The sequence below is a fragment of the Aricia agestis genome, chromosome 6 (genome assembly GCF_905147365.1).
Source record: "Aricia agestis chromosome 6, ilAriAges1.1, whole genome shotgun sequence".
In the NCBI taxonomy this organism is placed as follows: Eukaryota; Metazoa; Arthropoda; class Insecta; order Lepidoptera; family Lycaenidae; genus Aricia; species Aricia agestis.
This window is the reverse complement of record NC_056411.1, coordinates 10,603,460-10,725,355: the sequence shown is the minus strand read 5'-3', so window position 1 is coordinate 10,725,355 and position 121,896 is coordinate 10,603,460. Positions and strand designations below refer to the sequence as shown.

The following is a 121,896-nucleotide window of genomic DNA, read 5'->3' as shown; positions in this document are numbered from 1 at the left end:
AATTTGGTATGCGGCTATAAAATTTTTATGGTATAGACGTGGAGATGAATATATTATTATCTTTCATTTGAAACCAAAATATCCTCGCAGTGTGACTCCTATTTCTTTAAAATGGTACCTGAAAATCGCTGATATTTGTGAAAAAATGTGATAGTGTCCTTAAGGCCTCCATTTATGCAAAAAATTTACAAATTGTTACTTACGCACTTCATCTACAGTTCACTCATGTCGTCAATTATACTAAAGAGTTACATTGTAAAAAAATCATTTTAGCCATTGATTCAGAACATTTATGAGGCTGTAATGATGGGTTTGCATCCTTGATGTACTTTTAATTCAGAGCAGTGTGACTGCGCGCGCAGTTCTAACAAGTCGCCAACAGCCATAACTCTTAGCGCTGGCCGGAGCGAGCCACGTGTGTTCCCCGCAGAGTTTACAAGAATTCCGTCAAAACAACAGTGAAAAACAGTGATCGTTGTTAAGAGTGATAGTGCTGTGGAAATATAAAGTGAACTAGCCGTAGTAACAACCGCTGCCACTCGATAGGATAACTTTTGATAACGGTGAGTGTTTGTTGAAAACTTTTAACGCGATTTTGTCTAGAGTACTTTGTATTTAAAAGTTAATGAATTAAGAAGTAAAACACTTTTTAATTCATTATGAATTTAATGTTAATAATAATATAATCTTAATATGCAACAGTTACACCAAGTTGAGTGCTTAATATTACTGATACAATATAATTAATATTGTGATAACTTATTTTATCATGAAAAAGTATACAATTATAATAATTATTCAGACTGATTGTGACTTTAAATATTTTTAGTATAAGTAGTCGTCTTAACAGATAATTATAATAACACACAACTTGAAATTATTGTTTATCTCCAATAAAATATTATTAAGCTTTTATGGCAATTGACAAATGACAACTGCTTTACCAAGTTAAACCGAACTTCATTTGATAAGATACGATTTATTTTAGTATTCTTTACCTATAATATCTTGTAAAATATTATCTAAAAATTGAAATTGTTTTATAATTCATTTTTATACTTACTTAAAAGTTAGCCCTGAATTGTTTCATTTTCTAAACATAGATACTACATTATATTTCCAAGAATTTAATCTGAGCGAAAATACGATACCATATCTTAAAATTTTCTCGATAGAAAAAAATCACAAATTTTCACGAATTTTTATTGCCATAACCGTGCACTAAACCAAGACGTGAATATTACCTACACATTGTAATTCTATCATTGAGACACGACCTGGCGGATTTTTTAAATGTTGTATATTATTAATTATCGAGTTATTAAGAAAAAACTAACTTGGCGATGATTCCGCGTCGCCCTTTTTCACCTGGCTTAATATGAAAGTGGGGTTGAGTGTGAAGAGAGAAGGACGATGTTTGATTTTTTGGGTTAATCGCCCTCTGCTACACAGTAAGATAAAGTTCATTTTACTTGTGTTCTGCATAATAATTATGACAGGCTAAAAAATTTTGAGAGATTTTCGGTTTTACAAAATAATGTAGGACGTTTTACAGTCTAAAAATCATGAAAATCGTGTGACGTACTTTATGAATAGTCCCTACTCCCTTATCATTTGTAATTACTGCAATCAATGTCTTTTGAAATTATTTCTAAGACTTTTTCTACAAAATGTTGATGTCTGCATTCTGAATATTTAGTAGCTAGGTTATTTTCTGGTTTTTATAATTTTAAATACGGTTTCCATGCCTTCTGAAAACAGTGAGTATCAGTATTTAAATTATAGAATTAGGCTATTTGCGCCAGTCTGGGTCACAATTTTTGGTTTAAATATCCAAAATATCCGAATTTAGTACTTAGGGTAATGTGAACGGGCACTGGAATGCAATCCAGTGCATTCCAGTACCTACCCGTTTACATTATTCCAGTAGAGTGGAATGGAATGGAATGCTGGTCGAATTATTATACCCGCTCAAAATCAAAATCAAAATATTAATTATTTCTAAATAGGTTAACAAAGTTAACACTTTTAGAACGTCGTGTCTACATGAGGCCTACCACTGGTCCGGGAATTATTTTTCGTAAAAAGGGTTCCAAAAATTTTTCGCTCGCGTATTAACTAATATAGATATATATATTTTCATGTCATTATTTAAAACAAAAAAATCAACCATAAAAATGTATTGTATTTCTTTATGGCGTAACATAAAAAGTTAAAAGGGTTCCAAAGTTTTTCGCTCGCGTATATAGATTTTCATGTCATTATAAACAAAAAAATCAACAATGAAAATGTATTATATTTCTTTATGGCGTAACATTTAAATTGGTAACGTTATAGCCCTGAACTTTGAGAGTAAAGTGGTAAATTGTATTAATTTAGACCAGTGTTTTTCAACCTTTTTTTAAATACGACTGAAAATTACATTGCAATGTACCATCGAGGAAGTTGATTCCTATGCAATTGACAGACCAACGTTATTTGGTCGAATATGTCAATTCAATGTTAATTGTGATCTGTCAGCTGGGTTTGACGTAACGCAACCAAACTACTTAGGTCCCCGATTTGCATAGGAATCATCTTCTCTGATAGTACTATCGAATATATTATGTTGATTTATACTACGGCTGATCTAAGTAATTAATCGCAATTCACATTATGTCAAACCTAGCCAACGGATTACGACTAATATTGAATTGAAATAACCCTACAAAATTACGTAGGTCCGCCATCTGCCTATGAATTTACTTCACTGATAGTAGCTTCATTACAATTTCATTTTCATCAACTTTCTAATTTTAACTCGTAGATTTTCGTTCCTTTAGACATTTTTGAAAATGATTTCATTTCTCTCTTCCCTTGTGCGACTACAGACAGTTGAGATAAAAGTAGACTGTTTGATAAATCAATACACAGCCTCAACTAGAAGTGAAATCTCCAGGGGCTTGAAAATTTTCAGCGAAATTCTTGCTGCGGTAGCTAAGCTAAGTGTAACCAATTCTGTAAACAAATCGCTGCAGCTCTGAAAATATGGATTTAATGTAAGCTATTTATTCAGAACATAGTAGATTTATGCGTAGTAAACACACGAATATTAATTTGTTAAATTAGTTTATCGCGCGGGAACCGTACATTTTTTATGGACAGAAAGTATCCTTTGTCCTTTCGAAGGCTCAAAATCCATATCAACTTTCAGCATAATCGGCTCAGCGGTTAGGGCGTGAAGAGGTAACAAACAGACAGACACATTTTCGCATTTATAACACGTTAAACGCCGACCGGAATTCTACGACTTTCCGCTTAGGCCATGGGCACCATTTGAGCGACACTAGAATGTTCTGTTCGGGCCGTGGGGGACACCATATGACGGCGATGTAGTGTCGACTTCCAACCCTTCTGGCCGGCCAACGATTATGTAAACTTAGCTTTTGTCAATACAAAGAGACCCGCGTGGCCCTTTAGACTAATGGGTTTTGCTTGGTTTTCGGCTAACGGGAGGACATTGATTTTTTTATAAGATATTTGTGGGTGAACTTATATATACCCCATATACAGTGTTTATCACACAAAAAATCACGTTTGTTGTATGGGGGGCTTCCATACAACCCTTAAATATATATTTTGTTTTGTTTAATAAGACAATAAAAGAAGTTAAAGGAAGTTATGTAAAGGTTGTAAAGGCGTGGGGGGTGACCCACATCGCGTCCAACATCGCGACCCGCGCGGCTCCTTATAATGAAAATCTTAGTTTCTGCTCGCGCAGGCCATGGTGAGTGACAGTGGTTTTTGAGCATATAATTATAATATAATTATATGTAGTAATTATCAATATATTCTATTTGAAATTGGGTTTTAATACATTCCTACGAAATGGAGCAAAAATAACGAATGTGTAAAATTGATAAAAATCATGTTTTTCCATACGGCGCGCAGGGCAAGTGTACTGTCGGCCAACTGCAGGCGTGGCATGGTCACCATAAAAACGGTTTCTTTCTACGGAAGAATATCGATTCCAGTATCGCGGGTGCAACAATTTGATACACTTATAGCTTCCTACAGGCAAAATGAAGCATATTAATTAATAAAATATCCCTTGAAGGGATACATTTTAACTAGTTTAACAATGATTTATAAATGAAAACCTCATCAAATGTATGTAGGGCCACAAAACAGGTTTGAAGTGCTGTCGCGGGTGCAACCAATTTGACCCTCCATTAAGAACTGTGATGAGTTTATATGTGAATACTGCTTAGTGCGAAACTTTTACAAAATAACTTGCCTATATTTCAAAATAGCATAAAACAAAGAAACAATGTAACTAGATAAAAGTAATTATAGTAATAAGTACTAGAAATTATTAACATTTCTACGATCGCGGGCGCAACATCAAAATTCTCAAATGTGTTAAAGGTGAATTAAATCGTAATTCTCTAACAAATTTAAAAATTTTCGACGTGGAATATATAATTATACTAGTAATTTTGTAATAAAACTGCACCAAATTGTAGTTTTTTTTTAATTTTCAGTTGTTTATTGGCCTGACAAAATTATTAGTCTAGATCACTCAAAACGATTGAATAGTGTAATTTATACAAAAAATTCTACGTATTGCTGTATAACTATACTATAACTAAACATTGATTTGAAATATACGCTATTTTAATTTAAAAATATGGGAAAAAACATCGCGTCCTTTAGATGATATTGTTTAAAAACGCTTTAAATTATTCGAATTCCATTTTTACCGATAAAAGTTGTTTTTTTTTAGTAAAAACACATCTTCTTACGTATATTTCAATAAAAAAATGTAACTAATGCTCATTTTAAAAATTCTCGTTGAGGGCCGTCTGTAGCGGAATGTCCCACAAAGTGACAGTTAGACAATGGAAATCCGCCATTTTGTCGATAAAATCTGTCAGTATGTCGATTCTTTTCCATGTCTACTGTTGTTATGCTAGCCCTGCTGGTGTCCCCCATGGCGTTTAATGTGATAATATTATTATAGTATCCAGGATTTAATTAAATGGTTAAGACATGAGGGGGAGATGATAAAATTTATGTTATATGAAATAACATCCATAGACTTTTCTATGGATGTTATTTCATAGGACTGCCCGGGGCGGACGTAATATCCGCAACCGGGACTACCCACTAAAACCCCAACGATGTTCCTACTCCTTAAGGTGGGACGGGAAACGCGTGATACACGACCGCAGACAAATAAAATGACCTAGGACAGGGGTTCCCAATCTTTTTCAGCCTGCGGCGCAGTTACACGTAAAATATTTTGTCACGGCGCGGCGTCTTACTCTACCTAGCTATAAGAAAAGGGAGTGCCTCCGCTGCCGGCGCCGGTTGCCGAAATGGCTGCCGGCGGCGCGGCGCCGTTTTCCGAAGTTTGCCGAGGTCACGCGATGTTTGCCGAATAGGCTCCTGGCGCCTATTCGGAAAATATCGCTTGTCAAATTAAATTCAAAAATATTTATTAATTTCTCCCACAATACAAAAAACACATATACAATCATTATGATGCTTAGTTAAAAATGACAGAATAATGATCAAAAACATCAGCTATGAGCTAAAGGACTATGAAAAGTACAAATGTGAGGATGCATATTTTAATGATAGTGATGATGATGATGATAAATGTGATCTGCATAGTAGCATAATATTATTGCTTCTTTAAACAACGCTGAAACTCTCTAAAATGTATAAGGAGTCGGAAGTTCTGTTCAGTACTTTCGGAAGTATACCTACCACGGGGTGTACTGTGGCACAAAATCTTACTTTTTGGTAGCTGAAAAAAGGTAGTACCTAAAGCTAAGGCAGGTAGATGAAAATTAATCACAAAAAACTAAAATATCCACAGCCAAACATACAACCTCCACCTTTGGAAGTCGGTTAAGAAGTCGAATATTTGAGATTATAATTATTTATTTTTAAAATTTGTTTACCGGCACTGGAACCCAGCGTTTTACGCATTTTCACCGGTTTCCATTTTGAGTGCCAGCGCCGGCAGCCGTTGTTTTATATCTCGGCTGCCGGCAGTATACAGTGTGTAACAAAAATAAGTGATAATACTTTAGGGTGTGTACCTGTTCCTTGTAGAGAATTCACTGTAAAAGTAGCAGCTCTGAAAGAAGAAAGAAGAAATAAAAATGTTTTTCACTTTTGGACGGGCAACGGCCCGAGCGTAACGAGTTTCCCCATACAAAAGTGAAAAAAAATTTGGTCTTTTAGCGCTGCTACTTTCACAGTGAACTCTCTACAAGGAACAAGTACACACCCTAAAGTATTATCACTTGTTTTTGTTACATTCTGTATATACCCGCCGGTTCCCATTACTGATATTTTTGGGTGCCGGCGCCGGCAGCGGGGGCACTCCCATTAGAAAAAGATTTTAGTGATTATTGATCATAGTACAGGTTCCCTAGATTTTTTTTATTACTATCAAGCAATTTTTTCGTGAGTAGCTTCATTTTCATAAGACGAACAACAATTTCCATTTCGAAAATTCTCGAAAGTGGTAGCTAACAGAGATAGAAAGGATTTATATTTCGATTTGATGGTCCTACCGTCAAATAGCACTTGCCATCTTTATTAGAGTAGAGGAGAGTACCTAAGATACCAAACCTAAAAAACACACACACAAACATTTGGTTTCATATTGACGAATCAAAAAAAACATATAAACAGCTGATAATTATAATTCAAGGCACATGAAACTGCATAAATTATCTAGGTTTACGATTTAGGCATAGAACTTTACTACCAAAATTACGATTGCAATATTAATATTGGCTTGTATTATACGATGTTTGGATTTTTGATGAAATATTCGTCTATGAATTATTTACTAGCAAGGTCCCAGGCGATAGTTTATGAGTAAAATTTACATTTATGAACTTTATATATAAAATTCTCGTGTCACATTGTTAGTTACCGTACTCCTCCGAAACGGCTTTACTGATTTTTACCAAATTTTATATACATACTCAGTAGGTCTGAGAATCGGCTACTGGCTACTTTTTATATTGATAAGTGCATTTGTTAAATAAATAACAGTAAATTATTACAACTCGAGACTGACGACAACCATTTTTGTGCGACGGGTTAAAAACCATAAATACATTTCATATTATAAGCTATGGGTAAATTAAAGTGTATGCTTGAACCAATTTATGTACAGACTAACTGTTGCCCGCGACTTCGTCCGCGTAAACTGCATACAAAAAAACTAAAATATATCATCATCCTAATTTTCGGAAGTCGGTTAAAAAGTAGCCTTAATTATTTCTTACTACATCAGCTATCTGCCAAAAAAAGTCCCGTCAAAATCGCTTCAGCTATTTCGGAGATTAGCCGGAACAAACAGACAGACAGACATACAGACAAAAATTTTAAAAAATGTTGTTTTGGTGTATGTAGCGCATATACATTCATATGCATGTAGTAAAAAACGGATCTTTCAATATTACAGACACTCCAATTTTATTTATATGTATGTATGTATGTATGTATGTATGTATAGATGTATAGATTTTGGAAGCTTAAATCACTCTCCTCTGTTGGCAAAATAGGAATCCCTTTTCTTACAGAGGTCTTTTTGATTGATTATTCTGTGTTATAAAAGTTGACCAAACGTGTTATGCTATGGGTAATTCAAAGACAAAGACATTACTTATAGTGAATACTGACAATGAACTTTAATTTCTTAGCTTTAGTCATTGTTGAGAAAAATCGATATCGCTACAGCCAAATTATGCAGGCGTAGCCTTAGGTAATAACATGTCAGATTTTGGTAGGATTGTTTACTGTATGTGCTAGTAGCGCCCTCTGCTCGGAATTTTGCGTAATATTCCCTATTCGTTAGGATTAAAGTGAAATAGAAACAAGCCTTTTTTTCTATACGTTAGAATGAAAGAGAGATAGAAATATGCAGAGTATTCTCTTCGAACTTCTTTCTAGGAATGGTCAATTCTAGAGTATTGAATATTCTTATCTTTTAGTCTAAAATACATACGGACATACGGAAACTAGAACAAGGAATAATTTATAAGGCGGGAGAGAATTTACAAAGCAATGTATGGCTACGGTGAGCCACACTTGGTTTACCTCAAGGTGTCCAAACGCGATTTAAAATTCAAAACGGATGTAATGGAATTGAAGCCGGAATTATAGTAGACGTACTGCTCAGTGTTAATTCATTTGCTAAAAGCTAACTGCCACACTCAGAGACATTTAACCGGTTTATCAGCCAAGTGCGAGCCGGACGTGAATATTTCAAGGGCCTGCCTGTTGACATTATTGATTGCAAAAAGGCAAACAAATCACGTTTTAAGTATGAATTTTATTTTGTATTTGTTGTTCTGTGAAAATTTCATCTCTCTTGCTATTACCGTTCTTGGGATACAGAAGACAAGTGTCTGGAGACAGAAAGACAGTCAGTGAAGTCTTAGTAATAGGGTCCATTTTTTACCTTTTGGGTACGGAACCCTGAAAACTGAGGGCACCACGTATTTTCGGCAGAACAATCTTCATATTATTTCAACTCTCTGGCTTCGAGAGATAAAGCCTGGTGACAGCCAGATGGACAGAATATGGACAGATAGTAAAGTCTTTAGCAATTATAGGGTTCCGTCTTTACCCTTTGATTACTGAAGTCTAAAAACAGTTGCACCATTAAAATCATTATTGAATTTCAAAATGGCTTTAAATAGAAGCGAAGTGGTGTCATTTTTAGGGTAGAAAACCCAAGGCATAGAAAACGGGATCCTATTTCTGCGACTTCGCTGTCCTCTCTATCTGTTTTGGGTCTCCAGCGTAGCTAGCACGGGGTTTCCCAGTCGATTCTTCGGAAGAAAGTAATGGCAGTTTCTTTCCCATGTCTACATATCTTATTCCCGAGCATGGCACCACCCATCGACTTGAGTTTCAGTGGACAAAGACAAGAAACTCTTTCCATAGCAACCATTAAAGCAACGGCAATTATTTTTTTTTGACATTTAGTTTCTTGGTTCTTTTTTTTAATTATGGCACCTCGGCTATAAAACCATGGTCAGTGTCGAGTAAATGGCGGCAAATTCAAAAAATCGACGTGTAGCAACCTTGTCTATAGCCGGAATTATAGTTTTGATCTACGAAATACGAATAATAAAAACCAAGGAACTTTATTATTCGTAGTTTGTAGATCAAAACTATAATTCCGGCTATAGACAGGGTTGCTATTTATTCGACACTGGCCATGGTTTTATAGCCAAGTGCCATAGTAAAAATAAAAACAGAATCAAGAAACTAAATGTCAAAAGCGGATCGTCATGCTTGACATATATATTTTCAAAAGCGAAAGATATCGAGATACGAAAGAAACTTTTACTCCAATGTTTTTCCGGTAAAACTGTCAAAATTTAGTTTCTTTCGTTTGTCTACGTGCTTGTGCTAGCTATGCAGCTGTATATAAAGAATCGTGACAGCTAGACAAATGAAACTTTCACATATGACATGTATTTCTGTTACCGCTCTAACAGCAAAGTATACTTACTAAAATAAAATAAACATTAATTGAGGAACCCATCGAACTTTACATGCTCGATTTTAGTCACACTAATCCTTTTTGCCAGGTCTATTATATCCTTCTATGTACAGAGTAACCCCCAAAACCGATTTCGGTTACAGGGCTTAATGAGGGTTCATTGCGTACAAAGCAAGGTTGAGCATAATTGCTATGTAAATGACACATTGTTTATTGTGTACTATCGATGTTTGGAACACTATCCATACTAATATTATAAATATATACGTGGGAGAGCCATGCTTCGGCACGAATGGGCCGGCTCGACCGGAGAAATACCACGTTCTCACAGAAATCCGGCGTGAAACAGCGCTTGCGCTGTGTTTCGCCGAGTGAGTGAGTTTACCGGAGGCCCAATCCCCTACCCTATTCCCTTCCCTACCCTCCCCTATTCCCTTCCCTTCCCATTTATACCCTCCCCTATTACCCTATTCCCCCTCAAAAGGCCGGCAACGCACCTGCAGCTCTTCTGAAGCTGCGAGTGTCCATGGGCGACGGAAGTTGCTTTCCATCAGGTGACCCGTTTCCTCGTTTGCCCCCTTATTTCATAAAAAAAAAAAAAAAAAATGCGAAAGTGTGCCTGTCTGTCCATCTCTCTGTCTGTCTGTTACCGATTTTGCTGAAAGATAAATGTACGGTTCCTGCGCGATAAACGAATATTGGCGAAACGGAGTTGCGGGCGTCATCTAGTTTTAAATAATAATAAATCGAATAACAGCACTTGAAAGAATAAATTCTTTTTTGTATTTTTAATTAATTATTAATTATTGGATGTGTGGATAGAAAGCTTTATAAAAACAACATTATGCTAACACAACGACATTTTTTTCGGGAATAAGCATTAATATTATAATTAATATCGAACCTAGCGAGTATTTTCGCTCTATTTTTAGGTGATATTGTTTAGAATACACTAACTTAGCAATATTTCGCCTGGGCAAGGTTAGATAGTTTTATTCAATTTATTAAAACATTATTTTACATAGCTAGAAAATATTATAATAACAATTATGCATAAAATAACTGCCGAACGTTATCCTTTCACTGGCAATTGTAAGGCGAATTTCCGAATTAGCATTGAAGCTGAAAGTTGTCTCTTTCATAGCTCAGCTAATAAAGTTCTAACTTCAATGGACAATAGCTTTATTTTTTTGTACGAAAAAAGTGAAAAACCCTTTAGAGCAAACAATTGAAACGGTTGACTCACAATGACTGCGACATTTTTCGACCCGGCTGATTTCACGAGTGTCGTACGTTTTGACAAGTTGGCTTTGGGGCGAGTGCGTGAACTCGTGTGATGACGGTGTGCTTTACTTGTTAATGTACCGATTCCATTTTAGCACGGTATAAAATGCGGCATTGGACGGTGTATGTTTTCTGACATCGCATTTTCATGCGTAAAATTTTTGTATTCATTCAGCAGTTATAATATTATAAATATGCGAGAGCAGGCCTGTTTGTTGCCTTTTTAAGTAGAGCTGAACCGATTGAGACAAAATTTGTCATGGGTATAATATTTTCAGACCAGGAAAATTATTTCAACATATTTTAACCCCTAAAGACGCACGTTTCTCGCGTGCTATACTAGATGTTCTGGTGAACTTTATAATATCATTTCGAAAGGTGACGAATGATGATATTTGTCTAAAAACAACAGAGCCCTTATCCAAGACGTTTTCTTTATAGCTTTTTCATAGAATCGCCGATCATAAAGTTTGGAATTGACATTTACCGAGTCGAACGTCAACTTCAAAATATCGAACGTTTCTGTCAATTCCATACATTTAGATCGGCGATTTTATAAAGAAGGGATAAAGAAAACGTCTTAGCTAAAAAGCATAAGTGCTTAGTCAAGTTGAATTCGCTAGTTTCGATAACGAAATTAGATGTCAAAAATGTATGGGATTTGATGTAACGCATCGCTAAGTGGCATGGCGCTTGCGATACGTTAAGTCAAATCCTATACATTTTTGACAACTAACTTCGTTATCGAAACTAGTGAATTCAACTTGACTAAGCACTCTAAATAGACAGGAGGCATTTGTGTACAAAGAAATCTTTTCTTGCGAAGATTTCGGGATTTCGATTAGGATTAGATTTAGTAAAGATTTGCGGCGCGGTGAAATACGTGAAACAATTTGTTATTGACATCCTGCCAAAATACTTCTGTAGAGTATATAAGTAAGAACACCTTGCTAATTTATAGTTAGCAGTATCGATACTTGTTTACTCTCGTTAAGATGTAAGCAGGAATGTAATAAATTGGTAGCAACGTAATCTTAGCGTTATCAAATGACAAACGTATCTTTTAGAGTGGGTTGCACCAACTTACTTTAATAATAATAATAGTAATATATTTATTCAGTATTTACAATAATGGTGAGATACAATATTATACAAGCTCAAATTAAAACAGTTATTTAAATACGTGGGCAAAGGCAGTTATTTGATTCATTATTTTTTCACAAATAATTCTCTGAAATATCATGAGAGCTCCGAAACGAGTCGGCACATTGTTAATTTATTCAATTGAATATTGCGTCTGCTTTGCTATTCGACTACGACATGCTGGTTCGCTCGTGTGGATACGAATAAAATTCACCTTTCATCTGGGGATAGGTGAGTGGATAGGTGAATGTTTTATCCCTTTGAGTTCACCTAATTTATCAGTGGTAGGTAACTTGTAAAGCATGAAGCATCTGAATCCTAATTCCTAGCCAACACGTCTTCTTTATCACTTCTTTATCGCCGATCAAAATATAATATGGAACGGACATGACATGAGTTAAATGTCAATTGCATATTACTAACGAACGCTGTCAACTTAATATATTTTTGATTGGGAATTCTATAAAGAAGCGATAAAGAAAACATTTTGGCAAGGGCATCTGCTCTATCGATCTTAAAACGTTAATTGTTTGCGTACATAATTTGTAGTAAACTAGAACTACTGGTTCAAACAGCGATTCGAGGCACATAATATAACTTTATTATTATTATAGTTCGGCAAAATTTGTATAAAGTTCTGTGCACCATTAATTTGATTACCGTATACTTTAGGCACATAATATCTAACCTAAATCTGGGACACAAACTCGCATTTAACAGCTTAAGATTTATGTTTCTGCAGTATAGGCCATGGCCTATGGGCGGCACCGTCCTATGGCGTCCTAAGTTGCGGCAGCGTCCTAGGGTGGCGGCAGAATTCGTTCATAAGCTTTGTCCTCACTGTGCCTTTTTCTGTTCGTCAAGGGCATGCGTTATAGCGCAGTCAACAGCGAACGTGAGGCATGCCCGCGACGCATGCCTTCTGACCATATCCAAAACTTCAAAAATGATAACATTGGCGTTGCGTTATTTGACGCATTCAATTATTAAATGCGCCTATATGAAAGTTGATGACGAAAATTAAAGATGAAAGTTCACAGTGTGGACATAGCTATTGGGGCGTGTCAAAATTAAAGTGGCATAAACTCATAAAAATATAAATGCAGTTTTGTGAGTTCTGATAGAATTTTTGAGTCTTTAGGCCATAATGGTTTGGACCATTCACCTATAGACCACGATAACATATTTTCACTATAAAAAATCTCAATAATATTGAGATTATTCATTACTCTACTATTTTACTGTACTTGGCGAAACATTGCGGTAGCGGTCATTGACTCCCTGTCAAGAACTTGTCATTTTCTATACAAAGCCGCGATTGTCAACATCTGACACTTCATTGTCAATCGTGGTTAATATATCGAAAATTAGAAGTTTTTGACAGGGAGTCAATGACGCCTACCGCCCTGTTTCGCCGAGTACGTAGGCAAAGACTTCTATTTAAACTGAGTATGGGTACCTAGAATATTCTATAGTGTATAGTTTGAGTTAGTCGTAGTTTCATTTTTCGATTAGAAAAATCTTACAGAAGTTCAGAACATTAATGAGGTAGCTAATGCACTTTCATATTTTTAATTTTAAAAGTTAAGAAGTTGCGGTATCTTTCTTGGTATTTAGCAAACAGTCAATTTATACTTTTATATTTAGCTGATTCTTAGTAATAAACGCTAACTACAGTTTAAACAAAAATATTAATTTTCTTTTTCTAAGAGGCCATAACAATTATCCGTCGTAGATTTAAATAATTAAAACATCCACATAGGAGTTTAAAGTGTATTTAATGAAAACTATATTTTATTTCATATTATGATATAACAAAGACAACTTACAAATTATAAAATAACCAATTATTTTGCAATATCACATTATTATTGTCTCATTTTGTTATTAATACTTGTAATTTGCTAAATTTCAATGCAGTGGACGGTATAGATGATAGTTTATATATTTATAATATTTCTAGTTAAAGCCCGAGTACCATGCGTGTTTTCGGTATAAAAAGTGTCGTATGTCCTTTATGTAAAGGACACAGGATATAATATATGGACATAGGACCCGCACCTTGAAGTATCTCCATACTAAATTTCATAAAAATCAATTATATTGTAAATCGGTTCTGTGTAAAGAGGTAATATACAGACACATTTTCTCATCTAAGTAAAATATTATCATTATGGATTATAAATAAAAATGAATCCATATATCCCTTGGTCACGACATTACGCGTAAACGGCTGGGCCGATTTTGCGGAAATTTGGTATAGAGATACTTTAAGTCACGTAAAAGAACAGATACATTTTGTATCGGAAAAATGTACGGTTACTGCATAATATATTTTTATAATTTGCGCGTAAATTATTCAATCGATGTACGGGAACAACTAAAAACTAAAGTCCATGCGGACGAAGTCGCGGGCAACAGCTAGTAGATTATAAATACTAATACCCAAATAATTATTATGTGGATTATAATAATAATTTGGGTTACACGTGAAATAACAACAACAAATGGGGGTCGTTCCACAGTTATAATTTTCAGTGGCTCTCAAACATTCGACAGGATTTGTCCACCCACTCCCATTTAAATAATTCATTGCGTATAACGAACCCATTAATTAACTGTTATTTTGAAAAGCGATCTATCTAGTAACGGTATTAATTAACTATTCATTAAGCTTCGTGTTAAACAACATCATTACAACAACGTGGGTTAATAGATTGTATTAATTGGAAAAATAGCAGAAGATCGTGTTACTCCGTTTTGGTTTATATTTGGCTTTCGTCGGCTGAAATGTTATGCCTAAACAGCTAAATTTATAACATGGTAGAGCCATGCTTCGGCACGAATGGGCTGGCTCGATCGAGAAATACCACGGGCTCACAGAAAACCGGCGTGAAACAGCGCTTACGCTGTGTTTCGCCGAGTGAGTGAGTTTACCGGAGGCCCAATTCCCTACCCTTCCCTTCTCTATTCCCTTCCTTACCTACCCTTACCCTGTAATCCTATTCTCTCTTAAAAGGCCGGCAACACACCTGCAGCTCTTCTAATGTTGCGTGTGTCCATGGGCGAGGGAAGTTGCTTTCCATCAGGTGACCCGTTTGCTCGTTTGCCCCTTATTTCATTAAAAAATATCCCCCCTACCCTCTTTTAACCTATGCTAACATTATAAATGAGAAATTGTATGTGTCTGTCTGTTACCTCTTTGCACCTAAACCCAACAACCGATTTTGATGTGGTATGGAGATACTTTGTGACCCGAGAAAGGACATAGAATACTTTTTATCCCGGAATATTCTCTCGTCCGACTGTTTGAGTCTCAAAACAGTTTCGTAGTAGGTCTACTTTAGGCGCAAAAGAGTTGCGGGCGCCATCTAATTGAACATATCCATACGAAGTCTATGTCTGTCATGTAACTTTTACATGCATCAGACAAAAATAAGAGATGTTTAAATATTTTTATTAGTAAGGGGTATTCCATCTGTTATTTTAGTAATGCCGGGGCCGCACGTGCGTAGTGCTTCGTGCTTAAAACAATACCATTGGACGATCTGCGTGTATCGTCCAATGGTATCATCTCAGCACGAAGCTTCGTACGATAGACGCATGTGCGGCCGCGGCATAAGGGGTATTATTAAGGCATTCTACTAATATATGGTAGTGCTCAACAATTTTCGTGCGTAACTATGAAAAATTCAGAACATTTCCGATATCCTTTCCATTGATTAATTTCGTTGCGCGTACCAAAACGGATTAAGCTTGTCCCTCGGGCACCCCTGAGATCATACCAAAGGGTTATCATGGTTACCATGACTATTGATTATGACCATGACATCTAAGAGTCGGATTTACAGTTTAAGCCGTTGGCCGTTAAATTAAAACGTAAAAAATCACTACTTCCATATCATGGGAACACCTTTAAAATGAATTCTATCCAACAAAAAAAATGTCATCAAATTATAAACGAGGAACTTATCTGCGAATAAACAATTAAAGCATTATTATAATTAAGAACCCTCCACATTTTATGAAGTCGGTAAATAAAACTAAGTAAAGAATTAGTACAAATCTGTTGAGTTAACCTAATACCTACCTAATGCTCTATTTTTTCTGTGGTTGAGTTGGGAAGCGTCAGTGTATATTGTAGTAGTTAATAGTTATTAAATCAGTACTCACTACAGTTCATTTCACCCTTCACAAACAACGTGCGGTTGGGGATCGCCTGCAAACGACCAAGCCGCAGATTAGAGTGCATGTTAATTTATTTTGAACTTGACGTTCCGCGCGGCTTCGTCCGCGTAAATTAGGAATTTTACAGACAATTTAGCCCACCAAAAATAGCCTATGATCCTTCACGGGGTCTACTTTTTATCTGTGCCAAATAACAAAAAAATTGTATCAGTAGTTCGTGACATAAGCCCTTTCAAATAATTTCCCTGTTTTTTTTTCACATTTTCCTCTGTTTCTTTGCTCCTATTAGTGTTATTAATATAGCCTATAGTCTTCCTTGATAAATCATAAATAAGCTATCTAACACTGAAATAATTTTTCAAATCGGACCAGTCGTTCCTAAGATTAGCAAACAAACAAAGTACAAACTCTTCAGTTTTATAATATTAGTAAGTATAGATTATGTAACACAGCGGTTCTCAATTTTTTTGCTGGCGGAACCCTTTTAGAAGTGACATTTTTTAAGATCCCCCAAAATAATGTTTTGTCATTGAATTAATTGTCTCCAGGCCTGAGCGATGACGTAAACAATTTATGTATCTCTCGCGGAGGCTACATAACTAGGCCTCTGCGGAGCCCCACAGTCCGCGAAGCACACTTTGAGAATAGCTGATGTAACGTTTCATACAGTAACTGACGTTATAAAACGCAATATTGCATCTTTCAGCGATAACGGCAAAAAGGGTATATTATGATTTTGGCAGTGTTTGCAAATTGCACAAGATCGACAAACTTCTCATTCGGCCAGTAACGTAAAATTGTTTTTCGTAACTATCTGTAATTGGTAAAATTTTTCGATGATCGGGACAAGGACAGGAGTAAAAAAAAACCATCTCCATACGTCGCCGTCACATGTGAATAGGTTTTACATAAATAAAAAGGTTTTCGCGAGGTTTTCACGCGTCGATAGTTAAATCGCATCGGCCGGTCACTGTGGCCAGTTTTGCAGTTGACACTTTTGTAGGCTTAATTGAAGTTTCTAATATGGTCAGTTTATATTATTCCAATCCAGCGCTGTATTGCTGCTATAATAATGTAAACGGACACTGTATTCTGTAACATATGAATTTCATTCCAGTACATTCCAGTGCCCGCTTACATTACTCTAGTAGTTACCGATGGCTGGATTAGACTACAGGATTGGAATGATTGTCTGACAAGTAAGATGATCCATGCGTCGAATGGACATGTAAAAAGTCGGTCCTGAGCCTGATCTCTCCCCAGTCGTGTCGGTCTTCCGTTCCACCGGGTTATGAGAGAAAAAGGAAAAGGGAGTACTGCGCACACACTTGGGCACTATAAAATTACTCCTGCGTAACTGGCCTGGTTTCAATGAAACCGGCCACTGTCACCACTCACCGAAACCGGTGTGGGAGTTATTATTATTACAGAAGTATAAGAGGTTTTAATACCTAAGTATAACTTTGCAATCATTGATGAAAAAATACGTGTGGCACTCGGGGACTGCCGCAGTAAAGCTATTGCATTTTTTATCAACTTCTGCAATTATAATTCGCTTACGTCTAGTCGCACGCACACCAACACCATACCAAACGTCTGGCAACGCCGCACTGACCGACACAGCAGAGGTGAAAAAACCTAACTAAACTAACCTAACAGGGGGGGTCTGTTAGGTTTTTTTTGTTACGGAATCTCTTGATTTGATCGAATGGCTTAATTTTTTTTAATGAAATAACGGGGCAAACGAGCAAACGGGTCACCTGATGGAAAGCAACTTCCGTTACCCATGGACACTCGCAGAATCTGAAGAGCTGCAGGAGCGTTGCGGGCCTTTTAAGTGGGAATAGGGTAATAGGGGAGGGTAGGGATGGGAAGGGAAGGGAAGGCAAAACACAGCGCAAGCGCTGTTTCACGCCGGATTTCTGTAAGAACGTGGTATTTCTCCAGTCAAGCCGGCCCATTAGTGGCAAAGCATGGCTCATGGCTGGAATACCACGTTCTCACAGAAAACCGGCGTGAAACAGCGCTTGCGCTGTGTTTCGCCGAGTAAATGAGTTTACCGGAGGCACAATCCTCTACCCTATTCCCTTCCTTACCCCCTCTATTGCCTTCCCTTCCCATCCCTACCCTCCCCTATTACCCTATTCCCTCTTAAAAGGCCGGCAACGCACCTGCAGCTCTTCTGATGCTGCGAGTATCCATGGGCGACGGAAGTTGCTTTCCATCAGGTGACCCGTTTGCCCGTTTGCCCCCTTATTAAATAAATAAAAATAAAAAGAAACGTGGCGGTGCTTGCCCATACAAATCACAAAAAATTGCTCTTTCAGCGCTGCGACTTTTACAGCGAACTCTATAAGGGACACATACACACCCTGAAATATGATCACGTTTAGTTTTGGTTTACCCTGTGTATTATTAAAACATCTCAGCTGCTGCAGCAGAATAACTTATATTTAAAAAAAAATCCCAGCTGTTCCTCTTTTATTCCGTTTACGTTTATGAAAGCTTTAATATTCACGATGCTCTAAGTATTCCCTAAAAATCCCTTTCAAAGGAATTGTACAGTAAGGCTTTTGTTAGTTCTCGAAACATCGAGAAATATGAAGCAAAATGGTGAATAATTTGAAGTACAGTTTTTGTTTTAAAAAGCTTTTATCTTATATATAAAATTCTCGTGTCACAATGTTAGGCCGCGTACTCCTCCGAAACGGCTTTACTGATTTTAACCAAATTTTATATGCATATTCGGTGGGTCTGAGAATCGGCTACTGGGTACTTATTATAAATATTTGTTGAATAAATAATAGTAAATTATTACAACTCGAGACTGACGGCGACTATGTTTGTGCGACGGGATAGCGATGGACGTTGCCATGGTGACTTACTTATTTAGTCACTTCAATAAAATAATACGGGCGAAATATTTTATATGGCAAAGAAACGTTTGCCGGGACGCGAATTTACAAAGGCCATTAAAGTGAAAGCGCGAACTGAACTGGCTTAGCTTTTGTTACACAAAAACTTGACAAAACCCTAATCTATTACAGTACAGAAAATTATCGAAATCGCCTAGGCTTTGTTAGCTAAATACTTTCTAACATTACAGCTACAAATGGTATTTAATTTGATACCGATATGGTAAATAACGTCATCGTTAGCTTTAAAAATATGTAGGTGGATAGTTACATGGAAATTGTTAATATTTTATTGTTAAATTTTACGTTTCTATTATGTATTTAAGTGACAAAAAAATACTAAACTCCAATCGCTCAGTCCTGTCTCTAGCGGTTATCGGCCTTTCGTCTACCACTGTATTCTAATTTTACAAATTGTAGCGAATCTATCGCAATTCGCATCGTTTGTATGACATAACTGTCAAAAATTTTCCAAATTCAAATGACCGCGTGTATCGTGATTCGTGGTAGAGCAAGCTAGGGGAAGCGTGACCCCGCCATGTATCACGAACCTTTTTTCTTACGAATTATTTTTCTGAGTATAAATAAAATAATATGAAGTAGAATAAAAAGAACAGAAAATTGTTTATTTATTTTGTGTATCTTAAAACTATACTTAAACTTAAAAACACAATTTATGAAAACTATGTACAAAAAGGCGGTCTTAGGGTGAAGCCAAACGAGCGTAATTTGTGAGTTGTGAGTCACAGAATTTCTGCCACGTACCTAAATATCTTTACATACAAATCATGACTCACAAAATTACGCTCGTGTGAATCAAACAGGACTTTTGTATGAAACTGATTGCAACAGAATTCTGCCGAACCGAAATTCTGCGACTGACACTCACTCACAAATTACGCTCGTTTGGCTTCGCCCGTACTTCTGAAAGCTGACAGCAGTTTCTGCAAGACAACCTTTATGAAAGTATTATTGTTTAATAAAAAAAATTAAACTCAAAATTCAACTAATTTAAAATTACAGTGTCATTATGACTAAATTATAATATAATACAACAAGTGTACAATACGTAATATTATACAGAAACAACTCTGCAGGGGGCGAACTTATTCCCACGGTGTACTATCATTCATCAAAACAGTAACTTTATAGTATGCTTTGGTACACAAACTTTCTTTAACAACTATTTTAAATTTATTAATTGAGATATTTTGAACGTTTTCTGGGATCTTATTATAAAAAGCGTATACTTAAAAGAATTTTTGACTTTAGTAAGTCTAGTCACCGGAATTTCAAGCATATTATTATGTTTATTACGAGTATTTAAATATTATGGCCACAAACACAGATAGAACACAGATTGGAATATGACTTAGCAAAAATCACATTGTTATAAAACAATGATTAAGATTACGTGAAAAATTTAAAAATATAAGAATGATACCATCGTTGCATAGCATCATTTAAAATAATGTAACTTTACCGCTTCTGACAATTTTAATTTCATAAAGTCGGTTCAATAAGTCGGCGTAAAATCCGTCGGAACCGCTAGTGCCTACTATTATAACAATCATTATGAATATGCATATTTTAGCTTTCACAGAATAATAATATTTTTATTCTATAAATAAATAAATAAAACTTTATTTCAAACTAATTTGTCCATAGATTTGTTAGAGATAGTTAGTAACAATTAGCTTATTATATGGAACATTGTAATAATAATATTATATTCTATGGAACATTGTAATAATATTATATCATAGTCATTTCTATAGCGAGCTTGAGGCGATTCCGTGTTCATGTGCAAACATAAAAAAGGTGACCAACGTTCAGTACCCCTGTTGTAAAAGGCTCGTCAAAGGTACTCGTGATCAAACAGGAGTAACTTAAAATTTTGGATTTCTGTTTAAGACAGCTGATGAAAAATATATTTTTTTTATTTTCTTGATATTTTGTGTAGTTTTCATAAAAAAAATAATGATTCCCTTTTATCGGATGATATAATTTATAAACTGTTTTTTTAACATATTGTATAAAACTACGAAAAACTCAATATTTATGAAAAAAAAATTAAACCGAGTTTTTCACAAAAATATCAATTATTATCATAATTACGATAAAAATAACATGAATTTGCTGATAATATCGCAATTAAGTAAATCCAACTTCAAAAATTGCAAATTTCTGAGTTACGACGCTACGTATTTGGATGAAGTATTATGAAACTTCTATCGCTTCGTTTTCTGTCACGATTTGTATAGAGAACGATAAATTACGTCAAGATTTTTTTAAAACATGGTAGCGGTAGGGTAAATAAACGCTAGAGACAAGATAGGCTGAGAGCACTATAGGTAATAAACAAACGAACTTTTAATAGGTAAGAAACAGATACACACTACCCATGTAAAATACAAAACGCATTCTACAGCGTGTAACAAAAATAAGTGACGATCCCGAGCGTTACGAGTTTCCCCATACAAAAGTTAAAAAAAATTGTTGGTCTTTAAGCGCTGCTACCTTCACAGTGAACTCTCTACAAGGAACACGTACACACCCAAAAGTATTATCACTTATTTTGTTACACCCTGTATAATCATTTTGGTAAAGGTTCGGAAACCTACCTCAAAATTGATGGAGAGCGGAAGTGAGGGGGGAGTAGGGAGGAGGGGTAAACACCCCCCGTACCAAATCCACACTGAGAAACCCCTCAGTTTTGGAGCTACTAACCTTTGAAATTTTCGGAATTCTGAGGCGTGTTTTGCGACGGTCGCCGGCGGTCGCCGGCTGCTGCCGCAGCACAGTCACAGTTCTAACCTAACCTAGTTTTGGACTTTCTGGATTGTGTTTGATTAGTTTTGGCGGGGTGCTGCGCCTCCCGAGCCCCCCTTTTATTTGATGACGGTCGCCGGCTGCTGCCGCAGCACGCTCGCTGCGCTATCTCGGCTCCCTCTGTGTTCTGGTCTAAGTTTTAACCTAACCTAACCAACTTTTGGACTTTCTGAATTGTGTTTGTTTTTGTTTTGGCGGGGGGCTATGCCCTCCGAACCCCCCTTTCGGTTTGTAGGTACGGAAGCACTCCCTAGTAAGTAAGTTATACATAAACACCAGAAAACAGATGACCTTATCGAACAAGATTACGAAAATTTCAAATGTAAACCCAAAACATCCTTCCTCAACCCATGAGCACCAAAAAATTGGGGTAGGTTTCTGAAACTTAGCCATCATTTTATCAAATTTACGATTAGCTTAGTATTTTTACAATTTAAACGTAGTTGGTAACCGTAACAGTCAGGTCGTGCCATACTAAGTATGGCACGATCTGACAACAAATATGGCGGTGAGCCTCTACTCGACTAGGTTTTGTTCGTACGTAATGTTTGAAAATATATCGACAAAAGCTTATCTATTTGAGTGAATATGTATAATACAGTACTAGGTTTTGTACATGCATTATCTTTGAAAATATCAAGGCAAGCTAATCCACTTGAGTATTTTTTTTTACTGAGATAGAATAGGTATTGTCGAGTAATATGTATAAACAAAAGCTCATCTATTAGAGTCTGGCTCGTGACTCAAATGTTATAGCCTTTGTAAATACGCTGCCGGGACAGCTAGTTTTAGTATATTTCTGTAGGATTTGTCTTACTTAAAATGACGCGCCCCTCCCTCGTATTCACAGTTTAATTTTTTTTCATTTATATCAACTAGTGAAGTGGTCTGGTGCGTCATTTCAAATTAGACAAGCTCTGTCATATTTCACTTAGGGCCTGTTTCACCACTTCTCGATAAGTGCCGGATAGGCTATCCACTACTTAACTTGACAGATGGAGTATGGAGAATCTGTCAAATGAGTATTAGATAGCCTATCCGGCACTTTATCAGGAAGTAGTGAAACATGCCCTTAATTAGTATTGTAATTCCAGAAGCTAGCTTAGAAAAATATCTGGTCTGGTTTCAAAACATTTTCCCCCTTACTAATAAACGCTGTATAAGCTTTGAATAGTTATACAGTGTTTTGTTCCTGTCACACAAGTGACATTTTTAATTGGATTGAAGAAGACAAAACACTGTATAACTATTCAAAGCTTATACAGCGTTTATTAGTAAGGGGGTTTATCTTTAGTATTCTATCAATTTTTGTTAATATTATCCCAATTTTTTACAAAGTACTAATCTTTTGTACTTTAGAGATTGTGTGGAAAAAGCGAGAATAGGAACTTTGACAATGTTAACTTTTGAACTTAGAAAAAAGTTATAAAGTTATTTTTAAGTTTTGCTTTTTAAATTGGGCTTAAAAAGTTCAAATTTAAAAATAATTGTGACCATGTTCATTTTGATGACAGTTACACCCCTGATTAAAAAAATACTTACCAAATGACGCCCGCAACTCCGTTGCGCCAAAATTTGCTTATAGTGCGGGAACCGTACATTTTTCGGGATAAAAAGTATCCTATGTCCTCTCTCGGGACTCAAAGAATCTCCATACCAAATTTCAGCAAAATCTCTTAGCTGCGGTTTGGGGATAAAGAGGTAACAGACAGACAGACACACTTTCGCACTTATAATAAGGGCCTGTTTCACCACTTTCTGATAAACTTTTTTGACAGATTCTCCATACTTTTGGCCTGTTTCACCGCTTCCTGATAAGCCCGATAGAGTTATTTGACAGATTTTCCATACTCCATCTGTCAAATTAAGTGGTAGATAGCCTTATCAGGAAGCGATGAAACAGGCCCTTAATATTATAAGTGCGAAAGTGTGTCTGTCTGTCTGTTACCTCTTTATCCCCAAACCGCAGCTAAGAGATTTTGCTGAAATTTGGTATGGAGATTCTTTGAGTCCCAAGAGAGGACATAGGATACTTTTTATCCCGAAAAATGTACGGTTCCATCCAACAGCATACTCTACAGTCTACATTACAGAATCCGGAACTATTCCGTAATCCCAGGCGGCAACAATATCGAATGTAGGATTCATTGGTGAAATTAGGATTAATCTGGTAAATCCAATTAAGACGGAGTTCCAACATGCGGAACATGCCCCGTGGTCGTGTGTAAATACCGAGCTGATAGCGATCACTAATGGCCACCCTGAGACCATATTGCCTGAACATCATTCGAACCCGTCTTTATAGGGATAAATTACAATTGAAGGCATAACCTGAATCCATACTTCGATACTTATAATACCTCGATCGTAGGAATCGCAGACACAATATATTTTCAATTGCTATGCGACAGCAAGGTGCCGCTTGGGGATAGATGGGTCAATTTTATAAATGCGAAAGTCTGTCTGTCTGTTACCTCTTCATTTATTTTCGTGCAACGTACTCCTTTCCGTCCGCGGGCGTCATCTAGTCTTATAAATAACTAGCTGTTACCCGCGACTTCGTCCGCGTGGACTTCAATTTATAGCGCGCGGTGTCAACAAAATTGGTGTCAAAAGCTTTTTAAAACCCTGGTACCCCTTAAATCAAAATACCCAAACCAGCCGTCCAGTGTGCAGTGTGCACATAATATATTTTTTTTTAATTAAAATTTTTTATAAGCCACACCGTCCACCGACCCCCGGAAGCGATAGCACGATCTAGGCGACTCTTGGCGCCATCTGTTATGAGTTTTTGGAACTAACTTAATTTGAACAAATTTACGCATTTTTACCCCTTTACAACTCCTTTTTCCAGTTAAAAAGTAGCCTATGTCCTTTCTCAGGCTCTAGACTATCTGTGTACAAAATTTCATTACAATCGGTTCAGTAGTTTTGGCGCTGTTGTTTCTAATATCTATGTTGGTAGGTGAGCCGTGAGTTTTTAATTAATAACGTGTATAACAATCGAAAGAATCGCAAAACTTTATTTATAATGATACCACCTCTTATAGAAATGTATATGAGCAAGCGATAGCGCGATCTAGGTGACTCTTGGCGCCATCTGTTATGCGTTTTTGGAACTAACTTAATTTGAACAAATTTACGCATTTTCACCCCCTTACAACCCCTTTTTCCAGTTAAAAAGTAGCCTATGTCCTTTCTCAGGCTTTAGACTGCCTGTGTACAAAATTTTATAACAATCGGTTCAGTAGTTTTGGCGTGAAAGCGAGACAGACAGACAAACAGACAGACAGACAGAGATACTTTCGCATTTATAATATTAGTAGAGATATAGATTTATATTATAAATATTAAGTTATTTATACAAAATAATTCGCCTTTTGGCCTTAAATAATTTAAATGAAAAATGTTAACGAATACAATGAACTAGTTTAGTGTTAACGAATACACAAAGAAAAATGATCATTAAGTACAATAATTTTATCAAACGAAAAAGTTTCATCATTTAAATTAGAAATTAGGCTTTATTTTTCGGACTCAAAAGAGAGAAACTCAATTTAAATGTAGGTAGATTATTACGTTTAGATTCTTTGCAATTTACAGACTTGGAGCGGAGCAGCTTTTTGTTTTGATTGAGATAAAAAATAATTTTATAACATTCGAATGATATTTTAGAATACTTATTTATTTTTATGTTAATAATGATATTTTTTTAAACAAAATACTTTTCTTTACAGGTCTTAGGTAGTAAAGTCATTATATAATTATAGCTAAGCTTACACAATATTACCCATATACCGTTATGCTGTATCCACACATGCCGCCGGCTTATACCGACGGCACGGTCGGCGGCCCGGCCGCCGGCTAAGCGCACATGCCGCCGGCTTCGGTGGCAAGGTAATCTGAAAGCCGGCGGCAAACCCGGCAGTATAAGCCGGCGGCATGTGTGGATGCGCCATTACAGTATATATTAGGCACGTGTGAAGTCATTAAGAGCCTGCTGTCAAAAATATCAAAGCACGCTAGCCCCGCCTACACACCACGCTATCTCTACCTCTCTCTACACAATTGGAGAATCGTGATATTATAATGATTCCATGGTTCAATGCTTGGGGCATTGTGCTTTGCGCTGTAGCTAATTAGTGAACAATATCGCGTATCAACGGTTCCCGCATTATAACACGAAAGAAAAGGTCATAAGTCCCAAAACTGTTTTTGATGATTACTTAAAAATTAAATACAATACTAATATTTCCTTTAGCCATTATTTTATAAAGTGTTTGATTGTAGTAGTTCAAGTTATTTAATGATAGTAACTCAATAAGTAAAACAGATATTTGTTTAAAGGCCCAGGAAGATTTATAATCTCGAAAAATATAACTATCGAGTCAAAATAAGTGAATCGTGTTTTCCGTTAGGCAAATATCAGATAAATATACAATGATTAAATACATCTCAATTTCATTTAAGTCAATCGTCTTTCGGGATCGTAATACTTATTAGAAGACACAGCAAAAGCTTCTTATATATATCTTAAGCAAAAGCTACTTATATTATCTTAAGAGATAATATAAGTACTTGTGAAGTAAATAATACAAACACCATAAGTTGCGGATTGGTGACACCAGTTCGCAGCACCTTCGTTGCGCACGTTTCCTATAATGTAAGTAAATATAAAAGATAATAATAAGAAGGTAAAAGTATTTCCTTCTAGTTGAATTATATTGATATTAATAATGATACCTCTATAGTTGCGTTCACTTCACACAAACACAATTTATCAGAATATAGTTAATATTAATATGATGTTACAAGCTCCGAGCTACAAATGTCAAGTGTTATATTATAACAGCCTCCCGACCCTTAAAAGGTTAACTGTTTCTAATTCAAGAAGCGTATAATCTATTATCCCACCCAAGACCCAAAATAACACATCGGCATAAATTTTGTAGGTCTTTAATCTTCGGTTTTAGGGAAATTCTGTAAGAATATGTTCAGAGAATAAGGCTTTACATTTTGGCAAAGTGAAAATATATTTTAGCTCCAGCCGGAACCGTTAAGTTTTATGTTTTATTATCTGTTTATTGTCGATATTATATCGGTGAAAATCCTGATAACAAGCCTTGGAAAACTTTTATAAGACTGCTGATAGTATGCCAATATTTGTCATCATTCATCAATAATTATAAGAAATAATAATAAATATGAGATAATATTTAAAATATAAAAATAAAACCACTTTCAAAATTTTGTACCTCAAAACTACTAAGTCTGACACAGTTAGGTCACATGGGAAACAAACCTAAAAACGTTATGAACCACGGCATTAAACGTTACAATATTATCCTTATTCAAGATTCAAGATTCAAATAAAAATTAATAAAGGGATAAAAGGTTTAACACCGAACATCCTTTAATTGCTCAAGATTTGAGTTCCTGCAGGTTTTGCGATAATTTTCTTGCCCGGAGGTGACTTTCTCCTAATTGAGTTTATTGCCGGGTCCACGGTCGTATCGGAGCTGTTGTTTTGTAAGTATAACGTTACAATTAAAGTACCTCTGTTCTTTGATACAAGTAATTTTCTGAAACGTCGAATTTGTATAACAAATTCGTTGCGGGTCCCAAGACAGCTTTAGCATGTCCCTCGGGCTCCCTGAGATCACATCAAAGGATTTTCGTAGTTGGATACCGCTGTCGATCCTGGCGACACAGGAGATACAGTGGTGGTGGGAATGTGTGGTGGGCCAAAGCCCGTTTAAAAAAACAAACCAATTTGTTTCAAATTATGTTTGGCCGTGTGCTCTTTCGCAACAAGCTAGCAGCTGTAGTCTGTAGAAGTTACAATAATAAATAATCTTTAACGTTTTATAATATAATTATAATTAATGCCACACTAACTATAGTGGTTTTACGACGCTCTTCGAGTGGCCGAGGATAGGAACAGCTAGCGTTAGACCATTAGAAGGAAGGTCATAGAAGGGGGAGGTCACGACCCTCAGACATGAGGAATACGACTGGAGGAGAAGGAACTATAGTGCATAAGCGGCTGAAATCATTTTTAGTTACTATAACTCGCAGAAAAGAATAATAATAATATCTATGGACGCTTCACACCACGTCAGTCTGGCCCCGTGCTAAGTACCTGAAGGACTTGTGTTACAGGTACCAGACAACGGAAATATATTTAATACTTTTATACTATACATATATTTAAGATTTTTATTATATCATACGAGTACACATATTTAATATACATACATGACCCTGGAACATTGAAAAACTTTTTGTTCCGTCGGCGGGATTCGAACCCACGACCCCCGGCTTGAGTTGCCACACCCTCTAACCATTGAGCCACGGAGGTCGTCAATAGTTACAATATTGTAAAACAAAGGAACTTCTAAATCACATGAATATATCCGCGTAAATTGATTTGTAATTAGACGAAATCTCAATCCTTCCCCTTTACGCTTTCTTAATTTCCAAGCCTTTGAACCCACGTTCTATTCAGTCCAATATTCTGCTAATTTCGGATTCTCTTTTGAGGAAATTCCAAAATGGCAATCAAAGTGTTACGGCCGTGCACACTGGGTGAGTGACACAACAATCTTCGGCTTAAGGCTTCTCTCAGACTCCATAGATGGCAATGCAAAGCTTCCTGCAGCCCTTGTTTTAGCTACAGTCATTATAGTCATCAGATTCCTCAATTGAGCCTCAGAGGTCGTCTACTCTTTAAATTCCTTAAAACATGCGTTTTTAATTTTTTATTGATAAAATATAAGGGTTTTTTTAATAGATAACTAAAGGTTTTGTAGCTCCGTACGCGCGCATGCACGATTAAAATTTTCATTGCCAAATTTGATTAAGGTTTCTTACAGACGAACGGCACGTGTTGGCGGCATGTGTCGGCGGCAGAAGGCGGCATGTGTCGGCGGCAGTCGACTCTTTATTTGGACTAATTTGAAGATAAACATACTGTCTAGTCGGTAATCCGTACGCTGCCGATACAGTGGACGTACTATAAAAAAATTATCCGTTTGATGCGATACCGACCTGTGAACCTTTACCTTTACGCGCTACGTCACAACTGCAAGCGTGATAAACTGTCGACGGCTGCCGTCGTTTGCCGCCGACACGTGCCGCCGACTACTGTCGACTGCCGCCGACACGTGCCGTCGTCTGCCGTTGACTGCCGCTGACGCGTGCCGCCGACACGTGCCGTTCGTCTGTAAGCGCTCTAAAATTGGTCTATTAAGAGGATACACCAGGGGCTAGAGAAATGAAAAAAAAGCACGTGTAATATCAATAGCTGTCTCCCTTACCTCAAGCCTATACCGCAGAACGCGATAGAGACAACTGCAGAAAATCCAGAAAATCAACGATTCGTTGTCCCCTGATTCCTTCTCCAAAACTTAACCCATTTAAGTACTTTTTACATTAAAGATTAAAAAAAGGCTTGATCTGTGTTCCTATGTTTTGCTTTTTTTTGTATAATCTAGCCAAATCTGTTTTCTGGACGTTTGAACACAGCGGAAAATCTGGCCATTTTTTTGGGTTTTTGAACGTTCATATCTTATTTAATAATTAAATTATGAAAAAAAAGAAAACATAGGGACATCGTATTAGTGGCCGTAGATATTCAGGAAAAAAATTATAACTCTACTAGCATTATCCACGGAGGAAACAGGGGACAACGTTTGTATGGAAAAAAGGGCGGTGTGGACTCCTCTTAATCAGGCCGTATTCAATGAAAACAAAGCATGATATTTGTTTAAGTATCTAGGTTTGTTTATCATAAAGGTTTTTTAAAAATTTTGTATCTTCATGAATCTAAAGATTAGTACCAATAGTACTAATAATTTAGAATACGTGGGACGAACATACGTGGGAGAGCCATGTTTCGGCACGAATGGGCCGGCTCGACCCATTGCTAAATACCATGTTCTCACAGAAAACAGGCGTGAAACAGCGCTTGCGCTGTGTTTCGCTGAGTGAGTGAGTTTACCGGAGGCCCAATCCCCTACCCTATTCGCTTTCCTACCCTCCCCTATTCCCTTCCCTTCCCTACCCGCCCCTATTACCCTATTCCCTCTTAAACGTTCGGCAACGCACATGCAGCTCTTCTGATGCTGCGAGTGTCCATGGGCAACGGAAGTTGCTTTCCATCAGGTGACCCGTATGCTCGTTTGCCCCCTTATTTCATAAAAAAAAAGAATCTTTTTATATCAAACAAACTTTCTTCTAGTTGAGTTCAGAGTTACCTGCACTATTAACCTATTGCCCGTGTTTGTGAGCACTAGTGAATATTTATTTCACACTCAATTTGGCACATCTTATTTCGTCGATCCTCGCTCGAAGTGTATTTCGAGCTAGAGTGACTTCCCGGCGATCCTGTCGACGTGAGGTTTTCGATATCTTCATGTCTTAAACTTGATTCGATTTGTATTGTAAATCTTGTGAGTGTTCTTCGTTCACATTTTACGTCATATTAAAAGCTTTTATTTAACTTGCTCTGTATGTATGTAAGTATGTATGTTCGGGTGAAATCTTGCAACTCAATTTTGAAGCAGATATGTTTAACCGGTTGAGCTGAAATTTTGCATACACGTTTAGTTTGGATGACAATGCACGATATGGTATGTGACATCACTCTAAATCCAATATGGCCAACCATCCAAGATGGCGAAATAGTTATTTTCTATGCAGTCCTACAATATGGATAATAAATGAAAGGGCTTTTTGAGAATAACTCGAAAACTAATGTAATGTCATTCTACATCTAATATGGCGGTTCATCCAAGATAGGGGAATAGTTATTTTTAATGCACTACTGCAATATGGGTATCAAACTAAGGGGCTCATTGAGAGTAACACGAAAACGAATGTAATGTCACTTTACATCAAATATGGCGGCTCATCCAAGACACGGGAATAGTTATTGTTAATGCACTTCTGCAATATGGGTATCAAATTAAAGGGCTCGTTGAGAGTAACTCGGAAACGAATGTAATGTCGTGTCGTGATGTGACGTGATGTGACGTATCGTATCGTGTCGTGTCGTGTCGTGTCGTGTCGTGTCGTGTCGTGTCGTGACGTGTCATGTCGTGTCGTGTCGTGTCGCGTTTAAATGTCAGGTCAAATCCAGCCGGGTTTTAGAAAATGCCCGGTTGAATTCGGTCACTTTTGTTAAGTGAACTTGCTAAAATATATAGGCACGGCTTTTCACTGATCAAAATCTAAAACTACGATTTCTTGGACTTAAGTTAATAAGATTTTAACAAATTCTTGAAACAAAACAAACTATAATCAAACAGACTAAGAAATCTAGCCAGAGAATAACTAAAAAATTAATTATAAACAAAAAACTTTTTGAGAAAAGGTTATTTAAACACTTTAAAATGAAGAAAATAAATTTCTCCTTAAAATGTTTAACTATTAAGTTATAACTTATAACCTCAATATATTATACAATTTGCATGATAATAAAAGCTTGTAGCGAGACTTAACAATCTGTCAGTATTTAATTTTATTAAAATAAAAAAATAAAATCAATTTACTCCTAAACTCCAATCGCTCAGTCCTGTCTCTAGCGGTTATCGGCCTTTCGTCTACCACTGTATTCTAATTTTACAGATGTAGCGATATCTATCGCAATTCGCATCGTTTGTATGACATAACTGTCAAAAATTTTCCAAATTCAAATGACCGCGTGTATATCATTCTGTCTACTCTGCGTGTATCGTGGTAGAGCAAGCTAGGGGAAGCGTGACCCCGCCATGTATCACGAACCTTTTTTCTTACGAATTATTTTTCTGAGTATAAATAAAATAATATGAAGTAGAATAAAAAAGAACAGAAAATTGTTTATTTATTTTGTGTATCTTAAAACTATACTTAAACTTAGAAACACAATAATTTATGAAAACTATGTACAAAAAAGCGGTCTTAGGGTGAAGCCAAACGAGCGTAATTTGTGAGTTGTAAGTCACAGAATTTCTGCCACGTACCTAAATATCTTTTCATACAAATCATGACTCATAAAATTACGCTCGTGTGAATCAAACAGGACTTTTGTATGAAACTGATTGCAACAGAATTCTGCCGAACCGAAATTCTGCGACTCACACTCACTCACAAATTACGCTCGTTTGGCTTCGCCCTTACTTCTGAAAGCTGACAGCAGTTTCTGCAAGACAACCTTTATGAAAGTATTATTGTTTAATAAAAAAAATTAAACTCAAAATTCAACTAATTTAAAATTACAGTGTCATTATGACTAAATTATAATATAATACAACAAGTGTACAATACGTAATATTATACAGAAACAACTCTGCAGGGGGCGAACTTATTCCCACGGTGTACTATCATTCATCAAAACAGTAACTTTATAGTATGCTTTGGTACACAAACGTTCTTTAACAACTATTTTTAATTTATTAATTGAGATATTTTGAACGTTTTCTGGGATCTTATTATAAAAAGCGTATACTTACATTGAGCTTTAATTTCAAGCATATTATTATGTTTATTACGAGTATTTAAATATTATGGCCACAAACACAGATAGAACACAGATTGGAATATGACTTAGCAAAAATCACATTGTTATAAAACAATGATTAAGATTACGTGAAAAATTTGAAAATATAAGAATGATACCATCGTTGCATAGCATCATTTAAAATAATGTAACTTTACCGCTTCTGACAATTTTAATTTCATAAAGTCGGTTCAATAAGTCGGCGTGAAATCCGTCGGAACCGCTAGTGCCTACTATTATAACAATCATTATGAATATGCATATTTTAGCTTTCACAGAATAATAATATTTTTATTCTATGAATAAATAAATAAATAAAACTTTATTTCAGACTAATTTGTCCATAGATTTGTTAGAGATAGTTAGTAACAATTAGCTTATTATATGGAACATTGTAATAATAATATTATATTCTATGGAACATTGTAATAATATTATATCATAGTCATTTCTATAGCGAGCTTGAGGCGATTCCGTGTTCATGTGCAAACATAAAAAAGGTGACCAAAGTTCAGTACCCCTGTTGTAAAAGGCTCGTCAAAGGTACTCGCGATCAAACAGGAGTAACTTAAAATTTTGAATTTCTGTATATGACAGCTGATAAAAAATATATTTTTTTAATTTTATTGATATTTTTGTGTAGTTTTCATAAAAAATAATGATTCCCTTTTATCGGATGATATAATTTATAAACTGTTTTTTTAACATGTATAAAACTACGAAAAACTCAATATTTATGAAAAAAAAAAATTTAACCGAGTTTTTCACAAAAATATCAATTATTATTACGATAAAAATAACATGAATTTGCTGATAATATCGCAATTAAGTAATTCAAAAATTGCAAATTTCTGAGTTACGACGCTACGTATTTGGATGAGGTATTATGAAACTTCTATCGCTTCGTTTTCAAAATTTGGCAGGAAGGTTTAATTGCACCCTGTATACGCAGGCTTTGAAGAAAGATGCGTCATGTTTCTCTAATTAATATTAAGAAAACCTCATTTAGATGTTAAAAATAATAAGGTACTAAAAACGTACTCATTAATATAGTGACTCTCGCAGTTAGTAGTCCCAAAAGAGCTGGAAAAATGCTGTGCTCTCAATAGCGCATAACTCGTAAGCTGCATTTTTGCAGGCTTTTAATTTCACGGTTGAAATATTTAGAGGTTGGTCGGTAATTATTAATGGACCTAGAGCAGAGTGTGTCTAGAATTGACAGTACATTTTCTAGAAATAATCTATGAAGACTAGATAATGTACGGCGTACTGCACGACCAGAGTGCGCGGCTTTTTTTTTAACATTTTCAGACACCTGCGGTATACGGCTAATTTGTTAACTCGTTCAAAAGGTTTATTTAGAAGATGATAACAGCAAAAATATTTACTACCACAATACCTAATCAAGGGTTATAAATTCTCGTATCAATAGGCTATTATGCATAAATGTTTCTTGGATATAATGTTAAAGTCATTACCGCTTAAGCACTTCCATTGTGGCGGATTCCTTTGTGGCCGCATCCTACCTACCCCACCTCTGTCATAAGCCCGAAACCCCCCCGATCTCACCCATGTCATCCGTGACAATCTAATTAATGGCCTTATAGTAAATTTTATAAGGGTTAAATCGGTGAAAATGTATAGATAATTTGGAATTTGTTTTTGGTTATTTTATTGTCCTTTTCGAAAGATCAATTTTATTCTGATACAATATTAGTAGTGTAGTATACTTGTAGGTTGATTGTTTTTGCCATGACAGACGTGAAAATTAACGTTCTATTAAAATCACAAAGCACACTACTAACGATATAAGATGGTCGGACGGACGGTTTGTTCTTGGAATAAGTGTTCAGACTCAGTTCAATTACAGTAACTATTAGATTAGAAGAACACGAACAAAACGGTCTAATATCAGCCAACATCTACGAAAATGCAATCTACAACATTGTCTTAGTTTAATGAACAAAACCATCCACTAGTCAGCTTGCATAATGCCGTCCTCGATTGCTCATTTCTTGCCCTAAGCCCCGAAAACAGCAGCGTAAAGCCCCATTTACATAACAACGGGGAAATATAGCTCTTGTCATACTGACGAGCAGTTATGAGGACCCTGTAATGACAATTAACAATAGTTCTACTTTAGACCCAAGGTTATGTTTTATTAGTGATTAATTACGGTTTTGAACGTATGACATGTATGGGCGCATCTATTTTCGTATACTTACCAGTATCTTTACACTACTAGATGTTTCCGTTACGAATTTCGTAGCAACGAATGTTTCGAAATTTGTTTATCGCTCTGTGCTCGTACATTTTTCGGGTTTATGTCTATCGTTATTATATCTTTTCCGGGGTTAAAGTATGTAGACATAAAATTGTATCAAAATCTGTGAAAAAAATTGTAGGAATAGACGTAATTACATCATCATAATACCTACTTGATGTTTTAATATTCTAGTTATTAATAAACACTGTTTCTATTCTGTTAAGTCAGTAAGTATCACATTTTCTATTCTAACATTAGAGTCAAGCAAGAGGTAACTAAGTGCTTAGAGCCTTGGGTTTGTGCTATTTTAGTTTCACGTTTCTACATTTTAATTGGTTCATGGCCGTTGGAAATGCGTTGAAGTAAACAGGAGTATAATAAAACTATTTCGCCTTAAAAATGCAGCAATATTTTACTTTGGGTTCCGCAGAAAACGACGCTTATGACTTACGATGCATCTGGAATGCCTTTTCTATCTTTTTCCCAACTAGGGTTGCCAGGCGTTTGGATAAAGTCAGATTTAGCCAGGCTTTTTGATTGCCAAAAACAGAGGCTGGCTTTTGTAGTGTTAAATCTATGTAGGAATTATTTAAAATGTTAAAGAATTTTACGTCTTATTAAATAAAGTAAAAGGGCTAAAGTTATTGAAAATTCAGATGCGAATTTCTCAATAGTATTGTCCGGCATATTGTATACAAATTTCCAGATAAGCTACTGGTTTGTCCGGCTATTAGGTTCCGACATGGCAACACTACTCCCAACCATCGGAAGCTGGATTATGCTTTGGCTGTTCACGCGTTTTTCTACGTTGCATTTAGTATTTGTACCAATTGCCGGAGTTTGTACTAATTGGTACTTTTATATCTACTGCAACTACGGAATGAAAATATACACCTATAGAGAAAAAGTAACACAGTAAGTAAGCTGTAATTTTTTTCACTTTATACAGGCTGTAACAAAACTAAGTGATAAATGATAATACTTTAGGGTGTGTATGGATCCTCTACATAGAGTTCGCTGTGAAAGTAGCAGCGCCAAAAGAGTAATTATTTTTCATCTTTGTATGGAAAAATTCAGGATGCACGGGCGCTTGCCCATACAAATCCTCTCAGTGCTGCTACTTTCACAGTGAACTCTATATTATAAGGAACATGTGTTCCTTATACACATCCTAAACTATTAATCACCTTGTCTAAGACTGGATTTATGCGCACCCGGCCGAAAGCGCGGTTTGGCGGCTACACCGCGAGATCACAATTAATTTTATACTAGCTATTTGACCGAGCTTTGCTCGGTATTCGATAAAACACGAATAAAATGACATTTTCTTAAAATATTCTATGAATATAAAAAAGTCGCTGGAAAAAATACTAGAGCCATCGATAAAAAGACATATTTCATAAAATTAAAGGATAGGACACTGGTGTCGGGACACATTGTACATATATAATTAAATTACTTACATGAAGTACGCTGTATATATTATAACAATTTAATAAACTATGATAAAGTTCACAAAGTAACACTCTTTTCCCAATTCCAATATTAAATCAAATATTTCACATTTCAATCGCAATTCGAATTCGTCAATTGAAATCGAGCTTTGTAATGACAGATTATCCGCTTTATAATTTGCCGATTAATTATTTAGCTGGAAATAATATTTTAAATGTAAAAACTTGTATTCAAACAAATTGGGAACTATCATTATCATCGTGTAAGAGGCACAATCATATTATTACTCGTATCAATATAACTGTTACCAAACTAAGCACAATAGTAATTAAGGGTGTGATGTGCCCCTAATGCTGTATCCACACATGCCGCCGGCATCGGTGGCAAGGCAGTCTGAAAGCCGGCGACAAACCCGGCGGTATAAGCCAGCGGCATGTGTGGATGCGCCATTATATAGAGCTCAGTGTTTAAAGAGTATTTATTTTTGTAATTTAGACCAAAGGGCGTCATAAATTGTAGAAAAGTCAAGAGGAATCGTGTTTGAAATAATGCGTATAATTTTTGAGTAAATCACATAGAGACGAAAGAAGTAACGTATTGCTGCGTTTTTAAACTTTATTACCTTTAAATTCAACTTTTCCACTTTGCTCGTCTCCTGTATCGTGTTATCAATGCACACTGCATTGTCACCAATACAGTGTATTTGTCATAGTCATCTAGTTGAATCGGCTATCCGCTATTTGATTAAATGACTTGTGAATTCAATGACAATTTTTAATGATTAAAGGCCAACTCGTCAAGTTGATGACTGTAAGTCGTAACATTTAAATTTTAACATCTAAGCTAACTGCCAAATTATCAAGTCTTTAACTGTATATTAAATGTTTTCATTTAATGATTTCATTTGTCATACGATCATAATAGCAGATTCAACCAGATGCCTGCAATATACCTACTACAATGGTGGTGCAAAAGTTGATGCAAGACTTATTTTGAATCAGGCAAATAAATCGTCTCAATGTAAACATATCCTTAGTTTCTGTGGTAGCGTGTATGATAGTGATGTCAAATTCTACCGTGACATGTATCCCAGGGGATACTTTAGAAATGTCTTCGAGAACAACTTTCAATTATTATCATTCATGTGTGCATTTGTAGACAATTTCCGTTGCCAACAAAGTTGAATCCGTTTGTTTCTTCCGAATATATTTTTTAATTTCCTGAAACTGAGTATATTGAATGTCAACTCTATCATAAATCTACGTAAAATAGTTTATCATAAAACTCATATTTTAGACACGTCAGTTTTGACCGAAAAAAGCTTTCGTGTTTGTAAAAACAGAAATACTTACACAATGTGTGAAAATTTCAGAAGTCTAGCTACAGCGGTTCTTGAGATATAGCCTGGAGACAGACGGACAAACATCGAAGTCTCAATAATAACGTTCCGTTTTTACCCTTTGGGTACCCTAAAATATAAATTTTCTTTAGTTACCTACTTCATCCACTTTCGTCTTCAATTTTAATTATTACCATAAAATGGAACCATAGGACATATTTACTCGTAATGCAGGCTGATCACCTGTTTGTCTGACAAGAAAGATTATCACATGCGTCCGATGGGCATGTAAAAACTAAAAAAGTCGGTCATACGCCTAAAATCTGATTATCTTTCTCCGGTCATGACGGTCGTCCGTCCCACTAGGACCTAGGTTATGAGAGTGAACGAAGAGAGAGTAATTACAAGTTACAACATACACGCTTGGGCAGTATTAAATCATTCCTGCTACTTAAGAGGACACACCAAGGGCTAGAGAAATGAAAAAAAGTACTTGTAATATCTATTGCTGTTTCCCTTACGTCCAGCCTCCCCCGCAGAGCGCGATAGAGACAACTGCAGAAAATCAACGATTCTGATTTCTTCTCCAAAACTTAACCGACTTAAGTATTTTTTTCATTCAAAAATTAAAGCTGCTGTGTTCCTATGTTTTTTTTTGTATAATCTAGCCAAATTTGTTTTCTGGATGTTTGGACACAGCGGAAAATCGGGCCATTTTTTTTGGTTTTTGAACGTTCATATCTTTTATCTTATATCTTTCAAACATCTCGGTCAAACAGCTAGTAATAATTAAATTATGAAAAAAATAAAGAAAACATAGGGACATGCTAATAGTGGCCATAGATATTCAGGAAAAAAATTATAACTCTACCGGCATTATCCAGGGAGGAAACAGGGGACAACGTTTGTATGGAAAAACGGCTCTAGTGTATCCTCTTAATGAAACCAGGTAGAGACACAAGCGATGTTGGCGGCATTATTATGGCATAAAATCTATTCGTCCATACTTTACTAATATTATAAATGCGAAAGTGTGTCTGTCTGTGTTTCACCTAACTCCTCACGCCCAAACTGCTGAACCGATTTGAGTCCCGGGAAAGGACATAGGATACTTTTTGTCACTGAAAAATTTACGGCGATAAACCAATTGTGGCTTATCTAGTAATAAAATAAACAAGTTAATGTGGGAGTTCAAAATATAAAATCATATTTTGGTCCGCGCCCGCGCCTTACGCCTTGATGTAAAGATTGCGGGCGGAATTTATGTATTTCACTTATTCTGAGATTCAAATGCACTTTTAAGATATGAAAGAAAGTCTAAAATGAAATATAGCTTTATCCTCTTCCCTTTTGTGTCATTATACAGGGTGTAACAAAAACAAGTGATAATACTTTAGGGTGTGTACGTGTTCCTTGTAGAGAGTTCACTGTGAAAGTAGCAGCGCTGAAAGACCAAAATTTTTTTCACTTTTGTATGGGGAAACTCGTGACGCTCGGGCCATTGTCCATACAAAAGTGAAAAAAAAATGTTCGTCTTTCAGAGCTGCTACTTTCACAGTGAACTCTCTACAAGGAACATGTACACACCCTAAATTATTATCACTAGTTTTTGTTACACACTGTATAAAAGGCAAAGTATCGTTTGTCTTTAAGAGGGCTACTGACCCAAAAAATCAAACATCGTCCTTCTCTTTTCACACTCACGCCCGTTTTTCATATGCCAGGTGAAAAAGGACGATGCGAAATAATCGCCAAGTTAGTTTTACTTGAATAAAAATCGAACTATAATGATTATGAAAGAAGTGTTTTAAGCAAATTTAGGTTTTATCAATGCCTTTTTAGATATTAAAAAATATTAAAGAAAGCAAACTTCGAAGATCCAAGCAAAAATGTATCTGAAACAAGATTTCTTGTAAAAAAGAAACTATCAAGCATTTTTTCAGTAATCGTGTTTTCGTCTTGAGCATTTAATCTTCATGAGCTGAAGTTACTTGTGTAAAAAATCAGTTTCTAGACCTTACAGATTTTGAGATCTAGGTTTAAGTATGGTTAGGGTCAGGTGAACTCTTAATTTTGTAGTTCAAATCTTGGATTAATAAAGCTTAATTTCCAGATAGACAACTAATCTAGCTGACATACAAAGCGGTAAATAAAAATATGTCTATATTGTGGTTAGGCTGTGTCAAATCTACTGAATGATCGTATGTACTATGAGAGAAGTTGATGCATAGGCAGATGGCGGACCTACGTAGTTCGGTTGAGTGGTGATCTGGGATTGACATACAATCACAGATCACGACTAATATTAAATTGACATAACTCGACCAAATGACGTAGGTCCCTCAACTGCCTATCAATCAATTTCTCGATAGTACTAATGTACTAAGTTGATTGACTAAATTGATTGACTAAATTTATTCATACCCGTATAATTTCATTATGATCTCAATCCACCTTCGAAATAAGGAAACTTATGCTAAGTACTCACATACGGTTTTGCTCGATAGTTTTACTCGAAATCGAGCAAAAACCATAGTGTGGATCGCAAAACTCACAGCTCGAAGGCTCGCATCGAGCCAGTTTGAAGGCTCGAATCGAGCCGGCTTGACAAATTTTTTGACACTAGTTTTTATTATTCGTAGCTAATTTTCTTCGAACAGGAGTAAAACTATCGAGCAATGCTGAATGTGTGTACGAAAGCCCGAGCCATAGTAAAAGGAGGGGAAGTAACTTATCCTCATACAAAGGTACCGCGCGCGGCTTGTATGTGTGCGCCATAGTATCAATGCGTCGCCACGTATGGTACACAACAAAATCTCGGCGGTACCAGCCTTATAAAACTGGCCGAGATTTTGTTGTGTGCCGTGTGGCGACGCAATTGATACTATGGCGCACACATACAAGCCACGCGCGGTGCCTTTGTATGAAGATAACTTACTTCCCCTCCTTTTACTATGCCCGCGCCGTAGTTTTTACTCTACATGATAACTCGATCGACCAAAACCGTATGTGAGTACTTACACTTAAAAACGGATCTCTATCAACATCAAACCAATGTCTTCCGCAATTTCATTGATCAAAACTCCAAAAATAGTTTTGATGTCACAAAAATTCTTTAAAAACAGGCTACAATGGAGGTCCTTAATAAAATGTTAATTGAAGCATTATCTTCCCTCATAATCTGGATATGTCAGATCGTAACGTTCCCGTATATTTTAATCAACGTAATGATGGGTAAACTTTCCCTGGAGCATCAAAAATCACGTGCGGCTTACATAATTGAGCACCTAATCGTCCCTAAAAGGAAAACTCATCTTGCCATGTAAAAAGGTATCATTAAAGATTTTCTCGGCGAGAAAAGGTTAACTCTGCTGAAAAATCTACCGCATATTACGATGTGTTCGTGGTGAGTAATTTTATTTTTAACAAGAATAGATAGCGGTTTTTTCCTGCTTTGCCCACTACTCTTGCAGCTGTCCGTTTGGAAGGGGTGTACTCCAGGCACTCCAAATAAAGAAAATCAATATTAAGGCCCCCACACACAGGGAGGGCGATCGATCTGGTCGAATTAATCGCAGACCGATCTGACCGACTCGTCTACACACACGGCACAAAACGAGTCCGGTCAGGACAGCCTGCGATCATTTCGATCGGCCTTGCTGTATATTATTATCTTAAGGCCATCCCCTGAGCAAACGACATTGACCATACATTTGCCGCGTTGCCGAGAACGCACCAAAATCCCATTTTTTTACTTATCTTAGTTTAAAATTAACCTAAAAATTGAAACGGCTTAATATGTAGTTAGTGAAATTGTCAATCGATTGGCGTGTGTCTCAAATAAACATAATTTGTAAAACTTGGGAGATACTGAATGTATGCTTGAATTTAAATAAATTGGTTAGGACTACTTCGGAAGTTGATATCATGAATAATAAAAAAAAATGGAAATTAATAACGGTGAAAGGAATGTTCATATTATGCTGAATATTATTGCTGTATTTTATTTTGTAGTTTTCAAATTATGAGTTGATAAGACTCTAAAAACGGTAAATTGCGGCATATTCGTAGGGGGAAGGCCTTAAAGTAGGCGCTGTTTTATTATAATATTATAACATGGAATGCATATATTTGCCTGCACTCAACATATTTAATTATAACATGGAATGCATATCTTTGCCTGCACTCAACAATTTACTGTCGTAATTTCAACTTATTTACAATTTTTCTGCTACTTATAGATTTTTCGCAAAACAATTGAATATTCTGAGCCAAAGAAAATGCCATTTGGATTCCCGGCACATGTGTACCCAGCATTAGGTAAAATCGTGTCGAAGGCTTGATAGAGTAACCCCATTCATTAAACTCTTTTGCCGACTTAGTTCTCTAACAATTGCGAGACTCGATCGACGTTTTAATTAAAACTAAAACCTCTACATTGTATTTGTGAAAAATGTAACGAGTTTTCAACAATTTCAATGCTTTGTTTCCGACTCGTACTGAATTACTTTCTACTTAACAGTGATAAAACTGCGGAATCTAAGAAGACGATTTTTCAATGTTGGAATCATGTTTGAGATGAAGTTTTAAACAGTAATAAGAACCGAATGAACCAAAGTAATTATCTAAAATTCTCGTGTCACAATGTTAGGCCGCATACTCCTCCGAAACGGCTTTTTTTTATTTTTTTTCTTTAACTCTTTATTGTACACAAGAAACACATATAAAGATATAAATTAACACAGAAAGACGACACAAAGGAACTGCTTATTTCTAAAAGAAATCTCTTACAGCAGCCCTACGAAGAGATACAATTTAAAAGACAGCAGATAGGACGTGCACAATCAATAGCTATTAACTAATTTAACTAAATCAACTATATATACAACAATATCGAACAGGCTTTACTGATTTTAACCAAATTTTATATGCATATTCGGTGGGTCTGAGAATCGGCTACTGGGTACTTATTATATTGATAAGTCCATTTGTTGAATAAATAATAGTAAATTATTACAACTCGAGACTGACGGCGACCATTGTTTGTGCGACGGGATAGCGATGGGCGTTGCCAGGGTGACGTACTTATTTAGTCACTTCAATAAAATAATAAAATTATATGGCAAAGAAACGTTTGCCGGGACAGCTAGTAAGTTAATAAATGTTTTGATCTATTTATTTTATACGGTGCTCAATGTACTGGATTGATATAAGAGGCCAGTTTACTTCTCGGAGGATCAAACAAAGAACTAATAATAGTATCGTGGTATTGGAATAAAATGTAATGAATTTTAGCCAGATTAACAAAAGCTAGTAGTTGTAAAGTTTTGACTGACCTACTCTGCCTGTTTCGTATTGGCAGGTTCCGAGCTACAGCATAACCAATTTAGTTAAAACGCTGGGAGTAATGCGTCCTACATACTGTCTGTCCGTCTATTACGGTATTCAGGCTTGCAAATGAAATATTGTTTGAATGCTATGCCCAGCAAAATCGTTTTTTTTATTTTTTACATAAAGTTAATATTCCGCTAGTTATATTAACTTTATGGTTTTTATTGAATTTTTAAAATCAAATTCTTTACATGTGTCAACTAGCTGACCCAAACGGCATCGCTTATGTAAGCATTATACTAATGTTATGCTTATAAACCTCTCTCTTCTCTTTCACTTGTTTAAATGTATCAATTTAAAAGCTTTTTGTACAATAGCAATTATTTGAGGCGGGCAGCGACTTATTACTCTTAAATTGTATGACTTTTAATCTATCAATTTACAAAAAACCGGCCAAGTGCGAGTTGGACTCGCCCATGAAGGGTTCCGCAGCAACAATAAGGTTTATTTTTTATGAAATTAAAAGGTTTTTGATTTATTTTTATGTTTCAGTTGATTTAATGAAAATTAATTTAAGGTTTACCATTTATGACGTATAAAAAAACTACTAGCTCTTGTTTAAACCAATTTTCGTTGGTAGTTTTTATCTTATATCTTTAAACGAGCAATTCTTGTATATATGACGGCTAGTAGTAATGTATATCATATATATTTTCTTAGACTTGTCATGCCCCTACTTTAGAAGTTAGAGGGGAGGGGGACACACATTTTAGCACTTTGGAAGAATCTCTCTCGCAAACTATTCAGGTTAGAAAAAAAAATACATAAGAAACTTCAATATGATTTTTGAAGATCTATTTTGATTCAGTTGTACTTATGGGGACCCCTAAAATTTTTAATAATTTTTCCATTTTTGTATCAAAATCTTAATGCGGTTCACAGACGCCATCTACTTACCAAGTTTCAATAGTATAGCTCTTATAGTTTCGGAGAAAAGTGGCTGTGACATACGGACGGACAGACCGACAGACATACAGACATGACGAATCTATAAGGGTTCCGTTTTTTGCTATTTGGCTACGGAACCCTAAAAATCAGCTCGTTAGGGTTCCGTTATAGGGTTCTGTAATAAACAAAACTTGGTTGACAACTGAACCCAATATTGTTTGCGGAGATTTCTGGCACAAGTCTGTACTGAATTAATAGAAATCTCCACCAATATTTCTGTAAAGCTGCATTTTTCGTGAATAAATAAATTTATTATTATTAAATTTACTATTATTACATTACAAAATTTTTATCATAAAAAGTATCAACTCCATTTCTTCTGTAAAAACGAGCACGCGTTTACTTCGCAAACTTCGGGCGAGCAAAACTTGTTACACTAAATCATTATGAGTTTATCGGGCTCCCAATTTTGGGTTCCAGCTGAGCATTTATGAAAATCGGATTTGTAAGCCTCCGACACAACAGGATGTCGGACCAAATTGCTTATCGGACCTCTCGACCGCGCGGACTCGTCCGCTATAAATTACAGATGCCACCAACTGTGTTTACACATTGACGCATTTTTGGGGACGGAAAAGCCAAAAAGAGTTACAAATTAAAACAAGTGAGGATAGTTTTCTTAACTTTTACTGTATCGCCTTGGCTCCGTTTCCACGGAAGATAAGCTAAGCTGCGTTGCGAAGAATGTGTTTTACAAGAACCAATAGAATCGTTGCGCTGAACGTGGTCAGGCAATTGAAGGGTATCAATTGGTTGTTAAAAACACATTCCCTACCCTCCCCTATTACCCTATTCCCTCTCAAAACGCCGGCAACGCACCTGCAGCTCTTATGATGCTGCGAGTGTCCATGGGCGACGGAAGTTGCTTTCCATCAGGTGACCCGTTTGCTCGTTTGCCCCCTTATTTCATAAAAAAACATTTGTCGCAAGTCGCAACACAGCTTAGCTTAGCAGCTAGCAATTCAAACCGCAACGCGACGAGGCGAGGTGAGGCGCGGCGCGGCATAAATTCATATTATGGATTTGACATATTTCAATTGTGAACGATTTGCGAATCTGTCAAATCCATATTATATTTTAATCTACGCGTCACCGTCGTATTGCGACTTGCGGTCTGAATCAACCCGGCTGGATTTATAATATTATGCGTCCGCGTCAACGAGCGGACATCGTGGTCGCGCTGTCATTTATTGTGATCTCGCAGTGTAGCCGCCAAATCGCAAGGAAGCATAATATATAAATCGGGTCTTAGGGTCAATTTATACTAGCGCAGAGTCGAAGCGAAGCGAAGCGAATTCCCAAAAACTGAACACAGAAAATTCAACCTTAAACTCCAGAGCGTAACGCATACATTACTTCTGCGAGGCCAATCAGCGTTGGTCGAGCGCATCGACGCGAATTGACGCGGTTGCGCACGCCTTTATATATTCTCAGATGTAATAAAGTGCGTTCGCTTTGGAGTTAAGGTTGAATTTGTTATATTTAGTTTTAATAATTCGCTTCTATGCGCTTCGACTCCGCGCTAGTATAAATTGACCCTTAGCTGGTGCTTTACTTATGAAAGCACTTAAAACGCTCCCCCTACGGAGATGCCGTAATTTACCGTTTTTAGAGTCTTATTAACTTAATTAATTAATTTGAAAGCTACAAAATTATAATAAAAATACAGCAATAATCTTAAGCATATTATGAACATTCCTTTCTCCGTTATTAACGTCCTATTTTTGTTTATTAAACTCAGCTTCCAAAGTAATACCAATTTATTTAAATTCAAGCATACATTCAGTATCTCCCTAGTATTTACAAATTACGTTTATTTGAAACACACACCAATAGATCGATAGTTTCATTAACTACATAATATTTGCAGTTTGAATTTTTTTAGGACAATTTTGGACTAAGATAAGTAAAAAAATACTATTTAGGTGCGATCTCGGCATCGCGGCAAATATATGGTCAAGGTCGTTTGCTCAGGGGATGGCCTTAACTAAGGAGTGAATCTAATATTATAAGCTGTCCGTAAAGTAAAAATACCTTGTGAACCAAATTTTATTAAGTAAGTATTAACTTCTTTTATTTACTCTTTAATAAAACTTAAGGTCAGGCAGAATGTATAAGCCTCTGAAAAATACTGTAACATCTAATGAAAGTATATAACCTACATTCTAAGCAAATAAACTATATATCTCAACAAATCAAATTTAAAAAGGATTGAAGCAAAAAACTATTCTTAAATTGGAATAAGTGGACTGTAGTTTTTGCATCCAGTTGGAGACAGCTTTTGACCCAAACTGACTTTGTGACAAATACGGTAAAAAGTTTTAAGCCATTTAGTGCTCCCACTGTTCTCAAAGTTCAAAGTTAAGTGATATGTTCGAATTTATTGCCACTTTCCGTCCCTATAATTTATTTTGTTTTAACAACACCCATATTATTGGACATTTATCACCTTGTTTTAATGTTATTTCATTTATTTTATTGTTGATTGTATTCCCAATAATAACTAAGTACTATTATAACGATACTAAGCGGAATAATTATGTGTAAACTCCTGCTTAGTTTTATTTGGTCTAAGTCCTTATTCGTTACCATCCGAAATATACAGGATGTAACAAAACAAGGCGATAATGGTTTAGGGTTTGTAAGTAAATCCTGTATATTGCTCTAGGAGTAATTTTCTTATAAATTATTGTACGCGCGAAATCATGACGCTAGGTCGAAATCACAAAAAAACACTCCAACACTCACACACACTCACGTTCACAGTAAACTATACAATGTGTCCCGACACCGGTGTCCGATCCTTTAGTATCACGATGTATGGCATATTTTATCGATCAATTGGCTCTTAAATTTTATCTTTCTCTCAGGGTTGTAAATTAATGACAGCCATTTTAGTTTTTCTCGGGCTTTCACACGAATCTGACCAATACTTTTTATGTAAAAATAAATATTTTATAAAAATAAAAAAGGTCTCACTTGATAGCTAAACTTATGGACTACGGTTAGACAGGCAATTTGTTATAAATTTCGTGGAATGAAACACAGAAAAACTAAATTTTTAGGAATAAAAAAAGTATTTTTAAATAACTGGATTTTTGTGAAAAGTCGAGCGCAATAAACTGGTTATTTCTTTATTTTAAAAAGATAGGGGAGTTTTTAATCTTGAATAAATTCCTTTACTTATATGCTCTAAGTCAGATAGTTTAGAAGTTATAACGATTTTCTTATAAAATATCAATGGTCAGATTACTATGAGAGCCAGAGAAAAGATTTTTTGTTTCAAAAGTTACAGAAAAAAAATTTTGGTAGCCAATGTGTCGATAAAATATGATGTACATAACCTTATAGGCTCGGACACCGGTGTAGGGACCCATTGTATAGTATAAATAGTATAATACAGTGTAATAACTAATAAGGGACACAAACACACCCTAAGGCCTAAAGTATAATTATCAGTTTGTTTTATTACACTCTGTAGACAAAAAACGATTTCAAGTAACGGAAACATCAAAAAATGTTAAATATATAAAGTATTTGAAACAATGTCTATTTTAACATTAAAAGGTTGATTTTATGGAATTTAAAGTAATATTTGAAATCATTCGTCAAAATTATTTTGAATTAAGCCTTAGAGTTAACTCTTTGTGAAACTTGGGATCGTGGTATAATTTAAATTAAAGAGAAATGTTAAATTTAAATTGTAAAATACATCAAACAAATTACCACTACGCAAGTCTGAACAGTAAGCCGACTCTAAAGTTTTATGAATAGGACAACGTATATTTCCAATTTTGAATCGAAATTGAATTAAAGGGCATTGGGTAACTTTGTATGGACCTGTGGCGTCATTTTTTTCCAGCGGCCAGAGATAAAACCATTACTATTTTGTAGCACTACATTGGAGAAACATATATCAGTAATAAAAATTGTTCTAAGTAATATCGGAGCTGAGCTACGATTATTTTAGTATATTTATTTTTGCATCTTATGTTCACAAAATCAATAGTAATTAACGTTACTTTATGGAGCTATCCTTAAGAGGATACACCAGGGGCTAGAGAAATGAAAAAAAAGTACGTGTAATATCTTTAGCTGTCTCCTTTACCTCAAGCCTATACCGCAGAACACGATAGAGACAACTGCAGAAAATCCAGAAAATCAACGATTCGTTGTCCCCTGATTAATCTAAGTACTTTTATCATTAAAGATTAAAAAAGGCTTGAGCTGTGTTCATATGTTTTGCTTTTTTTATTTTATCTAGCCAAATCTGTTTTCTGGACGTTTGAACACAGCGGAAAATCTGGCCATTTTTTGGGTTTTTGAACGTTCATATCTTATTTAATAATTGAATTATGAAAAAAAAAGAAAACGTAGGGACATTGTATTAGTGGCCGTAGATATTCAGGAAAAAATTATAACTCTACTAGCATTATCCAGGGAGGAAACAGGGGACAACGTTTGTATGGAAAAAAGGGCGGTGTGGGCTCCTCTTAACTAACAGGCGTAGAATAGATTAATATACCCTATTAATCTGTTGGATATATATTTCTCACTAACTATTGCCCACGACTTCGGCCGCGTCAAATAGAAATAATTTTTCATACATATTTTCACACTGGGTTTAACTCTCGTCCGACTACAATATAGCCAGACTTGAGACTATATTTCATTAGACAGTGGTTTTCAAAGTGCCGGATGCAATATAAGGCAATTATAATTATTGTTCTTGTGTATTAATGTGTTGTGGGTAAAATTACTCTAGGGTGTTGTTCCCATAGTATAATGTCGATTATTTCCACTATTTAGCGAATTTTGCAGTATGCAAAGTAGTATGGTGCCCGACGCCACCAGCTTTCGGCAGAATTTTCAGTCCAGCTTTTAATCTACTTCCCGACTCATTATAGAAGTACAGCTGCAGAAATGTTTTATAGAATACAAGCTGTCCCGGTGAACTTCGTGTCACTTTAAAACCCTTCCTGGACTTCTTTCGACGAATATTTTAAGACTAAAATCAGCCCAATCAGTTCAGCCGTTTTCTTGTTTTATACGTGGGAGAGCCATGCTTCGGCACGAATGGGCCGGCTCGACCGGAGAAATACCACGTTCTCACAGAAAACCGGCGTGAAACAGCGCTTGCGCTGTGTTTCGCCGAGTGAGTGAGTTTACCGGAGGCCCAATCCCCTACCCTATTCCCTTCCCTACCCTCCCCTATTCCCTTCCCTACCCTCCCCTATTTCCTTCCCTACCCTCCCCTATTCCCTTCCCTTCCCATCCCTTCCCCTTCCCTATTACCCTATTCCCTCTTAAAAGGCCGGCAACGCACCTGCAGCTCTTCTTATACTGCGAGTGTCCATGGGCGACGGAAGTTGCTTTCCATCAGGTGACCCGTTTGCTCGTTTGCCCCCTTATTTCATAAAAAAACCCTGTATTTATACTAATATTATTAGGTTGAAGTGTCTGTGTGTTTGAAAGTGCTAATCTCAGGAACTGCTTGTTCGATTTGAAACAATATTTTTGTGTTGGATAGGCCATTTATCGAGGAAGGCTTATTTTCCTGAATATTCATGTTATGATTGAATTTACGTTTAGTTGAAAATACGAACTTAAAATGCCTAATATCTCGGCTCCGATATAGTTTAGCTATATGTCCCCCATAATAAAGTTTACTCCCCTTGATATGTTCTTTCATAATATGCCGGTTTGGTGAGTGGCCGCGAGATTTGAAAATGACGCCAATATTACCCAAACCCCTTTTGCAATGTTATAAAAATGTTAGCTTTTGTAAAAACTATTGATGGGATATTTCATATTTCAATGCCTGCTTAAATACAAATATAAAAAGACTCTTAAAAAACTCTCGAATCACTTTGTGAAAGTATATCATATTATTATTATTTTGTTTTTCTACAAGGTACCTATATTATGTTCAGTCAGAATTTTACTTTTGTTCGGTGGCGGGGTAAGACCTTAATTTGATGTGGGCAAGATATGTTTTGCGAGCAGACTTTTGAGAGCAAGAATTTTCTGATACTCAAACTTTTATTTACAAAAAAAAAAAAAGAATCTAAGTAAGTATCAAAACTATTATTTTACGAGGTTTAAGATGTACTAGAGATCGCCCAATGGTCGAAATTCGACCTTAGTTTCAACGACATTAGGACTACTACCTATATTTTGTAAAAAATATTGACTTTATCGTTTTTTTTCAACTCTTGTCTCTGGGACTTAGCTGATCTCAGACTGGCCGTGTAAGCATTGTCTAATAGTATCTTAGATTCAATAAAAAAAACTATAATCTATTTTCAATTTGTCAACTTGTTGTCAATTTCTTAAAATGTTGTTAACAGAAGTTCAACCATAAATAAAAGAGTATAATTCGTATGTATAGGCTTGCCACTCAAAAATCTGTCATTTCTCATGTGTGTGTGTTGTAGTGTGTGTAATGTTTTATTTGTTAAAAAAATGTATGATAAAAGCATAATTTCAAAATAATATTAGTTCGATGCACTCCTTCATCATATAAACTATAACTGTGCAAAATTTCATGCACCTACGTTTCCCCACTTTTCGTAAAAAGGGTTACAAAGTTTTCCGTTCGCGTATTAATATTATGATGATGATTAGTTTTTAAGTTTTTGAAATGAATAAATACAGTGTGTAAAAAAAATAAGTGATAATACTTTAGGGTGTGTACGTGTTCCTTGTAGAGAGTTCACTGTGAAAGTAACAGCGCTGAAAGACCATATTATTTTGTCACTTTTGTATGGGCAAGGGCCTGAGCATCCCGAGTTTCCCCATACAAAAGTGAAAAAAAAAATTGGTCTTTCAGCGCTGCTACTTTCACAGTGAACTCTCTACGAGGAACACGTACGCACCCCAAAGTATTATCACTTATTTTTGTTACACCCTGTATATTAGTATTGTATAAAAAAATGTTAATGAGCGTATCTCGCCGATAAACTTTGGTTTGGCGAGGTTTAAAATGTATTATACAAAGACATTTTCTGAAAATGATTCCTAGCTAGATCGATTTATCGCCCCCGAAACCACCTATATACTAAATTTCATGAATATATATATATATATATATATATATATATATATATATATATATATATATATATATATATATATATATATATATATATATATATATATATATATATATATATATATATATATTCATGAAATTTAGTATATAGGTGGTTTCGGGGGCGATAAATCGATCTAGCTAGGAATCATTTTCAGAAAATGTCTTTGTATAATACATTTTAAACCTCGCCAAACCAAAGTTTATCGGCGAGATACGCTCATTAACATTATATATATATATATATATATATATATATATATATATATATATATATATATATATATATATATATATATATATATATATATATATATATATATATATATATATATATATATATATATATATATATATATATAATTGGAATCTCGGAATAGGCTTCAACGATTTTCATGAAATTTAGTATATAGGGGGTTTCGGGGGCGATAAATCGATCTAGCTAGGAATCATTTTCAGAAAATGTCTTTGTATTCGTGTTTTATCGATAATCGATAAACTGAAAAATATGACTCTTCCTGACATCTATTGGCGAATAATAATACTATTTTGTTAGCAACTAATTGTTTTAACGACCAGCAGATGGCGTTATTAAGTAACACGAAGTCAATGAGTGTTTGCTATACCGAGCAAAGCTCGGTCATCCAGGTACTATTAGTATATATTAGTATTGTATATTCAATCCTTAAAAATATCCTCGTGGTCCAAGAGGTGCGAGGCCCCATGGACTGTGGCCCACGTCGCCCACGCCTTACGCTGCCTCTACCTTTGTTTAATAAACGTATACCTACTGGCCTAGGTACTTAGCCTAAGAAAACCACCGGCTTGAAATACTTTTGAAGCAAATAATAATATTCAATGAAAAGAAAAGGTACCGTACATTTGAAAGCGTAACTGATTTCTTGGAATGGTAATCTTAAGTAATCACAATGCTTGGCGTGAATAAAAATGTAGAAAATGCTTATCGAATCTAAAAGCTACTTCTTCGAATTGAGAATCTTTTTAAAGCAATTTCTAAAAGAGTTGAAAGTTCATTTGTCTGCTCTGAGATGAGGTGATTTCAGTGAGAGTACATTATTAGATATATTGTATTATACTCTAAAATATTATAATACCAGATGGTGTCCACAACCCCGTTGCGCAAAAACATCGCGTGGGAACCGTACATTTTTCCGGGATAAAAAGTATCCTATAGCTTTGTCCACACTATGCACTTTCATATTCAATTTTCGGCATCTGCTTTCATTCATCGTTTTGGCGCATTCAAAAATAGGCTTGATGACTATTTTTTTTTCTTATTGCTAATTGAACGACCCTTAAAAAATAGAAACATCGCTGAAAGAATGACTCTGATAGCTTAAAAATTCACCAAGATATGAGAATTCAAACATCTCATAAAATAGACCTGCCCGAAACGCTCCATACAAAGTGCTACGAAAGACTGACGTCACTCTTTCGTAGTTTGTATGCATCGGGAGAGAACTTTGTTCGATAGGTATATTAAATATTGCGTTTATGAAAGTGGTTTCATAACAAAAGTTGCTTCTAATTTTTCAAATCGGACCAGTAGTTCCTGAGATTAGCGCGTTCATACAAACAAACAAACAAATTAACAAACTCTTCCGCTTCATAATATTAGTATAGATGTACGACGAGAACATTTTACTGAATGGAATATTATGTGCGGCTTATTTTGTCATAAGAAATTCCAGAAAAAAAGAAACCAAGCGAAAGTTTCGGATACGGTCAGAGCGCATGCGTCACTGGCACCCACGTGCGCTTGCCCTTGATGAACAAAAAAAGGCACAGTGTGGACATAGCTAATCAGCGATAAAATTTAAATTAAAACTACATAAAATCAATTTTAACGTAATGTACCTAGTACGAATTATAGATCACATTGTCTCAACAACATAAGATTGCTTAGAGTTAGAACAATGAAAATACTTAAGGCCCAGTAGTCCCTAAAATAAGCAGGTCGATGTCTGTCAGTACGAATATCGACGTTAAGAACATTAAAATAACATTCATATCAGCGCGCCTTGTACAGTGGCTGTTACGCGCTCGCCGCGTGCCTTGATAATAGAAAACAGGAGTAAAAACCTTTTGTTTTTAGTATTACACAAATCAAATATATCAAATCGTTTACGTTAGGTTACGACACATATACTACATTTTTGTTTTTTCTAGAAAGTGTGTAATTTAGCCATAAAATGATTTAATTATGAAAAACAGCGTTATACTCGTAACAGTCATCATTGAGATTTTTTTCTATCGAGCAGAATTTTTCAAATTGTGTACCTTTGCATATAGGAAATTTTCTCAATTTTAAAACGGTACCTATTTTATACTTAAATAATGACATTTTCTTTACTAAAAACGTGTTTTAAAAAACCCATTTTACGCAGTTGCAACAACCACAGCGCCTTAAAAATTTTCTTGTTCAAGCCGTTCGCGACCAAAATTATTTTGACTTAACAATTCCTCTGGTAAGTAAGCCACGATAAATTACTAGTTATGGGATATAATATGTTCCTATTTAATGCGAAAATATTATCATTTTCCGTGAACAACGAAAATGTGTCAGTGAGCATGTGACTCCAACAAATAAAATTAAATTGTTTGCGCAGCGCTTAAGCACCCACCACACACCTATATTTTAAAATAAATAACGCGATTTATTTCAAATAACATCGCATACAGGTAAAATTATGGGTTCATAGCTTGCCAAAGCAAGCGTATATTTTTATTTATATTCAACATGTTTCCAATCTTTATATATCACCGTTATCATCATCATAATGTTATCTTAAATCAATTATATCTATTGTTAAAGTAAATTAGTGTATTAGAGCACCACAATGATGCTTTTACTTAAATTAATTTCTAATTTAGTTCATAGTTACGATCCGGCTTTGCTAATATAATATATTATAGGTATCTGGTACATCATACTTTTTTATTATTATGGGTTTCAGAAGTTACATTTCTGATAGGACTGCAACGACAGAATAAATATTATGTTTGTGGTGATCGACAAAGTAAATGGCTACTACCGTTAATAAGTTAACTTTATCTATCTGCTATCACCACAAACATAATATTTAAAATTTATCCTACATAGCCACGTTGGTACTTGATTCGCAAGTAAAATAATACGACAATCACCAACACAAACTAATATCAGCCAGAAGAGAGACCTCCAAAACCTATAATGAGCATTGGAACGATAATTAATTACAGCAAAGTATACCATATAGTATCTCGGCTGCAGCACGCTCACTGGAAATTGTGGTATCATTATTTAGGCGCGGCTAATTCTACCGGGGCCATTATTATACCGCTCCATTCACGTACACTTAATATCATAATGAATGAACGCTATTCATTTGCTTTTTATTGCTTACTATTCAGCGCTAATATTTTAAAAGCTTTCGGCATTGTCCGGAGTCCCTTTAGAAGCTAAGTAAATTTTTATTGTGGCGGCGGAGAATATTTACATAATGATTATAAGATGCAAGTTGAATATTCCGGAGTTTGGTTCGCTGGTGTCAGTGGTTTATACTTTATTCATTAAAATCGTGCGTCCGTGGCCTAGTGGGTAGACCTTTGGTTCGCATTCGAGAGGGTGCAGGTTCGATCTCGGGCGGAGGTGTGTAGTGTGTACCAATGAGATATTTGCAGATATCAAGTACATACTATTATGTAACGTCATAATACGGATGATCGTGCGGAGAAGGAAAACATCATGAAAAAATCCGTACATGAATGGTTTTAGTATAGAATTCCTCTGGACTAGGCCGATAATGTTGCAATAATGCCGTATGTGCTCAGTTAAAAAATCATGTACCAACTACCAGGCACGACAGTATTTGAACTTTGAAGAGTATCTAGTTACTTCGCTCGGAAAATACTGTAACCGCCCAACGGATGCAATTAATGGCCCGAATATGAAATTGTTGACACAAGTCACGCAAAACCTTGAGATCACTCGGAAAAATTCAGGAAGCAAACAGCCCTTTGTACGTTATCTACAAATAACGAACAATAGCTACCAATGTCATATTGTAGCGCGCATGTTACGCTACCAAGGATAACTAAAAATTTAACAGTATTCTCCTTCCATTTTTGGCGAGCATTCTTAAAGTAATGCGTGGCCCAGTTCAAAAACTTTTTATATTATTAAAGTGTTAATAAGGGTTCCGTAGCCAAATGGCAAAAAACGGAAACCTTATAGATTCGTCATGTCTGTCTGTCCGTCCGTATGTCACAGCCACTTTTCTCCGAAACTATAAGAGCTATACTATTGAAACTTGGTAAGTAGATGTAGTCTGTGAACTGCATTAAGATTTTGATACAAAAATGGAAAAATCATAAAAAAATTTAGGGGTCCCCATAGGTACAACTGAAACAAAAAAAAATTTTTTTTTGTTTCAGTTGTACCTATGTTCATCTAACCTATGCGTGTGGGATATCTATGGATAGGTCTTCAAAAATCATATTGAAGTTTGTTATATAATTTTTTTCTAACCTGAATAGTTTGCGAGAGAGACTCTTCCAAAGTGGAAAAATGTGTCCCCCCCCCTCCCCCCTAACTTCTAAAGTAATGTAGTAATAAATTCTAAAATAAAAATATATGATGTACATTACTATAAAAACTACCAACGAAAATTGGTTTGAACGAAATCTAGTAAGTAATTTTTTTATACGTCATAAATGGTAAATCTTAAATAAACTATCATTAAATCAACTGAAATATAAAAATAAATTAAAAACCTTTTAATTTCATAAAAATAAACCATATTGCTGCTGCGGAACCCTTCATGGGCGAGTCCAACTCGCACTTGGCCGGTTTTTGGTTTTTACATAGGCCAACTCAAGCAAAATCAAAGTAACAATAAAATAACCCACTATTATTAGGCATATTGCATAACTTTTATCGTGGGATCTGAGCGCGGCGAACGAATTAAGAGATTCCGTAACGAAAATAAACCTAACACCCCCACTCCGACCGGCACGGTCTAGCGTCGTTTCAGTTCGGCAGACTTCGGCACGGTATTTATGGTGTGCGACTAGTTGTATGCGAATTATAATTTTGTTTTTTTTATTTTATAAAAAATATAATTTTGATAAATTAAAAAGTTTATAAAAAATGCTAATAAAGTATGCAATAGCTTTACCGCGGCAGTCCCCGAGTGCCACACGTACTTTTTTGTATTATTACAAAAATGTTGTAAAGTACATTTTACCTTAGAGATTTTAGCATTCTAGTCTTTTTGATGTTATACCGAGAACCGTATTGGACTGAATACATAAAATATCCTTTGATTGGTATAACGAAAAGGAATACTAGAATATTATGTTACAAACAGAGAGGGTTTCGTTACCCTTGTTTTGGTAAATATTTTCTTATTAATTGACGTCAACAAAAGTGAGAGTATTTATTTATTTTAATTTATTAGGAAAACATACAGTGTTTTACAAAACTATATGTTTTGTAAAACACTGTATGTTTTTTTTTTTTTACTTTTGTAATGGGCAAGCGCTCCGGCGTCACGAGTTTCCCCATACAAAAGTGAAAAAAGTTGGTCTTTCAGCGCTGCTACTTTCACAGTGAACTCTCTATGAAGAACACGTACACACCCTAAAATAATATTATCACTATTGATAAGTTCCCACATTTAGGTCACTAGCAATTCAATTTTAAATAATTATCTGGGAGCACGGTAGTGCTCCAGTCAAGCTTTTTAGCAAAGGCACGGCCGTAGCATACTTTTCTCGAAGCGGTTCGCGGCTTTTTCACACCCCCTTTATCTTCGATGTTAACAAAGCTAGGGATTTAAAATTTCGGTGACTAGGAGCAAGTATTAAAACTAGCTTAACCTCCAAATTACATAACATTTCGATAAATAGTTTAATAGTTACGGATGATCAAAGTTACTACATTTTGTCACTCACTGACTGACAGATCATCAAAATTCTAAGGTACTTCTAGCAGACTTAGAACCTTTAAATTTGGCAACAAGGTAGGTCGTTATCCACAATGAAAGGAAAAATTATGAAACTGGCCAAGTGCGAGTCGGACTGGCGTACATAGGGTTCCGTACCGTAAATTAGTATGGGAGCCTCCCTTAAATCACAAGTTTATGTACTTTTTATTACTTATTATTAAAGTTGAAATACAATTAAGTATTTTCTGAAATTTTCAAAAACCTTACTTTTACCATTATTGATATAGAGCAAAAAAGGGCAAAAAAACGTGTTTGTTGTATGAGACTCCCGATTAATAATTTGTTTTATTTTAGTTAGACTATTAGCTATTATAGCGACAACAAAAGTACATAATTTGTAAAAAATTTACGGTTCTCGAGATCTAGCCTTGTGACACACGGACGGACGGACAGTCAGACAGCGAAGTCTAGACTCATTAGGAATAGGCTCCCGTTTTCATCCTTTGGGCAAGGAAACCTAAAAACTCAAAAGTATAATATAACTTTATTAAATAAAAGAAAAGATTTTTATATTTGCAAGAACATCAAAAATGAGTTTCGACTTCATAATAATTATTTTACGTTCAAAAGGAAAAATAGTGTTAACAAAGTTAACAATGAAACTATGATAATAATTAAATTCGATTAAAATATAAATGAAATCAAAACTGCGAATTACGATGTACACTCCATACTCGCTCGATAGATGGTGTAGCACTCCCTTTATATCGCGGTATCGCTTGTTTGCGGAGTATAATTAATATGGTTTAAAAAAATCCGGGATAGGTCGTAATACTCAATCGAAAGTATCATCGGTGCACGAATAACCTCCTGAAAGTTCTAAAGTTGTTGGGCTATCGTCATAGAATTTGTACTTTGTAGAAGTGTTTACCTGTTATTATCAATTAATTTTACGACCTAGAATATATATCTAGAGATAGAGAATGGGTGCTAAGCTAAGTACAGAAAAGTTTTAACGTGACCTGAAAAGAAAAGAAACCTTAAAAAAAGAATAGCCTATTAGACACTTTATCAGAAAGTGGTGAAACAGGCCCTTATTGATATAATATTTATCAGTACTTACTTTAAACTACTAAATTATGAATTCCGTGACTTCGATCAAATAGGATCCCGTAGAAACCGTTCATTATCTTACGGTATAAACTATAAAGTAACCCATGTCGATTTTTCTTAACTGGTGTTTTTAAATATTATATTAATGGACTATTTGACGAGTCAATATTTCAAGACTAAGGCTACGTTTCCACCAGAGAGATGCGTTGCGAGGAATGTCTTTTTGGGAACCAATATAATCTCTTCATTGACGTGAGCTCAGCCTCGCTCAGCGCAGCGATTCTATTGGATCTCAAAAACACATTCATCGCAAGTCGTAACACATATGGTGGAAAGGCAGCCTAATGCTTGACCAAAGTTTTTTAACAATATAAACTTCCGTTTTCTTCCCCTCGAAGGCAGGTCATAGTAACCATATCCCTTGAGGATCTATTGAAACTCCTTTGCATTAGAGTACCTTCACCCAATGTTACTCAAAAATTAAACGATGTGGTTGGGGCTGGTGACTCGAATTTTCACCTTGAAATCACCTTGAATTTTAACAGGCCTTGGGCGCTACGAATATACGTAGCGCCCGAGGTGCCTGTTTTTGCTCTGTAGTAGAGCAGGACGGTCGAGCCCGTCGAGGAGAAGATCAATAGGTGTCTCGTCTTTCTTCTCGCAGAGTCTGCAAGTTTTTTAATATTATAAACTTCCTTCTTAACTAAATGCGCAATTCATTTTTGGTAATGACCATATTTCCAGTCCTCAGAACATAGCTACATCATTCATGGAATGCTTAAAGAATGTTACGAGTTTTTACTCGTCTTAAGCGGCATCAACTGCAAACATTTTTCTTTTCAACTGGAATCGGAGCAACGTTTCTAGCCTCGGGGTCAGAGGGCACAGACAAAGCGGTGCTCAGCCCAGGGAGTATTGAATAGCTGTCGTGTTATGGTGTAACCCTAATGTAACCGTTTGATTACTCTTGTATTTCCATTAAAGAACTAAAAGTTTTGACGACCTCTGTGGCTCAGTGGTGAGCGCGTTGGTAGCTCAAGCCGGGGGTCGCGGGTTCGAGTCCCGCCGATGGCACAAAAAGTTTTCAAAGTTCCTGGGTCATGGATGTGTGTTAAATATGTGTATCATATAATAAAAATCTTAAATATATGTATAGTATAAAAGTATTAAATATTTTCGGTTGTCTGGTACCTGTAACACAAGTCCTTCAGGTACTTACCACAGGGCCAGACTGACGTGGTGTGAAGCGTTCATAGATATTATATTTTAAATTAAAAAAAAAAAAGTTCGAGCGGTAACTTACTTATCGCCGCAATAAAATACTATATTATTTCCAGGGATGTAGTTTTCCATAATGGGGATTGGTTGAGCGGCGGTTGCAGCGGTTTCGCATATACATATTTACATATACATAATATAAATTATAATATTGTTAATAATAAATTGGTGTGGCTGACCTTACCAGAACCATGTAATAATTACATTTATTACGGACGTGTCCACTGTCCAAACTGGAAATTAATTATTAAAAAACCATCCAATTTATCTATTCTATCCTGACCTCTTGCCTATTAAATTACGTAGTTTTAGAAGGTGCAAACTTTAAACCATCGTATTAGTACGGTAAATGGTACCTCTAGCTAATTTCGTCAGGTAAGGTTACAAGATAATATTCTTATCTTATCTTATCTTATCTTAATATTCTTGTTTCGCTGAGATCGTAATTGTCGTTTAAGCGTGACCTTACGAGATATAAAACATTAAGTTTTTTTATTTTTATTTTAAACATTATAGGTACAAGATGTTAGTGTAAACACCGTTATCCTTGAAACCATCAAATGAGCCCCTCAAATTGAACAACTTTTTCTATGAGAACAATGCTGGGAACTCAAAGAAATCCGTCTTCATACCCATACAAATTGCCGATTCGGGCATCCGTATGGGTATGAAGACGGCTTTTTTTTGAGTTCCCAGCATTGTTCTCATAGAAAAAGTTGTTCATTTTGACGGGCTCATTTGATGGTTTCAAGGATAACGGTGTTTACACTAACACACTGTATATGACATTAAAATACATAAAAGTTTAATATTACATAATTATTATTATTAATTCAATGTTAATTATTATGCGAAAACGATATAAGTAAACCAAAATTTAAAATATTAGACAATCCAAGACATTGTTGATTTCACTGTCAAAATTCAAAACATGAAATATAAAAATTTTAAACCAAACTTCGATGAAAAATTCAACCAAAGCAAGGTCATGTTTCCTTAAAAAAGTACATTGTCTGGTAAGAACCGGTTTCTTCCGCTTCAAGCCGGATCGCGGGCAATAAGGCAACTCAAACAGTGTCCGGCGCCTCTTACAAGTTCACTTGAGGTTTACTCTATTCAGATAATATTTACTCGTGTGATGAAAGTCCGTAAACATTAGGGGCAGAGAGCGTGGCAGCCTTCTCTTGGTTTGGTAAGGCTTAGCATGGTTGCTGATGTTATTTTCACCACTAAGTGTCTAAACACACTAGGCCGAAGTTACGCGGCGTAAATTCCGCATGATTACGCCCGCAATGTATTTAAAATTTCCGATGACACACTATTCCGTCGCGTTCCGTCCGTATTTTGTATGCGTTTGACATTGCGGACGTAATCATGCGGAATTTCCGCCGCGTAACTTCGGCCTAGTGTGTATAAACACTTATTCCCACCACTGCTACTTTTGTAAGCCAGGGTCGACAGTGATTATTAACCACTAAAAACCTTGCTTTAGGTTGCTGATGTTTTTCAATCACAAGTCTTGCCATAAAAAAAAATAAGCAGAGAATGAAATTTTATCTGCAATCTCAGTTCACGAAATACCTATACTGCAATAAAGAGCCACTCTTTTTGAGTGTAGTGAAAATTGTAATCGTACAAGAATAAGCAAACATGGGTGTTGTTACTGTTATTTTTATCGACTACGTTGCAAACATTCAAAACTAGATGACGCCCGCAAGTCTGTTGCGTCAAAATTCGTACTTACATTTTTCGGGGATAAAAGTATCCAGGTTGTCTGGAAGAAACCGCTAGTAGCGGTAAGACCGCCAATTTACGCAAGTCCTTTATAATATTAATTGTATTGCTATGTTTAATGTGCAAATAAAGAATTATTATTATTATTATTAAAATTATCTACAGCTGATATTATATTTTGTGAGTGACTGTTAACAAATTGTAATAAAATACGTAGAATAACATACAGGTACATAAAATTTTCTACGTATAGTACGCGATCATGGTTTATTATGTAACTAAAAAGAGTGAAATTATTATTTTTAACAAAAAATTAAAACCGTCGACCTCCAAGGTAAAAACAATAATAGGTAATATCCTTTTAATGTGAACTAAAAAGTATTAAATAATTTTTCCTATCTAATAGTGCCTTTTTCCGAATTCGGCTAAAACTCAACTATTTCTGTACTCAATCTTCATAATCATTTTGAAGTCGGTGCCAGTTCCAGAAGTTTCAAATATTCTGGGAGACTGAAGATTCAGCTATCTGGTACCCACTTCAAAAGAATTATGAAGATTGAGTACAGAAATAGTTAAGTTTTAGCCGAATTTGGAAAAAGGCACTATTAGATAGGAAAAAATATTTAATACTTTTTAGTTCATATTATAAGGATAATGTTATTGTTTTTACCTTGGAAATCAGTTTTAATTTTTTGTTAAAAATAATAAATATTACATTTTAAAAAGTCTATAAAATATCTGACATTAAAATAATTATAACCCGTCCTAAAGTATCTCTGAACACAATTATCTTCGAAATCTAACAGTCAATATCTATTTTCATTAGTAAGCGAAAATGATTCCAAAGTTTCAAATATTCACCTCATCCCTCGGATTTGTGGGCAACAAATCAGCGCTTATTAGAGCCGTAAATCGCGGGAGTATGGAGATAATCTCTGCATAATGGTCAGGATTCGGCTCTGGGAATATGACGCAAGTCTAGTGTCTGCGGGTGTCCAATTAGAGCATGAAAAATTTCCTTACTGCATACGTGCACTTTTATCGCTGCTTTTTTACAAAAGTTGCTGGGATCATCTATTTGTGAATGATTCGTGTATTTTACTATGTAGTAAACTACGTGGGAACGTACGTACAGACGTGGGAGAGCCATGCTTCGGCACGAATGTGCCGGGTCGACCGGAGAAATACCACGTTCTCACAGAAAACCGGCGTGAAACAGCGCTTGCGCTGTGTTTGGCCGAGTGAGTTTATCGGAGGCTCAATCCCCTACCCTGTTCCCTTCCCTACCCTATTCTCTTCCCATCCCTACCCTCCCCTATTACCCTATTCCAACGCACCTGCAGCTCTTTTGATACTGCGAGTGTCCATGGGCGACGGAAGTTGCTTTTTATCAGGTGACCCGTTTGCTCGTTTGCCCCCCTATTTCAATAAAATAAAAAAAAAAACAACATTATAATCAGCTTGAAAGTACGTAGTAGTATCCGCAAATTGTTACGAGAAGTTGCAACTTGCAAGCAACTTTATTCAGAACTATTAATTTTCACGCGCTTTTGGTTTATGGGACTTAGAGTATGTACAGCGTGAATATCTATCTGTAGATCGAAAGATATACCGTTTAACAGATCAGTAGAGCATATTTAAATGTAACAAATAAAATAAAATTAATCTATTTATAACTAAAAACCGGCCAAGTGCGTGTCGGGCCACGCGCAATATAGGGTTCCGTAGTACCACTAGTTTCTGATATTTTTTTTATGGTCAATGAATGTACATTTATAACGTGTTGTACACTACTATCAACATCATCTCAGTTACGTTCATCATCGGCATCATTAATATGTGCATTCATGCCAAATTACAGCTTTGTAAGTCCTGTAATCTCTGAGCAAAACCGCGGACAGACAGACGGACGGACGGACAGACGGACAGACAGACCGAAAATATAAGGGTTCCTTGTTGACTACGGAACCCTAAAAACGAATCCAAATAATATCCCTTAGTCACGACATCACGCCGCGCGTAAACGGCTGGACCGATTTTGCTGAAATTTGGTATCGAGATACTTTGAGTCCCGGGAAAGGACAAGGAATACTTTTGTCCCGAAAAATGAACGGTTCCCGCACAATAAACTTTTATGATTTTCGCCTAAACTTTTTAATCTATTTTGATGAAATTTGGCATGGAGATACTAATTTTAATCTATTTTTTTCTTAATTATACCAATTCGAATTAAATAATCATCGTTAAGACAGGACAACGTCGGTCGGGTCAGTATACAAAACTATTGGTTTTTTAAACTTATCACAATTACATACAACTTACCACAAAAACATACAAAGATATTTAATTAAACTTCATTTTAATAAACAGTTTGACAGATAATATTGTGCTTATATCAAAATCGTAATTTCATTACAGTTAAATAATTATAATTATTTCTCTCTGAGTGCAGCGGTAAACAACGAAATCGATTTGTCAATCAATTACTGACAGGCGCACACCGTTAAATCGCATCTTATCACGCCGCGGTCAGTCTCAGACAGCTGATTAATGATTTGATGATTGCCCTAGGACAGTTTAGAGTATTATGTTGTTTTAAACTATAAATGTAGCGTAGTGTAGTGGTCGACATCCAACTCAAAGTATATCCATACCCCGCAAAATCAATTTTGCGGTTTGGGCTTGAAAACAGACAGACTCATTTTCACATCTATATATATAAAACTCAAAGGTGACTGACTGACATGGTGATCTATCAACGCACAGCCCAAACCACTGGACGGATCGGGCTGAAATTTTGCATGCAGGTAGATGTTATGACGTAGGCATCCGTTAAGAAAGGATTTTGATCAATTCCAACCCCAAGGGGTTAAAATGGGGGATAAAAGTTTGTATATAATAATACTTCTTAACGCGAGCGAAGCCGCGGGCAAAAGCTCGTTTATAATATTTGTATGGATTCCTATATCGCGTAACAAAATTTGTGATAAAATATTCCTAAATATTTCTAGAACGTATCATGGCATTGCGGCAGTTTCGTCTATTAAGGCTGATATGCCGTTATATGAAAGCACTCAGGTCCCAGAAACTGCAAAACTCATTTTACGCCGAGGTCAAGTGCTCGCTGCAGTTGCATGAATGAAACTAGTCATCTAATAACTCCGTCGTATTGTGCACTATATTGAAATTTTCGCTTTTAATTATTTCGGGCGCTTAATCTTTTGCATTTTAAATGTTTTTCGTCGTAGTAGAAGCGGAATTAAAAAGCTGTAGGTCAATTCTGTAATGCAAAAGTGTGTCTGTCAGTCTGTTACCTCTTCACGGCTAAACAACTAAATCGATTTTGCAGTGGTATGAAGATACATTATTAATAATAATAATAATACTCCCCACACCGGTTTCGGTGACGGTGGCCGGTTTCATCGAAACCAGGCCAGATACGCAGTAATTTTATAGTGCCCAAGTGTGTGCGCAGTACGCAAGAGTACTCTCTATTCCTTTACTCACATAACCCAATGGGACGGAAGACCGACACGACCGGCGAGAGATCAGGCGCAGGACCGACTTTTTACATGCCCATCCGACGCATGGATCATCTAACTTGTTAGACAATCAGGTGATCAGCCTGCATTGTCCTAACCAAACTTGGAAATAACATGTTTCCAACGCGGTAATCGAACCCACGACCTCCGAGTCAAGAGCCACGTTCTTAACCACTGGACTACAGACTGTCCCGAGAAAGGACATAGGATACTTCTTATCCCGGAAAAATGTACGGTTCTTGCGCGATAAACGAATTTTGACGCAACGGAGTGGCGGGCGTCATTTAGTTATTCCATATTATATTATTCAATCGTATTTAGTTATCGGTATTTCCCAAGTAATTTCCGCTACCAGCAGTTCGGAAAAATGCCCTGTCACTCACAACTGACGAATTTACTGTTAAGATTGGTTCCCTAAAGATTTTTCCACATTGTGCCTTTTTTTTGTTCAACAAGGGCATGCGTTATAGCGCAGTCAACAGCGAAGATGTGGCATGCCCGTGACGCGCGTCAAAATCCACCCGCGTTGAAAGAAATGTGTCATAGCGCGCGCTACGATTTCAACGCGCGTTACGGGCATGCCTCACGTTCGCTGTTGACAGCGCTATAAGGCATGCCCTTGATGAACAGAAAAAGGCACAATGTGGACAAAGCTATAGATAGCGTTGTGTTCGTAGCGACCGGAATATACGGTGAATAATCGCATAATGGTGACAATTACCGATTTTGTTGTGTGTTAAATTACCTAAAGTGTTACAAAAAATTAATGAGTGTGTCATTAAAATGTTTTTATAACACTTTAAGTCACTTTCATAGAAAAACCGGCACTTAAAATAATTATTAATTACTTATTATATTTTGTTCTACATGATTTTTAAATAAACTATAGAAGTGATATCATAATTATCATACTCTACTTAATATTATTCAGAAACAATAATTTGTGGTGATCTGGCTGTGGTGAAAGTCCACGTGTGACTGTCCAAGTTCGTCAAGGGCATGCGTTAAAGCGCAGTCATCAGTCAGTCGCTGTTGCAACAGCGAACGTGAGACATGCCCGCGACGCATGCTCTCTGACCGTATCCAAAAAACAAAAATGACAATGTTGGCGCCGTTCGTTGACGCATTCAATAATTATTGAATGCGCCAAAACTAAAGTTTAATGAAAGAAGATGACGAAAATTGAAGACGAAAGCGCACAGTGTGGACATAGCTATTAGTCGAGTAGACATTATAGCTTAAGTGTTACTAATACTCATGAAATGAGGTATTTAATACACATAATTTGCGGAGTCCGGTGAAATTTTGAATTGTTATTTTATTACTTAAAACGGACGGTGTTTATTTTAGTCCAGTAGCGATTGAAAATCGAAGGAATGAAAGTTTTGCTTACTCAAGACTTCGCTTTCCGATTTAATTATTATTTTCAATAATTTTATACGGAAAAGAAAATTAAACGTCGACCTAATAAGCACAAAGACGAGCAAAATATATAACAGAAATATCGTTAATTTATTCGTTTGTTCATGAAATCATTTAATTTTAATGTGAAATTTATAATGGGAATTAGGATTTTTTTTCTATTTGAGCAATTTTTAAGGGGGCGGTATAAATTCCAATTTATTATATTTATATTTTAAAGAAAATACTTTTTGAATGTAGAGAAAATATTTTAAATAAAATGCATTTTAAATGCTGCTTAAGGTTAGGTAAGTATGTTATAATTTTTAGCAATATTCCGCGAAATAAACTTCAAGCTGTAAGTAAATGAGTGAGTGTACGCATGACGCATAGGCATGCGTTACAGCACCTCCTTTCCCACACTGCCTATGCGTACACTATATTTTGTACTCGCATGAAAGAACGTGCAAACACCACCACCATACAAGCAATAATGTTAGCAAATTCGTGCAAAGCCTCTCATCTATCACCACCATGCAAGTTGAAACCTCGACGCTCGTTGCGCCCCAACACCGGAGCATCCTCAGGATGTGGACTCTATGAACAACGTCCGTCAAGCGCCGCCACCAGCCAAATCACCGCCTATTATCCACTATCGAACCTCACTACTACTACTATCCCCACCCCACTACCCTCATCAGTACCACCGAACATAATAATAAGCGGTGACGTAGTCAAGCACGTTTGGTCATTCAACAATGCAAATCTGTTTTTTTTTTCTTTTATGATCTCTGATTGTTCCAACACGCTGAGCCAAAAGCCTTTATCGCATTTATGTAAAACTTTATAGGAATGGCCATCGGGCACGGTATGATTACTACCTAAAAGATGTTTTCATTTCCATACGCGTCATGGCATATTTTCATCATTGCCCCAACGCGTTGTGGTCGAATAGCATAATATCAGCTACGACATGAATTTCGCTATTTGGTCTTATTGCCAGAACGCGTCGTGGCCATTTTGTATTAGAGCCACAACGCGAATTTCGCGATGTAGACATTTTATATAACGTAGGCTAAGTTACGGATTGTTACTAGCAAATTTACATAATTTTTTTATGGGTTATGTTTAAGCCTGAAATAAACATTTTATTTTATTTATTTATTTTTACTGTTTAGCCATAGCGCGTTGTGAGCTATTTTTCCGCTCACTGAGCGTTTTCGATCTTTGAGCGTAACATATACCTCCCTCGGGTACTTACCACGGCGCCAGACTGACGTGGTGTGAAACGCCCATAGGACATGTTATATAATTATTATTTTTGTGGAATATAAGTATATTAGATACGAAAAAGCTTCACAATCGAATGTATATCAAAAGGCTGTCGGGTCTTGTTTATCTCACGAAAGCTAGAATATCCATTATGTTTTTGATATCAATCTTCAAAGACGTTATTGATTTCGTCGTCCATTTTCCACCACGCGTTTGTTATTTCGATATATCGGTGTGTCACTACTACTTGAGACCGCATCTGTCACTTGCGCGTTCCGTTACAAACATTTACACTAGCATTGCTGGATAAATATTGCATCAGTGATATTAAAAGTCATTTATTACAGAATGTTCGGCAAATATTTTTTTTGTTCCTTCCATGATGGGCATAGGCATTAGAGCCATTTAAATGTCAGTAGAACTCAACCTTTTTATCGCTTTTGTTAAAACACGATCATCTCTCTTACATTTTATGTACTTTGTTCCCTAAGCTAAAGTTTTTGGTCCCCAGACGATTGGCCTATGTAAATCCAGTCTGAAATGTTTACGCATGATTGAACCCGATAAAATAACAATTTTAACAAAACAAAAGTGAGCATCGACGTTCTGAGGAAGGAAAAATTTCAATCTCGTTTCTATTGTTTCAGATTTCCCTTGAAATAGGAGTTTCTGGAATCAAGATTAGAAAAACAAACAATGCCGGGAATAAAAAGAAAACGGCATGAAAAATATAAGGAGCGCTGACGACATTTTATCGCCAGCATGAACAAGAGAGCGGTGCGCGATGTATCGCGCCATTTGCATAAGAATGGTTCGACCATAATCAGTAGGCCGGCTCTGTCGCTGCGAACGAAAAACCTGAAGATGTACTGCTGCAGATGCTTCCACAAGCGACGCACATCCCTGCTCACGTGTATAGCTATATGTTTTCTAGTACTCACCTACAATATACTGGGCGGGTTTATATTCCTCGCGATAGAGAGCCCGAAGAGCTACGTGTACATAACGCCGTCCAAATCCAGCGCCGAGTCGCAGAGCGAAGCGGTGAGGTTAAAAACCGTGGAGCGTCTGTGGACGATAACGGAAGACTTGAATATACTGTACAAACAGAATTGGACTAAGCTAGCGGATAAGGAGTTGGTGGATTTTCACAAAATTGTATTAGAAACTTTACAGCACGAAAGCGTGGAGCAACACCGAGAGAATCGTTGGACGTACGCCGAGAGCTTCCTCTACGCCTTGACGTTGATCACGACAATAGGTAACCTTTTATTATCAATTAGCACCCATGAAGACCTAAATTACGAAGGAAATATTATATTATGTATTTCATTAATATATTTAGGGTTAAGCGTATCATGCGGTGTGTGGCATTCACTAATTTAGAGTTTAGTTGGTTTGATGCCTGATAGAATTTGATGAACTTTGGCATAGAGATTAGAGATTCTTCAACAAGTTCTATACTGTACTCGGCAAAACATGGCGGTAGCGGTCATTGACTAGTCATATTCTATACAAAGCCGCGATTGACAACATCTTAGACATTGTCAATCGCGGTTTATATGGAAAATGACAAGTTTTTGACCGGAAGTCAATGACCGCTACCGCCATGTTTCACTGAGTACAGTATAGAAACATACAGTTTCATTGGCATTTAATGTTAATGCTTATTTTAACTAATCTAGTTGTTATTTTTATTAATATGTAGTCATGTTCATTTTTATGATTAGCTTCTTTAAGCTAAACAACCAATTATAGTTATACGAATCAAATAAAACCTAACGCACTTAGTAATTATAGCTTCGTAGAATATTTTCAACCACATTTTGCAAAGTAACCATAAATAATAATAACATGGTTAAAAGCTCACGAACAAGTTCGCGGGTCGAAGTTAGCAGTTTAATAAAACGTCTGGTATTGAGGGCTCGGCATTGAAAGCGCTTAGTCATTGTTATGTAATTTTAAAAGCTTTCAGGATTCTGTGAAATCTCATCACTGAAAATAGAAATCTGATATCCCACGAAATTTATTTACTGCAAAGTAAATAAGCAGCCTTAGTCAACAGCATTAAAGGTTTCGTCTCAATGGAATCTTTGAGTATGTCTATTTTTGGTAGTATTCGTGAAATGTAATATAATTTAAAATTTTAGTCTGATTTATTATACTAATTTAACGCAATAATTTAAACGGCAAAATAATTAAAAACAAATTGTTGCTGTGAAACTCAGAAAAAAGACAAAATATCTTTTTTTTTCAAAAAGAGGACGATATGAAATCGGTGGATTAAGCAATTACTATAATTCTCTCGATATATTTCCCTGTGTAGTAACGCGTGTAATGATTTGTTTCAGGTAACGGAAACATAAGACCCACATCACTAACCGGAAAGACCGTGGCGATCGGCTACGCGGGGCTCGGAATTCCTATCGTCATACTCTACCTCTCGACCGTGGGTGAAATATTCGCGAGAAAAATACGCTCCCTGTACTACAAGCTATCCCCTGAAAGCATTCGCAGCAAAAACTTTCATTCGAAGGCGGATTGCTTGAGTCACTGTCGCTGCCACATTATTCAGGACCCGAAAGGTGTCATCGAGGCCGACGAAATGAGCGAACAACAAATGAGCACACCTTTTCACGCTGCGTTAAATATGAATGGGCTGAATGGGGAATTTCACTGGATGTGTCGCGATCACACGAGGGTGCCCATTATTTTTAGCATCCTCATAATTGTGTTCTACGTCGTAATCGGGGCGTTCATATTTCACGTCACGGAGGATTGGACGTTCGTCGACGCGTTGTACTTCTCGTTCTCCGTGCTGGCCACGATAGGCTTCGGCTACCTCAAGCCGGGATCCTACGCGAGCTCCATCTCCACCAAGGCGGAGGACCTGGCGATAGGAGTGTGCTGCGTGTACATACTGTTCGGGGTCGTAGTCATAGCCATGTGTTTCAATCTCATCCAGGACGACGTGGGCCTGTCGCTGCGAGGATTCACCTCGTTCTGCATGGGCAGCCCCAAGTCCAGGGTCGTGTACAATGTCCAGGCCGCCGGCGAGACCACGCTCGTGCCTGTTATCTGACGCAGTGACACGGCCGAGGGGCCATCGGAGATCGCACGGGAGCGCCGACCACAAGTTAGCTTTAAACTCGAAAACTTTAGCCCAGTAAGATTTCACAGTCTCCCGAGGAGAAAGTCCTCGGCGAACGGCGAGGAACACTTCAAAAGGAACGCGCCGGCGAGACGGTCCACGGGCCAGACGGAACATTCCATCGAGTACTTTGTTCCTCGTAGTTTAAGTGAATTTAATTTAAGCGGTGCGGGGACCAGCAAGATGACTGGGGTGACGAGTGACAGGATACGACCTAGTCGCGAAAAAATGGTGACGTTCGAGGACGATCATGTGAAACGTATGGACGAGGCGTGCGCGCTCGCCGACGACGCGTACATGTAAAAACCTAATTAATGTTTGGATGTTATTTGTTACCTAATAAATGTAATGTATTTGTAAGAACTTTTATTGAAATGTTTTACTGTCCGATCCAAAAACCTATCACATGCAGGCAAAATTCGAATATCCGAATGTAGCTCGCGTTCGGATTAACTAAAATCCAAATGTTAGCTACGAATGCGTGAATAAGTTAGTTCAGCGGATCGAATACATTTGTTTGCACTTCGATTCCCCTAACAATATTCACTTCCCAGCTCTAACTCGATAATCCACAATTTTTAAACTATTTTGTTCAAAAATCAACCATGCAAATCTAATTGGTTTTTGCCTTTGCCATTGGTTAATGCCGAGCTAGTCCATATTTCTATAGATTATATAAAAATATATTCTCTATTTCTCTGGAATATTTCATTGTTAGATGGAGGTTTAAAGATAACTTATCAACTTTCTAACTTGCAACATATTTTCTTGCGAACCTTGGGCAGCTATCGAAAACAACGTTCATATTTGTGTATTTTCAATTCGCTTTTTGTATATATATTTTTGGTACGCTTTAAAGCCCAAATCCTGGATTCGAGTTTAAGGGCTATTATATAATATTTTGCTCAGTTTCTTGTCAGGTTTTTTGTTTTTCAATTTGAAGGTATAAAAAATAGTTCACGCAGCTAGAAAACGAATAATAACAGAAGAAAATAAAAACGAAAATAAAATAAAATATTCTTTTTATAACAAGTAGGTATAAGTTTGATTCACGAATCAGTAATACATGTGGGTAAAACACTTCAAAGCTAAACTACACTTTGAATGGTGCCAAGTTAATTGCTTTGACATAAATAGCCTTAATTTACGGTACGAGGAGAAGGATACGTTGTGTAGGGTTACCAGATACAAATTTTAAAGACAAAATTTCTGACCCGAGCAATTTATTAATTTTGTTGATTTTTTTAATGTTTAATTTGTCAATGTTGATTGATTTATGTTTATATATAGGAAAATATAATTACGATTATTTATAAGTTACAGTTTATGAAACTCCAAAGTACTTGTGCCTTAAGCTTTTTTGTTATTGTAATTAAAAATTAAAGTTTGGATGGTTTAGTGTACAAAATTTTGTTGTTTCAAACATTTGCCGAAAATTCCTGACATTTTTCTGCCGCATTCCTGACATGTCAGGAAAATTCCTGATATCTGGTCACCCTAGTTATAGCACTATTACATTGCTTTAAATGGTCCCACAAAATTAGTTTAGAGAAACATGCCTTTCCTTGATATTCACTACAATATTTTGTGTGCCAATTTTATAAAAGTTATGTAAGGCCTATCTTATTTCAGTATTCTTAAAATATTCTTTTGATAAAATTCCTTTTGATTAAAAGAACGTCGAATTTATAGTCTATTTTTAAATTTCATAATTATTAAAACTTTAAATAGCCTATGAATGATTTTTTTTTATGAAATAAGGGGGCAAACGAGCAAACGGGTCACCTGATGGAAAGCAACTTCCGTCGCCCATGGACACTCGCAGCATCAGAAGAGCTGCAAGTGCGTTGCCGGCCTTTTAAGAGGGAATAGGGTAATAGGGGAGGGTAGGGAAGGGAAGGGAAGGGAATAGTTGAGGGTAGGGAAGGGAATAGGGTAGGGGTTAGGGGATTGGGCCTCCGGTAAACTCACTCACTCGGCGAAACACAACGCAAGCGCTGTTTCACGCCGGTTTTCTGTGAGAACGTGGTATTTATCCGGTCGAGCCGGCCCATTCGTGCCGAAGCATGGCTCTCCCACGTATAGATGATTATAATAATTAATGTCGTCATTTTATTACTTATTACTTAGATCTATATCTAGCTGTTCGATCGACCTGTAATCGCGGCAACGGGATAAACTTTACTACAAGACTATCAGGTAAGTGATTTTATTTGCTGACTTGACCTTACGATAACTGCCTTCGTAAGGGCGAAGCCAAACGAGCGTAATTTGTGAGTTGTGAGTCACAGAATTTCTGCCGGGCAAAATTCTGCTGCATTCAGTTTCATACAAAAGTCCTGTTTGATTCACACGAGCGTCATTTTGTGAGTCGTGATTTGTATGAAAAAGTTCCGTTCGGCAGAAATTCTGCGGCTCACGACTCACAAATTAAGCTCGTTTGGCTTCGCCCTAAGGGTCAATTCAGACCGCAATGTGACGCGTAGATGCAGTTCTAAATTTGTATGGATTTGATAGCTTTGCAAGACGTTTCACGCAATTGAAATCTATTAATGCGTTACAAATTTAGAAATGCATGTACGCGTCGGTCTGAATTGACCCTAAAGCCAACTTCACAAGTCGTAAAAGGCGACTTAACAATGTTTATACTGTTCTAAATTGAGTGATATCTCTTTAGATCCGGTAGAATAAACATGTCTCGAGAAATATCAACTGGGTCCAAGGTGAATTTCAAAGTAAAGCCTTCAAGAGCTAATACCTCTCGGATTCTCGAGCAAACAATTCCTACAAAACGCCGCATGTCGTATATACTTTCTGTACAAAACGAGTAATTTTGTATAAAAGAGCCTATTTCTATCTTTAATCTTTATAAAGAAAAATATAATTTTAATTTTTGGCTAATACGAGTTTAAGCGAGACTTTTTTTAGGTCGTTATCAATAATAGAAACAGGTAAGCACTTCTTATGTTAAAAATGCCTTATTTATAAAATAAAGTGAATATAATATTATAAGGAGGTTCCATACAACAAACGTTATTTTTTTATTCTCTTTTGCTCGTAATCAATAATGGCAACAGCAAGGCACTTGATATTTTTATAAAGGCTTTAGTTTATATGTCTACTTTAATAATTAATAATATAATTTAAATAAAATTAAATTTTACATTAAATCCCATACAAAAACACAATTTTTGGCCTATTTTCCTCTATAACGGTACGGAACGTGCGCGAGTCTGACTCGCACTTGGCCAATTTTTATGTAATAACATTAATTATTATTATGAAAAGTGCCTAATGAGACAAAGTTTGGATTGACGAGAAAAAAAAAAAGAATTACGATAAAAGGCTTCATTAAACTTACACGATATCAAGTATGCGATTTTCTTCAAAATAAACTGTTTCAATAAAACTGATCATATTGTATGGAAAATCACATCTTGATGTAGTTTTTATCAAAATTGACTTGTGTTGAACGTTGAAAACAATTGTTTCAGCAATAAATTAGATATCCTTACGTTAAAAAAATATTGCTTCTATAAGGACGTGCTTTGTTATACCAATTTTGTTCCTGGTAATATTCTATTACAAAACATACAGACAAGCTTATCATGCCAACAAGCTCTCGTTTTAAGCTGAAAAATATAATAAAGCTTTAAGAAGCTACTTTCGCAACAACATGCAATATTACGGCTAAGTAATAAGTATGGAAGAAAATTAAAAAATAATGTAGTAATTAGACCTTTTTTTATGAAATAAGGGGGCAAACGAGCGGGTCACCTGATGGAAAGCAACTTCCGTCGCCCATGGGCACTCGCAGCATCAGAAGAGCTGCAGGTGCGTTGCCGGCCTTTTATGAAGAGGGAGTAGGGTAATAGGGGAGGGTAGGGATGGGAAGGGAAGGGAATAGGGGAGGGTAGGGAAGGGAATAGGGTAGGGCATTGGGCCTCCGGTAAACTCACTCACTCGGCGAAACACAGTGCAAGCGCTGTTTCACGCCGGTTTTCTGTGAGAACGTGGTATTTCTCCGGTCGAGCTGTCCCATTCGTGCCGAAGCATGGCTCTCCCACGTTAAATTTTTAATCCAAATAAATGAATATTGTGAAATACTTATAGATATTACAACCGTACCACTTTTCTGGGATATACATATTCTACTTAGGTATATCCTTTCCCGTGACTCAAAGTATCTCTTTATAAATTTTCAGCAAATTAGGTGAATACCTATTCACCTAAACCACTTAACCGATTTTGCTGAAAATTGTTACCGCTTCACTTAAACCACAAACTGAAATATTTAATATGTATGTCTGTCTGTTATCTCCTCACGTCCGATCGTTGAACCAATCTTGCTGAAATTTGGCATGGAGATACTTTGAGTCCTGGTTCTATGTCCTTTACATGGGATAATTTTTATCCTGGAAAAATGTACGGTTGTAAAAATGCGCGCTATAAGCTGACTAGTTCTTAATCTAACTAAATTGCTCTTAATGTTATTAAAGAATAAACAAAACGCACAAAGCGAAATAAATTCATCAAACTAGAACAGGAAAATATAATTATCTTGAAGATAATTGGGTAAATGAATAAACATTAGCTGTCATTTCCACAAGCCAATTTTCTGAGATAATATTATTATTTTGTCAGCAATGTCGTCCTTACGGGGAATTTACCCTACATTTTTACGCTTCTGATATTAATAATGTTTGATTTAATCAAATTAACCAAAATGTTTACATTTATGAATTGTTTATTTAAAGGACCTATGCAACGGCCATAGGGTATGATGTTTTGTATTGCTTTTTTAAAGAAAAAAAAAAATACGTAAGAAAATCTAACATAACACGTCATACTTACAGTAATTATTATGAGCTCTGAAACTCTTACATTTAGGCTGCATAATAATATGTTTCTCGGCTTACAGCCAATTCAATACAATATTTATCTTTCAGGGAATGGAATACAAAAACTATTGAACAAGTTAAGAAAAATACTCGCCCGCAAACATACTCACGTCTTAAGTACTAAACTTACCTATTAACTATTTAGTAACATATTGGTATCAACTAAGTAAATGCGGTATGCTTATGTAAAGAGAAGATGTTGATAAGTAGCGAAACCTATAAAATATAAACCGATTATATTATAAGGTTCATTAAATTATCTAGAATGTAAAAAAAAAAATAGTTTTATTTCTGAATGAATACCGGTTCGAAAAACAGCTCGGCGAGAAGGACCAGCGTAAGAAACTCACACGGGGCGCAATTCTAAGAAATATCGTTTTGAAATGCTCACTTTACAGAAGTTTTCATGTAAATAAACATTAGGTGCCCAGGCTAAATTCTGTGTATCCATTAGTTAATTTCTTAGATTCAGTTTCAAAGATTTCAAAACTAAAGACTGCCTCTAATATAGTAATAAAGGCCAACGCAGTAGACAATGTTGTAGTTAAACTATTTCGCTGCTTTCTACTAAGCAGTATCCAAAATCGTACATTTTTAAAACTCTGTGCTATTAGTTAATGTTCATTCGATACAATCTTCGAACAATCTTATTCCAAAAAACAAGTCTACAATCCTACGAATAATAAAAATTTTATTATTCGTAGCTACTATCTCAATGTAAAAAATTATGACGTAAACATCAAACTTAACCCAACTCCATAAATAAGGCAATTCAGTTGGGAATACATTGTGCCTTATGTGTATGTAACTAGATAATTAGATAGCGCCTGCAACTACGTTACGCCAAAATTCGTTTATAGCGCGGGAACCGTACATTTTTCCGGGATGAAAAGTATCCTATTTCCTTTCCCAGGACTCAAAGCTCCATTTAGCAAAATCGGTTCACCGGTTTGGGCGTGAAGAAGTAACAGACAGACAGACACACTTTCGCATTTATAATATTGGTAAGTATAGGATACAAAGGTATAAATATTGGTCTAATATTATAAAACCGTTTTCTGGTGTTCATAATAAAGTATTGCAGCCATTGTGGTTTGCCCCCAATCTAAAATACAGTCCGCACCAGATGTCGCTCAAAATATAAATCTTATGTTATTATTTCAGTCTTGAAACTAAAACCCGAGACACACTGCGCGAGGACTCCTTTCATGCATGATTATTTGCCTGCAGGCATTTTCTGATGCACATTTTTGAAAAGACATCGCTGCTATACAAACATTTTTATACTTCTTTTATTATGTAGCAGAAAGTGCGCCATTTTGAACTGAAAATATTATATGCGGGGCCTGCTTGAATGCAGGCTTTTTTGCGCTCAATGAGTAATGAAATATTATGGTGTTTTTTCTTTATAAAAAGTAAATATTATTTTGTAGGTGTTGCGTGAGAAATTTTTTAATTGCAGTAATGAATAATAATTGACTCGTTATGTCCAAAAACGTATATTGTCAAAACTTATAACAATATAGAAAATAATTGAACCGTGTAATATGCTAACTAGTGCATAGTTAGCATAATTAATTATTTGGTTTTGTGGCGTTCTATTAGTTAATTAACATTATAATTAATAATAAATAATTAATTGAAATTTTAGGTTTGTTATCCAGAACACCAATTAAAAGGTTCATTAGGTTAATTTAATTATTGATCGAATAAATAATATATTAAATATATTATTTAAGCGATCCTGAAACATTTTTGCTATAGTTATCTAGAATGGTAGATCCGAGATAATGGACGCACAAATATTTACCTTCGACAAAACTAATTACATTTATTGAAGTTTTATCTCAATATTCTAGGCAGAGAAATCTAGAAAATTAAAAAATATGAATGAAAAATGAGTTGAGTTAATTAAGCGAGGTTGGCTTTAGCTAAAGCAAACTCGAGAATATGAGCCGAACCCAAAGTAAGGAGGGTAAGCCTCGCGGGATCCCGGATTGAAAACAATCTTGACATAGCGACGAATATAGACTCGTAGAAAATCGATCTCGTTATATATTGTATATTTGGAATTATGTTTTTAGAAAAATTTCACAATGTCTTCTAGGTCTGCTGGCAAAGATCTCTTCTAAAGATAAGCACACCTATGTAGTATGACTGTACTCTATTAATGTATGGTATATTTTAAGCTAGTTTTAAAAAAATGTACTTGCATAAAGAATAAATAGCTGTTTGACCGAGCTTTGCTCGGTATCCGATGAAAATGACATTTTCTAGAAATGATTCCTAGCTAGATCGATTTATCGCTAAATTTCATGAAAATTTGACGTGGGAGAGCCATGCTTCGGCACGAATGGGCCGGCTCGACCGGAGAAATACCACGTCCTCACAGAAAACCGGCGTGAAACAGCGCTTGCGCTGTGTTTCACCGAGTGAGTGAGTTTACCGGAGGCCCAATCCCCTACCCTTTTCCCTTCCCTACCCTCCCCTATTTCCTTCCTCACCCTCCCCTGTAATTCCCTTCCCTACCCTCCCCTGTTACCTCTTAAAAGGCCGGCAACGCACCTGCAGCTCTTCTGATGCTGCGAGTGTCCATGGGCGACGGAAGTTGCTTTCCATCACGTGACCCGTTTGCTCGTTTGCCCCCTTATTTCATAAAAAAATAAAAAACAAAAACGGCATCCTTTTATTAAGACCTCGCTGTCTGTCCATCAGTCTGTCTCTAGGCTGTATCTCAAGAACCACTATATTAGTTACTTCAGCTGTAATCTTTATAATTTATTTAATATCTATATGCCAAAGCTAAATCGAAGCGTTTTATATTTTCAGGCACTGTAGGAACCTCGTATAATATAACCTGTAATCGTTTAAACAATAAAGTTAAGTTCATAATATTGAAACGTGACGTGCGAGGCTATACGTTTTTACCCGACTGCCAGGAGGGTTATGTTTTAGCGCGTATCTTGTATGTTTGTAATATTCTTTATTACCTCGTATCTTCAGAACTGCTAATCGGATTTTCACATTTGAGGTATCGTTAGATTTGTCTTAATAGCCCAAGTGTTCTTAGATAGGTGATATTAAAAAAAAAAACATAATGGCGGATATTAGTTGACATGATGTGAGGTAAAAGAAATTAAAATTCTACCAAGCATATCGAGTTTAGTATCAAAATGAAAGATTTTAAACACTGATTCTAAATATGTATATAACCTGCAGTTTTAATATTAAATAGAACGATAAATAATAATTTAAAAACCCTTAGATTGATTGTCAAAAATATGATTAGATGACTACAAACTAAAAAGTCGCCAATAAAATAAATTAATTCAAAAATCAAAAAACCCGACTGCAAAACAATTTTAACTAAAAAGACGGAAACGGAAATTCGCTATGTGGTTAGATACTGTTATGTTGTCACGTTTTATTGCGGTGACGATTTAGCGACTGTTTAGACTTTAGAACCCGTATGAATTTACACACTGTGGACCGCACGACACGGTATGACAGTTGACTGTGGAACTACTAAAGCTACTGCGGTGTCGCCGCTGAAATTGTCACTTGTGGGAAAACGCCCTAAAGGTCCTAAACCGCACTAAAGCGACACTTCACGTTCCATAGAACTGACGTTGTAAAATGTCAGATTCACGTTTGTAAAACGTCAGTTCTATCATCTATGAAACGTCTCGTCGTATCATGTCGCGTAGCGCGGTCTCACCTTTACGAACATTACAATCGTCTTATAGCGCTAGCCATTTTATCAATTTTAACGTTTTCTCTTACGCTGCAACCGCTTTATAAAATTTTAAAATTAATTATCTGGACAGAAAGAACGCCAACTCGGTTCGAGTTTCATGCGAGTCACGTGGCGGGAAGTAGCTAACTATAAGTTACTCTTAATGCGCTTAGACATTAGTTTATCTGAAGCCATTGCGCTTACTCACCTGGGGCCAAACAAGGGTTTATAAAAGGTCGGAAGCTTACGTTGGTCTTCCTTTCAGTTCGATCCGAAATTAATATTAACGGAGCTCGGAACGATTAATTTAAAATCGCGTCTATTATATTCAAAGCATTTTGATTGTATTTATGTAATATTATCCTACCTTTGTTTTTATTTAATTACTAGATGTTGTGCCGTAATTCATCGAAAACGTAATTATTTATTTCGGGATAAATAATTTAATATATAAGTATGTAAGTATATCATTTATTATGGTGGATGAAGTAACTAATATTGTTTAAAATGTTCTTTTCTATTGCAACTGAAGGCTTTTGAGACCAGAAATATAAAAAATATGATTTGATGTAAATAATTATTACTTGAGGAACATAGCATAACATCCCGATCTCCTTTTATGCAAAAAAAAACGAACTTTAAATTTTTTTGTTAGCTACGATTTCACTATTCATCCACATACGTTTTCGTTTTTCTTACAATGCTCCGTGCAAGAGAATAAATAACAAGAAGACTTAGGACGAGCTTAAATAAATAAATAATTTAATTTAGAAGTTTACAGCGACTTAGTGTTACTTTCAACGTACTGAAAATAATTTGCATTTCATTGATTTAAAGTTCTACCTTAACTGTTTGAAACTTGAGATCCATCCTAATTTATAAAGTAACAAGAAAAAAACAGCTTAAAGCAACTGAAAACAACAAGACATCGTTCTTTTATATACTCTTGTTTAAAATGTAAGTCGCCCCTGTATATTAAACGCGCCGTCCTTTCTGTTTGATCCGTCGTAATATAGCCCTTGTGCCAATAAAACCTTTGTTCTGTCCCTTTTGTCAAGGGCAAGCTAATTTTGAACTAAAAATATCTCATGTTGCAAAATCTAACAATATTTCTTTAAACCCCTTTTGTTTTATTTAAATATTATTAATATTAATTATTAAAGTAGATAATTATATTACTAGAAGCGCCTTTATGAAAATTTCAAGTGCCTAGCTGTTGATTACGAGCAAAAACAGACCAAAAAAAAACTTTGTTATATGGGAGCCCTTTCATATTTATATTATTTTATTTTTAGTATGTATTGTTATAGCGGCAACAGAAATACATAATCTGTGAAAATTACAGAAATCTCAGTAATATGGTCCCGTTTTTTTACCCTTTGGGTACGGAACCCTAAAAAGTGTGGAGGTCAAATATCGTTCTGTCTAGCCTCCTTTAGCAATGCCGAACGCGCCATAAGAAGCATCGTTCCAATAGTAAATACAGTATTTTACACAACGCTACGTAGAGTTAGAGTTTATTTATGCAGTTGGCCACCCCTGATCAGGAGGGTGACCGCTGACGTACATTTCGATAGGTTATCGGGGAAAGTATGATTGGACGCGTGCCAACTTACTTTACGTCATACGTCAGTTGGACTGAAGAAACTAATAACTTATGCCCATTAGCATACGTACAGAAGTTGCCAACCTTTGAGAAATGAAAACTCACTTCTCGCAGGTCGCTAAGTCACATCGATTTAGGAATAACTTTGTTGATAGTTATAAAGTTGCAGCTGTTTCTACAGTTTCGAGTTTTCATTCAGAATATGTTTATATGCGTTAGCAAAACAATATTTGAATAGTTTGCAGAAGCAATATCTGGTTTCCAGGCTTTTAGGGCGGATACTCATTTGCGATCGATCGTTTCGATCCGTTGCCAATCTCACGGGAGTCTATAATATTTTCTTTTAAAGAAACTTACTTCGATCCCAATTCCCACTATTAGATTCGTCATCAATATACAATGTAACTTCGTTCGATCCGCTACCTTATCACTTAAAAATAGCGATCAACAATCCACTAACAATAATCGCGCGAGCGTTTTCTGGGTGTCATGAATGTCACAAATAATGGTGTCATATAATAGTGATCAATTGCAATCGTATTGTTTTGGCTGATACGTGATACGAGATTGCGATTTTGGAGCAATTATCGCGCAATAATTGCTATCGCATTGCTCTCGCAAGATACGTGATACAGGACCCGATTTTTAGGGCGGATACACATCTGCGATCGATCGTTTCGATCCGTTACCAATCTCACGGGAATCTATAATATTTTCTTTCAAAGACCTTACCTCGAAATTGGGAATTCCCACTATTATATTCAATGTACAATGTAACTTCGTTCGATCCGCAAGGCTATCACGTAAAAATAGCGATTAACAAACCATCAGCAAAAATCGCGCGATGATCGCGCGATCGATTGCTGGGTATAAAAAAAATGGTATCATGTAAGCGATCGCTCGCGGATCGCTCGCTTATCGTTTCAATGCACTTTTGCGAGTACACTAGCGCCAAAAACAATTTAGTAGCAATCAAAGGAACTATTATTGGAATGTCAAATCAAACAAACTTCGACTTGGCCGTGTTCGTCGGCGTGTTTTTGGACAAACCTTTTATTGCGCATGTCCAAAAGATGTCATAGCAACGCCATAACAAGTTGCTGGTCAAGTCGTAAACAACGTCTTAATTGTTTATACATGATTAAAATAATAAAAGCTAAACATAAATACATAAGCCTAAATTGTCTAACAGCCGTACAAATAATAATTTATTTAACACTATGATAGTGTTTGATTATTTTATTTCGAAAAATATGGATATGGATCACTTAGAAAAATTTAATTGTTTTGTTTTTATGAAATAAGAGGGCAAACGAGCAAACTGGTCACCTGATGGAAAGCAACTTCCGTCACCCATGGACACTCGTAGCATCAGAAGAGATGCAGGTGCGTTGCCGGCCTTTTAAGAGGGAATAGGGTAACAGGGGAGGGTAGGGATGGGAAGGGAAGGGAATAGGGGAAGGTAGGGAAGGGAATAGGGTAGGGGATTGGGCCTCCGGTAAACTCACTCACTCGGTGAAACACAGCGCAAGCGCTGTTTCACGCCGGTTTTCTGTGAGAGCATGGTATTTCTCCGGTCGAGCCGGCCCATTCGTGCCGAAGCATGGCTCTCCCACTGGTTTGTTCATTGCAACGCCACCAACAAATTGCAATTGGGTTAAATGTCAAGTCGTAAACAGTTGTCGTTGCCATGGCATGACATGATTTGGACATGCGCAATAACTAGGTTTTGCAGCGAATGCGCTAAAAATTAGGCCGACGAACACGGCCTTTACAAGTGTTCACGTTTCTAATGTATACAAAAGTACTCTGCGTTCGCTTTAGTTGTGATTGTTTCGTGAACAAAATAACAAGTGAGCGAGATTATACAAGTACAATACTGTAAAATGTAAAATCTTTGGTATTTCACCAATGTATTAGCTGGATTTCCTTGTGAAATAGCCAAAGGAGTAGATCTTGGGTCAATCTGAAAAGAAAATGTTGAAAACCGTAGAATAATCTTGCCCATGAGCCTAAAGCTCTAGAATCTAGATCAACAAAATCTTGAGAACAATAGAAAAAGGTAAGCATCCTTAATTTGTACTTTCCTGATGTTACTTATCCCTTTTTTGCCTTTTCATAACACTTTTCTATTTTTGTAGTACTGGGCTGACCTTAAAAGTTAAAAGCAATAGCAAGATGAAGCTATGGCTAACAGAGGTGGTACTTTGGGGCCTGCTGATGCTGCTGGTAATCAAAGATGATGATATGGTTTACCAATAAACAAAGTCGACAATGAAGTCTTGGCTTTCATCGCAGAGCACTAGTATTTGGTGATGGTGAACATAGAATTTTATTATACTCTGTAAGTACTAAGTAGGTAAGTTCTACAATTTCTAACTAACCTATTAAAAACATAATCTTAATAATTACCTATATTTTTATTAGATAAGTGAGTTTATATAGTGAGGCTGAAATGCCAAACCATCCAATACAATATTATTGGATGATTTCTGTGAAAGTAGTTGTTCCTTACAGTAAATTTTACATTAGTGTTGAATTATAGGCAGAAGTAAAGATTTTTTCTTAAAATAACTTTATTTTGCAGATATTATGGATTTCATTGAAACTGGGCCGTCTGCTTCAACTACGAGTAATTTGAATAATATTGCTTTTATTATACTCTGTAAGTATACAATTTCTATCTAACTTATTAAAAACATAAACTTAATACCTATATTTTTATTAGTGACTTTATACAGTGAGGCTGAAAAGCCAAACCATCCAATACAATATTATCGGATGATTTCTGTGGAAGTAGTTGTTCCTTACAGTAAATTTTAAATAAGTTTTAAACTATACAAAAAAATAAGTATTTTTTATTAAATTAACTTTATTTTGCAGATATGGATTTCATGGAAGCTGGGATGTCTGATTCAAAGTACCATACCGATGACAAACTACGGAGTGCTGCTGAATCAACAATATTTGACTTGTCTTATTAGTTATAACAAATATTTATTATTGTTAAAATCATTTTAAAATGAATAACTTTGTATTAAAATAGATGACTGTGTGAAACTACATATTATACTTTGTCATATTAAAATTATAATAAAAGTTGTAATATACAGTGTTACCTATAGTTTGGGGTTTATATTAAATAAAAAAACTCACTTTGTATGTACTTTATTTCTTTATTTTGTAAATTGACATTTTATAACATTATATAACTGATATGTACTGATAATAATTATTAACTGTTAACAAAACATATTTTAGTGAGAATACAATAAAAAACCTTTAATAATTTGAATGTAATTTTGTTTTTGGTTCAGAAACCCACATTAGTATTAAATATGTAATTGATTATTAGGAATACTAAACAGAATACAGCTATTAATAGAGTTACTATAATTGTTAATTATTAACAAATGCAAAGTAACAACTTTAAAGACTATATAGAGTTATAGACTATACTGAAGAAATTGAGTGATATTGATAAATTTACATAAGTAGGTACATAATTGATAAAAACTTTACTTTGTAAGTATTAAATAAATTTGTAATAAAAATAATAGTTGTATTTTTATTTTAATATATAGTACATGTTAATATTTACAATATTGATATTTAAAACATCAGGATGAAACACTAATAAAGAAATTAACATTATTCATAAGAGCTTGTAGCACCTCCATCGTGGGTATCGCAGACCCCAGACACAATAAATTTTCAATTGTTATGCGGCAGCCAGCTGCCGCTTGGGGATTGATAGGTTTTAAGCAGTATTCTGATTTTAATAAACCTTTTTAACATTGGTTATAATATATTTCTGTTATTATTAAATAATACAAGACTAAATCTTTTATTTATTGTTGCACATTTCATTATATTGGAGATTATGCATAAAATAATTAGTCATAAAGAAAATGTTTTACTTACTACTTAAAAATAAACCTTATTTCTGATGTATGTTTAAAAGTACTTATTCCATTTAATTCTACTTACATGAAGATAAATAACAATAACTTAATAGTAAACTACATGCAAATGAAACAAGTAACACTGTTTTACTGCTTTATTTTTCACTTCATAAAGACCTCTGCACCTCTGCAAGTTCTTTGCGGTCTGCCACTCACTAAAAGCTGGTTCTCACTTTTTCAAAGAAACTGTAACATCCTGCAATGGCTTAAGTGTGGTCCTAAACTTGTTGAAGCACTTGGAAGTCGTCGTACTGGCAGGCGACGTGATAGTTGTTGCAGATGTTTCGCAACAACACAGCACATGTGTTAATTGTTGTTTTTCTTGTCAATGTGTTTAACTCGTCACAAACAGCTCCTTATTCAACTCTTGTAATGGGTTTTAAACTCAGAGTCAGACAGTTCCAGTGCCTGGGCTTGGTCGAGATTGCGAGGTCTTATTTAGCTGTATTTCTGGCTACATCTCTTGTTTCTCCTTCAAGAATGGTTTCTAATATGAGCACTGTATGCGCCAATGTTATAAAAATACGTTTTACAGTTTAAATATTGACGCAAAACACAACTAACCTCTCAGCGATAAACAAGCAATCGGTAAAAAATCACCTTTGTTGTGATCGCTATTTGACAGTTCAAATTGCTCGCCGATCGCGATCGCATTGCTGTCAAAAGCCTTACGTGATACGAAACAATGATATTCTATGTTACTAACGACGAAATAAATTGCAAAAGTATGGAGATTTAGCGATTGTAATGCAATTATAGTTCCTTGATTGTTCGGCAGAGGGAGTACTGTCGCTCGATTGCAATCGTATTGTTTTTGCTGATACATAATACGAAATTGCGATTTTTGCGCAATTTTTGCACAATTTTTGCTATCGTTTTGCTTTCGCGAGATACGTGATAGCCCTGCCGGTCCCGTTCTATATCCATTGTGTTATTCTTATTAGCCAAAATTGACAAACCACTCCGCACGCTGTTACAAAGTTTGCATAACATGACACGAGTATAACTGTGTCAGAGCTGGGAATGTTTTAAACCACATAACTTCGCAATCTCTGCCCGCCATAATTGAATCCCATCAACTTCCTCCCTCGCTTACCCGACCCCCACCAGACGGCATGTGTCAGCATGACTCGACTGATCGTGGGGCATTTCCACGCCGCGATCACGACACGACTCGCACGACACGACATAGCAACGATAATTACGAAATATCACCGACAAAAAGTTGTTTTAGCTAAAAAACAATAATTAAAAAATGCTGAACTACATTCTCGTACGAACTTAAAGACTATTAGATTAGGGTCAAATCAGACCGCAACGCGACGCGTAGATGTAGTTCTAAATTTGTATGGATTTGACAGATTCGCAAGACGTCTCACGCTACTGAAATCTGCGTAATTCAGTACAAATTTAGAAATGCATCTACGCGTCGCGTTGTGGTCTGAATGAACCCTTAGGTGTAGGTAGGCCCGCAACTTACTTAGCGCAGAAATTTATTTAATCGCTCTTTTGCTGTAATAAAAGTAAAAATAATCTCAGCACTCTAGTCGACATAAAAATTCATCCGAATCCCTTTAGCGATTAGTGTGAAGAGGTAGAGGGTACAAGGAGGTATAACATGGACACGGGTAGGCGTAGAGTTGGATTAAGTAATCAGTTAAAATCATTTGACAATTTTTTTTTGTGAAAAAATATTTAAGTCAGTAAACTGTAAACTCTCGTTATGGGTACTTGTTAAACAAAAAATTTTTTAATTTGTATACGAAAGTTTAGCTATTTTCAATCAACGCCATTTCAATAAAATCATTTTAGCAATTGGTAGGTTTGGTCGGTACATCTAAGTATGTTCTTTTCATTGGCACCCTTACAATTATACAATATCAAGACAGGGTATGTAATTATATTTGTCACAGTTGTGGGGTGACATGGAGGATATGTCCCACGGGAGTGGGAACTACGCGATCTGCACTTGATACTACGTGTGATTCTACAAATCTTTGGAATAAAGTTGTTGCCGCCAGTCGCAGACACTTTTGGAATATTAATAATGGGTGTAAATATTTTATAGGTTCGGAGAATAAGTGTAAAGCCCACCATAGATAAATAGTATTATCAAAATAAGAAACGCTTTTTAAGAGGGCGTAGAAAACAAAATTAATGATTATAATATTATTCTTTTTTTATATATATTTGTTGATGAGCCAATGAGCTACGAATCGTTTCATTTTTTGAACATAGATAAGTAATATATTATATTTGCGAGATCCTGTACTAGCGAAAACTCGTTAACTTAAAAAAAATCTTAAAAAAATCATAAAAATGTAATATGAGACAAGGACGATGTTTTCTTTTTTGCTTTTTTCGCCCCTTTAATCAGTAATTTTATTAGAGCCGAGCTTTTTGAGGGCTTGCGTCGTCACACCTTGACTGATGATGACACATTTACATAAAAAAAATCCTTGACTGACTGATGATAACACATCTACATATAAACAAAAATTACTATGTTGAAGCACAAATCAATAGACAGTTTTCAAGTGTACCACAAAATATAGAGGTTGTGGGATATACTTATCGCGTATGTACGACATAGTATTCTACGATAGACATCCCTATTAAATCCGAAGTTATATTCTACAAATTATTATTTTAATCAACCGTAGTAAAAACACAGTTGCTTAAGATCGTTTTAAACTTCCCAAGTGCGGGCTTGTATAGAGCTAATGATAAAATCTGAGTAATTTTTCATTGTTAAAGTGTAAGGCCAGAGATTTATTGTTTCGGTTCTTTTATGAATGGATAATGGTTTGAAAACTGCTAAATCATAATGACATGCTTCATCACTTTTTTGGGTATTTTATTTTTTATGATATTTCACAAGACCTTTTTAAAAAATAAATATTTTCTGGAAAAATGGTTGACAGCCATTGTTTAATTGTTCCTATTTGTAACGCTGCCAAATTGTTCCCCTGATTGCAGTTAATTCTTATTTAAAGCTCTATTTTGCATTAAAAATATTAGCCACAGGACAAATTCGTACTACATCAGACTGCTTAGGAACAGCATAAGCAGTCTGATGTAGTACGTACAATTTCTATTGTAATTTTGTTCCTAATGGGTTTACTGTTTACTGTTATATAATTATGTATTCAATAGCTGCAAATAAATTTAAAAAATAATGAAAACTAAGACGGCGACTAGCGATACTATGGCGCGTCTGCATCGATACATTCGCGAAGCGGTCGCTAGTTGTGACTTGTGACTCGTGAGCAATCTATAACATTTTTTTTTTGTTTTTGGCACTGACACCGGTGTGTACTTTGCCACATACAAAGGTAGTCAGTCTTCTTCATAATAATTTTCATCAACGTTTTCCTATATCGTCATGTCTAACGTAAATAAAGCTAGTCCTAGCAATTAGCATACGGGTTTGTCATTTAGTCACGATGCAAATGCGATTTAGCAATGATACAAAAATACCTGAGATCGCTGCAGTTGTAAGAGTTATCTCCCTCCTTTTTTTCCCCGTTGTCGCCCGACACGTTTGCCCGTTTGCATCAATCCAGTCGCGATGCAATAGCGCGTTGCAAATGCGACTAACAAATGTTAGTAGCGATGCTATCGCGATTCACGCGTCATCGTGTCACGGTGTGCGAGGGCCCTTAATTTGAGAAATACGATTACTTACCGTGGCATCTATTCCCGTATTGCCAAATCCTGTTCACAGCGGTCATTGACCCCCTGTCAAAAACTTGTCATATTTCATTGTTTTCTATACAAACCATAAAGTTAATATACCTACCGGAATAGAGAAACAAAGGCCTGAGCAAGAGAGATGTCACTATCAGTAACACTGCGTGGTAAAAAGAGACGTGTGATACATGACAGCAGCACTCTTTTTTTGACGTCCAGTCGGCACGTGCCGCACGTTGACAATTTAATCTCATAGAATTCATGTTCAATCATGCTTGTGTAAGTGTATACGTACACATATTATTTTTCACACATATGAAAACCAATTTTGGTTTCGTTTGACAGCCCAAGATTGTTGCTCTATTCCGCTAGGTATATTAACTTTATGATACAAACCGCGATTGACAATAATTAATTGAATGTTTCTAGTCTAAGGACGATATCGTATTTTGCATACTCGATGAGAACTTAGTATGTATGAATTATATCACTTCGAATTCATAAAAAGTTGAGATTATCATTCTAAGAGTTACAAAGAGGTTTTCCGAGGAATCTATAATGATAGTCTGTGATAAAATGTTAAATTATAATTCAATATTGTATTCAATATTTCTCTTTAGCTGAATCCAGTGCGAGCATTTTTCTTACAGCTCCTAGACTAAAAAGTTCTATTCATTCGTTTTGACTATACTGACATATTTTGAACTAGATAAAATATCCATACAAAACGTAACGTAATTATATCGTGAAATGAAACTCCATATTTTAAAAACAAATTAAACTAACGAAGCGAGAGACCATTTTTTACCATTTAAATTTTACAGCTTCATTCACAATCTCCCGGCGGTGGACGTTAAGTTTTGCATACGAAGTACGAACACCGAATGAAAATCACAAAGGATATAAAATATGATTTATAATATTGTGAAGCCGATTGTTCGGGGGATTCATTCATTTTTAAATTTAATTCATGTCAATATTTCCTTATTTTATGCTTAAAAAATTATATTATGTTGTGATCAGCCAGATACGAGTATTCGATAAAACAATTTTACTTCAAAGTCACGTTACTTCCCTAATATCCAGTTTCTGAATTTTTGATGAGAGTTCATGTATTTACTAGCTAAATCAAGCCCAATTATAGTGCACTAGCGGCTAGGCCACGTCACGGCGGCCATCGAGAGTACGGTGTGGCCGCTGGCCGCCGTGCGGCCCGGTGCGCGTGGTCTATGGCGGTTTCATATATTTTATATTTACCTCGATAGTTGCCGGTACCTGGCCGCTGCGGCCACCTTTATGATACCGCCAAGACCACGCGCACCGGCCCGCACGGCGGCCAGCGGCCTCACCATACTTTCGATGGCCGCAGCGGCTAGGCTGCGGTGGCTTGGCCGCTAGTGCGCTATTGGGCTAACGGTTTTGAAAATATTAACTTACGAGTATTTCAATATACCTTTGAAACCTCCCATAAAAATAATTAATGTATACCAAATACCTATTTGTTTATGTAGTAAAACATCAATTAATTCAGACTTGGTAGAGGAATATTCAGGTATTTAGAAAATGTAAGATTTATTCATATTCGGCACCCCGAGTCCTATGTAAACTAACTAATAACATGCAGTGGCTTCGTTAAGCACAAAGGTAAACAAACAGAGGGAGGGAAACCTCAAATGTAACGAAATTCGCGTCAAAATAGCAACGGACATTTTTTTCACAAATACAATTTCGTCGAGAAAAACATCGTATTTTGTCAGAAATGGTAGTAAAATGGGTTTTAAAAGATTGTAATTTTATACAAGGTGTAACAAAAATAAGTGATAATACTTTAGGGTGTGTACGTGTTCCTTGTAAAGAGCTCAATATGAAAGTGGCAGCTCTGAAAGACCAAACATTTTTTTCACTTTTGTATGGGGAAACTCGTGACGCACGGGCCCTTGCCCATACAAAAGTGAAAAAAAGTGTTCATCTTTCAGTGCTGCCACTTTCACAGTGAACTCTCTACAAGGAGCACGTACACACCCTAAAGTATTATCACTTATTTTTGTTACACACTGTATATATTACTAGCGACCCGCCCCGGCTTTGCATGGGATCAAAATTTATAGCCTATGTCACTGACTGAAAAAATTATTAAAATTTAAAATCGATTCAGTAGTTTTGATTTATATTCATTACTACCCGTGGCCCGCATATAATGGCCGGTACCGCCGCAAAAGCTACGTCCCGCAATTTTTAAATCTGTAATATCTTCGAAAATATTCATTTAAATCATATTATGCTACAAAGGGCCATAATATAGATTTATATTAAATCAACAATGTATTGAAAGTATTTAATTAAATAAGGATTAACGCCGTATTGTTGAAAATCGCTTCGAAAATTAGCCATTATTTGTAGTAAAAAGTACCTAAATAACAAAAAAATGTTATTGTGGGATATCCATAATAGATAGACATATACCATCGCGAAGTTTTCTGTTGACCTTTTCATTGTGTACAATACTTCAGTCATTTTGATAAATCTCGTATGGTTCAGCCTGCGTTTGCAATGTAAGCGGAAAAAAATGTAATTATTTACGACATCACATTAGAAACCCCAACAGTAACAGTATTTCTCCACTATTTAATAAATGTTATTATACTTATAAACCTTCCTCTTGAATCACTCTATCTATTAAAGAAAACCGCATCAAAATCCGTTGCGTAGTTTTAAAGATTAAAGGGAACAAAGGGACATGAGGAAAAAAAAGTGACTTTGTTTTATAATAATATATTGTACTGATTTGCTGGAATTATCAAGAAGGTATTAAATTATTATTCACTTATATTTTATGAGTGCAAAATTGCATTCTTCGTGTAGCCTCGTCATAATTTTAGTAAAAAGATGAACAGCGATTTCTTAACGAACCTATTTATTTAAACATAATTTTATACATCTGAACTTGCAACGTTTAAATATTATTTTTCATTATAAAACAACATTCACAGAATTCTTACCTTTCAAAGTAAGTGGTAGCAATATTTTATGAATATTACAATCTTACCATACAATATTTGTCGAGACATTTTATTAACATTTCATCTCAAGCTGTGTTGGCTATAAATCAATTTCTGCGATCAACAACGTAACAACTATTCGGAATATCGAGTCTTAGTATTGCAGTCTGGGCTTATGGCTATTGAAGCCTTAAGGGGGTGATCGGTACGGCTTGTCTATACGTCGAAATAACTTGCCCAAATGGTTAAAACTGTGGAGTTTCCTTAGTGCTTTTTTTTATATTTGGCGCAAGTCTAAATCGCGCTGGCTGGTTTTTGATTGGCAATAGCCTAACCCACAAGGTCACAAATTTTCTTCTCGCCGGGCTAGTTCCCGAACCGGTAGTAGGCATCGTTGTAGACTCGACTCGTACTCGTAGATTTTATTAATATACAGGGTGTAACGAAACTACATGCTAAGGGTCAATTTATAATAGCGCAGAGTCGAAGCAAAGCGAAGAGAATTTCCAAAAACTGAACACATGAAACTCTACCTTAACTCTAGAGCGCAACGAATTCAATTCGTATTCGCAATTCTGCGAGGCCAATCAGCGTTGGTCAGAATACAAGCGCTGACATGAATTTGCCCATACAACAGATAAAAATAAAGTCACTCTTTTAGCGCTGCTACTTTCACAGTATTCCCACTTAGTTTTGTTACAACGTGTATATGATGTGAAATAAATTGAAAACCTCTAAATAATTTTATTGAGCTACAAAACAACAAGGTATATTATTATTTATTTGCCCCAAGGTAATGGACTTTCAAAGGGATTCTTGTTATTAAGACGTGAATGGTATTTATATCTTGTTTATACTTGTATGTATGAGCAGTGGTTATTGTATAATGTTATGTATTATGTTACGAATAAAATCCCTCCCTAAAAGCCGTTCGGGGTAAATAACAACATCATATTTGCAAGTTGAATCTTTTCAGCACCAACAACTCTAGTAAACGACTTAACTATTATCTAGGTTTGAGGTGTGTACATACTGGAGACTGGCCCATACAATATTATAAATAGGACATACATATTTACTTAAAAACAAAATGAAATTATAAAATTATTAGTTTCACACCCCAAAGTATTATATTATATAACTTAGTTTTGTTACACCTGTATATTATTAGGTCCATTGGAACCAAGCTATTAATATTTCTATAGTTGCTTCATATTGATTTGTATAGTGTAGCTGGTAGCAGCATAGGTACATAACATTGAACCAAAAATCCATCAGCATTTTTATCACCGTATTTCAACAAAATTCGTAACGAAAAAACTTAACCCCCCACTCCGACCAGCACAGTCGGGCGGAGCGGCGTTTCCAGACTTCAGCACGGTGTTTGTGTGCGTTCGACTAGAAGTATGCGAATTAAATTACTCAAGTTGATAAAAAATGCCACGTTCTACCGCGGCAGTCCTCGAGTGCCACACGTATTTTTATTTCCATTAGGCCACGGTAAGGACATAATAATAATAATTATATTATAATATTTATAATAATTAAATATAATTACTCGTATTATACTGACAGCGCGCACGGAGCGATTTCGAATAGCTATGTCCACACTATGCACTTTCATCTTTTTTCGTCATCTTCTTTCATTCAACTTTCGTTTGGCACATTCAATAATTGAATGCCTCAACGAAAACAACGCCAACATTGTCATTTTTGTTCAGTTGCAGTGTCTGTCAGCTTAGTGTAACATGTGCAACGAGAACATTTTACTGGGTGGAACAAGGGTGGAATTTTTGAGGCTTATTTGGTCATAAGAAATTCCAGACAGAAAAGAACAAAGTGAAAGTTTTGGATACGGATGAGCACTCAAGCGCATGCGTCGCGGGCATGACTCACGTGCGCTGTTGACTGCGCTTATAATGCACGCCCTTGATGAACAAAAAAAGTGTGGACATAGCTCAGTCTTTCGAAGAAGTGAACGCGCGCCTCTTTGGAGCAAAAGACGAGGTCAGACAAAAATAAACATATAAAAACTACAGTATCCATTAAATATACTAAAATAAAGTACCTATTTTTCCACTTTAAAAATTCGCAGTGTAATACGTCATAATCTAACACTATATTTTCTTGTTGGCAGCGAAACAGCTACATTCATCATAGAGGTGTCACGACTCACGAGGCGCGTCGTCTGTCTAGTGTGTACGGGCCTTAAACCGTTAAAACTACGTAACTATTATTGCTGCACGTGCAGTCCACGTGATATCACCTTTATAGTTATGTAAAGTGGACTAGACCAACGTAAACTTTTCTTTCATTTACATACGGTTTATCTACAGGTTTATTTGTTCAATTAAGGTGTTTTGTTTAGTGATAAATTAGTTGAATACAATAGATATTAACGATTCATGTTTTTAATATTATATTTAACTCTTTATGGCTGTTGTCACCGCAAAATGTCCGGTACTCATATGATATGAATGAAATCACCTTTGTTGTAAGTTTATGACGTATATTAATTTTATTTTGTTTTTGTATTTGTTATAGTGGCAACAAAAATACATATTTTAATCTGTGAAAATTTCAGAAGTCTAGCTATAGCTGTTATTAAGATACAGCCTGCCGCCTGGAGATAGACAGACAAACAGACAGTCATCGAAGTTTCAGTAATAGGGTCCCGTTTTTAGGGTTCCGTATCAACAAGGAACCCTTATAATTTCGGTCTGTTCGTCCGTCTGTCATTCCGCGATTTTGCTCAGAGACAACAGGGCCTGCAAAGACATAATTTGGCATGAATGCACATAATATTAATAATGCTGACAAAATGGTATAAAAATCTTTTAAAAAATTATGGTAGGTAGGTACCTCCCCTACACATCAAGTGGGGATGATTTTTTTGCCGAGTCCACCCCACCATGTGGGGTGACGCTGGATAGGTCTTTTAAAAATAGTACGAGTATTCAAAGATCATTTTCCGATTTAGTGAGCTATTTGTGAAATATGAAGTTTTAAAGCGGAAAAAATCGCCAGAGCATCCAGTGTCCCCCCCTTCTACCAGCTAAACGGTTGCTTCTGATATGCTGAATTTAAAAGGACAACTATCACGGCTAAGAAGAATTCATAAGTTATTGAGTAATAGTCGATCACCTAAAAAAATTATTCGGAGGAGTATAAAGGAACTTTTCGTTCAAATTCCTTTGAACGTTAGTGAGATGATGTTGTTGTAAAACAAGTTATAAATGTACATATTATGTAGGGTTGCCATCCGTCCGGATTTCCCTGGATTTGTCTTAGTTTGAAGGGCGTCCGGGGTGCGTCCGGCCGGTTTTTTGAAAAGCGTCCGGGTGAAATCCAAGCACTTTTGATGAGAGAAATTTAACTTTTAAGTCATGCAGCAATAAACGAAAGATAAAAACTCGCTAAGCATACACAGGGTTTCTTGCACGGACTTGAGTTAGTCAGATTTTTACAAATTCTTTTTGGAAAAGCAAAAATTGGCAAGACGTTATCGTAAATACTGTTTATGAGGTGTTCGGGGAAATAACCACATTTCGGCCAAATGTCCGGGAATTTTGTCGTGCCTGACCGGCGACGGGAATTTGGGTGATGGCAACCCTAATATTATGTGAGATTGTAACAGCGTTTATACTTACAGTTTCTATGCGTAATTAAAACTTAACAAGCAACATTCATGTTACACAGATTACACAGGAATATTTTCTAAGTAATTACCTCCGCTACTGTAGGTATTGTTATTAATTGCTCCTTTTACGTTCTCCTTGGAATACAGAAATATTACGTTGTTCTTTTTGTAGATAAAATACTATAGACGCCTGCAACTTTGTTTTGCTAAAATTCATTTAAATCGCGCACTGCACACACCGCACTTTTTTCGGGATAAAAAGTGTCCTTTATCCTTTCCTAGAACTCAAAGTATCTCCGTATCTCCGTGCCAAATTTCAGTAAAATCCGTTTAGCGGTTTGGGCGTGAAGAGGTATCAGACTGACAGAGAGATAAACACACTTTCGCATTTTTAATACTTTTGTATGGGAAAATTCGTGACGTTAGGGTACTTGCCTTTTCAAAAAAAATGTGCTCTTTTAGCGCTTCTACTCTTTATATTTAAGGGATACCACCTAAAGCCAATCCTTTTCAGACTGCAACGCACTTACACGTCACAATATTTTGTCACGACGCCCTACTTTAGCTAGCCATTACAAAAAGATAAGTACATAAATTAACACGTTTAATGATTATAGTTAGGTTAGGCAGGTAAATAATTTTGAACAAATTTTTAGTCATCTACCTACCTGCTTTACATAATTAATATAATTATTTTATTTTATAGTATTTGTGGACTCGGATGATAGATGATAGATAGAGGATCAACTCACGGCGCCCCTCATGCCTTTCCACGGCGCATCTGGGTGGCGCACACTTTGGGAACCCCTGTCCTAAAGTATTATCACTTTGTTTTGTTATGGAGGAATTAAAATGGTTGCTCGTGTTTGCTCATAAAATATTACGTTTGAAGGTTAAGATGCTATGAACTTTGAGGGCAGACAGGGTATTGGTCTGACCGAAATTGACAGTGTGGAGTAACGACGCTAACTTAATTGATTTTATCAGCAAGCACTGACGTCAGCCAGACTTATAAACTTCATGTATGCGAACAAATTCTTTAGACTTTAATAGAAAATAATAAATTGATTATATTGTAATTAAATATAGAACCTACCCGTTTTAAGTTATAAGCAGAATTGCTTTTTACACAATGTTAAGTAAATAATATTATGAGTATATAGTTTTTCATCTGCTTTGCTTTTACTAAACTAAAGGTTAAAATTATTTACACATTTTGACGACCCCTGTGGCTCAATGGTTGAGTGTGTGGCAGCTCAAGCCGTGGGTGGCGGGTAAGAATCCCGTCGATGGAACAAAAAGTTTTCAATGTTCCCGGGTCTTGGATCTGTATTAAATGTGTGTGATAAAATAAAAATCTTGAATATAGTAGATTGTAGGTTTTTTGTATTGTATAAAAGTATTAAAATATATTATATTTCCGCTAATACCTACCACGGGGCCAGACTGACGTGGCGTGAAGCGTCCATAAATTATTAATAATTATTAAATCATTAATCAATCAATATTGATTTATTATTACACTGACTAACTAAAGAAGAGTAGCACATGCAAGAGAAAGACAGGATACTTTGAATAGTTTAACTCTGCATAAATGTTTTTGAGCTTAGGTGATGTGAAATAATATTGTACTGCGTTTTGCTAACACAATAATTCATAATACTACTCCGTTGTTCGCATATTAAGTAGTTCATAATATGTAGTTTACAAGAGGTGTCCAGCAACTTCACTGCGTACGTTACCGTTCATGGAAAACATTCATTTTGCCGCAACAGCAAAGTTCATTTGGCTTTTCCCGGAACGGAAAGTGTATACATATATACTACATTTCAGAAAATATGTTATAGTAGGGGAGGGGAAGGTGCTAATTTTGTAGTCACTCGAGCGTCACGGAGACCCAGTAGGTTTTGTACATTAGGTAAAACTGATAAAAAATAATAAGAGCGTTTTTTTATTTTAGCGGTGGGTTCAGAAACTGCAGCCATTTTAAAGTTTTGAAAAAGAAAATATATTCAGAAAATTTCTTATTTCGGTCAGTTATTATTATGTTTTAGACAACAAAGACTAAATCATATTTTAGTTTAGTGTGAAATAAAATATCTGCGAAGCTTAGTTAGGAAAATATGAAGCTTTATATTTTTATATTTTAAAATGTCCCTACAGGTTTACCTAACCTTTGAATCGTCAGTGATTTATATGGAAGCTTCTTTGGGGTATACTTAACATCCTAAGTGTTACTTACTTAATATCTTAATCTCACAAATCCGATGACATTTCAATATTAAAAAAAAAAAAATTAACCCACCACGTGAGAAATCTGATTTCTATACCATGATGACTAGACACATGTCGGAAGCCTAAACAAGCTTAATCTGACACGCTCGAGCTAGTCCCGAAATCCTGTCTTCTCCTCCCCAACTAAAGAAAACTAAAGTGTAAAGAGTTGCGGGCGATGTCTGTCTATCTGCAGTACCCTGCAGATAGACAGACATCGCCCGCAACTCTGTTGCACCAAAATTTATTTATCGAACCGTACATTTTTCCGGGATGAAAAGCATCCAATGTCTCCTGTCTCGAGACTTAAAGTATTTCCATACTAAATTTAAACAAAATCGGTTCAGCGGGCGTGAAGAGGTAAGAGACCACATAAGAGACAGACACACACTTTCGCATTTATAATATTAGTATGAATAATTGGACCGCTCATGAATAACAGATTAAATTATGTTATTATTTACACCCGAACCCTCTAATTACAATATAATTACGTGGGCTCTAACAACGTGAATGATTAAATAGATACAGCCTTCATATCTATTCATGTCCCTACGGATTGCGGTGCAAAATTTAAAAAATCTGTGGTAAATCATTTTAAATTAATTAGTTTAAAATTAATTTTATAAGATTTTGGGTTGTAAAAGTTAAATAAAAAATTCGCAAGGTGTGAAGGATACTAACGGCTGTTATTAATAACATTTAGATAATATAAAGATGATTTCTACACTAATTGTATAATATTATGATTCCGTTACGAGGGTAGCTATACGAAGTTTACCGGGTCGTCTAGTAAATAAACAAAATAAAATGTTTTTTTTCACAATTGGTAAGAAACTAACACTTTTGACGTAGTCTTAACTACATACCACCAGACAACTGACACGGTGAGAAGAACCGACGTAATACTTAATTCATTGTTTTTACTGAGCCGAAGGTCATTGTAAAAAGCGAATTAAAAGAACAAGCTCCCCAAATTGAAGTGTACCGGAACGAAGTCATAAATATTAAAAGTTCACCTGAAATTTTATAAATGTAAAGCCTCAAGTTACTTAAGTATCCCCAATCCCCTCGGCTTGGAAAATTATTCATTATTTGTTCAGTTCTGTCTTTTCATGTTATTCGCCTTTTATGTTATTGGCTTTCTTTAAAAGCGGTAACCTCGTTTCTAGCCATATTTAGCTTGTGTTACATGTATGAGATGTGTTATGTATTTGGCGACACATTTAATTCACGAATCATTTTAATGTGAGCCATAGTGTTTGAGTTTGAATATAGCAGGGTCGTATAAAAGTCAGATGACTAGTTGCATAAGTTCTTACGATCGTACTCTTGATATTTAATGGTTACTTATTTTTAAATTAACTAGCTATTTGACCAAGCTTTGCTCGGTATTCGATAAAATTACATTTTCTAAAAATTATTCCTAGCTAGATCGATTTATCGCCCCCGAAACTCCCTAAATACTAAATTTATTGAAAATCTTTGGAGCCGATTCTGAGATTCCAATTATATATATACAAGAATTGCTCGTTTAAAGATATAAGATTAAGAGTTTGTCATAATATTATAAAAAGAAATAATTCGCTGAGTGGTCCGTTACATTCTGTAAGCTGACGTCAAAGGGTATTAAAATTGAGTTACATGTGGTACCAAAACAAAGTACTGCAGCTATTATGGATCAAAGACTGGGATTATTTCGCGTCGCCGTAGGCCGTATAGCCGTGCTACGCCGCTCTACGCGCTACGAGATTTTTAGCTCTCTCTAACCGGCCGCCTAGACGAGCAATTTTATTTTCATTATCACGTTTTTTTATGAAATAAGGGGGCAAACGAGCAAACGGGTCACCAGATGGAAAACAACTTCCGTCGCCCATGGACACTCGCAGCATCAGAAGAGCTGCAAGTGCGTTGCCGGCCTTTTAAATGAGAATAGGGTAACAGGGGAGGGTAGGGAAGGGAATAGGGGAGAGTAGGGAACGGAATAGGGTAGGGGATTGGGCCTCCGGTAAACTCACTCACTCGGCGAAACACATTGCAAGCGCTGTTTCACGCCGGTTTTCTGTGAGAACGTGGTATTTCTCCAGTCGAGCCGGCCTATTTGTGCCGAAGCATGGCTCTCCCACGTATAAAATGTATTGCGTTACTGTCTAGGGTTGATATTGAACATCGCATGCCTTCAATCTAATTGTCAAATAAACTGGTCAATAAAATTGAAGCGTTGTGAATTGATATTGTACAATACAATTGATCGTCTATGGGCCGGCTTACGCACAGCTAAAGATTTAATGAAGATTTCCTGTTTGAAGAATAATGTGCTGCCTTTAATTAAATACTAAGAATACTAATACTGTAAAGATTTGATAGAATGGAACTCGAGGGATCGCAAAAGGAATGTATGAAAGAGGTTATACATTAGCCAGTGAAATGAAGAACAATAAAAGTAAAAGAGTGAAGAAAAAATTGCAAAAACTGTGCTTCATAATCTGGATAAGTAATGTCTCAAGATAAACAATAATGTAATAAAAAACAATAATAGTTACGACATAGTATTGTTGAAATGGACTGACATTTTTATCTTATATCATCTACACTTATATATGTAACATCTATATTATTTGTAACTCTACCATTTACGGCTTACATTATATGAGTTCAATAAATCAATAAATTGGATATCGTCAACTGTCCCATTATCAATGATGTGTTGGAGCACATTCGTCTGAACAATGTTCATTTTGCTAAGTGTCGTTACTACCCTCCGTATTACAATTTTTTCTCATGACTATTCGCCATCTGTCTTCTGACGTAAACATATCTCGACTAACATACTGTATGCTATTTGTTATAACTTTTTACCACGACGACGACGGAATTTGAGATAGAGGGCAGCATAAAAACTAGTTTAAGTAATGAATAACAAAACAGTTATTAAAAATACCTTTCACGCTGGTTTTGGTGACGGTAAACAAAAAAAAAACAATAAAAAAGAAAAAGAGCTCCGCATGGGTAATTTAATAGTGCTGTACGTGCTTATGATATTGATATATTTTATTGTGTGACAATCTGGCTGCATTGTACAAACCAAACTCACAAACAAAATTTTACCAGCGTAAAAATCGAACCCATAACCCTGCAAGAGTTACACTCAAAACCAATAGTCACTAGACCACTGTCAGAGGCGACAAAAACCATTAGAAATTGTTATAACTAAACTAAACAAGTACAAAATTAAGCGCTTAAATAAACTATTGTATTTACTTAAACGCCACTGTTTGGTTTAGTTTAGCTATCAAAGGAATTTGAAAGTTAAAATGCCCCAACTTTGACCATCGACTGTGTTACACTGTGAAAACTTATTCGAATGAAGTTGTGGGCAACTAGCGCATTGTTATCAGATTAAACTTAAAGACAATACTTTTACATTGTGATAGACACTGTAATCTGGATAGTTGTGTGTGTTTGTACAGATCACGATACCTAGCAAATAAGACAACGATACGATACTGTGATATACAATACGATACTGCATCTCAGTTTGCTATGCTAGAGTTTTGTAAATACACTTGTTCTTCTTCTTCACATATCTTACAATGAAATAGATTTCACGTAGAACTTCATGCAGAACTGTATGTATAGCATAAGATTATAATAAATATTTCAACGTGTTTCTCCAGGCTGATATATTAAATGAGAACAAAGTGGCAAACAAACACCATAAGTTTTCTTTTAGCTTACTGTAGATCCTAATCATGCTCCATTGTACCGTTGAGGAAATTGATTCCTAGGCAATTGACAGACCAACGTCATTTGGTCGGATCATGTCAATGCAATGTTAATTGTGATCTGTCGGCTGGGTTTGACATAACGCGGCAAAACTGCGTAGGGCCCCCATCTGCCTATGAATCAACTTCTCTGTTAGTACAATATCGTGTGGTAAAGTAAGACGATGCAGCTACGACACGACATCGTAGTCGTGTCGTGTCTAAGTGTATAAAGTAAAGTAAAGCGCGCCTTTGCTCGTAAACTTCTGACGCCAGATAACAGAATACTAGAACAAGGGATGAAAATAAAGTCAAATTCAAATGTATGATAATGAAAGTAAACCAGGTGAAACGCCGCCATTGTGAAAATATCTCGCTCATTTTGTCAGGTAACAAATGTACCTCCGTGTCTGAACATCGTTTTCCGAACGATCACTTTCTTGACTAGGTTCTATAGGCGAATTGGCCATCGCAATGGTCTTAAACATTTTAATTGAAAATAATATACCCACACCGGTTTCGGTGACGGTGGCCAGTTTAATTGACATCAATGGTTAAGCAGGAGTAATTTTATAGTGCCCATGTATACGTGAAGTACAAGAGGGACGGACGACCGACCGACTGGCGAGAGATGCGCAAGACCGACTTTTTCCATGGCTATCCGACGTATAGATTATCTTACTTGTCAGACAATAAAACTGATAATCGATTTGGTAGTTAACCACTTTAACAGTAACTTTAAGTTACAGAAAGAATGGACATAATATTATAGCAAGTTTGCTTTAGCAAAACTAGTATGCGTGTACCTCAGGCGTCTGGTGATATCATGGAAAGCATTAAAAATAATGAATTCCACATACCTTAATAGTTTAAATATAACAGAAAGGCGCTTTAAAATACAAAAAATGAAATAATAAATCTAAAATATATTAATTGCTTAAAGATATGATGGGAATACACTATCAGTTAAACACGTACAAAATGTTAAAATATGTTACACCTCAAGCGTTCCGCTAATATATTATAGTGATACGAATAGGAGAATATGCTGGAACAAATAAAATACTATTTGTTTTATCTCAAACGGTACGGATTTCGGGGAGCACTAACAAATAACAATTCGGTAGCGAATTCGTGCCATAAATGTTATAGAAATGTATATTCTTTAGAAAAATACTTATTGAGATCCATTTTCGTCCTTATGATCCGTTTATTGTATCCTGAAATAAAGCACAATATTTTTAATGTACAGTAATGTCAATCTATATATATAAAACTCAAAGGTGACTGACTGATTGACATAGTGATCTATCAACACACAGCCAAAACCACTGGACGGATCGGGCTGAAATTTGGCATGCAGGTAGATGTTAAGACGTAGGCATAGGCTAAGAAAGGATTTTGATCAATTCTACCCCCAAGGGGTTAAAATAGGGGATGAAAGTTTCTATATAATACTTCCTAACGCGGGCGAAGCCGCGGGCAAAAGCTCGTCTTACATAAATTGTAAACATTTTAACTGTCTAGGTAATAAATTCCTGTAGACACAGCCTCAGGACAGACAGACAAGTGGACATTATAGTCATTATAACTCATAGTTATGTTTTTGAAAAACTATGTTTTCATATTTTATTGCTTACAATATAATTTTTCAGGATTCGGTAACCGAATGGTAAAAACATTAATATAAAAACAATAAACAATAACTAGTACAGTGACTTGAGCTGAGTGTCTGTCCGGCCATCTGTTTGTCTTAAAAATACTCTAGCTATTTGACCGAGCCTTGCTCGGTATTCGATAAAACACGAATAAAATGACATTTTCTAAAAATGATTCCTAGCTAGATCGATTTATCGCCCCCTAAACCCCCTATATACTATATTTCATGAAAATCGTTGGAGCCGATTCCGAGATTCCAATTATATATATACATGTATACAAGAATTGCTCGTTTAAAGATATAAGATAATAATTATATTAATTATTGTTCAAAACGTATGCATATTATCATTATTTTATCTGTAATAAGCGGTCAAGATAGATATACCGCATGTGTATGTACTTCGCGTGACATATCGCATTCCCAAACGACGAGCAACGCTCGTCTTTCGAAAGTCTAGAAAGTCGAAAGAATAGAAACGTTGGCCTGGATACGTTCCTTATCATCGGTACGTCACAGCAGGTAGTAAAAAAGTGGCACGCTCGTTTTCATACAAATGGAGCGACATGCGGTATCTATCTTGATTTATGTCTGTGGCTTTAGCTTAAAGCAGTTAAACTTTAACGGCTTACTGGTATTACTGATCTATTACTGTCGTAGCAATACCGGTTCAATATAAAGGATCACAAACATCTTAATACCCAGTTACGAGGCAGCCAGACGCCAAAGTTTCCATCATAGTAACTTCCTATGATCAAAAGTGGTACATGAAATACAATAATGCTAAAATACAAATTACAATACAATAACTTTGTGAAAATATTCTTTGTTGCGACAAAAAGTTTAAAGTAAAATCATTAGTACATGTCTACAAAACAAAACGGATTAAGTTCCATTACTTTTAGTTTAGGGCCTGTAGCCCTATTTTTCTTTATCGCTTCTTTATAGAATCGCTGATCAATATATGTGTCGTGTACGCTTATGTCAACCATACATATTTTGATCGGTGATTATAAAGAAGCGATGACGAGAAAGTCTTGGCTAAAGGGCCAGATATATGTAATGAAGAACATGATTACATGAAAATTACAGGTTATATTTTGCTTTAACAATATTCATTAGAACAACCTAAAAAGATTAATAAAATTTGAAAAGTATTTGATAAATTGATCATCTTACATTTTTTTAGGCTAAACTCATTATCTGTAGCCATTATACAAAAAAAAATATCCATGAAAAATATATCTATATTACAATATTACATAATAATTATACATAAAAATTAAGGGTTATATTTTGCTTTAACAATATTCATTAGAACAACCTACAAAGATTGACAAAATTTGGAAAAAATGATGAATTAATCCACGTACTTCTTTTTAGGCTAAACCTACAAACTCATTATCCTATATCCATGGCAAATTTCGGTACGGGGAAATTGCGGTCCGAAGTTTGGCAATCAACCTTTATTAATCATTTATCCCTCAGAGACACGACAGCAGATGAGTTCAGGTCACGCCGAAAATTACGTTCCGACACAGAAAATTGATACTAACATTTTAAACGCGAAAGTGTGTCTGTCTGTCTGTTACCTCTTCAAGCCCAGACCGTTGAACAGATTTTTCTGAAATTTGGTTAATACTTTAGTAAGTTCCGGGAAAGGACTTAGGATACATTTTGTCCCAGAAAAATGGTATCCCAGAAAAGTACGATTCGAATTTTGGCACAACGTAGTAGCGTTTTTTTACTAGTATTTTGATTATTTTGCATTTTCATACCAGGAAGAGGCGGCCCTCTTCAAAGGCCTAATTAATGAATTCAAATTAGACTGTTAATTCGAAGACGTCGTATGCTAGTGACGTTCCGGAACTTTCAGGAAGATCTGAGCACGTTTTGGACTTGGTTTATTTGTACACAATGGATACGATACTGTTCTGCGGAATTTAGTTTTGGCTCCAAAATAATAAACAGAACTCTCGCAAAACTTGAATCGAGACCATTTGGCCGCGTACCCATCAGACACGGCACGGCGCCGCCATCACCGTGTTACGGCACGACGCCGTCACCGTAACACGGTACGGCGCCGCACTGTGTCACGGTGCCGCGTACGGTGCACCACGCGCCCCTATTCTCGGTAAAACTTCCAAACAAAAATTGTTTCCAAACATAAACGAGGCACTTATTTAGAATATATAAAAATCGGCTAAGTGCGAATTAGGCTCGCGCACGAATAGGCATGATGACTATTTTTTTTTCTTATCGGTAATCGAAAGACACTTAAAAAATAGAAACATCGTTGAAAGACTCTGATAGCTTAAAAATTCACCAAGATATGACAATTAAAATATCTCACAAAAAAGACCTGCCTGAAACGCTCCATACAAAGGTTTAAAAATATTTTTTAATTCCTTTTAGGGGGTGCATTTTATGTTTGTATACGAAAAAATACGTCGGTCCAATTACCATTAAATAAAAACCGGATATGTAACGAAAACAAAATGAATAAATAACTACCGAAACTGACTTTTATATTAAAATAATTAAAAATATTATTTTGAGGCCAGTTGTCGCCGGAGGCTCATTATTACCATACACAAAAGTGCGATTTTATTTCGGCTCCCTGCAATTTTAATTAATGTAACAGCATGAGGTACTTTCATTGTTTTAGGCTGCTTTATTTTACCTGAAAGGAACCTTTTTTGGGAAATTATTGCGCTATTATAACAGGAAAATTCGTTAACATAATAATTATTATTGTTCAATAAACGTGTACTTCAATGTAAATTATTGTTTTTAAGACAATAATAATATGTATATAATGAAACAATATCTTATCGATACTCAATACGATATTTACTTTCACAAAATATATTTGTACCCAGCAACGGATTTTATTATTGTCATTTTTCAGAAATTGAATATTATTTTAAATGTTATGTAAAGGATATTGCAAAAAGAGTTTTTTATGACTTTATAGCTATGTCCACACTATGCGCTTTCGTCTTCAATTTTCGTCATATTCTTTCATTCAACTTTCGTTTTCGGCGCATTCAATAATTTAATGCGTCAACGAACGCAACGCCAACTGTTATTTTTAATAACAAAGCGAAAGTTTTGGATACGGTCAGAGGGCATGCGTCGCGGGCATGCCTCGCGTTCGCTGTTGACTGCGCTATAACGCATGCCCTTGACGAATATAAAAAGGCACAGTGTGGACAAATCTTATAGCGAATATAATTTTTAACTAAAGGTTTTATAGGTAAAAAATTATAAAAAAATCTATATAAATAAAAATGACAATTATTTAACAATTACCTTTTTTTTTTTTTTTTTTTTTTCCACGCAGAGAAATGCATAGCTAAAGCGATACCAATTTTTTGTTGAATATTTAAGTAAGTATAATTAATAAGTTTATTATGTTGTTTTGTTAAGTTTGATAAAAAATATTAATTTCTTTAATGAGTATAAAATAATTGTAATGACAATGTACTTAATTCTTATTATTATTGTAATACACTCCGGACAAATCTTCGTGGTTTATGGAGAGTATATCTCAAACGTCTTGTATGATTTATGAAAATAAAGGAATAAATAAATAAAATAATAAATCTAGTGTATAATTTAATTTGTCTTACAAACATAACGTTGAAAATAAGACAGTAGTATAACAATTATTTATGTACAACCGCACCTCTCTGAAGAGGCTAAATATAAGTTTATACAGCGCGGTATAAATTTGTATGGATTTGACAGATTTCAATTGCGTGAGACGTCTTGCGAATCTGTCAAATCCATATAAATTTAGTTATGCATCTACGCGGCGCGTTGTGGTCATAAGGAGTGAGCACACTGAGACGGGCCGTGCCGGGGCTCAGCGTGCCGGGACTCATCGCAAAAATCCGCCTCCATACAATTTGTATAGAAGCGGATTTTGCGATGACCCCGGCACGCTGAGCCCCGGCACGGCCCGTCTCAGTGTGCTAACTCCTTAAATCAACCCTAAAATGATAATTATATTTTAAGTCGTGGTAATGATGATGTAGCGTCGTGTAACGCGTGTATTGTGGCGAGTGTCCTGCTGACGCGGCGCTTCGAACGCAATAACGCCGAGCATAAATCAACGGTATCACTCGCCTTCACGTCGTGCGGCGTGTATTAATTACTACCCTCGCTCTGACAGCCCTGATGATTGTCGGTACATCGAATTCTTACTATCCATACTAATATTATAGATGCGAAAGTGTCTGTCCGTCTTCACGCCCAAACCGCTGAACCGACTTTGCTGAAATTTGGTATGGAAATGCTTTGAGTCCTTAGAAAGGACATCGGTACATTTTATCCAAGAAAAAATGAACGGTTCCCACGCGATAAACGAATTTTAACGCAACGGAGTTACGGGCGTCATCTAGTTGCCTATAAACCCTAGAAACTTATAAATATGTTTATTATGCAGCGTAGAAGTTGCTTATGGAATCGGAAAGTCACCTTTACAATCCTAAATTTTTCATTTCTTTAATAATATCATTATGAGTAAATTGTCCTAAGGCGTAGCTTTATTACATAATTGGAATTATTAAAAATTGAATACACCTAAAGGAGGACGGGCAAAAATGTATGGGAAGTGTACCCACCACCAATAACAGCTCTCAGAGTTAGAATGACAGGGAAATAAATATAGCTCTTTTTTATGTCTTAAATAAACAATTTTTCAATGTTTTTTTTATTTTTTTATCTTTATCTTTATCTTTTTCCACAGTAATATGAGGCTGGCCTCCATAATAACAAATGCTAGTCACAAAAAGAGCTCTCTAACGACGTACGTCTCAGTGTTATTTGTCGTGGGTACATTCTGCCCGTTCTCCTTTGTTACACCGAGTTCCATAATTTTATCTAATATGTTGTCTCTAAAGGGAAGACTGTAAGCGTGCTGGCAATAAGTGCTTTGAGGTCAAGGAAACTCATAATAGATAAGTAGGCACATCTTCATTAAATCCTCTACGTAAATCAACTGAAATAAAATCATGATTATATATTTTTTTCTAGATGTTACATCGTTTGCGCAAAAATGTTTAGTGAAAACCTTCCGTATCCCTGTAATGAAATGTACTTTATTATTTTTACTGTGTTCACTCTATATTACGTGCTTTTTAAACTTAATGAAAAACAAACAAATCTTACGGGAAACCGGTCGTGTATTTAACAATTTTGTAATAAATATATAAAAATTAAAATAAAATGGATTAAGTGCAAGGAAAGTGTATAATTATTTTAATGGAAACAAATCTTTGACTATAATCTGATAGTAATGATCAGATTCATCATTTGTCACAAATTATTATCAGTCATGCCTCCAAAGACAGAGAACAACGAGATAAAATATTGGGCAAGGCGAAAATTCCATTACTGTAACTACAAATAACCATTCAAAATCTCGGTGGCTTCGGCAAATTTATGTATGAGCCTGTCGAGCCATGTTTCAACTCCATTTGGCGTTCGAGGTACTATGTCCAGACCAAAACACTGTTGTAATTTGACATATCTCTTGCACGTACAAATAATACGTGTTCCAAAATCAATAGCAGAAGTTTTGAAAATGATTTCCTATATAGCGTGACTACTACGTGAACTTATTTATATTAGATTTCGTTTTTCTGAGTTATTAAATGTATTAAAAGATAATATCGAAATTAATATAAGGTATGAAAATATTCTTACATTTTTTCAGATGTTTAAGAGAAAGACTTGATTGTTCTTTTGGGTTTGCACAACAGATTAAACCTGCATAGCTAGCACGGGGTTTCCCAGTCGATTCTTCGGAAGAAAGAATTCTTCTTCTTCTTCTTTCCCATGTCTACATATCTTTTTCCCGAGCATGGCACCACCCACAGATTACTAGTATATATTTGGCACCACCCATCGACTTGAGTTTCAGTCATTCAGTGGACACAGACAAGAAACTCTTTCCATAGCAACCGTTATAGCAACGGCAAATTTTATTTTTTTGACATTTAGTTTCTTGATTCTTTTTTTTATTATGGCACTTCGGCTATAAAAGACCATGGCCAGTGTCGAATAAATGGCGGCAAATTAAAAAAATCGACGTGCAGCAACCCTGTCTATAGCCGGAATTATAGTTTTGATCTACGAAATACGACTAAGAAACTAATTAATGTCAAAAGCGGTTCGTCATGCTTGACTTATAGATTTTCAAAAGCGGAAGATATCGAGATACGAAATAAACTTTTTCTCCAATGTTTTTTCGGTAAAACTGTCAAAATTTAGTTTCTTTCGTTTGTCTACGTGCTTGTGCTAGCTATGCTGATCGCACATATTTTGTCAGCACCGTACGCGCCGTACGCATCGAACGCACCGTGTAGTACACGATATGCGGCGCGTACGATGCGGACGACCGTGCGAAGTTTCACATCATTTCAGAAAACGAATTATGAAATGCGGTGCGTTCGGCGCTTGCTTTAGAATGATGTGCGATCACCTTAATACGCAGTGCAGTATCTTTAGCCTCCGGAACTTTTTACAGTGCGAGTGTGCTTACTTTATATTTTCATACTTTGGAAACATGCTCAAAAAGTCAAAGACACGTGATAAACCTATATACAGGTGTAACAAAACTAAGTGATAATACTTTAGGGTGTGTATGTGTTCCTTGTAGAGAGTTCACTGTGAAAGTAGCAGCGCTAAAAGAAAAAAAATTCTTTACTTTTGTATGGGAATACTCGTGAGGCTTGGCCTGTAATCTGTATACACATAACATCTAGTTACGAAACAAACTTCATAATTACTTGTTACTTGTTAGTTGTTTCTACACCACGATCGTTACGCAAGAATTTTCTGGATTTAAAGCATTTACATACCTAATGTCGAGCTATTTACATAATCTTACTTCCCAACTTATATTATAAATGTGATTATAAGTTTGTTTCTTTGTAATGCTTTCTCGTAAAGTAAGTGTATATAAGGTAAAGTACCTGGATGACCGAGCTTTGCTCGGTATAGCAAACACTCATTGACTTCGAGTTACTTAATAACGCCATCTGCTGGTCGTTAAAACAATTAGTTGCTAACAAAATAGTATTATTATTCGCCAATAGATGTCAGGAAGAGTCATATTTTTCAGTTTATCGATTATCGATAAAACACGAATAAAAAGACATTTTCTGAAAATGATTCCTAGCTAGATCGATTTATCGCCCCCGAAACCCCCTATATACTAAATTTCATGAAAATCGTTGGAGCCGATTCCGAGATTCCAATTATATACAGAGTGTAACAAAAACAAGTGATAATACTTTAGGGTGTGACCGTGTTCCTTGTAGCGCTGAAAGACCAAAATTTTTTTTCGCTTTTGTATGGGGAAACTCGTGACGCTCGGGCCCTTGCCCATACAAAAGTAATGTTTCGTCTTTCAGAGCTGCTACTTTCACAGTGAACTCTCTACAAGGAACATGTACACACCCTAAAGTATTATCACTAGTTTTTGTTACACACTATATATATATATATATATATATATATATATATATATATATATATATATATATATATATATATATATATATATATATATATATATATATATATATATATATATATATATATATATATAGTGTATAAGTGTCTCTTAACTTTTTAAAACCTCGAATCAATAAATTGTTTGGAAGTCGGTTTGAACTTCCTCAGATTTTCAATAACGAAGCCTTTTATATTCGTTTGTACTTTCAACCATAAATTGAAAATTAATACGCAGTATCAACGAAAGCAACAATGGTTTTTTCGATACGACTGTTATTGTAAAATAGTGACTACGCTTCGCCAGTCTTAATAATATGAGAGCAGATGCTTTTATTAAAAAGCCAGCAATACAATTAATATCGTTTAAACAATGAATCATTATTTAAGAAATTAAATAAAGTGCAGGCAATTAATACTGCTCAAAAAGTAAAGTACTTAAATTGTAAGTAATATTTACACCATGCTTCTGTTATCAAATTGATTTAAATAAGGCAAGGGGACGTGACGGATCGTCTACAAACGCGAAAGGATTTATAAATTTGAGAAATGTACCTATTTGTTAAGATTATACTTCCTGATTTAAGAGATACGACTTTCTCGACAAGATGTTTTTCTTTTAGTAAATATGAGTTTTGCAGGATTATGTGCATTCGCGAGCATTTTATGTGATATATTATAAAATAGGAAATCATAATTCCCTTAATTCCCTACGTATAAAGACAAATAAGTTTTAAAACAATACTATTGGGACCTGCTAGGATTTCCAACATAGTTTGCCATGTAAGAGTTGGACGTCGAAAGTTACATTGAGAAATCGTTCCAAATGTGCGAATTGCGTTGAATATAAATTCGATGCCTAAGAACTAGTCCACACGGCGCGTTGCGTCAGCGTTGCGTCAGCGTTGCGTCGACGCAGCGCTGCCGTTGCGTTGTTTTATATACAAATAACAACCAATGCACAACGCACACACGACGGACAGCAACCCCCGAGACGAAGCGGGAGGGGGTGTTGACGTTAAGATTGCTTCGTAATAACGCTGCGATGACGCAGCGCCCGTGTGGCCGGCTATGCGTCAAACGGCAGCGCTGCGTTTTTGTTGTTTTGTTTTTTTTTTTGTTGTTTTGCATACAAATAACCAATGTGTTCACACGGCGCGCTGCGTCGTGACAGCAGCGCGCAACGCACACATGACGGATAGCAGGCCCCGAGACGAAGCAGGAGGGGGTATTGACGTTAGGGTTGATTAAGAACGCAACGTGACGCGTAGATGCATTTCTAAATTTGTAATATGGATCGCCTCGTCGCGTTGCAGTCTGAATCAACCCTTTCGTAATAACGCTGCGATGACGCAGTGCCCATGTGGCCGGCTATGCGTCCCACGGCAGCGCTGAGTCGACGCGACGCGCGACGCCAACGCAACGCCTGTGAGGTTACAGGTTCTTACGCCTCTATTGTTTGCGTCCAGATTGTGAAGTGACAAGCACGTTTTTTATCGGTAGACGGTGCGTAACTTGAAATAAATATAACTGCTTTATAAATTTCTGGACGACGCAGTTTTATAATTAGTTTATTTTATTAAATGTACACAAGCAATTATTTGTGAGTACAATATTATTATATTATTAGGGCCTGTTTCACCACTTTCTGATAAAGTGCCAAATAGGCTATTCACAACTTTTTTTTACAGATTTTCCATACTTGATGTGTCAAGTTAATTGGTGGATAGCTTTATCAGGAAGTGGTGAAACAGGCCCTAAGTCTTCTATACAGAAGACGTATTTATTAGAATAACTAATGATTACTTCAAAATCGTCTACTTTTCCTTCCTTCGTTTAATGTTGCATTGCAAATTTTAGTTGGGTAGATACATACTACTCTAGAACTAATGAAAATTAAACTTATGCGTGACACTACACTATATACTGGAAAATAATGAACACGAGTTTACACTTAGGAAAGTGTCAGCGTTTCAAAGTTTAAGATTTAATGAAAGTTACTCAAAGCATAATAGTCGTTACTTGCAATGCTGATTTTAATATCACTATAATTACATTTTTATATCACGTCGAGTATGATGACAGCTAGAATTTAACTAAATATTGGATAAAAAAAAAAGAATTTGCCAAAATCGTTTATTGTGCTTACTTTTTACCCCATAAAAACATACACAGTCACTATGGGACCTCTTGTTCCCCCTTCCGAAGGGAAGAGACAGTTCTTTACATGCTTCTTTATATCTAAACAGTTTTTACATTTTATTACAAAAAGGTTTTTACAGTTTATGATAATGATTCTATTTTACATAATTACTTAATGTTTTCTATTAGTATATTTTACATTTATTTTCTTTATCTTCTATTTCTATCACATATCTTTTAATCTTAATATTATAATATTCCATTTCTTTTCACATTTTAATTATTACAATTATTTGAAACTGGTTGTTTTTACTGCTTACATGTCATAATATTTTAGAATTTTAATAAATAATTTTATTACAATTAATTTATACCTTTTTTCTTACATAATATTATAATTGGGACGAGTTTGTTTGTTTGTTTGAACGCACTAATCTCAGGAACTACTAGTCCGATTTGAAAAATTATTTCGGTGTTAGATAGCCCATTTATTGAGGAAGGCTATAGGCTATATTTTATTACGCTAATACTAATAGGAGCGAAGAAATAGAGGAAAGTGTGGAAAAAACGGGCGGAAATTATTTGAAAGGGCTTATTTGAACGAGCTAATCTCAGGAACTACTGTCCTGATTTGAAAAATTATTTTAGTGTTAGATAGCCCTTTTATCGAGAAAGACTATAAGCTATATTTTATTGCGGTAAGACTAATAGGAACGAATAAATAGAGGAAAATGTGAAAAAAAACGGGGGAAATTATTTGAAAGAATCTCACGAAGTACTGGAGCAATTTTTTGTTAATTGGCACAGATAAGAAGTAGACCACGTGAAGGATCATAGGCTTTTTTTGTGGACTAATTTGTCTGTGAAATATCTAATTTACGAGGGCGAAGCTGCGCGGAACGTTATATTTCGCGTGGTCACGAGACACGACATGACGCTTATACGGCTGGACTCATTTTGCTGAAGTCCCGAAAAAGAACATACGATACACTTTGTCCTGGAAAAATGTACGGTTACTGCACAATATACTTTTATGATTTGCGCGTAAACTATTCAATCTATTTTGATGGAATTTGGTACTTTGAGTCTTGGGAAAGGACAAGGAATACTAATTTTGTCCCGGAAAATGTACGGTTCCCGCGCAATAAACTTTTATGATTATCGCTTAAACTATTCAATCTATTTTGATGAAATTTAGTATGGCAATACTTTCAGTCTCGGGAAAGGACAAGGGATACTTTTTATCCCGGAAAATATACGGTTCCCGCACAATAAACTTTTATGATTCTCGCCTAAACTATTTAATCTATTTTGATGAAATTTGACATGGATATTGGAGATACTAATTTGAATCTGGGACAAGGAATGTTTTTTGTCCCGGAAAAATGTGCGGTTCCCACACAATTTTACTTTTCTGATTTGCGCGAAAACGACTCAATCGATGTATGGGAACAACTATAATATAAAGTCCACGCGGACGAAGTCGCGGGCAACAGCTAGTATATAATATAATATTTCGTGTAAAACATATTTTGTATGTGCAATAAATCCATACTAATATTATAAACGCGAAAGTGTGTCTGTTCCCGTCACTAAAAGTATCTTCATACCAGTTTGGACGTGAAGAGGTAACAGACAGACGGACAGACGGACAGACAGACACACTTTCGCATTTATAATATTAGTATGGATGTAATTTTATAAAGGAAAAACTAGAAGACATGACTTCGTGTGTACATATTATTATATTGGATTAAAATAATACTGTTGCTTTTTAATTATTAGCAATCGCTTAAAATACTTTTCATGCGCGAGTTGGCAGTGTGAGAAACCCAAATATACATTTTTAATAAAAAAGAAATACCTTGTTTTTCCTTTAATATTACAGGAACAAACAATTTGTTAACATGCGAAAAACATTAACAAACAAGAGGGAAAATAGTCAAATATCCATTCACATCATGATATTATTATAGCATCGTGTTTATGTTTTACCCTTTTTGTGGTCAAAAAGGTTGAAACCACTTACGATAATCTCCGTGGGAATAACTGGAACGTATTCTTATTGTGGTCTTAACCTTTTTACCTTTCCAATCGATATGGAATAGAAATGAATATTTGAAATTGAGCTGTCATTTTTACTACAACATCTTTATTGTATTGCGTTTTGTGTAGAGAATTCAATAGGTTTTGTTCTCGCTGATGATTTTGTAATAAAAACAATACCGTAGTTGTGCTGTACATAATTATTATGAAAGTAATAATATATAAACTAATTTGAAACTATATTCTTATCAAGCAAAAATATAAATAATCGGCCAAGTGCAAGTCGGACTCGCTGACGAAGGTTTCCGTACCGTTATAGCATATTTTTATTTTATTATTAATTGTATTAATTAAGAAAGAACACAATATATAATCTAGGAATTTGTGAAAATTTTAAGAGCCTACTACATTATTTATATCAAGCAAAAAATGCCAAAAAATACGTTTGTTGTTAAATATTAATCACATTTTGTTTTTAGTATTTGTTGTTATAGCGGCAACAGATAAGTATAATATAATATACAATCTGTGAAAATTTCATAAGTCTAGCTATAGCGGTTCTAGAGATCAGTCTGGAGACAGACGGACAGACGGACAGACATCGAAGTCTCAGTAATAGGGTTCCGTTTTAACCCTTTGGGTACGGAACCCTAAAAATCGAATAACTATTTACGGTCTGCTTATCTTAGTTTGGCACATTGAAAAGTCACATGAAAAACAAAAACATAATTTTGAATAGTTTTCAGGGCGAGCGAAGCGAGCCCTAGTATATCCCACAACCTGTACATTTTGTGGTACAATTTTGGGAAAAACTATCACGCCTATTTATTTGTGCCTTAACATACTAATTTTTATTTATATTACGTAGATGTGTTATCATCAGTCAGTCAAGCTGCGATGACGCGAGCCCTCACAAAGCTCGGCTTTTAGCTACTAATATGCTATATTTATTTGTAAGTAGACAAAAATATTATCTATTATTTTACTAACACTGATATCAATCCTGAATGTAGCTGTTTTATATCTAGGCAGGAACTAGGTCTAGATTCCTGATAGAGCGATACGTGTTAAACTAAATGGAGCGGTGCAGAGTGGTTCACTCGACATGACGCCTTAGCAGTAGGTAGTTTTATAAGCAAACCACAGTTAAAACCACAGCAAATAGGAATTTAACTAGCTTTAGTTTCTTGCAGTGTCTTGCTAGCCGTTCTTACTTCTTACCTTTGTAAAGGTTACAAACAGATAAATTTTCAGCTTTACAAAACTGAGGAACTTCTGGCCATCGCAGGCTCTTACTCTATTAGTATAAATTACAACACGTGAGTTTAAGAGAAATGGAGAATATAATGTGTAAAAAATTTTTTACAACCCGCACGGGGGTGAGAAAATTCTCTTTTTTTTGTTGCTCACCCAGATGCAAGATTATCCACAAGTATAAAGTGGTATAAAGTTAATACATAAATAAATTAAATAAATAGAATAGTAAGTAAATGAATATTGAAGTGAAAAAAGCCGTTGTTAAGTTATGTGCCATTTCTCTAAGCCTTAGCAGAGCGCTTGAAAGTATGATAATGCATTGTTAAAGAACTTGTATGTACCGGCAACTCAGCTTGCACGGGGGATGTATTTACTTTGAATAGGCTGTGTGGGGCGAATCGTGTCCCATTGTATAGTATGTTACGAAATACAATTTTGTAACAATAATAAAGTATTCAAATCTTGAGTAATATAATAAGCAATATAATATTAATAATAATCCCCACCACACCGGTTTCGGTGACAGTGGCCGGTTTCATCAAAACCAGGCCAGGTACGCTGGAGTCATTAATTTATAGTGCCCAAGTGTGTGCGCAGTACACAAGAGCACTCTCTATTCCTTTACTCTCATAACCCAGTAGGACGGAAGACCGACACGACTGGTGAAAGATCAGGCGCAGGACCGACTTTTTACATGCCCATCCGACGCATGGATCATCTTACTTGTCAGACAATCAGGTGATCAGCCTGCATTGTCCTAACCAAACTTGGAAATAACATGTTTCCAACGCGGGAATCGAACCCACGACCTCCGAGTCAAGAGCCACGCTCTTAACCACTGGACTACAGAGGTAGGTATATCTGCTTTGTTATAAGCAATATAACAAAGCAGATATACCTACTTTACATGGTCTGACCCTGTTCTAAGTTGGTATACTAGAGTACTTACAACAAAGTTTCACTATGCAATTACTATTGTTACTATAAATCACCTTTCACTAATTAATTTTGGAGGCAAAATCCTAATCACTTAAGAAAATCTTATTGCTTCGTGTTAAATTGAATAACATTACCTACAGGAGAACCAATTTCTTATCCCAAATGGAGTAGGAATTTTAGTCTGTACGTTTGGCTTCACTTTAATTTTAAACTGAAGCCAAATCCAAGGTCTTAAGCCTTTAAGTTTCTGTAAGTTTCCGGAGACCTAAGTTTTTAGTCCAGTTTAGTTTGTCACATTGGAGTTGACTTAGCTATTGCTTTTTAAGCTTGTTGAGAAAGGATACAAGAAATTTCAAATGTCAGGTTTACTTTTAGCACAATTTTAACTATACAATAATTAAATATTATATAATAATACTCCCCACACCGGTTTCGGTGACGGTGGCCAGTTTCATTCAAACCAGGCCTGTTACTCAGGAGTAATTTTTATAGTGCCCAAGTGTGTGCGCAGTACACAAAGCACTCTCTCTTCCTTTCACTCTCATAACCCAGTGGGACGGAAGACCGACACGACTGGCGGGAGATCAGGCGCAGGACCGACTTTTTACATGCCCATCCGACGCATGGATCATCTTACTTGTCAGACAATCAGGTGATCAGCCTGCATTGTCCTAACCAAACTTGGAAATAACATGTTTCCAACGCGGGATTTGAACCCGCGACCTTCGGAGTCGAGAGCCGAGCTCTAACCAACTAGACTCACGAGTTTAGCAAAATTATTTTAACCCATCAATCCCCAAGCGGCACACGGCTGTCGCAATGCAATTAAAAATCTATTGTGTCTGCGATTCCAACAATCGAGGTATTAGTGGTGTTACACAAAAATACTAAATGCTTATTTTTTTAAGTTAGAATTAATGTTAATTTTACAGTTATAATTTATTAGACTTCCGTTCTAATATTTTCAAAAGAACTACATTATCTTTCATGTTTAAGAAAAAGCGTTATACATTATCTTTCATGTTTACGAAAAAATGAGAAAATTTCCTGTGATGCTTAAATGTTCTTCACCGACAAAAAGTCCCGAAAGATAATGATGATAGTAAAGCGCTTTGGCGGCTGGAGCGATTTCTAATTACTTTTGGAATCTGACCATTAAGCCAACTAATTTATCACCCGGTCGCACCTCACACGTCACGTCCCCCGGCTGTTATGAATATACATGAGCCTAGTGTATGTACGTACTTTGTTACATGATACACTAAATATATTAAGTTTATTAGCTTCATTTTTCCTAAAATGAAGGGATCATACGCAACGGAGGTGATGCGAACTGGTATCACTAATTTCAAACTTGTGCTCAATTATTTATGTGACACGTTTTCTCCTATAGTTCGTACACATTCCCTGCTAGTATGCTACACACCACTGCGAACCTGCCGCTAGGATCAACAGTGGTAATAATAATAATAATAATAGCTGCCACACCGGTTTCGGTGACGGTGGCCGATTTCATTGAAACCAGGCCAGCTACGCAGGAGTAATTTTTATAGTGCCCAAGTATGTGCGCAGTACACAAGAGCACTCTCTATTCTTTTACTCTCATAACCCAGTGGACGGAAGACCGACACGACCGGCGACGTCATGCCCATCCGACGCATGGATCATCTTACTTGTCAGACAATCAGGTGATCAGCCTGCATTGTCCTAACCAAACTTGGAAATAACATGTTTTCAACGCGGGAATCGAACCCACGACCTCCAGTGGTACCCGAACCGGTGGTAGGCAACGTAGTTTCTTCGTTCGACTTTCAAAAAGTGTATCATGATACCCATTTTGAATAAAAAGATATTTTATTTATTTTATTTTATTTCCGAGTCAAGAGCCGCGGTCTATACCACTATACCACGGAGGCGTTGACAACAGTGGTAACCCATATGCCAACCATGGAAATGATCAAATGTGTGCCTGAGAAACAAGCCAAACCTGTCTTAGTATCAAACAAAATGAACCAGAAGAAATGTAGGAGGAGATCTTTCCCCACGCAAAGCGAGGAAGTTAAATACCAATCTTTTTAAAAAGGAAGGCAAGCATCTATTCCAGAAAAGTATCACTCAAGTGAATTTATATCAACAATGTGTATGTACGCACATTTATTAGAAATTAATATGGAAACTATAGCATCAACCTACTTTATAAAGCTGACACCTGTCACAAAATGTACATCCCCATCTTGTATATTTAGATATTTATATTATAAAATACAGATTTAGAGTTTGGACCTAGCTTCACAGGACTTTACTAAAAAAAAAAAAACTAGGCCTTTACATCCGTTGTGGATGATCTATACAGTATTTTCCAGAGCGAAGTAACCACTCCTCAAATACTGTAGTGCCTGGGACAAGATTTTTAAATGTCCGTATGGTTGCCCAAGCGCATACGGCATTCTCACATCATAGTCGGCCTAGTCCAGAGGAAAGAACTAGTCAATACGTCTGGGACCAACTATGTGCGGGTTTCCTTACGATGTTTTCCTTCACCGTACGAGCGTCCGTATTATGTACTTGAGATCAGAAAATGTCTCATTGGTACACGCCTCCACCCGGGTTCGAACCTGCACCCTCTAGGAGTGCGAACGGAAGGTCTACCCATTAGGCCACGGACGCTCTACTAGGACTTTACTAACATATAAAATAATTATATGACCCGGTGAACTTCGTACCACATCTATCCAAATATTGTCCTTCCCTGAAATGCCTTGGACTTCTGTGAATATTTTAAGAGGAAACTAGGCCAAGTCGGTTCAGCCGTTCTTGAATTTTAGCAAGATTACAAAAAATATTTTTGTTTATATAGATGTATAGGTAATAGGGTGAGTCAAAAATATTTTTTCTGCTTTTTTGAAACTGCTCAGTGATAAAAAGGTGCCAAATGGTGTATTAAATTAATACGTAAAGTTTTATTACATTCTTTTAAGTTTTACTGCCTCCGGATTTTGATTTAAATTTTTAAAAATGCTAATTTTTGTTCTCAAGTTGCTACTATATTTTTTTCAAGTTATTCATTTAATTTATGTGTAATTAGCTTTAACTAACGACAAATAAGACTATTGTTTACAAAAACCAAAACTAATGTTAAAAACTTCTCATTTAAAATAAAATAAACCTTCTAAAGTCTCAACCTTAAATACCAGAAAACAAGTTTTATACGTGGGAGAGCCATGCTTCGGCACGAATGGGCCGGCTCGACCGGAGAAGTACCACGTTCTCACAGAAAACCGGCGTGAAACAGCGCTTGCACTGTGTTTCGCCGAGTGAGTGAGTTTACCGGAGGCCCAATTCCCTTCCCTATCCTCCCCTTTTCCCTCCCTTTCCCATCCCTACTCTCCCCTATAATTATCCTATTCCCTTTTAAAAGGCCGGCAACGCACCTGCAGCTCTTCTGATGCTGCGAGTGTCCATGGGCGACGGAAGTTGCTTTCCATCAGGTGACCCGTTTGCTCGTTTGCCCCCTTATTTCATTAAAAAAAAAAAGTTATAAGAGTTTCGTCTTCAAGCTAAAGTTTGGCTTGATATTTTGACTTGCGAGTGTCGTGATATTCTTAAAATATGTACTTGCTTTAAAAATAAAGAAAAATACCAAGAAAACAAAGCTTCATAACAAACCAATTAACAACTAGAAAAACGATTGTGGGTGGTATAGACTTCGGCACAACCAAAGTTTAGTTACGAGTTTTTTAGGCTATGTTAGACCTCCTTCAAGCACTGCAAAGTGCTTAGAACCAGAAATATTCTTCTTTTTTTTCTTGGAAGCAAATATTTCAATGGGTCAATAATTGATAGCCAGTGACGTAAATGTTGGCAAATATGGCGGTATTATACGAATCCTAGAGAAAAGTCTGAACAAACCCTTGCAGTGTATTATATTCAAATTATATTATGTTTATTACATAACAATATGAATGAACTGCACTTTAAACATCTGTTTCAACAAATTGAGGGCAGTACATCTGGACGATAGACATTTTCTGGCAATTTAAATATATATTTTCTGAAAACTGTGAAAAAAGACCTATTATCTCAGTTTCAACCTATTCCAACAACTTATCAGAGGTTTCTGCTGAAGATATTAGTGCAAACGAAAATATTTGTACAAAATAGTTTAATCAGTTTTAATAGGCGTATTTCCTAGCTATTTAGCAAACTAATTGCCAGGCAAATTCCCATACCCGATGGCTAATTTGCGATTGTTCATTCAACGAAAGGAGAAGGAGATTTGAGTTTATTACGCCTTCCTTGTCATACACATAACAAGTAGAAAGAGCAGTCAAGGCTGAGACTGAAGCTTCTGCTACTATATTATGTACAAAAAGAGCAAGAGAAAGTGAGGAGATTCCCGAAAAGCAATGCCGAAATTCAACAGCAAAACGAGTTTTGCCACAAAATAAACCCTGCACTTTCATGATTATTCTTTATTAAATAATTATTCAAAAAACAACTTATTATGTTGTCTTCTATTCAAGAAACATAGTTACTATTGATTTAAGATTTTTATTTATAAATAACATTGATTTGATTTGACGACCTCTGTGGCTCAGTGGTGAGCGCGTCGGTAGCTCAAGCCGGGGGTCGCGGGTTCGAATCCCGCCGACGGAACAAAAAGTATTCAATGTTCCCGGGTCTGGATGTATAATATTAAATATGTGTATGATATAATAAAAATCTTAAATATATGTATAGTATAAAAGTATTAAATATATTTCCGTTGTTTGGTACCCGTAACACAAGTCCTTTAGGTACTTAGCACGGGGCCAGACTGACGTGGTGTGAAGCGTCCATAGATATTATAGATATTATTATTATTATTAGTATAACTTTGAATGCCCTCCTCATACGTGGTTTTCAAACACATTTTTGTCATATCCTAAGATCCGACCGTAAAATCCTGCATGAATCGTTTTTTTTCGATCAAATATATTTTTAAATAATCTTTAGAACGTATAGAATGGATCAATGTTGGGTTGTCTTGTTAAAAGTAGCCGCAAGTACCTCTAATTGAGCAAAATGAAATTCAATAGAAAAGTAAGAACGAAGAAGGAATGACATTGAGGAATGACAGGACACTACTCATAAAAATAAAAACGCCTGATAAATAAAAATAGCAATCCTGCGGGTTCTCGACGTCCTCAAATCCAGCTAGGCATAATTATTGTAGGCCAAAACATTTGTCATATACAAAAGTGATGGCAACCCCAGTTTGCGGCTATCGTGCAACTGGCAACCATGGATATTCATGTACAAAATGCGTAAAACTTTAATTTTGTACCAAAATTATTTAAAAAATCGATGCTTCAATTTTGATAAAGAACTATGTCTGTTAAC

General features: G+C 35.8%; 1 protein-coding gene and 1 long non-coding RNA gene across 3 annotated transcripts; both read left to right on the top strand.

Moving 5' to 3' along the window:
- The first annotated feature begins 377 nt into the window (after positions 1 to 377).
- Positions 378 to 70,691, top strand: LOC121727969 (TWiK family of potassium channels protein 7-like). Its single transcript, XM_042116053.1, has 3 exons — positions 378 to 563; positions 67,862 to 68,475; positions 69,566 to 70,691. The coding sequence occupies exons 2-3, from the start codon at positions 67,977 to 67,979 to the stop codon at positions 70,294 to 70,296; spliced, it is 1,230 nt and encodes a 409-aa protein (XP_041971987.1). The 5' UTR covers positions 378 to 563; positions 67,862 to 67,976; the 3' UTR covers positions 70,297 to 70,691.
- Positions 70,692 to 82,384: 11,693 nt separating this feature from the next.
- LOC121727970 lies at positions 82,385 to 83,514 on the top strand. 2 transcript variants are annotated; one of them, XR_006035750.1, is made up of 4 exons: positions 82,385 to 82,670; positions 82,750 to 82,952; positions 83,196 to 83,273; positions 83,492 to 83,514. It is a non-coding gene; the product is annotated as an uncharacterized LOC121727970 (long non-coding RNA). The 2 variants fall into 2 exon arrangements; XR_006035751.1 differs by having other exon boundaries at positions 82,750 to 82,967.
- The last annotated feature ends 38,382 nt before the right edge of the window (positions 83,515 to 121,896 follow it).

Excerpts from the sequence above, each read along its gene's own strand:
- LOC121727969 (XM_042116053.1), top strand. The coding sequence starts at position 67,977 with ATGAACAAGAGAGCGGTGCGCGATGTATCGCGCCATTTGCATAAGAAT. Across the intron at positions 68,476-69,565 it reads GACGTTGATCACGACAATAG|GTAACGGAAACATAAGACCC; the intron begins GTAACCTTTTAT and ends GATTTGTTTCAG.